The following is a 144179-nucleotide window of genomic DNA, read 5'->3' on the forward strand; positions in this document are numbered from 1 at the left end:
GCCTCGTTTTCGCAGTCTCAATTAAGAAACCTAATGCACCGAGGCAGGCGGATCACTAAGTTGGGAGTTTGAGATCAGCCTGGTCAACACGTTGAAACCCCGTCTCTACTAAAAATACAAAAATTAGCCAGGCATGTTGGTGTATGCCTGTAATCGCAGCTACTCAGGAGGCTGAGGCAGGAGAATCGCTTGAACCTGGGAGACAGAGGTTGCAGTGAGCCGAGATCATACCACTGCACTCGAGCCTGGGCAACAAACCAAGACTCCAACTGAAAAAAAGAAACCTAATGCAAACTATTGTTTCCCATAACCCGTGGTTTCCAGAAGAAGGCACACTAGACCTAGAGCTCTGGGAACAAGTGGGGAGAAATCTTAAACAACATCATGCACAAGGGCTACAGGTCCCAGTAATATCCTTAACTTTATGGGCCTTAGGGCTTCTTTGGCCCTGCTGGACACAGAAAAGCCTAAAAAGGGATGGGAGGAGGAACCATCACCTACCTTACTGCCTCCTCCTCCTCCCTCAACTCTGCCGTTACCGGGTAAAGATACCAAAGAGGAAACAAGTATTTTTCCTGAGTCCCCTCCGCCAATAAATTGGAAAAAAGACAAGGGATACACTACAGTTATGGGACCCTGTTTTAGGCATGCGGCATTAGAAGGGGAGCTCTTGGCCTGCCTGGTGATGCAAGATCAACAAGGCAATCAGGTGTATGAACCCATTACTTTTGACACTTATAAAGAGATAAGAAAAAGCATTAGAGAAAACGGAGCCACTAGCCCATTTACAAAAGGATTGAGACAATAGCAGCCTAACTTCCGTATGACCCTATGAGACTGGTCAGTGCCACCTAAAACAACTTTAAACGTCAGTCAATTCCTCCTCTAGAAGGCAGAATTTAATAAATTATGTGAACATGAGACTCCTTTCCAATAATGGCCACTGTTGTTACTCCTCTCCAGCCCCTCATGTGGCTCTCTCAAATCCTATTTGGGTAGAACAGTGGCCTTTAAAGAGAGAGAAATTACAACAAGCCCATGAATTAGTTGAGGAACAATTAAGAGCTGGCCATATAGAACCATCAAACAGCCCTTGGAATTCGCCCATTTTCGTCCTTCCCCAAAAGTCTGGTAAATGGAGACTTTTGCATGACTTACGGGATATCAATGCTAATTTGCAATTTATGTGGCCCCTTCAACAGTGGCTTCCTTTCCCCGCAGTGATTCCTTGAGATTGGCCTATAGTCATTATTGACTTAAAACACTGATTTTAAACTATTGCCCTTGGAGAACCAGACAGAGAAAAATTTGCTTTTACAATACCAGTTATCAATAATGAATGGCCAGCTCACTGATTTCATTGCAAAGTGCTTCCTCAAGGAATGTTAAACAGTCCTATCATGTGTCAGTATCATGTAAATCAGGCTTTGCTCCCCAGTAGAAAAGAATTTCCTAATTGCAAGATCATCCACTTTATGGATGATATCTTTCTTACGGCCCCAGTGGAGCCAATACTTTTAAATTTATATGCCTCTGTCAAAAGGAATACACAGTTAAGAGGTTTAATCATAGTGCCTGACAAACTACAGATGTCTCTTCTCCTTGGAAATATCTTGGATACTTACTAACGTCCTGGTCAGTGACCTCAAAAAGTTAAATTAAATACTAACAACTTAAATGATTATCAAAAATTCCTGGGTGATATTAACTGGCTTCACCCCACCTTGGGCATTACTACTGATAAATTACAAAACCTGTTTTCTATCCTAAAGGGAAAGGCAACCCTGGACTCCTCCAAGCATTTAACCCCTGCTGCAAAAAGGGAAATTGAGGAAACAGAGGCAAGCTATTTCTTGGCGGCAGCTAGATTGCATAGACCCACGATATTCAGTACAATTGTTTGTTTCTCCTACTAAACATTCCCCGACAGGATTAATAGGACAGATGGCCCCAGGACTACATTTCCTAGAATGGGTTTTTTTACTCACATTCCTGGACTAAAACACCCTATGTCCAGCTAGTTAGTAAAGTCATCTATACAGGTCGCAGACAATGTGATCAATTGCTAGGTTATGACCCTGATGTCTTAAGAGTACCCTTAAGTAAAAAACAATTAGAAGCATTCCTGCCCCTTTTTCTAGACCTTCAGAGAGCACTCTCTAATATCGCAGGTCATATAGAATATACCCTTCCTACTTATCTCGTACTCCTGTAGTTATGCCTACAAAGGTAGTTCACTCCCACATACCTAACACTTCAACGCTTTTTATGGCTCTGATAAAAATGGAAAAGTGGCTATCTGGTGGGAACCGCATAACTCCTTCACTCAATCTAGATTCACTAGGACTCAGAGAGCTGAGGTTGGAGCCCTAATACTGGCCCTAGAAACACCTTTTCCACTCAGCCTATCAATATTGTTAGTGACTTGGCTTACTCTGTTTATTTACGGCAGAACCTTGAGACAGCCCTCATTAAGTCCACTCTCAAGCCCACTCTGTGCACTTTTTCACCTTCAGCAATTGCTGGTTCAACACACACATCCTATTTTTATCACACACATTCGGGCCCACAGTTCACTGCCTGGCCCACTAGTACATGGCAATGATCAAGCAAACATGCAGGTTATGACATCACTTCTTGACAAAGCCACCCAATCATCACATGAATTTCTCCACCAGAATTAGAGAAACTTAACAAAACAATTTCAACTTACCCAAAGACTAACAACACAAATTATTTTACAATGCCCAGATTGCCAGCTCACAGGTATGTCCCCTCCTTTAACAAGTGTTAACCCTAGAGGACTAGAACCTCATCAGTTATAGAAAACAGATGTTATGCACATCCCTGAATCTGGAAAACTAAGATATGTACATGTATCCGTTGATACCTATTCCCAACTAATTAGCACTCATGCTCTTCCTGGAGAGTCCACCTGATATGTCATTAAATGTCTTAACTTTTGCATTTATGGGGTGGCCCACAAAAACTAAAATTGCTATGGCTCAGCTTATGCCAGCTCACAATTTCAACAACTTTGCCACACATGGAACATCTAACATTCCATAGGCATCCTGTATAACCCCCAAGGATGGGCCATAGAAAAACACATACACTCCACCCTTAAAAATATGCTCAGAAAACAAAAAAGGGAGTAATAAGAACCTTGCAACACTACTGGCACAAGCCTTATTTACCCATAATTTTTAAAATTTAGATGATAAATTTTAATCAGCCATAGAGAATCATTTTGCAAATGCCCCTCAAGACATAAGACCTGTGGTTTTATGAAAGATGTAAATAGCAATGTACGGTGCGGTCGAAATGATTTGCTAACGAGGAAGAGGACAGGGTTTGTGTTCACACCTCCTCAGGTCCTCTTTGGATTCCAGTGCAATGCATCAAACCATACCATAGTGTGACTAGGACCCAATCCAGTACCAGAAATGAAGAAAATGATTCTACAGGACCCACAGCCCCAGACATGACCTGGGGGATGCTAAAGAACACAACTCAGGAGGCTGAGCAAATCCTGCTCCAAACACAAACACCATTCACTCCAGATAATCTGTTCCTTGCTGTGCTTTCTGTTGTACATTTTTACTCTCATAGGGTATTAACCTTTCTTATTCTCACGCTGCCTGCAACCTGCACCTGCTATATTTCTACTGGGTCCATCTTCAGGATCCACTTTTCTTCTGCCCTGTTACTTTGGGTGGACACCTCCTTCCCAGCCCCTAACAAAGTGACTGCTTGGCTAGAAAGGATTGACATACCCCTGGTGGGGTCCCTCAGTCATGGCACACATTGGACTAAGGTGCCAAGTAACGCTACATATCACTCCTTAATTAGGAAAGAATGACACTAATTATACTCACTTTGGTCTTACGTTATTTACTAATTCTAGGATGCAAAGCCAGAACAAGAGCTCTAACTGCTGTGCCTGACAAACCTGTTGCAGCACACATCTGTACTCTTCAACAAAACCTGATTCAAAAAAACAGAAAAGGGGGAGATGTAGGAGATTGGTCAGGGTGGTGGGAGAAGCTATAGGGAAACACGCAAAGCTTCTTGAAAGGTCAGAAGGTTTTGCAAAGCTTCAGGGAAGAATAGGCTGAAGGCAGCTGTTCTCTTACCCTGAGGCAAAGAGCGAGGAGTAGGTACCAGGGAATGTATGGGAATTTATCTAAATAGGCTTGTCTGCTTATATTGTCAAGAAACTGACCTTTAATCATCCATATGTGAGACTGCTCCCTGCAAGGGGGGATGACAATGTTAATTACCAATAGATTGTGTTGGCTCCAGGCTTTCAGCATAATGTCTGTACTGAATAAGAGCAAGCAGTGCCAGCTTATCGACTGTTCACTCTGCAGGCGGTGCCCTAGCACTCTTTCACTGCATATCTGTGTGAGTACTCCTTTCATCCATCGCTCGGGCCAGTCTGTGGGACAGACTCAGCAGGATAAAAGAACAAAACTTGAGTATTTCATGCATGAGAAATAATATGCACAAAGATAAGGATACATAAATAATGTTGGGGGGAATCTGAACAAAGCAATTTAACTACAGCAAATTTGCTGAAGCAAATCAGTAAGGTCAGAGTGATGATACACAACAGAGTCTTGCCAAGACCAGTCACTCTGGCTTCTGCATAAAAGACAAAGACAGGAGAGGTTAAAGGTTGAAATAGCTATTTGAAAATGAATGAACTAGCCCCAGTGAAGGTATTGAAGGGTGGATAAAATTTGTTACATTGTAAGAAAAACTGTTACATAGAAGTGTCTGATCTAGGGTAAGGACAATGCAGAATACACTGGGAAGATCAAAAACTAAGTATTTATTTTTTTTTTTTTTTTGGTCCAAACCAAAACAGGAAAACAATCTTAGGGACATATGATTTATAAAGAAAAAAAGAAAAAGAAATGGGAAAATAATAACTTCAAATATCACAGGAAAAATTTCTAACAATATGCTCTACAATGTGTTCAGGTTTAGGCCTCAATTTATCCCAATCACTTTATGATAGGCACTGTAATCCAATATGACATTTAATTAGGCATGAAATATCCAATTTATACATCTAATAGGAAGACACACAGTCTTGCACTTTTGAAGAAACTTCAAGTGCTCAGAAATTATCCACTGTATTGGTCTTTTGCTTTTTTTTTGTCTCCTTTCATGCTACTTGCCTTTTTACAAGTTCACTTTTGGATAGCACATCTACCAAAAAGGTTCTGAGATACAGAGAGTGAAGGGTGGGACAGAAAAAAATGAAACAAAAATTCAAATCTACAAGAGCAATTCTATGTATTTAAAACACAGGAATAAACAGGGAACCTTGTCATGATTTATCTTCGGGCAACCTTTTGGTATAACCACATATAATTTAACAACATATTATACACCATTAAATACTAAACAATACAAAAAACCCACAATTATACATTTTAACAAGAAAGAACATAACTACAATGACATATACTCAAACCCAAGAAAACAGTGTTACTTAATTTGGTCAGAAATCTCTATTGAAAGTAAAGTTCTTATTGATAGTAAAGACAATACAGTTCAGTCTTGAATCTCCATATTGGTGACAACATTGTCCCTTGATCTCAAATAGTTTTTGAAATTAGGCTTTTAAATTGCTATATTTTCATACTCAAAGATCTGAAACATCTTATTAAAATTTCTTAATTTCTTCTATTTTCTTAATATATCTAAAAGAATAAGAGCAAAGGATTGATAAAAATTTTACATTCACAATGCAGCTTTTAAAATCTCATGCTCTCATTTGTTTTAAATTCTCAATTTAGCAGTCTCCATACTGTTATCCTGCTCTTTTCCCCTGGAAACCTAAAAAGGACCCTGAGATATGAAGCTTGTAATTAAATCTCTTATTTAGAGAATGTCTTGAATAGTTATCAGTTCAGATTTATTTTTCTCTGTTGACTCTCCTAGATATTTCTTATAAAAATGTTGGAAGGAATCATTTTGCTAAAATTAATTCCTTTCTTAGGTAAAGGATTAAACCTCTCCATATTTAAAACAAGAGAAAACAATGTTCCTTTCGTAAGCATAATCAAGTTTCTTAAAATTTGGTTGTAAGATTTTAGAACAGGCTTATCTCATTTAGTATTGGAGATATGTTCTCACAGATAGAAGCACGAACCAAATAGGTGCTTTTCAGTCATTATAATTTCCAGGCATAGTATATGTTATGTATGATCAACATATAATTAACATACAATTAGAAGTTACCACGTGATGCCTTTATCTTCTCTGCCTTCTTCAGAACTTGTCTAATAGAGGATTTTGCTAGGCCTAGAACATAACCCACCCAGACCTACCTGATGTTTACCACATAAAATCTGTATTTTTAATAGCCAGGCATACTTTAATCTTCAAAGTAGTTCCTTGTTTGATTATGCAGGCTATTTTCTATGAAGCAGACTATAATCAGAAAACAATGTCAGTGGCAAAAACATCTCCACAGAGCAAACAAAACAAACCTCTTGGTAACTGCCTCTCAAACTGGCCATAGCAGTGTGGTGAAACACTCACTGGCAAAAAAAAAAAAAAAAAAACCCACAGGGCTCACTGTAGAGTTTGACATGTCACTTCTAACAAATATATTAAACGATGCTTTAATAACTTGCAAAAAATGCTTTGACTAAATGTGCTTAGAAATTCCTACTTGACAATAAATCTACTGAGCAAAAATGCTGTCATCTGAGGGAAGTGGTAATTTGTAGTAGTTATATATATTCATAGTATTCTTTAATTTTATCAGGCTGTAATGTACTGTATGAGTTACACTTTATGACTTAATTTTAAGGATTAATAATAAGTGCTTGATAACAACTGCAAAATTGTAGAGTTTTGTTCAGTTCCAGCTAGAGACAAACTTAAGACTACAGATTGTGTTAAAGAAAGCACAACTCTTACAAAATAGCTCTAAAATATGGGTGCTTTCTAATTTTCCATATTCATTTTAAGTTAGTTATCAAATTCCATAAAGCAATTGGTCATTAAGTCATAATTTTCACTAGTTTGAGCTAATCCCAAAATTAAAATCTGGGAAACAATCTAATATCAAAATATTAAATTCTTAAATATACCCCCAAAAAGGTTTTGGAAACTGTTAAACATTAAGATTATCTTATATAGAATCAAAGTACGAATTAAATGAGAAGATTCCCTTAAATGTCACAACACAAAATTCCTTTTAACACTGTATCACTCCACTATTAATGTAATTTTTCAAATACAATGTATCTTAAATATTAAATTTATGAAAACTTAAAAGCAACAGACTTCCATATAGATGAGATACACAATAACAATTTTGATATTCCTTTAAGCTATTTAAAAGTAATGCTAACTATATCAAAAAAAAAGTCTATTTAACTTATGAGATTTTGGATAAAAACCAGTAAGTTTCTTAATGATCCTGAACCAGATAATAAAATGTTAAGTATGCTGAAGAAGGTTAAATCCACACAGGTTTCAAGAACAGAAGTCATCCATCTTTAAATATTAGACATTCGCTGGTCAGAAGACAAAAGTAAGACTTTAGGATATATTGTGGGTCTTTGCAGTTCACATTCTAATATGTTGGCACAAAATAAAAATTGGTGACAAAACCTATGGGTATTTTCAAGTTCAGTGTTTTAGAAATATATAATCATTGAACCAATTACAAAATAATATATGGCTTATATTTACTTTGTCAGTTTATATAATAGAAAAAAATATTTGTTCTGTGGTGACTATTTATTTTGGTGACAGTTTCATTTTCCTCTTCACATTTTCGGTGACTCTTTTCCATTGGCATCATCAACCAGGTCTCTCAGGCGAGATAAATGGTGCAAAGCCCTTCATCAAAAAATATAAAACACATTATAAACCAAGTATTAAGAACTAAATAGCCAACACAGATAGCCAAAAAAAAAAAAAAAAAAAAAAAAGATGGTGATTATGTTAATTACTTTATTCAAAATTGGTATGAGTTATCCCTTATCAAACCTTGAGATCTGAATAACTGAGGGTTAAAATAATTTATCTAAAGTTCTATAAACACTTACTTTAAAAATTACACTATTTGACATTAACCTTTTTAAGATAGTCTCCCAAGTGGCCTAACAAGAAACAACAGGTATCATTTGTATCACTTAACAAAAAGACTTTTTTCAAGTAATTTTTATTACAGCTCTGTGAAATGATACCTTTTCTTTAGGTATCCTGTATATATTAGTTAAGAAGTAAAACATAGAAATAAGTTTTAACATTTACATTTCAAGATAGCTATTTTTTTTTTAAATAACATTTAAGGATTAGTTATAAATCTAAACAAAACTCATTTTTATTGAGTGTGGGGAAGCTGCTGACTACTCCAGTAAGTCTGTATAAAGAAAATAAAATTAAATTAAAAAAAATAAGTTGTGCAGTAACTTCTAGTGTTAGTAATTTCCATTTATGGTGAGTGGAAAGGTAATGACTACGAAACTCTATTCTATAGTCTCTTATACACAGTAGTTGTTCAATAAATGTATAATAAACTACATGTTCCACTTTACCCAGGACAAGGAGATACAAGGAAACTAGTAGTATTAATTACTGCATATGTATCTATTTCTCTGTTCTGTACACTTCTTGGACACTTTTACTCAAATGTAAGAAGAAGACTCTCAATTCTCCCACCTTTTTTGGCAACTTCAGTTAATTTTTGAGATTCTCACCTTCATTGACTAAGTAACAATAATTCAACCCAAAGTTACTAAGCAATCAGAGGTAAAATAACTCAAATTTTACAAGACTCGGCTGGGCATGGTGGCTCATGCCTGTAATCCCAGCACTCTGGGAGGCTGAGGCAGGTGGATCACCTGAGGTCAGGAGTTCAAGATCAGCCTGGGCAAAACACCGTCTCTACTAAAAATGCAAAAATTAGCCAGGCTGTGGTGGCATGCGCCTGTAATCCCAGCTCCAATAAGTCTTCCTAGAGAGCAGATATTTCTCATTGAAGAATATAAGAAAACTGAGTATTTAAGGGAGTAAACAAACCAGACTAAGAGCTTAGAGTATGCTATGGCTAATGAAAGATATCTTAAAACTGGTTAGCCACCCAAATTATTAAAAATAAAAACTGTTATTTGAGGAATGTAAAGAGACATAATAGGACTTTTACCTTAGGAAAGGCCATTAAAGCCCACAAAATATAATCAGTAACTTTTAAAATATTTTAGAAATATTTTAGAAATTTTGAAATACATTTGAAATATCTGAAGTATGAAAAGATGACCATATACCTAACCAGAATATTTTGCAGCCTGGAAAAAGGAATTCTGAGACTGAACTAAATTTAAATTGTCCTTAAAACAGTTAATCTACAGACTGAAAGTAACTTTTGTTAGGTCTAAGATTACTTCCTTACAGTACAAACATCTTACTGATAATACTTTTGAAATGTAAAGACAAATTAAGACTGCTCAGGTAATCCAACAGGATTAATAACTAAAGGCCATCTAACAAAATGTAAACTTACTCTCTCTCTAAAAATGAAACTCCATATACAGGTAAGACTACTGATTGTTTATAGTAGAAAAAAAAGTTACTATTAAAAAAAAAATTTGACCAAATGGTAAAAGCACTTATAGATCAATATTGATTTTTGTGGTGATTTAATGACTTGCAATCCAGTGTTCATTTTCACCAAGAAAAACATCTAGGGTATGTACATTAACTCAGAAAACACATTTAGGTCTGTGACAAATTCAGTATCAATGCTTTAAAGAGCAATGGAAAATTTATGGTCATTCACCTCAAATTTTAAAGCAAAATGACGTCTTCATACTAGATGATCAACTGAGGCCCTGCACTTAGTCTCAATGAGTAATTCACCACTATCATTAATGAGAGAAGTGTTAAAAATACAGACTTCCAAATCAGACTGCCTGCTTTGAATCCCACTTCTTACTAACTATGTAACAGTAGGCAAGGTACTTTACTACTGCATGCCTTTTCTCTAATCTGTATTATGAAGATAATAATAGTATTTACCTCATAGGGTTGTGATGATCACATGAATTATATTCAATAACACTTAGAATACTGACATTTGCTAGTTATTACTATAATTATTCACTGAATTCTACTAGGTATGGAACATTATACCCCAGTACTATGGCAAGCTACAAACAAAGGTGCATTATTTACACCCTGAAGATAGTAAATTGAGAGAAAAAAGTTATCATACATGATATATTTTGACTATGAAAACTATGTATGTATTTATGACAATTAGATTCATAAGTTTACATGTCTAGTGTTTTATTTTTCTACCAGTTCATTCGATCACAGAAGACTAAGCAAATTCTCTAAATACAAAAGGTAGCTTGCCAAGGGATATGGTGTTATTAGAGTAGAAACTTTTAATCTCAGTATTTCCTAAGCAAATCATTCCATCTTCTGAGGACACTTCATAGTCATACAACAAACTCCAAAATAAATACCCTTCTCTTCTGTCAATATAATGACTATACAAACAACTTGTATTTTTCTCCATTTTATTATTTAAGACAATGTGACTAAAAAAATTAGACCTATTTTTATATCCAGGTCATTATACCTACTTTAGATTTCTGTAGTGATGTTCCAAATAACGATCCATTTATTATTATATTTATTCTTGAGAGAATATATGAAAACACATTTCATAACAAGTTACTGTTATAGGATACTCACACAAATACTATCATAAATTATTTCTATTAATACTCAAAATGAGTCATTCATATCCATTGTATTTTAGGGCTCTAAGGCTATCTCATTAGGTCCTTAGAACATTTAGAATAGGAGAAAGCACAAGTTTAAAAGAAAACAGTGTTTTTCAGTGTGATTAAATAGTATGCTCCAAGAGGCTTAAATATGCCTAGCAGTGCTACTCTTAAAACTACTTACTTCTACCCTGTAACTTTGATTTGAGTCAAAGGAATGGCTAAGATGAATTTGTATCCTTATTAACAAAAAATACTCACTTCTGAAGTGACCTACTAATAGGAATCATACTTTCCTTCAACTGTAATTTAGAGACATCATCTTCTGAAACCTGTAATTAAAAACACCAAATACAATGAAATATTTAAAATATTATATAACTATAAAACTAAATGCTATTTAAAATGTGATTAAAACATTAAAAAGTATTTTCTACATTTCCAAATAATTCTAGCAAATAATTTTCAAGACAGCATTATTTTTATTTTCCATTTATTGTAAAAACACTACAACAGCCATTTTTCAACTGTCCTAAAGTATACTTCTACATATACATCCATTAAAAATCAAGTCTTGGCTTAAAATTATGACTTCACTGAACAGGCTTATATCTCAATGATGTTTAAAATGAGAGGGGAAAGGATAGATTACACTCTACATATTAACACTATGATTATTAGAATGTAAGGACAGAAATTAAGAAATACAACTCAAATGTGCAGGTTGTGGAGGTTCTCAAAAGCTGATCATTTGTAATGAAAACTAAATTTCATAAATCTACTGAATAACAATAAAACAATGACAATAAAAAGAGCCATCATTTATTGAACATTTACCACGTACCAAGCACTATACTAAGTACTTTATACAGTTTGTCTCAATTTATCTTCTCAACAACCTCACTGTACAGAAAAGGAAATTGATACATGAAATAAGCCCAGCACAGAAATACAGATACTGAATAATAATCTCACTTATATGTAGAATCTGCATGTGGGGACAGGGAGTTGCAGAGATGTTTGTCAACTAATACAACATTTCAGTTAGACGAGAAGATTAAATTCAAGAGATCTATTGTACAACATGGTGACTAAAATTAATAAAATGTCATATACTTGAAAATTACTAACAGAGTAGATTTTCCATGTTCTTCACAAAAGTATGAGAAGTAATTAGCTTCCCTAGCGATTCCATGATGTTTCAAAACATCATGTTGTACACCAATATATATATATAATTTATCAATTAAAAATAAATAATTTTTAAATAGGAAACTGAAACTAAAGAGGTTAAATGATTTGCACAAATACTGCATTTGCTAATAAGTGATAGAATTAGAATTTACAATTATATTTGGGAAAACAGAAACTCTTACGTTCTTAAACACTATACTTTTGTGGGAAAAAAATTCATCATATAGAATGGCAGTCCAAAACAGAAAGAGATTTTCAAATTCCCAGGAAATACACAAATTGAAAAAATAAAAAGGATCTAAAGTAAAACTTGATATAATTGTATTTATAATACCCAATAAACACATGGTAACAAAATTAAATTTCAAATGACAAAGGTGTGTGGAGAAATCTAACACTGAAAAAGTATTCAGCCGGGCGCGGTGGCTCACGCCTGTAATCCCAGCACTTTGGGAGGCCGAGGCGGGCGGATCACAAGGTCAAGAGATCAAGACCATCCTGGCCAACATGGTGAAACTCTGTCTCTACTAAAAATACAAAAATTAGCCGGGCATAGTGGTGTGTGCCTGTAGTCCCAGCTACTCGGGAGGCTGAGGCAGGAAAATTGCTTGAACCTGGGAGGCGGAGGTTGCAGTGAGCCGAGATCATGCCACTGCACTCCAGCCTGGCGCCTGGCGACAAAGCGAGACTCTGTCTCAAAAAAAAAAAAAAGAAAAGAAAAGAAAAAGTTTTCTAGGCCTCCCTAAATATAACTATCAGAAGATGGGTCATATAGATTCATTTTGTAGATCATTAAAAAACAACTCTTACCACCCTTTCATACTATAGTTGTAACATCATCATAACTAAGATGTTGGATTTATAACCATAAGTTAAATAGAACAATCTGTTTAGAGACAAACACCTATAGAAATCAAACAGAATTAAATGTGAGTAAATTACTTCCTAAAAAAAAAGACTACTGCCACTTACAACATGTGTTATATGGCATGCTTACTAACATAAAACTATGTCTATAAAAAGATGTAAAAATCTTTATACAAATTCACAAATCTCAATTCATAAATCATGTTTGTGCTTACTTGTTTAATCTCTTCTTTTGGCTCTGTGGTCTTATTTTGATTAAAACTTTCTTGTACTGCTTGAAGATTAAATAACATTTGTTTCAGGGCTTCAACAGGACCATGATGTTTGCCTCCAGAAAGAGTACAACTCTAAGGTTAAAAATAGATGATAGTATAAAATTAACCATCCAAACTCAGGGAAAGAAGAGTTTTATTTTGTATTATTTTCCCGTAATAGAAAATTAATGTAAAAATCCAAACAATACATGTCAATAAAGTATTTTAAAAAATCAAAATTGTAATTCACCACTTCCCCATCCCCAGGCCCCAGGTGAAGTTACTTAGAGACAATCATGATTAAGGGTTTGGCGTACCCTTTCTAGTCATTGCTCTTTCAAAATAAATAGCACAAATTTATATTTATGACAAATTCATTTAGCACATGTAAAATAACAAATTTTTAGAACTGAAAAGGTCTTCAGAGGACAGATAAACCAACATGTTCTTTCCAGTTTATCAGGGACTAGAATTTCAAATATAGTATCCTCTGCACACTTTCAAATATGTTTTCATGTACAGAATGCTAGCTTTTCACCCCTTCATGGGACATACATTCCTTCTACCTAAATAACACTCATAGCTTGATTACCACTGACCTTATTTGTGTTCAATGGATGCAACAGTACTTAAGACACATAAGGTGGTCAGGATTCTTTTAAGATAATAAGTAAGGGGGAGAGAGATCCAAGATGGCCGATTAGGAGGAACTCGCGATTGCAGCTCCGAGAGAAAGCGCAGAGGGTGAGTGGACGCCGCATTTCCAGACGGATTTTTACTGCCCACAGACCAGGAGATTCACAGGGGGAAGAGCACCACAGGTCGCCAGAGCTGCTGGCTTGAGCGGTGCGGCCGCTAGTCCTGCACCATGAGGCAGGGAGCAGCGGCTCCTTCTGCAGAGTGAGTGCGACCAAGTCCCCTGTAAGCCAGCAAGGGGAGCTGAAACAGGGAGTCAAGCCAGGAGATTCCAGGGCAAAGAAAGCACCACAGGAAACACAACTGAACCCGGGTCGGTCCAGCTCTGTAGGGGAGGGGCGTCCTCCATTAGGACACACCCTGCAGTTCTCAGGGCAATTTGCCGTAACCAAGGCAACCCGCCACTACAGAGACTCTGTCACTACAGGGGCAGGCCAACATAGCGGAAGCAGTTCTAACTACACCCATATAAACAGGACTGCAGGGAAGTTCACAAGGAAGCTGGGCGGAGCCCACAGCAGCTCAGCGAAGCCTCTGCAGGTTGAGTGCGACTAGACTGCCACCTTGTGGGCAGGGAAAGCAACAACAAGACAGCGGAAAATCATAAAGCCCTAACTCCCTGGGACAGAACACCGGGAGTGAAGAAAAAGGGGGTTTATGAGTTCTGCTGCTGCAGACTTAAAATTACCAAAATCAGAAAGACAGCAACTACAAAGTCAATAGGCAGATAAATCCACAAAGATGGGAAGAAACCAGCACAAAAAGGATGAAAACACCCAAAATCAGAACACTTCTCCTCCTACAAGGGAGGACAACTCCCCACCAGCAAGGGAACAAGACTGGATGGAGAATAAGTGTGATGAAATGACACAATCAGCTTTCAGAAAGTGGATAATAAGAAACTTTCATGAGCTAAAAGAACATGTTCTAACCCAATGCAAAGAAACTAAGAACCTTGAAAAAAGACTTGATGAAATGCTAACGAGAATGGACAACTTAGAGAGGAATATGAGTGAATTGATGGAGCTGAAAAACACAACACGAGAACTTCGCGAAGCATGCACAAGTTTCAACAGCTGAATTGACCAAGCAGAAGAAAGGATATCAGAGGTAGAAGATCAACTCAATGAAATAAAACGAGAAGGCAAGATTAGAGAAAACAGGGTAAAAAGGAATGAACAAAGCCAACAAGAAATATGGGACTATGTGAAAAGACCTAATCTACGTTTGATAGGGGTACCTGAATGTGACGAAGAGAATGCATCCAAGCTGGAAAATACTCTCCAGGATATTATCCAGGAAAACTTCCCCAAGCTAGCAAGGCAGGCCAATATTCAAGTCCAGGAAATACAGAGAACACCACAAAGATATTCCCCTAGAAGAGCAACACCAAGGCACATAATCATCAGATTCACCAGGGTTGAAATGAAGGAGAAAATACTAAGGGCAGCCAGAGAGAAAGGTCGGGTTAGCCACAAAGGGAAGCCCATCAGACTCACAGCAGATCTCTCAGCAGAAACCCTACAGGCCAGAAGAGAGTGGGGGCCGATATTCAACATCCTTAAAGAAAAGAACTTTCAACCCAGAATTTCATATCCAGCCAAACTAAGCTTCATAAGTGAAGGAAAAATAAAATCCTTTGTGAACAAGCAAGAACTCAGAGATTTCATCACCACCAGACCAGCTTTACAAGAGCTCCTGAAGGAGGCACTACACATAGAAAAGAACAACCAGAACCAGCCACTCCAAAAACACACGAAATGGTAAACAGCATCAACACAATGAAGAATCTGCATCAACCAATGGGCAAAACAGCCAGCTAGCATCAAAATGACAGGATCAAATTCACACATAACAATATTAACCCTAAATGTAAACAGACTAAATGACCCAATCAAAAGACACAGACTGGCAAATTGGATAAAAAGCCAAAACCCATCAGTGTGCTGTATCCAGGAAACCCACCTCACATGCAAGGATACACAAAGACTCAAAATAAAGGGATGGAGGAAGATTTACCAAGCAAACGGAGAGCAAAAAAAAGCAGGAGTTGCAATTCTCATCTCTGGTAAAATAGACTTTAAAGCAACAAAGATCAAAAGAGACAAAGAAGGACATTACATAATGGTAAAGGGATCAATGCAACAAGAAAAGCTAACGATCCTAAATATATATGCACCTAATACAGGAGCACCCAAATACATAAGGCAAGTTCTTAAAGAATTACAAAGAGACCTAGACTCCCACACAATAATAGTGGGAGACTTCAACACCCCATTGTCAATATTAGACAGATCAACAAGACAGAAAATTAACAAGGATATCCAGGACTTGAACTCGGACCTGGAACAAGCAAACCTAATAGACATTTACAGAACTCTCCACCCCAAATCCACAGAATATACATTCTTCTCAGCACCACATCACACCTACTCTAAAATTGACCACATAATTGGAAGTAAATCACTCCTCAGCAAATGCAAAACAACGGAAACCATAACAAACAGTCTCTCAGACCACAGTGCAATCAAGTTAGAACTCAGAATTCAGAAACCAACCCAGAACCGCACAGCTTCATGGAAAATGAACAACTTTCTCCTGAATGCAGACTGGATAAACACTGAAATGAAGGCAGAAATAAAGAAAGAAACAGTCAATAGAGTGAATCGGCAACCAACAGAATGGGAAAAAATTTTTGCAGCCTACCCATCTGACAAAGGGCTGATATCCAGAATTTACAACGAGCTAAAACAGATTTACAAGAAAAAAACAAACAAGCCCATTCAAAAATAGGCAAAGGATATGAACAGGTACTTTACAAAAGAAGACATACATGAGGCCAACAAGCATATGAAAAAATGCTCATCATCACTGGTCATTAGGGAAATGCAAATCAAAACTACATTGAGATACCATCTCACGCCAGTTAGAATGGCGATCATTAAAAAATCTGGAGACAACAGATGCTGGAGAGGATGTGGAGAAACAGGAACACTTTTACACTGTTGGTGGGAGTGTAAATTAGTTCAACCATTGTGGAAAACAGTGTGGCGATTCCTCAAGGACCTAGAAATAGAAATTCCATTTGACCCAGCAATCCCATTACTGGGTATATATCCAAAGGATTATAAATCGTTCTACTATAAGGACACATGCACACGAATGTTCACTGCAGCACAGTTTACAATAGCAAAGACCTGGAACCAACCCAAATGCCCATCAATGATAGACTGGACAGGAAAAATGTGGCACATATACACCATGGAATATTATGCAGCCATTAAAAACGAGGAGTTCGCGTCCTTTGTAGGGACATGGATGAACCTGGAAAGCATCATTCTCAGCAAACTGACACAAGAACACAAAATCAAACACCACATGTTCTCACTCGTAGGTGGGTGTTGAACAATGAGAACACACGGACACAGGGAGGGGAGCACTATACACTGGGGTCTGTTGAGGGGGAGTGGGGGGGACAGAGTGGGGGTGGGGAGTTGGGGAGGGATAGCATGGGGAGAAATGCCAGATATAGGTGAAGGGGAGGAAGGCAGCAAATCACACTGCCACGTATGCACCTATGCAACAACCCTGCATGATTTTCACATGTACCCCAAAACTTAAAATGCAATTAAAAAATAAAAATAAAAATAAATAATAAAAAAAAATAAGGGATATTTAAAATTTCTTTTTAAAAGTCTTACCAGTCTATTATTTTACATCTTTCAAATGAGTTTCTGTGCCCTAATAACTATCTACCAAGTAGCAAATAGGCCTCTACAGATGTCTGTAATTTAACATATTTCAGCATAGACTGTGCACCATAAGTACTACTTAAACTTCAATTCTATAGAAAGTTGTTGATTAGCATAAGACACTCAAGGTAAGCAGTATGGTTAAAAAGATTTTAAAGACACTTCTATAGTTATATGAACAGGATATAAGAAACAGGAAGTGAAAAGGTAAAATGCTATAGCCATTGTGGAAAACAAGACAGGAATTCCACAAGAAATTAAACACAGAATTACTGAATGATCCTGCAACTTCCCTTCTAGGTATATATCCAAAAGAAGTGAAAGCAGGGACTCGGGTAGATATTTGTATACCCATATTTACAGCAAAATTATTCACAATAGCCAAAAGATGGACACAACCCAACAGTTCAACAACAGATGAATGAATAAACAAAATGTAGTACATACATACAATGGAGTATTATGCAGTCTAAAAAAAAAGGAAATTTTGACAAATGCTATAACATAGATGATCTTTAAAGATAATATGCTAAGCAGAATAAGCCAGTCACTAACAAGATACATATATAACGATTCTTCTTCCACAAGGTTCCTACAATAACAAGTCCATAGAGACAGAAAGTGAAAAGCTATTTGTCAGGGGCTGAGGAGGGGGGAAATAGGGAGTTAGAGTTTAATGAGTACAAAGTTTCAGTTTGAGAAGATAAAAAAGTTTGGAAGATGGACAATGGTGACAGCTACACACAAAGTGAAGGTACTTAATGCCACAGAACTATACACTTGAAAATGATTAAAATGGTAAATTTTAAATTTTATGTTATGTATATTTTACCGTAACAAAATAAAAACATTTTAAAAAGAAAAAAAAAGGTAAAAGGATCCAGTTAGGCATATACTCCTACACCCTTGGAGATAGTATCTGAAGCATAATCTCCAAATAACCTGCATACAGCCACTATTTTATTTTAGAACTTCGGCTGCCTTAGGCCAACCATAATAGTTACAAAAGGCTGCCTCTGGAATTTATGTCTGAGTTGAGTGACTTTTCATGCAAAGTAGTGGTCAGAGTATCAAAAGAAAACAGAAAACTAGAAAACATATAAACTGTGCCAATGTTAATGAATGTTTTAAAAAATATTGTAAAACCTCCTAATAAATGTCTCTGGGTACATCTCTGTATATCTCCAACTCTTAGAACCTTAGTGACAAACAGAACATAAGGAGAACCCAATATATAGTCATCCCTGGTTTCTTGGGAGACTGTTTCCAGGACCCTGTGTGAATATCAAAATAAATCACAAGCCAAGATACTATATCCAGCAAAGCCTTCCTTCAGAAATGAAAGAGAAATAAAACTTTCTTACATAACCAAAACCAATAGAATTCACCACTACTAGACCAGCCTTACAAGAAATTCTCAGGGGAATTCTACATCTGGAAGCAAAAAGATGGTAATAACCATCATGAAAATACATAGAAATATAAAACTTACTGGTAGAGCAGATACACGAAGGAAAAAGAAAAGAATCAAACACTACTACAGAAAACTACCAAACCATAATGATAAACAATATGAGAGGAAGAAAGAACATACAAACGACCAGAGTACAGTAAACAAAATGACAGGAATACATCCTCACCTATCAATATTAACGTTGAATATGAACAAACTGAATTCCCTACTTAAAATTTGAGATGAACTTCCTGAATGGATAAAAATAACATTGTTCAACTATATGTTGCCTACAAAGAAACTCCATTCACCTTTAAAGATACACACAGACTTAAAGTGAATGGATGGAGAAAGATATTCCATATAAGTGGTAACCAAAAGCAAGGTGGAGTGACTTTACTTATATGAGACAAATCAGACTAAGTCAACAACTGTAGAAAGAGACAAAGAAGGTTGTTATTATGGTTTAAGATTTCATATTACAACTTACCTTTAAGAAATAATCACTTGTTGAATATAAATTAGTATTATTCACTATGGACCTTTTTTTTTTTTAACTCCTGAACTCAAACAGTCCTCTAACCCTGGCCACCCAAAGTGTTGGTATTATAGCTGTGAGCCACCAAGCACAGCCAGACACAGTAAAACAGTATGAAGATTCCTCAAAAAATTAAATATAAAATAGAACTACCATATGATCCAGCAATCCAACTACTGGGTATATATCCAAAGGAAATGAAATCAATATGTCAAAGAAATATCTGCACATCCATGTTCACTGCATTATTCACAATAGTCAAAATGTAGACTCAACATAAGTATCTATCAACAAATAGAAGGGTAAAGAAAATGTGACACATATATACAACAGTATATTATTCAGTCTTCAAAAAGAAAGAAATCCTGTCGTGTGACAAAATGTATGACTCTGGAGGACATTATGTTAGGTAAAATTAACTAGGAGTAGAAAGATAAATATCATAGTTCTCACTTATATGGGAAAGCTTATTAGCTGATCTCAGAGAAGTAGAGTGTAAAATAGTGGTTCCTGGAGACTGGGAAAGGTAGGAGGGAGGTAAAGAATAGGGAAAGAGAAAGTCCTAAACACTAGGACTTATTTCTCCTACCCAGCTATAATTTTTTTTATATATTAAAATTATGTATAATTTTAATATATAAAATTTGTTAGTTTATTGTAGATTCTTTTGGATTTTGCATATACACTATCATGTCTTCTAATAATAGTAATTTTATTTATTTCCAATTCCTGTTATTTTTTTTTCTTTCATCTTTTTTTCTTTCCAATTCTTTCCCTTCAGAAATGAAATAAACTTTATTTCTCCTATCTAGCTATAATTTTTTATATATTAAAATTTTATAATTATATAAATTTTTATATATTAAAAATAAATTATATATAAATTTTTATATATTAAAAATTATATAAATATCATTTTATATATAAAAATTTATATATATAAAAAATTATAGCTAGATAGGAGAAATAAGTCCTAGTGTTCTAAAGCAATATCAGCTGACTATAACCAACAACAAATTATCATTTATTTCCAAATACCTTAAAGAGAGGATTTTAAATATTCCCAACACAAAGAAATGATAACTATTTGAGATGATGGATATGCAAATCACCCTAATTTGATCACTATATATTCATGGCTCATCACATCACCATGTATCCCATAGACATGTATGGTTATTATGTGTTAATTAAAAAATTTAAAATATTATAAAAAATAATATGATCAATAATTCTGAGAGGAATGATGTGTATTTGAGGAGATGATTTGAGTCTTTTTTTGCTTTATCTAAGTAACTTAAGAATATCTACATATTATTCATAAATCTTTTAATAAGTTTTAAAACTTTTAATTTCACCCACCTGATTATCATTATTTAGAAAGTCTTCAAGAACTCCTTTAGCACTCTTTGCCCTTGAAGTTTGTTGAGGACCATCATCAGAGTTAACAGGAACAGGAGATTTGCTAGAGAGGAATTAAAGGATGCAAGATAGCAATTAAATTCCCAATTTCTAAAAAGTAAACAGTATACGATTTAAGAATTCTCATTTAAGTACAAGTAGGTACCAAGAAATAATAATCATGGATGTGATTCATATTAATGTTGTATGGTAATTCCCTCATCCTCTCCCTAAACTGATACCAGAATCCAACCCCTTATCCCTCTGCTTCTCTCTTCAAGCTTTGAGAAAACACTATGAAGAAACTGAAGATACTAGTATTCAGCTAAACAAGCCCTGAACTACAAGTATGCTCCAAAAGTTCACTTTGTTTGAAATAAACAGTACATTTTTCCAATTAAACATTGTTACCAGATAATAACCAAAAACCCCAGAAACTCATAAAAGTTTTTACTAGAATGGGAGTTACAACTCCTACTTGAAGGCAACAGAACAGACTTCACCTTTATAACTGGTATTAACATAAAGGACTGATTATTCTGAGAAAAGAATTCTGAAATTAACATTCCTGCATGCAATCTTAGTCCCACTCACTGTATGACCTTAGGTAATTTATCTGAATTTCGGTTTCAACAATTGTCATCCCCTCTATCTCATAGACACAGTGCATAAACTAACTGAGTTAATTTTCTATGTACCTAGTACATTTAATAGATAATAAATACCCATTTATTTCCTCATATTCAAGGGGCAGTAGAGGAAAGGGTATCTCCAGCAAAAACAAGAATGTCCCCAGAATCATATTCTATTAAGTCACAAAAATGAATTCAATCTATTTCTCTCTTATTCATATATTACTATAAGGTGTGTAACTCAAGAACTCAGACATCTTAAGAATCTTTTTTTTAACATTTACACAATGCTAACGTTTTTATTTAACAAGTATGCTTCTTTATTGACATATTTGATTTCTAATTTACAACCTATTTCATACTATCAGGTACTCCTTTCCCCCATTCTTTACCAACACTTTGTATATCCACTGTCTGTTATTAAAAAACATTTACCAGATTGTTAAAGATGGGTGGAGGGTACATAGGGTTCATTATACTATCTTTCAACTTTTGTAATTTATGTTAGCTTTTCCATAATAAAAAAGTATTTTTAGAAAAAGCAATGATCTGGTTGTGGTTTTACTCTACCACTTAGAATACTACCTTGAGTACTTTCTATTCAATTTTGTTTTTGATGACAGGTTTACAATAATTTGTCAATCTCAAACTGAGATCTATTCCTTCTCAGCAATTCATCACTAGTTTTATCTACAAATATACCCATCACAATATAAATTCAGTCTTCCAAAAGTGAATTATTATATGTAAGGTACTGAGCCAATCTATTGATAATATTAATTATGCAAGCTAGAAGTTATATTACCAAATTATAAAATATATTAATTGCATTCAAAAAATTTAAGCACCTCTGATACTACTTGCTTGCCCATTTTGGTTCCAATTAAAAGAAAAGTATTGCAGCTATGATACTTTATTAATACACAGCACAAGTGATAAAATAAGCAACTAGGAAACAAGAAAAGTAAGAGAAGTTAAGTATTATGTGAACTTGTTATCAACCTAAGTTTAAATATACATTTCTCCAGTTGAAACAACTGGAGAAATGAAGCTAAAAGGAGAAAATAAAATATCCTAGATAATCATCACCACTACTAAAATTTATGAGAGTGCTCATCTTAGTTCAGAAACTTCATATTCATTTTCTGGTGAAATTAATCTTCACAACAACCCTGAATCAGACATTATTTCTCCATCTTTAAAGTTTAGAGAAGTCACGTAAATTATACAAAGCCATACAGCAAGAAAGTGGCAGAGGTAGGCTTCTAAATTGGAATTATAGTCAATCTCTACATTCTGAAAAGAGACAGTCAACTGAGAATAAAAAACGAATCCAGGAACTGATAGACTCTCTATAACAAAATGAAAGTTTAGACAAGTAAAGATAATAAATTATGAGAGCCTAAGGCATGATATGAGGTTAGCAATAATGCATTTATGGTTAAAAAAAAAAGTATCATCATTTAAGGAAAACAACAACTAAAAGGGAAAGTAAAATGTAAATAAATTTATAACTCTATTATATGGAGAGGAAAAACTTAGAAGAAAATAACACAGATTTTATAATACTACTCTGCAAAATAATTTTTTCTGGTTTTAATCCCTGATATTAAGATGCTTATCAATACTTTATAATGAAACAAAATGAACACATAACAAAGACAGATGTTATATAACATACCTAAGGTTATGAAACATTACACCATCCTGTGGTTAATAAATGAAAAATGCAATTTAAAGCAAGTAACACAAAGCTAAGTTCTATGGAATTACAATATTATTACCATTCATTTAAATATAAATCAGATATTCATGACATTTTTCACTTGGAAAACTAAAGTTTTTCCATTGTCACTTACTTACAAAGTAACAGGAACATTTTCCCATGATCTTTCTGCTTCAAGTTTATCTAACGAGCAAGGACTGCCATCCTTTTTCATAGACTTTGGTAATTCTTTAGTACACTGCTCTAGATTTCTCTTGGCCTTCAAGATAAGCAATTCAATTTTGTCACCTAATTTTAAAAGATGACTATTAGTCCTTGAAGAAAAAAGTTAATGCAAAGCATAACAAAATCTCACAAACAAGTCAAAATTCTGATAATCTGGAATGTATATTCATCTATAACAGCAAATTAAGATGTGACATTTCAAGCAAAGAAATAAGTGGGAGAAAAGACATTTTCTAGTTACAAAATGCTGTATGTGAAGATTATAAGCATTCTAAAAAGATTACATGAAAACAAGACATAAAAGCTCCCAGATATTACCTCAACTTTACAGCACTTGTTTTGGTTTTAAAAAAAGAATAAAACAATAAGCTATAAACAAAGTATTACCACTGAATGGCTGTGTGGATTGTCCTGGGAGAAGCAGATTCTCACATCGACACTGGGTATGTTCAAAATCACATTTGTATTCATTAACTAATTCTTTATCATAACTCAAGGAATTTGAAAACTTTGAGGGTTCAAAAGAATATTCAAAACAATCTAATTTATTAACAAGCTGAGAAGTTCCTTGTGCCTGATGACTATGTCTAGGGGGACACTGATCATCTTTAAATATTTTATAAACCCTTTGACTATTTGCATCAGGTAGCAAATCTTGATTGTGGAGCCAGACTGGGTATTTGAAATCAGGTATACTAGTTATCTCTGAAACATTAAGGTCAGATTTCTGGCTAGTGAGCCATCTTGGATAATTCTTTTCAAGATTGTGTTCTGAACTGTCCTTGAAAGACGATTTCTTACAATTATTAGTCCTATTGATAAGTTTTGGGTTTTTCAGCCTACCACATTGCTTTCCATTTATATTTGTGCGTACAACAGGAGTAACTATGTTATCTTTGTCCACAGGAGTGGAGGGTCCTTGAAAATTTGGATTCTTTTCAGTGTCCAATGAACCCAGTATTCCATGGCATTTCTTGTTTTTCTTCCTCATTCGGTGACTTGGTCTAACATAAGTAAAAGAAAATGATCCATCTGCTGGGAGTCTTAATAGATCATCAGTTGTTAGGCTCATAGAGTCTATGTCATTAGTAGTCTGTCTTTTATAGGATATGAAGTTTGAGTGCTTTTTGCAATCAAGGTTTTCAAAAGCTGAAAAACAAAGAACAGTTCTGTTTATCTTTATTGTATACAAATATTTTACAATATCCAACAGTAAATGAGAATTAAGAATTTGAGTCATTTTGCTGCTTTCCCCTTATCCTCACTAAAGCTTTAAAAGCATAAAAGGTATAGGTTGATAAAATAGGATGTGCTTTCTTTCTCACATGATTTTTCAATCTGTGTTACTTAATATCTACATGTTTCTCTCCAACCTCCTGAATTTTCCTGTTCTCTAATTTATTGTTTCTTCAACTTTTTTCATCTAGACCTGATACACTAATACAATCATAGTAACATTGGTCACTCAATACTGACTGCAGCATAGAAAAAATATGCTATTAAACTAGGTGGAAAAATAACTTGCTCTGTCACCTACAAACCCTTCAGTGGCATGGATTACACAGAGAGAACAGCTGTTCTAATTCCCTTCCTCTGGAATATATTGACCACATCCCTCTAAGTGAGGAATACAAACTTCTTCATTCTAGAATCATTCTGTAAGTGTTCAGTAAAGTAGCAATTGACTTATTAACAATTGCATGTTCCAAACTTGTCTTCAAGGAAGCTTTATTATGGACAAACTCTTAACATCTTGTGAATATTACTGTTCCATAGAGAATTACATAATCATTTTACAAAAACACCCAGATCTCAATACTATAATAGTTATTTTTACTCCAAAATAACAAAAATAATGTCGAGCTGTACAATACTACAGTACATTTCTCAAATGCTTCAAAACATCTGAACATAAATAAAACATAAAGAACAAAAGCATACCATTGTTTGGTTTGTAACTATAGTTGCAGAACTGTGGCATATTAGTAAAACCCTCATCAATGTTAATTTTTCCAGTGCTTGCACCAGGATACATTTGGCTTAAATCAAAATCATCAATATAAGCCTGTAGAGCTTGAGAAGCAGATCTGTAGAGCTTATCTTTATAGTGAAAAGAGCCATCAGAATGAGAGGAATTACTACCACTCAGGCTGCAGCTTGCCAGCAGCGAAGATACTGAAGATTCCCGAGAACAATGTCTATGTTTTGTGTTTGATTTTGCCATGGCTTCTTCAAAGTGGATTATTTCTATTCATTTCCCTTAAAAATAACTGTAATACAAAAACAAAATGTTAAGGTGCCATTAAAAATAGTGACCATACACAAACAAAATTACTAAATATTTCAACCTTTATAATTTTCTTTAAAGAATAAAATCTATTATCTATAATAGACACTCCTTGTTAGGAATTGTAGATTTTTTGTTCCCTTTATTATTGTGAATTCCTTCATCAATGATTTAGAAAACATTTTCTGAGTACCTACTATGTGCCTAGAAGTATGTATACAAAAGTTATCTGAGAATATACATGGAAAATACCAAGGAAAGAGTACTTACTTTTTAAAAAGTCTTAAAAACTACTTATGAACAGTCTTTTCTCTCCTGGTGATATATTCTATGACATCACAATACCTAAAATTCCCCTATACATAATAGTTTTCAAATCATAAGCCTACCACCATGTGCTGCAGATAATAGTGTTCAACAAAATTTTTAAAGCCATCAAATGAAGTATTCAAAACAAGAAGGCACAGTGGAGAATATTCACTTTCAATGTTGTAAACACTAGTATATTTTCAACATTTAAATCTATAAATAAACTGCAGGTCTTATACCGGAATGAGCTAGTAATATGTACTCTTCCTAAAACAGTTAATAATCATTCCTGACCTTGGTTTTTGGTAACACCCTCCGTATTTTCAATTCTTACATTAAATGGATTCAGTTCACTTCTTTTAAAGGAAGCATAAATAGTGTGAAAATCAACTCAATGTATTGTTCTTACTGTTTTTCCATTATTGAGAGAATCCCTGTCCGCCTCAGTACAGTAATAGGATGTATATTTGAAAAACCTAAGAAATAACAGAATAAATCGGCATTAATTCAGTCCATGATATGACATTCTTTTTAAAATTAAATCAATGGATTTCCTATACTAAAAAAGGATTAATTTTGAGGACTTAACAATGCTATGATGTTATAATGTTTAATTTTTGGCTATAATTTTAGAAATATTTAAGTTATAAAAACTTTTAATGTAATCTTAGTAATCATCAAAATTTGGCTTTAAAATATCCAGTTTTCTAATTAAATAAGAGACAGGGTAAAATGTCATCCTACCACAGCGTTAGAGCATGCAGTGGCCATTACAAGAGATGTGACCTTGGTCAGTGCAAATGGCAAAACATAAGGTAACAGTTATTCAGCCTCATCGATTTCTCTGAATGCTGAAATACTGGCATATCTCTGACGAATGGCTAAACTAAGCCAGCTTTACACTTTCCATATCCCTTTTATTTAAAGAAGTTTAAATTCACTTAGGCAAATGTATTTGGATAAGCCTGACCAAAGGTTTTCCCTCCTTGAATGCAGAACAGGCTACTGATTTTATTTTACAAAACCTTAAAAGAGAAAGCTGTTGTACTGGTCTCCTTAAGTGGTGATACCATTTACTAGATATTTCAACTCAAAGGACGGAGAAAAAGAAAATGTACAATTTAAGTTTTATTATGAAGTTTTCAAACTTTTTCCCCAAAAAAAAGAATGCAAAAATAGAATCGTTCAATAAACCCCTATGCACTCAACAACCTGCTTCCAACAATCACTGAACATACCCCAATTGTGGCTGAAGTGGGGAGAAGTGGGTGGAGGTACGGTATTGTAGATTTTTTATCTTTATTATTGTGAATTCCTTCATCAATGATTTAGAAAACATTTTTGAGTATCTGTTATGGTATGGTACCCACTCACTTCCCCCCACTTCAGCCACAGGATTATTTTGAAACCCACATATCTCATGCAAATTCCATATATCTTACCATTTTCTCCATATAGGCTTCAGTTCGAATGTCCAAAAAAAATTCATCACGCAGAACAGAATGTTAAACTTATTGACAAAAAATTTCAACTACCTTTGATTCAAAAACAGAACGTTCAGTGTTAAATGGCCAATGGGAATATCACACAGGAAATTAAGAACAACTCTTGGACATAGCTCTGTGACTGCTAAGTTAGGAAAGGGAATGTGTTCATTCGGCAGCAGAAAGCCAGGAACCCACGGACCCAGCCTGCGAAGGGCGCCCGCCCCCTGCACTGCGCATCTTCCCCTACCCTGAGCGCAGTGGGTTCCAACTTTTCCAGTCACATCCAGGCGACACCCTCCCTTTAGAGTTCCACCACCCGTTAGTCACAGACACAGACAAGGTTTTCAATGAGATGTTCTTCACTCCGAAACCATTTATTCAGCAGCCAGGGCGACCACCGCAATGGATGGACGGAGAAGTGTTCGAAGGCGACCGCCCCAGAGCGCAAGCCCCTACCCGTCGCCACCTCAGGTCCCCAGATGGCCGTGTCAGGCCCCTTCGCGGCGTCCCGGGACCCTTCCTCGCCCAAGGGGCACTTCCCCTACAGTGTTCTTCCTTCCACAGAGATTACGGACGCGACTCCCCTCAGGAGACGTCTCCTTCTCTTTCCCCGCCACCCCCCTTTCGCCTCTTCTCGGCTGTCACAGTATGGGACACCCCTCGAAAAGACACCCTCCTTTCCGGCCTAACTCACCCCTAAGGCCCGAAAGTTAAAAAAAAAAAAAGAAAGAAAGAAAGAAAAAGAAAACGCACACTTCCACAGTTCGCCGCCGCAAGCCCAGGCCTGTTACCCGAAGCGAGACACCACAAAGCATCCCCAACGCGGACACCTCCCCGCCTCAGGCTCGGCTCACTCGTTGCTTCCTCCGCCGTCACGGCGCAGCTCGACGCCCGCGCTCGCTTTCAAACCGCCCCAACATGGCGCCGGCCTGCGGTGCGCATGAGCGGCAGTGGGGCGCAGGGCACGAGCGGAGGCGAGTAAGCGGCCGGAACAGAGAAAAGACAGCTGTGGGCGTTAGGTCGCGGCCCCTGCTGGGAGGTGCAGTTTCTCCCTCCTTTCTGGTGCTGGGAGGAGTGGATCTGGGCTGCGTCCAAGTCGCTGCCCCCCACGCCCTCCAAACCTCAGTCACAGCTATTCTCGGCCAGTTTGCTTCGGCCGGCCCCGGGGTTTGCGGGAGGGGACTAGGTGCGGAGGGAGACTTAAGGACGCTGGTGGCAGTCGTTCCGGTCGTTGAGAGTCAGCCTCACAGTTCCAGTCCTTCCAAGTGAGCTCAGCCTCCCCGCTTTCAAAGCATCCCCTCCCAAAAATAAGACATCATCTCAGCTAGTAGGCAGCCCCCCTCACCGCTTCTTTCGCTCCCTCTTCAGCGCCTTTCCTATCGCACCCCGGAGCCTCTCACACACAAAACAGATGGGAGACTGGAGAGAGAATTTGTCCAGGGGTGGGATTTAACAAACTCCTTGGAAGCCTTGATTCCCAGGGAAGAATGGCAGTGACCCAGCATAGACTGGACGCCCAGTCAGGCAGCCCAGAAAGAGGGATATTATACAAACAGGTGTAAAGACCCACTAACAACAGGTGTGAACCTATCTACCAAGCTGGAAAGAATCCAGTTTCAACCAAGTGGTGTATCAAAAAAAGAGGCCATCCAATGTTGGTTTATGTTTATTTTCCACTGACCCTATGAGTGAAGATATCCTTGACCATGTCTCCATCTAAGTATGTTCCAGCTCATGCGACGTTCCATCACCAGGTAATGCAACTGTTTGGGCTTTCTTCTTTTTACCCTTTGTAGCCTCTGGGCTCCCGGTCAGCCGGCACGTCTGCCGGGGACTCTTGGCCAGCAAGATGGTTCCAACCTGAATAGGGGAGTGCGCGGGAAGAAAAGAGAGAAAGAATAGAGAGGTCCGGAGGGTCAAGTGAGCCGTTTGCTCAAATGACAAATTTATTTTGCACACAGTTAGTATATATATCTTTGTCCTACTTCATTTGCAGGAACAGACACCAATATCTCATACATCAAAGGGAACAGAAAGTCCTGGGATACAAGCTTAGGCAGCAGATAACACAATAGTAAAATCAGGTACATAATCCGATACAATCAAGTCATCCAGACGGGTCTCATTATCAGGTTGGGGAAAGCTAAAGTTAAAAAGTTAACTATCTATGCAAGGCACCAGAGAGGCAGTAAGCCTGTTAACTATGCAAACAGCAGTGAAAGCTAAAGTTAAAAAGTTAACTATCTATGCAAGGCACCAGAGAGGCAGTAAGCCTGTTATCTATGCAAACAGCAGTCACAAGAACAAGCACAGGACCCAGCAAATGGGTAGACAAAGTCATAAAATGCAGAAACAGAAAATAAACACAATGTCTTCTCAGACCACATAGGTATCACCTTATCCTCTAGCAAAGTTGCTTTTAGATATCCTTTGATCTCAGTTTAACTTTCCCGATCTCGACTGCCTCCAACGGGAAACTGTGTCTGGGCTCAAGCTCACCATATGGTGAGGCCCAATTCCGAGGGGCTTCACATGGGAGCGATCCCCACAGTAGCCTACTAAATTTTACCTTCCTTTTTCTCTTACCAAATGAGAAAGTCCAGAAGCTGTAAGGTTCAGTTTAGTGGTTCAATTAAACACAGGTCTATGTGGCAGTAATAGTTAATGATTTGAAAATAAGACATATCCTGCTAGTGGTATGTTCTAATAATCTTCAAAGTCTCTAGATCTATAAATATCAAGTAGGTTTCTAAGAGGAAATCAAGAATGGTGTTTTATATGCTAATACAAGACCTGGTCAGGGATTAAACAAGGATCGTTAACGACATGAGCTTAAAAAGTTAGATTTTTGTATCCACCTTCCACCTAAATGTCTTTTTTTTTTTTTTTTTTTGAAGTCAGGTATGGAGTTTTCTTTTTTTTTTTTAATTGCATTTTAGGTTTTGGGGTACATGTGAAGAAGATGCAAGATTGTTGCATAGGTACACACATGACAGTGTGATTTGCTGCCTTCCTCCCCGTCACCTATATCTGGCATTTCTCCCCATGCTATCTCTCCCCATCTCCCCACCTAAATGTCTTTTTAAACTGAGTTTCTTCAAAACCGTTTCTTAAAGATTCTTTTTATAAACAGTATTTTTTTAAAGTTTTTCACACTATCTTTTTCTTTCATCTTGGGGCATATATATAGCAAATATTTCCTAATGAAGACAGTATAGATAAAAGACATTGAGAAAGATATAAAGGAAATTATCAAATATATTTACCTAATTCATGGATCAAAATAATTCTACTTCTGCCTTGTTTCCTCACAAGTTAAGAGATATGGAGATTTCCACAAGGATTTGGAGGGGATCCCCAATAGTTACTAAAATTCTGGATTAGCTCTGTCAGGAAAAGTAAAGGAACCAGGACTCTGCTAGGAAAGAGAAGGAGGTTATAATAATGGTTTACTAAAATTTTTCAAATATAGAGGCTCTCAACTACCTGTTGTGCCTTGCTGGAGAATTAAATAAGAGAAAATAGATTTACGATCCAAGCTGAAGAGTTTTAGGTGAGAGGTAAGGAAGAAATGTTCCAATAATTAAACTTTAAGAAGGTTTGTTTAAGTGCTAAGGAGGCAGATCTTTGGAGAGTTTTTTAAATGATGGATTTACACGTGTCCGTTTTGTAAAGAGAAACTAACCATTTTGTTATCCCAGTATAGGGCTTCACACTGTTTCAAGCATTTTTACATATATTAACTCAATCCTTATAATAATTTAGTGAGATGGATATTATTATCCTCATTCTATAGATGTGGAAATTGAAGTTCAAAGGTTAAGCAATTTACTCAAAATAATACAGCTGGTACTAAGTGACAAAGTCAGGATTTGAATCCTGCTCTGTTTTTTCCCTAACTGAAAGCTGGATAATGAGCAAAGGACCGGTGAGACTGAAGCTTCCTGAACTCATTCACAGAAGAAATAGTATCTAATATCTTTCTCAACTGTTGCTACACTTACAACAGTGCTTGTCTCAGTCCTTTTGGGCTACTATAAGAAATTACCAAAGACTGAGTGACTTGTAAACAATGAATTTAATTCTCACAGTTCTAGATCCTGGAAGTCTGACATCTGGGTGGCAGCATGGTTTGGTTCTGGTGAGGGCCCACTTCTGGTTGCAGACTGCTGACTTCTGGCAGTGTCCTCACATGGCAGAAGGGGCCAGTGAGCTCCCTGAGGTCCCTTTTGTGAGGCCACTAATCCCATTCACAAGGGCTTTGCCCTCATGACCTAATCATCTCCTAATATCACCTTGGGAGTTAGGATTTCAACATATGAATTTTAGGAAGACAAACATTCAGTCCATTGCAGTTTCTAAATTCAAGTAGGGTTCAGTCAATGTGTTTAAATTGAGTTGATTTAAACTTGATCCTATCTGAGGAGGTGACAGTTAAGCAAAGATACCTATGAAACAGTCATGTGAATACATTGGAGAAGAAGGTGACAAGCAGTAGAAACAGCAAGTACAAAGAACCTGAGGGAGGCAATTGCTTGATTGTATTTGAGGAACAGCCAGGAGATCAAATGATTGGAGCTAAGTGAACAAGAAGACTGGTAGGAGTTATATTTGAAGAGGAAGCCAGGGGTCAGATCACTTAGTGCCACTGCTACTCATTTTAAAAAGATTAATCCTCAAGAACACATAACCAACAGATCATGATGCTTCATAAGAGAAAGGAAGCATGATTAATCTGTTAGAAATTGAAATTATTTATTGAATAACTATCATCCAGGCACTGGGATAGAACCTGAAGCATATCATCTCATTTAATCCTCACACTAATTCTACAAGGTAGATATTATCCTAATTTTATACCTTGAGAAAAATGGAAAAACAGAAATATTAAGTAACATGCTTCACACAATAGGTGGCAGAGACAAAATATGACCCAGGTTTCTGATTCCAAAGTCTAGATTTTTCTACTGTACCACAGTTTCTCATTTGAAAGACTGTAAGGAGAGAGGGGTTCATGCATACATGCATTCAGCAAGTAATTATTGTTCATTTATATGTGACAGGCACTATAGAAATAGTATTAAAATGTAAGATAGCACTTAAGTTTTTACATGATTATATTCTTATCAGTTGTTTGTTTTTAAAACTTTGCAGATAGGTGGACTATAAGGTAATTGCCCAACAAATGGCTCAAGAAGTTTTAGGCTATAATCAAGATACGTTGGGCTGGAAAGTGATTAAAACTTCAGTAAGAAAATAAGTTAAATTATGTTTTCATAGTTTGTTTTTAAATAAGAAACAATTCATTGTAAAGATTTTATTTAAAAAAAAAATTCTGTGCCAGGTGCAGTGGGGTGCACTTATAGTACCAGCTACTCAGGAGGCTGAGACAGGAGGACCACTGGAGCCCAGGAGTTTAAGGCTGTCATGCGCTATGATTGTGCCTGTGAATAGCCACTACTCTCCAGACTGGGCAACATACTGTGGCTCTATTCTGAAAAATATATCTATATATATATATTTTTTATTTTTTTACAAACCAGAAAAAAAATCTTTTTAATTTTTGTTAGTTTTTCATTTTTATTTTTCTGCATTTGACAGCTAATTATTTGTGGATTTTTATTTCCCTTTGAGAAAAAGATAACTGTTTCCAGTAAGCCTTCTAGAAAATCCCATGGAAATCTGTGAGTACAATTTGCTGTTTATAATTACTGTTTTAACTTCAATGGCATTGTATCTGGAATTTCAGTGCTGCTTTATTAGCTATAATAAATTATTTTATAGTAATAAATAGAAATTATTGTCACTAGGCTAAAAAAAATGTGATATTAGTAAAATATAGCAATTAGATACCATCCAATCTTCTATTTCCAAATCTGATGACAATCAGATAAAAAAATCCCTTCTAATTACTAATTCACTAAAACAGGAAATTTCTACTTCAAGAAATAATTACTATAAAAGCAGATTGGTATTTTCTTGCTAACAATAATATTTTACGGAGTTTAAAACCCTTCACCTGTCCATTAAATGAACCACTAAAAAGTAAAGTTTATTTCTTCATTTTATTTTGTTTTTTTGAGACAGGTTCTGGCTCTGTTACTAGGCTGGAGTGCAGTGGCACAATCTCAGCTCACTGCAACCTCTCCCTCCTGGGCTCAAGCAGTCCTCTCACCTCTGCCTCCTGAGTAGCTGGGACTACAGGCACACACCACCATGGCCAACTAATTTTTCTATGTTTTTGTAGAGGTGGGGTTGCCCAGGCTGCTCTCAAACTCCTGAGCTCAAGCAATCTGCCTGTCTCAGCTTCCCAAAGTGCTGGAATTACAGGCATGTGCCACTGTGTCTGGCCTACTTCCTCATTTTAAATAAAATATGCATTTTTTTCTATATACTGCTTTTAAATACTTTTAAAGATCATATTATTTCAAATACAAGTACACTAAGGGAAAGTATGTTGCCTTTTTAGTTTTATTTTTCGGAGTTCGTTTATTGCTCATGATAGTACATCAAGGCCATCAGATCATCATAAATTTCATCCAGTTCCTTTTGGAGTCCATCACAGGCCTCTTACCAGACATTCCCCAGCACCAGCCCAGAGCCTGGTAGCCCCACTGGGTATAGACCCAGAATAACAATCACTGCAATCTGGCTCTCAGGAAGCCCCATTCCTAGGGAAAGGGGGAGAGCACATCAAGGGATCACCCCATGGGACTAGACAATCTGAACAACAGGCTTTTAAGTTCCAAAGCATTCCACTGGAATAGTCTACCCAAATAAAAAGAAAAAAGTAATTCTGGTAATCTGACAAAACAGGTTCTATAACACCTCTAAAACATACCAGCTCCCCAGAAATGGATCCAAACCAAGAGTCTGTGAATTGCCGTATAAAGAATTCAGAATGTTGATTATTAAGCTACTCAAGGAGATACCAGAGAAAGATGAAAACCAATTTAAAGATTTTTTTTATCGTACTTTAGGTTCTGCGGTACATGTGCCGATCATGCAGGATTGTTGCATAGGTACACGCATGGCAATGTGGTTTGCTGCCTCCATCACCCTGTCACCTACATCTGGCATTTCTCTCCATGGTATCACTTCCCAATCTCCCCACCACCCCCAGTATCCCTCCCTTGGTCTTCCCCCAACAGACCCCAGGGTGTTATGCTCCCCTCCATGTGTCCACGGGTTCTCATTGTTCAACACCTGCCAATGAGTGAGAACATGCGGTGTTTGATTTTCTGTTCTTGTGTCAATTTGCTGTGAATGATGGCTTCCAGATTCAGCCATGTCCCTACGAAGGACACAAACTCATCGTTTTTTTATGGCTGCATAATATTCAATGGTGTATATGTGCCACATTTTCCTTGTCCAGTCTATCATTGGTGGGCATTTGGGTTGGTTCCAGGTCTTTGCTATTGTAAACAGTGCCGCTGTGAACATACGTGTGCGTGTGTGTGTCTTTATAGTAGAATAATTTATAATCCTTTGGGCATATACCCAGTAGTGGGATTGCTGGGTCAAATGGAATTTCTATTTCTAGGTCCTTGAGTAAGCACCACACTGTCTTCCGCAATGGTTGAACTAGTTTACACTCCCACTAACAGTGTAAAACTGTCCCTGTTTCTCCACATCCTCTCCAGCATCTGTTGTCTCCAGATTTTTTAATGATTGCCATTCTAACTGGTGTGAGCTGGTATCTCAGTGTGGTTTTGATTTGCATTTCCCCAATAATCAGTGATGATGAGCATTTTTTCATATGTTTGTTGGCCTCATATATGTCTTCTTTTGAAAAGTGTTTGTTTGGATGGGTTTGTTTGTTTGTTTCTTGTAAATCTGTTTTAGTTCTTTGGAGATTCTGGATACTAGCCCTTTGTCAGATGGGTAGATTGCAAACATTTTTTCCCATTCCATTGATTGCTGGTTCACTCTAATGATTGTTTCTTTTGCTGTACAGGACCTCTGGAGGATAATTAGGTCCCATTTGTCTATTTTGGCTTTTGTTGCCAATGCTTTTGGTGTTAGACATGAAGTTCTTGCCTATGCCTATGTCCTGAATGGTTTTGCCTAGGTTTTCTTCTAGGGTTTTTATGGTGTTAGGTCTTATGTTTAAACCTTTAATCCATCTGGAGTTAATTTTAGTGTAAGGTGTCAGGAAGGGGTCCAGTTTTTGCGTTCTGCACACTGCTAGCCAGTTATCCCAACATCCTTTATTAAACAGGGAATCCTTTCCCCATTGCTTGTTTTTGTCAGGTTTGTCAAATATCAGATGGTTGTAGGTGTGTGGTGTTGCCTCCAAGGCCTCTGTTCTATTCCATTGGTCTATATCTCTGTTTTGGTACCAGTACCATGATGTTTTGATTACTGTAGCCTTGTAGTATAGTTTGAAGTCTGGTAGTGTGATGCCTATGGCTTTGTTCTTCTTGCTTGGGATTGTCTTGGCTATGTGGGCTCTCTTTTGGTTCCATATGAAGTTTAAGGTGGTTTTTTCCAGTTCTGTGAAGAAGGTCATTGGTAGCTTGATGGGGATAACATTGAATCTATAAATTACTTTGGGCAATATGGCCATTTTCATGATACTGATTCTTCCTAACCATAAGCATGGAATGTTTTTCCATCTGTTTGTTTTCTCTCTTATTTCCTTGAGCAGTGGTTTGTGGTTCTCCTTGAAGAGGTCCTTTACATCCTTTGTTAGTTATATTCCTAGGTATTTTATTCTCTTTGTAGCAATTGTGAATGGGAGTTTGCTCATGATTTGGCTCTCTGTTAGTCTGTTATTGGTGTATAGAAAAGTTTGTGATTTCTGCACATTGATTTTGTATCCTGAGACTTTGCTGAAGTTGCTTATCAGTTTAAGGAGATTTGAGGCTGAGATGATAGGGTCTTCTAAATATACTATCATGTCATCTGCAAATAGAGACAATTCAACTTTCTCTTTTTCTAATTGAAAACACTTTTTTTTTTTCTTGCCTAATTGCTCTGGCTAGAACTTCCAATACTATATTGAATAGGAGTGGTGAGAGAGGGCATCCTTGTCTAATGCTGGATTTCAAAGGGAATGCTTCCAGTTTTTGCCCATTCAGTATGATATTGGCTGTAGGTTTGTCATAAATAGCTTTTATTATTTTGAGATATGTTCCTTCAATACCTAGTTAATTGAGAGTTTTTAGCATAAAGGGTTGTTGAATTTTGTCAAAGGCCTTCTCCACATCTATTGAGATAATCATGTGGTTTTTGTCTTTGGTTCTGTTTATGTGGTGGATTATGTTTATAGACTTGCATATGTTGAACCAGCCATGCATCCTCAGAATGAAGCCTACTTGTTTGTGATGGATAAGCTTTTTGATATGCTGTTGCAGTCAGTTTGCCAGTATTTTATTGAAGATTTTTGCATCTATGTTCATGGTGGATATTGGCCTGAATTTTTTTTTTTTTTTTTTTGAGTCTCTGCTGGGTTTTGGTATCAGTATGATGTTGGTCTCATAAAATGATTTGGGAAGGATTCCCTCTTTTTGTATTGTTTGGAATAGTTTCAGAAGGAATGGTACCAGCTCCTCTTTGTATGTCTCATAGAATTAGCTGTGAACCCATCTGGACCTGGACTTTTTTTGGTTGGTAGGCTATTAATTGCTGCCTCAACTTCAGCACTTGTTATTGGTCTGTTCAAGGTTTCAACTTCTTCCTAGTTTAGGCTTGGGAGGGTGCAAGTGTCCAGGAATTTATCCATTTCTTTCAGATTTACTGGTTTATGTCCATAGAGTTGTTAGTAGTAATCTCTGATAGTAGTTTGTATTTCTGTGGAGTCAGTGGTGATATCCTCTTTATCATTTTATTGCACTATTTGATTCTTCTCCCTTTTCTTTTTTATTAATCTGACTAGCGCTCCATTTTTGTATCTTTTCAAAAAAGCAGATCCTAGATTTATTGATTTTTTGAAGAATTTTTTGTGCATCTCCTTCAGTTCTGCTCTGATCTTATTTATTTCTTGTCTTCCACTAATTTTTGAGTTTTTTTTAACTTGCTCCTCTTGCTCTTTCAATTTTGATGATAGGGTGTCAATTTTAGATCTTTCCTTGCTTCTCTGGTGGGCATTTATTGCTATAAATTTCCCTCCAGACACTGCTTTTAATGTTTACCAGAGATTCTGGTACGTTGTGTCTTCATTCTCATTGGTTTCTAAGAAAATCTTTATTTCTGCCTTCATTTCATTGTTTATCCAGTTGACATTCAGGAGCCAGTTGTTCAGTTTCCATGAAGCTGTGTGGTTCTGAGTTAGTTTCTTAATTCTGAGTTCTAATGTGATTACCCTGTGGTCTGAGAGACTGTTTGTTATGATTTCTGTTCTTTTGCATTTGCTGAGGAGTGATTTACTTCCAATTATGTGGTCAGTTTTACAGTAGGTGTGATGTGGTGCTGAGAAGAATGTATATTCTGTGGATTCAGGGTGGAAATTTCTGCAGATGTCTGTTAGGTCTGCTTGATCAAGATCTGAGTTCAAGTCCTAGATATCCTTGTTAATTTTCTGTTTCAGTGACCTGTCTAATATTGACAGTGAAGTGTTAAAGTCTCCCACTATTATTTTGTGGGAGTCTAAGTCTCTTTGTAGGTCATTAAGAACTTGCTTTATGTACCTGGGTGCTCCTGTATTGGGTGCGTATATACAAGGATCATTAGCTCTTCTTGATGCATTGATCCTTTTACCATTATGTAATGCCCTTCTTTGTCTCTTTTGATCTTTGTTCGTTTGAAGTCCATTTTGTCAGAGACTAGAATTGCAACTCCTAATTTTTTTTGCTCTCCATTTGCTTGATAAATCTTCCTCCATCCCTTTATTTTGAGGCTATGAGTGTCCTTGCACGTGAGATGAGTTTCCTGAATAGAGCACACCAATGGGTCTTGACTTTTTTTATCCAATTTGCCAGTCTGTGTCTTTTGATTAGGGCATTTAGCCTATTTACATTTAAACTTAATATTGTTATGTGTGAATATGATCCTGCCATTTTGATGCTAGCTGGGTGTTTTGCCCGTTAGTTGACACATTTTCTTCATCGTGTCAATGGTTTTTATGATTTGGTACGTGTTTGGAGTGGCTGGTACTGGTTGTTCCTTTCCTTGTTTAGTGCTTCTTTCAGGAGCTCTTGTAAGGCAGGCCTTCTGGTGACTAAATCTCTCAGCAATTGCTTGTCCGTTAAGGGTTTTATTTCTCCTTTGCTTATGAAGCTTAGTTTGGTTGGATATGAAATTCTAGGTTGAAAGTTCTTTTCTTTCAGGATATTGAATATTGGCCCCCACTCTCTTCTGGCTTGTAGGGTTTCTGCCGAGAGATTCACTGTGAATCTGATGGGCTTCCCTTTGTGGGTAACCGAACCTTTCTCTCTTGCTCCCCTTAACATTTTTTCCTTCATTTCAACCCTGGTGATTCTGATGATTATGTGCCTTGGGGTTGCTCTTCTTGAGGAGTATCTTTGTGATGTTCTCTGTGTTTCCTGGACTTGAATATTGGCTTACCTTGCTAGGTTGGAGAAGTTCTCCTGGATAACATCCTCAGGATTGTTTTCCAGCTTGGATTCATTCTCTTTGTCACATTCAGGTACACCTATCAAATGTAGATTAGGTCCTTTCACATAATGCCATATTTCTTGGAGGCTTTGTTTATTTCTTTTCACTCTTTTTTCTCTATTTTTGCCTTCTCATTTTATTTCATTGAGTTGATCTTCAATATCTGATATCCTTTCTTCTGCTTGGTCTATCCGGCTATTTAAACTTGTGTATGCAAAGTTCTCATGCTGTGTTTTTCAGCTCCATCAAGTCGTTTGTATTCTCTAAGCTGTTTATTCTAGTTACATCTCATCTAACCTTTTTTCAAGGTTCTTAGTTTCGTTGCATTGGGTTAGCACGTGTTCTTTTGGCTCTGAGAAGTTTGTTATTACCCACCTTCTGAAGCCTGTTTCTGTCAATTCATCAGATTCATTCTCCATCCATCTTTGATCCCTAGCTGGTGAGGAGTTGGAATCCCTTGGAGGAGGAGAGGCATTCTGGTTTTTGGTGTTTTCATCCTTTTTGCGCTGGTTTGTTCCCATCTCTGTGGATTTATCTACCCGTGGTATTTGTAGTTGGTGACTTTCGGATGGGGTCTCTGAGTGGATGTCTTTTTTGTTGATATTGAAGCTATTTCTTTCTGCTTCTTAGTTTTCCTTCTAACAGTCAGACCCCTCTGCTGCCGGACCACTGGAGATTCACTCCAGACCCTGCTCACCTGGGAATCGTCCACAGGGGCTGCAGAACACCTAGAGTTGCTGCCAGTTTCTTCCTCTGCTATCCTCATCCCAGAAGGGTACCTGCCAGATGTTGGCCTGAGCTCTCCTTTATGAGGTGTTTCTTTGGGTATATGGGGGTTGGGGAGTTGCTTGAGGAGACAGTCTGTCCCTTATAGGAGCTTAAGTGCTGTGCTGGGAGCTTCGTTGTTCCATGCAGAGCTGCTGGACAAGTACCTTAAGTCTGCTGCACCTGAACTCATAACTGCCTCTTTTCCCAGGTGCTCTGTCCTAGGAAGGTCAGCTTTATTTATAAGTTCCTGTCATGCTGCTGCCTTTTTTCATAGATGCCCTGCCCCACACGGAGTAGTCTAGTCACAGTCTGCCAGCAGAGGTGTTGCTGAGCTGCCACAGGCTCTGCCCAGCTGCTGTGTGAACTGCTTCGGTAGTGGCAGACTGTGTCAGTAGTGGGGGATGCCCTTCCCGCCAACTGAGCTGGACCGTCCTGGGTCCAGCTGCACTTGCTGCAAAACTCTCAATCCAGAGCATTTCAGATTGCTTGTTTGGTGGGGGTGGTACCTGCTGATCCAGATCGCGTGGCTCCCTGTCTCTGCCCCCTCCCTTTCAGTTGAATGGGCGGCTCTGTCTCCCAGGTGTTCCAGGTGCCAGTCGAAACAGTCACTCAGACTTGTGTGAGTTTCTGTGCACCAACTGGCACCAGCTGGAACCGCTGCACTGAAAACTCATGGTGCTTTTTGACCCAGGAATCTCCTGGTCTGTGGGCAGTGAATTTTTTTTTTTAAATACAGGAAATAGATGAAAAAATCTCCAGGGAAATAGGTATCATAAAGAAAAAAATCGCAACTTCTGGAAGTGAAAGACACACTTAGAGAAGTACAAAATGCACTGGAAAGTTTCAACAACAGACTAGAACAAGTAGAAGAAAGAACTTCAGAACCCAAATTCAAGACTTTCAAATTAACCCAGTCAGACAAAGACAAAGAAAAAAGAATTTTTGAAAGCTGGGATTAGGCATAGTGGCTCATGCCTGTAATCCCAACACTTTGGGAGGTGAGGTGGGTGGATCACCTGAGCTCAGGAGTTTGAGACCAGCGTGGGCAACATGGCAAACCCTGTCTCTACTAAAAATACAAAATATTAGCTGTGCATGGTGGTGGATGCCTGTGGTCCCAGCTGCTTGAGAAGCTGATAGTGGGAGGATCACTTGAGCTTGGGAGGTGGAGGTTACAGTGAACCGAAACCACACCATTGCACTCCAGCCTGGGTGAAAGAGCAAGACCCTGTCTCAAAGAAACAAAAACAAAAAACAAAAACGGGCAAAGCCTCCAAGGTATTTGGAATTATGTTAAACATCCAAACCTAAGAATAATTGGTGTTCCTGAGGAAGAAGAGAAATTTAAAAGATTGCAAAACTTATTTGAGGGAAAAATTGAGGAAAACTTCCCTGGCCTTGCTAGAGATCTTGACATCTAAATGTCAGAAGCTCAAAGAACACCTGGAAAATTTATTGCAAAAAGATCATCACCTAGACACATAGTTATTAGGTTATCTACAGTCAAGACAAAGGAAAGAATCTTAAGAGCTGTGAGACAAAAGCATCAGATAACCTATAATGGAAAACCTATCACATTAACAGCAGATATTTCAGCACAAACCTTCCAAGCCAGAAGGAATTGCTGTTCCATCTTTAGCCTCCTGAAACAGAATAATTGTCAACCAAGAATTTTGTATCCAGCAAAACTAAGCTTCATAAAAGGAGAGCTAAAGTCTTTTTCAGACAAACAAATGCTCAATTCCACCGCAGTGGAATAAAACTGGAAATTAACTCCAAAAGCAACTCTAAAACTGCAAATACATGGAAATTTGATAATCTGCTCTTGAATGATATTTGAGTCAACAATGAAATCAACATGGAAATTTTAAAATTATTTGAACTGAACAATAATAATGATACAACTTATCAAACCTCTGGGTGATGCTAGGAGGAAAGTATGTAGTATTAAATGCCTACATCAAAAAGCCTGAAAGAGCACAAATAGACAATTTAAGCTTACACCTCAAGGAACTAGAGAAACATGAACAAACCAAACCCAAACCCAGCAGAAGAAAAGAAATAACAAAGATCAGACCAAGAACTAAGTGAAATAGAAACAAACAAAATGTAAATGAAACAAAAAGCTGGTTCTTTGAAAAGATAAATAAACTTGACAGACAATTAGTGAGATTAATGAAGAAAAGAGGGAAGATCCAAATAAGCTCAATTAGAAATGAAATGGGCGATATTACAACTGATACCACAAAAATACAAAAGATCATTCAGGGCTACTATGAACACCTTTACATGCACAAACTGGAAAATCTGGAGGAGATTGACAAATTCTGAGAAAAATACAACCCTCCTAGATTAAATCAGGAAGAAATAGAAAATATGAGAACAAAAAAAAGTAGCAAGATTGAAAGAATCTTTTTTTAAAAAAATTGCCAGCAAAATGCCCAGAACCACATGGATTCACAGCCGAATTCTATTAGACATTCAAAGAAAATTGGTATGATCATACTGAAACTATTCCAAAACATAGAGAAAGAAGGATTCCTCCCTAAATCATTCTATGAGGCCAGTTTCATCCTAATACCAAAACCAGGAAATGACATAACTAAAAAAAGAAAACCACCACAGACCAATATCCTTGATGAACATAAAGGCAAAAATCCCCAACAAAATACAAGCTAACCAAATCCAACAGCATATCAAAAAAATAATATATGCCATGATCAAGTGGGTTTTATACCCATGATGCAGGGATGATTTAACATACCCAAGTCAATAAATGTGCTACATCACATAAGCAAAATTAAAAACAAAATGTGTGATCATCTCAATAGATGCAGAAAAAGCATTGAACAAAATCCATCATCCCTTTATGACTAAAACCCTCAACAAAATAGGCATAGAAGGAACTTACCTCAAAGTAATAAAAGCCATCTATGACAAACCCACAGCCAGCATTATACTGAACAGGGAAAAATTGAAAGCATTCCTCCTAAGAACTGAAACAAGACAAGGATGCCTATTTTCGCCACTTTTATTCAACATAGTACCAGAAGTCCTAGCCAGAGCAATCATCCAAATGGATGGAATACTACTCAGTTATAAAAAGGAACAAAACAATGGAATTCACAGCAACCTGGATGGAGTTGGAGACCATTATTCTAAGTGAAGTAACTCAGGAATGGAAAACCAAACATGATATGTTCTCACTTATAAGTGAAAGCTAGGCTCCAAGAACACAAAGGCGTAAGAATTGTATAATGGACTTTGGGACCTCTGGAGAAAGGGTGGGAGGAGGGTGAATGATAAAAGACTACACATTGGGTACAGTGTACACTGCTCAGGTAATGGGTGCACCAAAATCTCAGAAATTACCACCAAAGAATGTATCCATGTAGCCAAAAACCACCTGTTCCCCCAAAAACCACCTGTTCCCCCAAAAACTATTGAAATAAGTCCAAACATTTTATCATGATCTGCAGATCACTATCTGGGCCCTGCTTACCTCTCTGACCTCATTTCTGACCACTTCTCTTCATTCTCCCCATGTCACAGCCGCAACAAAATTTTGTTGTTTGAATGCACTGAACTTAAACCCAGCTCAGAGCCTTCTTAGTTGCTCTTCTCTTGCCTGACAAGCTATTCCTCCAAATGTTTCCAAGTCTAATGTCATTTTTATGTTCAAGATCTCAGTTTCATTTTCTCCTCTTCAGAATGACCTTCCTGGCCACTTGGCCAAAGTTCCCAAATACGTACACTCAGCTTCTATTTACTACACTGTTCTGCTGTTATCTTCTTCATAGCACTTTTCACTATATGAAATTTATCTTCTTTGTTTTCTTATGTATTATATGTATCTCTTATTAGAATATAAACTTGATGAGGATACTAACCTTAATAGGCACCAGACTAGAAATAAATCACTTGTGTTCACTGCAGTATCCCTAGAACAGTGCCTCTCAGCGAGATGCTCAATAAATGTTTATTGAATGAATTTATGGATGTTAGTTATATTATATTGGCTACCAAATGGAAAGTTATATATCTTATAACTTCAGTACAAAAAAAAAACTCAAGATAATTTTTCAACACTTATGCCTTTTCTTAACATTTTGCCACCCAAAAAGGGCCTTTTGTGGTTAGCTTTAAGCATTTGCCTCTATGTGTGAGAAGAGGGGCATTTCTTTGATTGGAATTTCATTTCTTTCTGCTTTTAAAGTATGAAATGCAGACCTACCAGCCTACAGGTCTACACATTTCCCTAAGTGTTACAAGCAGTGAACATTAATGTCTTCTTATATGACAGGCACTATGCTAACTACTTTTCTTTTCTAAATGTATTTCTCATATTTCCCACAATGTAAGCACTATTATCCCCATTTTACAGATGAATAAGGGTCTGGGTAAGTTACAATCTCCAAGTCACCTAGTTAGTGAGACAAAAACTTAGACAACAAGACTTTACCTTAGAAGGCTGTACTTTCTTAATCATTACTCTCTCTGACATCCTCAATACTGTCAGACGTATCTGTGGAATAATGAAGACAGATTATCCAGAGATGGATTCTAGCAGAATGTACCTTTTCTCTACCTTTATGCATTTCATGGTTGTTTAGCATGCTACGTTCTCCTCTGACAGTTATTTCCATACTACTTATTACTACCATCATTACCACCACTTCATTTAATCCTCTATTCTACCTCTGAGGCAGACACTTGAGACGGTTTGTAAGTTTTATAAATTAAAACTTTCAGATTTAAACATTGTATTAGTCAATTTTCATACTGCTGATAAATCCCAAAGTGTTGGGTTTACAGGTATTAACCACCGAGCCCAGCCTTCCAGTATAACGTTTAATAGCAGTGACAAGAATGGACATCCTTGTCTTATTCCTGATCTTAATAGAAAAGTATTTAGTTTTTCACCATTAAGTATGGTGTTAGCAGTGGATTTTTCATAGGTGCCCTCTATCAAGTTGAAGACATTTCCCTAGACCATTAAAGAAGTAAACATTCTTCTTTAGATAAATGTTTACTCAAACTTTTTTTTTATTGGATTGTCTTTTTATTGAGTTGGAAGAGTTATTTATACATTGTGGATACTAGTTTAGTATCACATATATGTTTTGCAACTATTTTCTCCCATTCTGTAGGTTGTCTTCTCACTTTCTTGATGGTGTCCTTGGAAGCACAATTTTTTAAAATTTTGGTGAAGTTCAATTTATCAATCTTCTGTTGTATTAGTTGTGCTGTTGTTAGGTCATATCTTTGCATTTAGATATCCAGTTGTCCCAACACTATTTTACATGTAGGTCAGCTTTGATCACTTTGAGTTAATTTTCTCTATGGTGTGAGGTAGGAGTCCAATTCAATCTTTGCATTTATGTATCCAATTATCCCAGCACTATCTTTGGTTTAGGTTGCTCTGACCCAAGGTCACAAAGATTTATTTCTAAGAATTTATAGTTTTACCTCTTACATGTAGGTCGGTTTTGATTACTTTGTGTTAATTTTCTGTATGGTGTGAGGTAGGAGTCCAATTTAATCTTTGCATTTAGATATCCAATTGTCCCAGCATTATTTGTTAAAGATTCTTTTTTCCTCATTAAATTGTCTGGGCTCCTTTGTCAAAAGTCAATTGACCATACATGTTAGGGTTTTCCTTTGGATGGTCAATTATATTCAATTGATCTCTATGTCTATTCTTAGGCCAATACCACACAACCTTCATTACTTTAGCCTTTTAGTAAGTTTTGAAATTAAGAAGTGTGAGTTCTCCAACCTTTCTCTTTTTCAAGACTGTCTCGGCTACAATGGTTCCCTTGCATTTCCATATGAATTTTAGACACTCCAGCCTGAGCAAAAGAACAAGACCCCATCTCACAAATAAGTCAGCTGGGATTTTGACAGAGATTGCTGTGAATCTGTAGTTCAATTTGGAGAGTTATTGCCATTTTAAAAATTGTCTTCCAATACATAAACATAGCATGTCTTTCTGTTTATTTTAAGCTTCTCTAACTTCTTTTAAAATGTTTTATAAGTTTCATTATGTCTTAAACTTGTTTTTTACTCTTAACACCATTCAGTGACTTTTGTTAAATTTATTTCAAAGTTTTATTATTTTTGATGTTATTCCAAATGGAATTGTTTTCTGAATTACTTTAAAAATTTTTTAATGCCAGTATATAGAAATAAAATTGATTTTTATATATTGATTCAGTATTTTGAAGCTTTACTGGACTTATTAGTTGTATTATTTTAGTGGATCCTGTTGTTTTATCTGTATATAAAATCCTGTCATGAAGAGTTTTACTTCTTCCTTTTCAGTTTGGATAACTTTTATTTGTTTTTCTAACCTAATTGCCTGGGCTAGTACCTCCAGTACAATTGCCTGGGCTGTACCTCCAGTACAATTTTTTTTTTTTTTTTTTGGAGACAGAGTCTCACTCTGTCACCAAGGCTGGAGTGCAGTGGTGTGATCTTGGCTCACTGCAACCTCTGCCTCCCGGGTTCAAGCAATTCTGCCTCAACTTCCTGAGTACCTGGGATTACAGGCACACACCACCACACCTGGCTAATTTTTGTGTTGTTAGTAGAGATGGGATTTCACCATGTTGGTCAGGCTGGTTGCGAACTCCTGACTTCATGATCCACCCACCTTGGCCTCCCAAAGTGTTGAGATTACAGGTATTAGCCACTGAGCCCAGCCCTCCAGTATAACATTTAATAGCAGTGACAACAGTGGTCATCCTTGTCTTATTCCTGATCTTAATAGAAAAGTATTTAGTTTTTCACCATTAAGTGTGATGTTAGCAGTGTATTTTTCATAGGTGCCCTTTATCAAGTTAAAGACATTTCCCTAGTCCCCTCACTTTATGAGTGCTTTATCCTGAATGGGTGTTGGATTTTGTCATATGCTTTTTCCACATCTATAGAAATGATGTGGTTTTGTTCTTTAGTCTATTAAAATGTTATATTACAATAATTGATAATAATTGATAATTCATATGGTAAACCAACCTTGCATTCTGGGATAAATCCCACTTGGTCATGGTTTATAATCCTTTTTATACATTGCTATATTTGGTAGGCTGGTACTTTCCTGCAGATTTTTGCATATATATTCATAAACGATACTGGTGTGTAGTTTTATTTTCTTATGATGTCTTTATCTCGTTTTTATATCAGGTTAAAACTTGTCTGGGAAATGTTTCCTCCACTTTTATTTTCTGGAATAGTTTGTGAAGGATTGATGTAAATTTTTCTTTAAATATTTGGTCAGATTTACCAGTGAAGCCATCTGAGCATGGGCTCTTTTTGTGGGGATTATTTGAATTACTAATTCAATTTCTGTCTTGTTATAGATACATTAAGATGTTCTATTTCTTCTTAAATCAGTTTCAGTAATTTGCATTTTTCTAGGACGTTGTCCATTTCATCCAAGTTATCTAATTTATTGACACATCATCCTTCTCTTGCAACCCTTTTTATTTTTATAGGGTCAATAGTCCTCACTTTCAGTCTTGATTTTAGTTGAGTCTTCTCTCTTTTTTGCTTAGTCCATCTAGCTAAACATTTATCAATTCTGTTGATCTTTTCAAAGATACAACTTGTGGTTTTGTTTATTTTCTTATTTTTCTATTCTCATTTTCATTGCCTTCTGCTATAATCCTTATTATTTCCTGCCTTCTACTATCTTTGCTTTAGATTGCTCTTCTTTTTCTAGTTTTCTAAAATTAAAGGCTAGGTTATTGATTTCAGAACTTCTTTTTTAAAAATATAGACATTTACAACTATAAAATTTTCCTCTAAGCACTGCTTTTGCAGCATCCCATAAGTTTTGGCATGTTGGGTTTTCATTTTTATTTATCTCAAATTATTCTCTTATTTTCCTTTGGCTTTATTTTTCTTCTTTGATTTATTGGTTATTTAACAATCTTTTGTTTAATTTCCGCATATTGGTGAATTTCAAAAATTTCTGTTGTTAAGATTTAATTCCACTGTGATGGAAAAAAAGCTTTGTAAAATTTCATACCTTGAATTTGAGACTTATTTTATTGCCTCATAGATGGTCTATCTTGGAGAATGTACCAGGTGCACCTGAGAAGAATGTGTATTCTGCTATTTTTAGGAGTGTTCTATAGGTGTCTCTTAGATCTAGTGTTGTTCAAGTGTTCAATATTCTTGCTTATTTTCTACTGATTGTTTCATTATTGAAAATGACCTATTGAGGTTTTTAATTATTATTGTGAAATGATCTATTTCTCCCTTCAGATATGTCAATTTTCCCTTTATGTATTTGGGGCTCTATCATTAGATTAATATATATTTATAATTATTACATCTTCCTAACAGATTAACCCTTTTATGATTATAATATATACTTATTTATCTCTACTAATAGTTTTTATCTTAAAGTCTGTTTTATCTGATATTACTAAAGCCACCCCAGTTCACTATGGTTCCATTTGCATTGTGTATCTTTTTCAAACCCTTTACATTCACCTATATGTATCTTTGTATTTAAACAGTATCTTTTATAGACAGCAAACATATAGTTGGAACTTTTTTGAGGTAAAAAAAAAAATACTGTTGACAATCTCTACCTTCTGATTGGCTTGTTTAATTCAGTCACATCTAATGTTATTGTTATATGGTTGTATTTATGTCTGCCATTTTTTCCTGTATTTTAAAAATGTGTTTTGTTTTCTGTATGTCTTGTGACTATTTTGTTCCTCTGTTCTTTTACTACCTTCTTTTGTATTAAGTAGGCTTTGTCAAGTGTATCATCTTTAATTCCTTTAATAATTTTTTGAACTTTTGTGGGGGTTATTTTCTTAGTAATAACTCTAGAGGCTACAATATATATTTTAACTCATCAGAATCTACTGCACATGTATACAAACTAAATTCCAGTAAGATATAGAAGCTTTACTTCTACATAGTTCTGGTCCCTTCCCCAACATTTTGTGTTGTTTTTTGTTGTACATATTATGTCTCTATATGTTACAAATCAAATACTATATTGTTAAAATTATTGTTTTATTTAAAGAAGTTAATAGGAGAATACAAACATACTTAAAGATATTTCTATCTTACCCATCTAAATACACATATACATCTATACAAATATATCTATATAGAACCATAGCTGTAGAAATATATTCTTTCTTTCTTATTTGCCTTTTCTGGTTTTCTTCATTTGTTTCTGTGGATTTGAGTTACTATATGCTGTTATTATTTTATTCCCATATAGCTTTATTTCCATCCCCCTATATTGTGTTTATTGTCAGTTATATGTATACATGTTATAAGCCCAATAAAACATTATATTGTTCTATGAAATTGTCTTTAATCAGTTAATAGAAGAAAGGGAAAGAAATATGTAATTATACTGTTCTTTATCATTAGCTACATACTTATTGTTACTGTAACTCTTTATTTGTAAGGATTTGAATTACTATTTTGTGTCTCTTCCTTTCACCTGAAAAACTTCCCTTTAGTATTTTTGTAAGGCAGGACTACTACCAATAAATTCTCTCAGTTTTTCTTTGTCTCAGAATGTCTTTGCTTCACGTTTATTTTTGAAAGATAACTTAGCTGGATATAGAATTCTTTTTTGGTAGCTTTTTTTCTTCAGCTCTTTAAATGTTGTTTACTTCCTTCTGGCCTCCATTGTTTCTAATGGCATGCCAGCTGTCAGTCTTTTTATGATTTCCTTCTATGTATTTTTTTTTTCACTGCTTTCAAGACTTTATTTTCATGTTCAGAATTTTGATTATGATATTTCTGGATGTGGATTTTTTTCCACCTATACTACTTGGAATTCAATGAATTTCTTGAATGTAGTATTTTTCTTCAAATTTGTAGAAATTTTAGTCATTATTTTATTTCTGTATTTCTTTACATATTTTTTTCTTTTTCTCGATCCTTTCTTGTTTTTAGAGACAGGTCTCACTCTCTTATCCAGGCTAGAGTGCAGTGTCTGTTCTTTCCTTCTGGTACTCTCAAAATATATATGTTGATGTTTTTAATGGTATACCGCATTTCTCTGAGGCACTGTTTATTTTCTTCATTTCTTTGTTTTCCCCCTGCTTTCCTTAGTTCTTTGAACATATTTATAATCACTGCTTTGAATTTTTTACACAATAATTCCAACATCTTTGTATGATAAGGCCCCCTAAAATGTAGTTTCTACTGCCTGCTGTTTTTCCTAAGTATAGGTCACACTTTGCATGTTTCTTTGCATGGCTCAGTTTTTTGTTGAAAACAATATTTTAGGTAAAATATTGTAGTAACTCTGGATACTGACTCCATCCACCCCTCCTGGGTTTGTGGTTATTTATTTGGTCATTTGTTTATCTGTTTGGTGATTTGGCTGGACTAATTCTGTGAAGTCTATTTCCCCCACAGTTTGTAGCCTCTGATATCTCTGCTCTGATTTTTTACTTGGGGTTATCTTTTAGCCTGGCTGTTTATGGATCACTCCTTGGTCAATATAAGCCATTTTGTGTTAATTTTTATCCTCTACTGTCAAATATGTATGTGGATTGGAGACTGCTTTCATAATTCAGGGAGTTTTGTGGTTTTGCTCTGCATTTAGCCAGGAACTGGTAGTTTGGAAGTTTTGTCTCCAGTCACTCCTCAGAAGATGCAGCCTTCAACATATACAGTCTTCCAGACCCAGTCATGATTATATTTCATTTTAAAGTGGGTAGAATAGCTTATTGTGCAGTCAGTGATGCATCACAGGTTGTACTATACTTATATCCCTGAGTCAGTAAGGCATCAGCTCTTTGCTAATCAATCTGAATGTGGCTGGGGAATACTTTCAAGTCTGCACTACATCTTGCCCTGATTGCTACTGAGTAAGCAGAGCCTACGCGTAAGCACAGCCTTACAGACCCCAGGGATGAGTGAGCTGTTAGTGGGTCACTTCAGCTTTATGTTTCCCTACTTCTCTCTGTTAAGCTTCTGGCTGGTCCTCTTTGTTTCTTTGTTGCTATTAGTTTCATGCAGCTATTAGCCTTCCAATTGTTCACCAACAAAAAAATAATTTCTGCCTTACAGCCACATAATATAACTGTATTTCATACTTTTATTACCTTTACAAAGTGACTGGAAAATAAAAGATTAGCCACTGAGTGGACACCCTATACCAGGGGTTGGCAAGATTTTTCAGTAGAAGGTCAGAGAGTAAATACTTTAGGCTTTGCAACCCACATGGTCTCTTGTAACTACTCAACTCTGTCACTATAGCACAAGAGCACCCAGAGATAACATATAAATGAATGAGTGTGACTGTGTTTCAATAAAACATTACAGTTGACCCTTAAACAATGTGAGAGTTAGGGGCGCCAACCTACCGTGCAGTCAGAAATCCCATTATAACTTTTGACTCCCCAAAAACTTAATTATTAATAGCATACTTGTAGAAAAATTAATTTTGAAATAATATGTATTTATTGCAATGCATATTTAAATAAACCTCGCTACTTCCAATCGAGTATTAACATATTGAATTGCTGATAGTACCTTCAAGTTTCCTTCATTGCGGTTTGCTAAATTAGCCTAACTTTATGCCTTGACAGTATTATATTTTCAGCTTAGACTAAACTTTAAGTTTTGAATTTTCTTTATTTTGTTAACTGTAGATATCGTGTTGAAGGGATAATTCCAGAATCAGCAGCTAAACTATCTGATTTCCTCTACCAAACTGGAGACAGAGTTACATGGGATAAATCATTGCAAGTGTATGATATGGTACACAGGATTGATTCGGTAATTTGTTGTTTAATAGTAGACTTTTAGTACATTAATATATTTTTAGTTTATACCTTAGTGAGTTGAGTTTATTAAAACTATGTTATGTAGACAAAGTATTTTATAGTTTCAAATTGACTTGAGGTCTTTATAAAAAGCCTTAAAACTTCTCTCTTTATTTTCCAAGGGTTTAATTCTAATTAGCTTTATTCTGCTTGTAAATGTATATTACATTTTGAATCTGGTAAGCTCTCTTGCAATGTGTGCCATTTGTTATAAGGTAACAGAACTCAGGGATTCACCTCCATTCCATGGAAAACAAAGGTTAAGTATGCCCCCTTGATGGGAAGTCTATAGACTTATTTTAGTCATATTACATTAGGTATTAGAAAACTTACAATCATGGCAGAAGGGGAAGCAAGGACATTTTACCATGGCAAAGCAGGAAATAGAGGAAGCACAGGGGGAGATGCCACGCACTTTTAAACCATCAGATCTCATGAAAACTCACATCACAAGAACAGGAGCAATGCAGATACATACCATAAGGACTTAAAGAAAAACAGCATATAATGTTTAAGAGTAAGTGTATGAGACCATTCTCACACTGCTCTGAGGAAATACCCAAGACTAGGTAATTTATAAAGGAAAGAGGTTTAATTGACTCACAGTTCTGCATTGCTGGGGAGGCCTCAGGAAACTTATAATCATGGTAGAAGGCAAAGGAGAAGCAGGCACCTTCTTCACTGGGCAGCAGGAGAACAGCAGGAGAACTGCCCCCATGATCCAATTGCCTCCACCTGGTCCCTCCCTTGACATGTGGAGATTACAATTCAAAGTGAGATTTGGGTGGGGACACAGAGCCAAACCACAGCAGTAAGGATAAAGTAAGGAAATAACGTTATATAGGAGGTCGAAGTTTAGGAACTCTTTCAATTATATTATCTCAGTTAAATAGGGAGAATAAAACGAAGAAAAAACACAAAGGTAACTGGAGTAGAAAATTAAAGATACAATTGAGAGTAGAGAAAATGTGAGAGACAAGGATGGTTGAGAGAGAGACAGAAGAAAGGATCAGTATGAGGTAAGGGCAGAATGAAGCTCAGGTGCAGAAAAAATGAATGAAATGATAGGAATAATGATACATGGTAAAAAGAGGTTGTATTAGTCTGTTTTCACACTGCTATAAAGAACTACCTGAGACTGAGTAATTTATGAAGAAAAGAAGTTTAATTGACTCAAAGTTCTATAGGCTTCCCAGGAAGCATGACTGGAAGGCCTCAGAAAATTTACAATCATGGCAGAAGGTGAAGGGGAACACCTTGGCATGAGATAACAGGTAACTCTCTTGTTTCTTTGGCAGAACAGGAGAGAGAGGGAGCTAAGGGGGAGGTGCCACATACTTTCAAACCATCAGATCTCATGAGAACTCATTATCACGAGAACAGTGATTGGGGTCACCTCCCACCAGGCCAGTCCTCCAATTAAACATGGTATTTGGGCAGGGACACAAATCCAAACCATATCAGAAGTAGCAACAAGGATGAAGTGGGATAAGTGATTCTAAACTCTGGTCCAGCACACTATAGATATCTCATTTATTTATTAAAGCCATTATAAAAATAACCACCTGGAGGGATGGGGGGATGATTCTTCTCTCTTCCTGTAATGTATTAAAATTCATTCCCCATTTCTGTTATTATTTGTGTTTTCTCCCTCTTAGGAAATCTGTTTGTGGGGGAATCCTAACTTCGTTCCAACCTCTCCCAGACTGATGTGTATGTTCTTTTGACTAATTAATTCACTTCACTAATACTTTTTGAGCAACTGTTGTGAACTACATACTGCTTGAGGCACTAGGGACACATAGGGAAGAAGAAGAAATTGTCCCTGCTTTCACAAAACTTATATTCTCATCAGAAGAGACATAATAAATAAACAATTTTTAAAAACTTACCGGATAATGAAGGCTACGATTGGTAATGAGTATTATGAAGGATAATAGTAATATCCTTATTACAATTAATAACAATGGTGATAACCAGGAGAAGCTAATTGATAGCTAGAGAATTGGGAAGGGCCTCTCTGAGTGAGAGACATTAGAAACCTTGGTAACAAAATGGAGGTTAGGGAGATAGACATGCAAAGATCTGGGAGAGAGTAGCAGATATGGGGAAAGCAAATGCAAAGGCCTTGTAAGAGGTGAGAGGTTAGGCTTGGATCAGATTCTGCAAGAGTCTTAAATGTCAGGGGGAGAAGTTTTGCTCTACATTCAGTGGGAAGCCATTGGAGTGTTTTAAGCAGGGAAGTGACTGATTTGATTTTCACTTTTGAGAGACAGCTGCTGAAAAGAGCATGGATTGTTAAGGGGTAAGAATGAAATCACCAAGAACAGTTAGGAGGCTATGAGAGTAATCTAAATGAGACATCATGGTGACTTGTGCTAGGATGGTAGACGTAGAGATGGAGGTAAGTCAGGGAACCCAAAGATACAGAGATAGAGTCAATAGGGCTGACTGATGCAGGGAGAGAGGAATCAGGTAAGTCTTCTAAAACTGGATTGTGTTGTAATTGCACAAATTTCTTTTCGGAAACTCATTGAACTGTATACTTAAAATAGGTGAATTTATGGTATGTATATTATACTCAAGCTGTTTTTAAAAATGAGTCCTAGATTTCTGGCTAATAATAACTTTATTTAAAAGAGATAAGAAATGTGAATGATTGAATAAAGGAAATTTTTATGATTTTCACAAATAATTGTATTTGTAAAATTTCAGATCCACTAGGCCTTTGGTTCTTTAATTCTCCAATCTGCATTCCATTTATCAAAGCAAACAAAAATAAATAAATAAATAAGCCACATATCTGCCATCATCTTATCATTTACTTAGAATTCTGTAGTTTTACCTACTTTTATTAAACTGATCTTAAAATCTGGGAGAGAAGAGTTGTAGAAAAGCCCATGAAGGTGAATCTGTTTCATCTTGTAGAAAGTTCTTGATCTTCATCTTGTAAATCAGTTTTATTTTGTAGAGAGTAAGTTCCTATCCACAAAAAACACATGTCCATGACCTTGGGATTTGAACATTCAGTTTCAGAACCACTGGGCATCACAAATGAAAATCAAAAAATTAAACTATTTCATTTATCTTTGTGTGATACTAATGATACAGCTTGATTAGTACTTCAGATATTTCTATTGTTGTTGCAAATCATACGTTATAATAGCATACTAGATGTGACATCCAAAAACCTGAAAACAAATTCAGAGATTATGTGACTTACCCAAGGATAATGCAGCCAGTATTTGGTAGAACCAGGACTTGTACCCAGTCTCCTAATTCCAAATTTTGTGCCCTTTCCAGTATACCGCGTGTCTCTGAATAGCACTTTACTACAAGAGGAATTATTTTACCCTTCTGTTAATATTTATAGTATTCATCTCCAGGACTATGTTTTATTTAGTTAGTTATTTTTATAATAATAATTATTTTTTTGGAGATAGGGTCTCACTCTATTGCCCAGGCTAGAGTGCAGTGGTGTGATCAAAGCTCACTCTAGCCTCAAACTCCTGGGTTCAAGCAATCCTCCTACCTGAGCCTCCCAAGTAGCTGGAATTACAGGCATGTGCCACCATCCTTGGTCAAGGATGTATTTTAACCGTCTCCTCTTCAACCTACTGGTGAAGGAGAGAGTCCCACTCTAGGGTTATAGGGATGGCCAAACACATGATACTCACCACTGGAGAAGTGAGGTAGACTGAAGTTTATTAATCATTAATCACAGACCAGGGAGGGAGGACAAACTATGCCACACAGGGCAACATGGGAACAGAGTGAATACCTACAGGCTGTGGGAGGCAGCCTTTGCATCAACAGGATAGGGTGAGCCCCATTTCCTTCAGGAGAATGTGATTGACTTGTTTGAATGATTCCATGGGCCATCAGGGAGATGAAACCACTAAATGGAAATAAAAAATAGTAACTGTGCTGGTCCTGTTGAGAAGCAGGATTGTTTGGCTAGAGGATCTTATCTGCAGGAATGAAGAAGGAAAGGAATGTGCAGTTAGGACATTCAGGACCCCCCTGGTTTCACCCTATGCTGGTTTTACCAGCATATGATATTGGGCTTTAATTTTAGACCTTACCTCACAGGGTGCTAAATCAATGTATTTTTCAAAATACATTACTTAGCCTATGTGGAGTAGTAGAAATAGTAATGTATGGAAGCCTGGGTTCTATTTCTGTACTTATCTCTGGTTGTGCATGTGATTTAATTTGTTAGGCTTCAATTTCTCCATCTAAAAATGGAAAGAGTAGATGATCTCAAGATTGCTTCTTGAATTTTCTATACTCATTGATTTAACGCTCCTTTAACATTCAAAATCCAAGCTGATTTGCTGATAAGTTCTTAAATTTTCAAATTCCTGCTTTTTCCAAATAGAGACCAATCATATGCAATAAAATTTGGGAGGGAAATGAAACGAATAATAGATATTAAATAATTGTTGTAAACTTTACGGTTTGAATTATTGCAGTACACATTCATATGTCATACCATCACACAAAGTTTTGCCATGGGCTCCATTTCTCCTCGAGACTTTATCGACTTAGTGTACATCAAGCGCTACGAAGGAAATATGAACATTATCAGTTGTAAGTTGAAACATTTTGCCCATATCTTGGAATTACTATGAGCCATTAATAAGTGTTTTCCAAAAATAAAAATAAAAAAATAAATGTTTTCCCTTTATTCAGAGTTTCAAAGAAATCATATTTACAATTATTGACTTTTAAAATTTACTCAGTGGGATCAACAAGTACACATATCATATAGACATGTCTGGGGACACTCTGAAGGTCCCATTTATATAACGATCAATGTTTACAACATCTCTTAGACTTCCGCAGCATACATCCTGTAGCACAGAGTATAGACAGATACTTGTAGCCTATAACGTCAAGGTATACATTTTTTAAATCCTAAGTAACACAATTAACTGTTAGATATAATTTTATATTTGAATTGCTTAGATCGGGCATATCCAGTAACTGATAAAACTGTTAAAGAAATTTCCACTAGATGGCTCTTCATATAAATGTGCTTATATTTTTTTTAGAAACTGCAGGTTTTGATATATCCCTATTCCCATTCCCAGATGTGTCACTCTGTAAAATGCAAATATGTAATCATTTTCTAACTTGCATTATTTGATCAAACATACCATTTCATACCATAATGGTCTACAGACTCAGATAATTTAAGATAACTCATGGTGAAGGAACTTTGGTAGCACAGTGGCATAGAGCCCTATTTTCTCTACGATTTGAATTAATTTCACCATTCCTATCTGAATAGTTTCCCCTATTGTAAAGTACTTGGGAACAGGGACAATTAAGTTTTATTAATTATTATTTCTCAACAAGATTTCACTTCCTCTGAGATGTCTTTCATACTCTTAAGTTTCAGAGTCCAGATTGAGTGGCAGCACTCATTCAAACCCAGTTAGCTCTTTCTGCAGCATACCACTAAGGGCTGATGTTCATAATGTTCATATATGTCTAATTGTCTTGTTTTTGAAATGAGGGTACATATAATGTATTCACTGCCTGCAACATAAAATAGTCTGTCTGAACAGATCATAGATCTGTTATTTTCCACATTTTGAAAGCAGATCATTTCTATATAATTATTAGTGATCAGAGGGAAGCTAAAAAAGAAGTAGAGGTTAAAATCAACATTCAGAGGTAATCAATCACGTGGTGCACAAATCACTACTGAATTTGCTTTAAGAAGTTTCCATTGAATGAATTTTTGATCAATACTCATGGTTTTCTTAAGGTTTCTTTCTTTTTTCTTTTAATTCTACTCTACACGTTGCTTTAAGCTAAATATTTTGCTTGCATTATCTCACTAGTGAGGAAACTGAAGTTCATGGAAATTAATTAAGCAGTTAAGAAATTAAGTTACATAGCTAATAAGCAGCTAAACCAGAATTAAAACTCAGGTCTTTCTGATTTTCCAAAATAAGTGCTAACTACCACACCATATGCTTCATAAAAGACCCATACCTGCTTGTAGACTACAAAAGATTTTTTTAAAGAAAACAAGTATAATTTCCATATTTCAAACAGAGAAAAAATCTTTTATAATAACATCACTTCTGGCAGTACTATTATAGGGTCTGTTAAGATAATGAATAAATCATAAAAATGGAAACTTCATTCAACTACTCTAGTCTCCTAAGTTAGTGTTTCACATTGTATTGATTTCCTTATGTAAAATCATATCAGGAAATCCATCTTCTCTGACAAGAGCAGGATTCAGTTGCACAGAATAAACATATATTTTAAGAAATATTTTAGAAACAGTATATGTATTATCAGAAATTAAATCATAAATGACCCCCCTCTGCATTCATTTACAATACAGGTACTAGGTTGCATAATTCTAAAATGAACTCTTCTGATTTTTAGTTATGATTTGAAGTTTAGTACAGGGAATTGCAGAGGGAGTGTTTTAAACTATCTTTATTAACAGACCATCTAACCACTTCAAATATTTTATTTAAAAAAAAAACCATGATTAACACAAAAATCTATGAACCCATGACTCTAGGAGAATAATTTCACACAAAGCTAGTTTTCAATTTTCACTCAAACCCAGTGAGATTTTAAGTTAGTTATCAGCAATAACTATTTTCTGAGATTTGAGCTATCTTTTCCTTCAAATCTCAGAAAATAGTTAAATGATACTTTTAACCATTTTTATCGTATACAGAAGTTGACAGCATCTTTAGAAATACTAGCAGGAAAAAGTTTAAAAGGACAACAGTGCTCATACTGGTATTTTCTCAATTTTGGCTTGTGTGCATCTTCATATGTGCAAATACACATTCACATGTATAAAAGTAATGTTAATGCTGATAACTAACTTAAATGCTATATTATCTAGTTTTCAAAATATGCTACTGGAAATAGTTTTTCATCTTTGGGAAATAGGTTTCATTTCAATTTTTTTTATCTCTTAGCTAAAAGTGTGGATTTTCCAGAATATCATCCATCTTCAAATTATATCCATGGTTATAACCACCCTTGTGTATGTTCACCAATGAAAGAGTAAGTATTATTTGCACTTATTTATTTTAACAGCTTTTTGGTTCAACTTGTGATTTAGTTCAAGATTCCTGTTCATCAGTAGAAATATGTACCAGCATATTCTGCTGGGGAAAAAAACCTGCGGCTAAATATGATTTTTAAAATAACTTCTTATAATCCTTTTCATTTTAAGTACAATCAGAATGGATACTTCCCTATAAAGTATGATCTGAGTTTCTGAGAATAGTCAAACACACACAAGCATTTCCCAGCAGTTAAGCTTCCTTGATGTTTTCTATTTCTCCATTAGAGTCATTTCTGTAAATTATTAAGGAATTTTTGTGAATTAAAAAATAAATACTCCTAGAATTATAACATGCTTACATTAGTAATGAATGCTTTACTTTGAATGAAATCTTCCCAATGGACTACTTACTAAGAGCAGATACCTGCAAAATGAGATCCAGTAGTTATATTCAGATAAAAGGAAAAGCTGAAGAAATCAGAGATGAGTCACTACCTAAAGGTGGCCTCCGGATAAAATGGCAGCATATAACACATATTTTGTAAAGGCATAAACTCTATTTCAATGTATATCATTTCACAAGTTCCTTAAGTTTTCATGTTTGCTAAATGATTTTTTGTTAAGTAAAAGATATTGGACCATGAAAACAGATATATTGGTCAGATAAAAATGTCTCAATACAAGGAAAAAAAATGCATGTGAAGGAAGCCCAAATGAAATTAAATTTTGGATCTGTATTCCTTCACATTTCCTCTACTAAAACAGAAAACTAAAAAACCTCATAATTATTCACATTATTGTATAGGATTTGTTGATACAGATAATAATAACAATGTGTGGTCTTTCTACCCATTTGTCAATTTTGAATCTATGGCCAAGACTTTATTGCCAAAACAAATGAAGGATAATTACTCCAATTCAGCAAGGTAAATCAACTGCTGGCATGGACTATAGCTGGAAAATTACACACCTTAAAAGTGTGCTTCACAAGCCAAGTCCCCTTCTTGCACCTTTTCAATGTAAAAGTGCACTCCAGTAAATGTTGGAAAGGCTTTCTTATGTGTATAAAGCCATCATAAACACAAATAAAGATTTAAGACCATACAAACTACTAGAAAGGACAGTAGTCCTCCTTTATCCATGGAGATATGTTCCATGACTCCAAGTAAATGCCTAAACCCATGGAGAGTACCAAACTCTATGTATACACCATGTTTTTGATCTCATAATCAAGAGGACTATGGGTGGGTGGCCTATACAGACTGAATATGCTGGTAAAGGGATGATTTCACATCCTATGTGGGACAGAGCAGGACAGTGTAAGATTTCATCACAGTATCCATAATATGCAATTTAAAGCTTATGAATTTTTCTTATATCTGGAACGGGTTGACTTGGGTAAATGAAATTGCAGAAAGTGAAACAAAGGATGAGAGGAAACTACTATGTTCTCAATCTAGCAATTTATGGCACTGTAAAAATAGTCTAAACCCTGCATAGAGAAAAATATAAGAAAATGGACGATCACATTATTTGTTGGAATGGTAGTCTTCCTTAAAAATGTTATAAAACTTGCATGTTCTTCACATGTACCCCAAAACCTAAAATGCAATTAAAAAAAAAGTTATAAAACTATATTCCCCCTTGCACATTTTTAAGTTGATATTAAAATTTTTCATAGGATTACATTGATGAAAAGTAAATTACATTGATGAAAAGTACAATTCCCAGCATGTGTGAAATATTGACATTTTAAAAAATGTTTATATCATCCTTATAAACATATACAGTATGTTATAAATACCATAACTTGAAACCTACCATTAAATTATCCATTTCAAAATATATACAACCTTTAACAGTCAGAACATTTACATCATTCCATTCCTCCTTGAACTCACATTTTTATTTTTCCCCTTCATATAATTTTATTCTAATAGAATCTATTTTATGCTTTGAATTCTTTCATAGTCATCCTAATTCTCCATAAAAATGACATGTGTTTAAAGTTTTAAAATTTGTTTCATTTCCTATAACCATACTATCTAACAATTAAAAATACATATATGCCTTCTGGATTAAGTTGTTATCATAACATATTGATCACAATTAAAAATATTTAATTACAAATTTAAATACAAATTTTGTTACATAATTATTAAACATAATGCAAACTGTCATTAGAAACATGTATTTTATTATTAGCAAAACTGAAATAGCACTTACTAGTGCTAGGCACTGTTATAAACAATTTGCATATATTGACTCATTTGATCTTCAAAGTAATCCCATAAAGTAGGTAGTAGGACGATGCCCAATCGGCAGGAAAGAAAGTGGAAGCCCAGAGTGATTAACTATCTGAAGGTTACATATAGGTAATAGGAAAGCTCAGTTTCAAACCAAGGCAAGCTAGTTCCTGACTCCATGCTTTTAACCATTACACTCATTTCATTTAACTGTGGGTGTATATTACTGATAAAATAAGACAGCATTCAATATCAAGTCTACTACTGCTTTCATTTTAAGAAAGCTGAAGAAAATATATTAACGTAAATATGTTAAAATGGTGAGAATATAATGCCAGCACTGTCATTCAATGCCTTGAAATCTTTCTGAATTATATACCATAAATTATGTAGTGATCTATCATCAAAAAAAAACTATCCAGGCACGGTGGCTCACGCCTGCAATCCCAGCACTTTGGGAGGCTGAGGCGGGTGGATCACCTGAGGTCAAGAATTCGAGACCAGCCTGGCCAACATGCCTGTAGTCCCAGTTGCTTGGGAGGCTGAAGCAGGAGAATCACTTGAACCCAAGAGGCAGAGGTTGCAGTGAGCCCAGATCGCGCTACTGCACTCCAACCTGGGTGACAGAGACAGAGTCCATCTCAAAAGGAAAAAAAAAAAAAAAAGATCCGTCAGCTGACAACTCAATTAGATCCTTAAGTTATACTGAAAAAAAAATTGACATGACTTGAGAAAGAATTTTTTCTCAACTCACTTCTCATCAAATTTTCCTTTTAGCATCTCAAAGATTTTTATATACCAAAGTAAAGTACCATAGTACTATTTCGTGTGGATAACAGGTGTGCCTGTGTTGTATAAAACAAGAGAAGGGCGATTCTGAACAGGCTGATAGGAAAGAAAAAGCCCACATCTCCATCAGAGATGGAGGCATGGTTATAAACAATTTACAGATCAGATTGAGAAAAAAATGTATTTACAGATCAGATTAAGGAAAAAATGCACATAGAAGTTAGATATTTTAAAATTTATTCTCTTGAAAGTGTTCATCCTTTCCTATCCCAGTGTGAAGATCACTGGGTTAGAATATAAAATACCACTTAGAGTGCAGTTTGGAATTAACATGTCAAAAAGCCAAACGCACAAACCTTTGACCTAGAAATTCTAAGTATTTATAAAAGTATAAATGGGGCCAGGTGAGGTGGGTCACACCTGTAATCCCAGCACTTTGGGAGGCCGAAGTGGGAGGATCGTTTGAGGCCAGGAGCTTGAGACTAGCCTTGGCAACATAATGAGACTTTGTCTCTTTAAAAAAATTTTAAAGAGCCTGTAGTCCCAGCCACTCGGAAGGCTGAGGCTGGAGAATCGCTTAAGCTTAGGAATTTGAGGCTGCAGTGAACTATAATCATGTCACTGCACTCCAGCCTGGGCAACAGAGTAAGACTCTGTCTCAAAAAAAAAAAAGTGTAAGTGGATACATTACAAAAACATTTTATTGCAGCTTTACTTACAGTAGCCAAAAGTGAGAAACAACCTAAATGATAGTCAATCAAAGGACTATTAAATAGAATATGAAATACTGTCCATAGCCATGAAAAATAGTTAAGTAGATCTGTATGTATAGACACAGAAGGAAGTTCATGGTATCCTATTAAGATGAAAATAAAACTACTTGCAGAAATATATCTCCACTAAAAAATTAAAACTATATTTATATATGTGAGGTACATATTCACTTATGTACATATGTATGCTGTCTTTGTGTAAATATATAGACAGTCACCTGAAAAGATAACAATTAAAACTATAAACAGTGATTATCTCTGGGAAACAGGATAAGGGGAGTAAGGGAGGGATAATTTTCTTTAATTACAAAAAATTTATATTGTTTAAATTTTCATAATAAGCATACATTTCTTTTAGAATTTTTAAAAGTCAATAAAATGACAAAAAGGAAAAGGTGCCTAAAACTGAAGATTTTAAGAAATATTCTAGCCACTTGATATTTTCAAGTAAAATTTTTATAAGTATGTCAATGGTGAATAAGACAAGAATCCTGCTCTCCAAAAACCTTTAAATTCAGTAGGTAAATCTAAAATTTCCTTTTCTTTTCTTAACTCTCCCTTTGCTTACAGAAATCCAGCATATTCCAAAATAGTGATGTTTGTCCAGACAGAAATGAGAGGAAAATTGTCCCCCTCAATAATTGAAAAAACTATGCCTTCCAACTTAGTTAACGTCATCCTCAATGCAAAAGATGGAATAAAGGCACACAAAACTCCATCATGACGTGGATTTCATCATAATAGTCATTCCTGATACCAAAAGAAGAAATGAGGCCATTCTGCTATAAAATCATGTGTAGTAGTTATTGCAGTTTACTTCTAGGTCAACACACATAAATAATACTGTTAAACTATTCTAGACAGTATTCTTGTACACATTGCTGAAGATTGTTCATGAAAATAAGAACTCACTGTTGTACAAGAAAATGGCATTAAATATAGTTTTTAATCTCACATAAGAATGATGTTAAATAACAAGTGTCATTTAGTACATTTTTATCTTTTGCTTTTACCGATACAGTCAGAGATCAGCATTAATTAAAGGTTAAATACATTTTACATTGTTTTTCCTTCACTTACTGCTTAAATTGAGAATTGTAGGAAACATGAACATAAAAATGGAAAAGAATTCCACTAAAATGTATGACCAATGACATTTAGAATTTTAAATGGAATGAGTCACAAGCAATTTCTGGTGTAGCTGAGATGCAATAGCCCATTCCTTTCAAGTCTTTACTCTTAAAACTTAAAGACCCTGCACATAACACAACAAACAAGCATAGGAAAACTCAAGCATAGGTGGAAAGAATGCAGCAAACTATCTAGGGACCTTGGGGCTTAAGGAATGACATTGGGTGAGTTCTCTGGGTTTCCTTATTGCCTCCCACATATCCCATATGGGAAGGAAACACACACACACACACACACACACACACACACACAAAAAAAAAAAAAAAAAAAAAACTGCATGCATGAAAAAGCCTGCTCCTCCTAGTCATACAACCAGGCGCTTAACAGAACAAAAACACTTTTTTATAATGCCCACCCTACACCAGCCAAACATCAACCTACAAACCACTCCCATTCCACCCCCATGATTTCAGTGGGGCAGAGCAAGAAGACACTTTTCCATCCTACCCCACCCCCATCCCACAGAAGCAGATGGTGGTACCCTGACACACCCCTATCCTATGGTGTCTGCAAAGCTGAGCAGCGAGCTAATCTTCCACCTTCTACCTGGCAGATGCACATAGCACTGATGGCCTTTTCTGGTGATGTAGACTGACCAAGCAGGGAGCTAATTTTCTATCTTCCACTCAGCAGGAGCAGACGGTAGTACAGGTAATATGAGTGGAGTCCAGTGACAAAGACAGCTTCTACCCCCAGCTGGCAGCAACAAAACTTAACCAGTGTCTTAGTCCATTTTCTGTGGTTATAACAGAATATCACAGGTTGGATAATTTCTAAAGAAAAGAAGTTTATTTAGCTCACAATTCTGGAGACTGAGAAGTCCAACAGCATAGTACCAACATCTGGTGAGGGCCTTCTTGCTACATCATAACGTGGTGGAGGGCATAACATGACATGAGAGCAAGAGCGAGAGAGAGCCCACTTTATAACAAAGCTACTCCTGTGATAGTAACATTATTCCATTCAAAAAAGCAGAGGGACATTCAACCCATAGCAACTTGGTAGTGCAAAGAAAGGCTAGTGATCAGGGAGCTTCAAAACCCTCTCCAGCCCTACTCCCACCCCTGGAGTCACCAAGGCCCAGCAGGATGCTGAGCTTCCATCCCCACCCTGCATTAGTGGTTTCCCTTCTGTATTGGGAACAGTAACCCACCAAAAAAAAAAAAAAAAAGTCCATGTCACATCCCTGGAACTTGAGAAGTGACCTTATTTGGAAAAAGAGTCTTTGCAAAGATAATTAAAGACCTCAAGATGAGATTATCGTGGATTATCCCAGTGGACCCTAAATCCAAAAACAAATGTCCTTACAAGAGATAAAGAGAGGATAGAGGCATGGAGAAGAGGAGAAGTCCACGTGAAGACAGAGGTAGAGACTGGAGTTTTACAACTATAGTCCAGGAACACTTGGAACCACCAGAAGCTGGAAAAAGTGAAAAAGGATTCTCCCCTAGAGCTTTCAGAGGGAGTGTGGCCCTGCTGTCAGACTTCTGGCCTCCAGAGCTATGAGAGAAAAAAATTGTTTTTTTAAGCCACTAAATTTGTGAAAATTTGTTATAGTAGCCATAGGAAACTAACATACCTCTCTAGTATTGGCAGGGTTCAGCAGGGATCTGAGCCTCCCCATTCCTACCTGAGTATCAACAAGGTGGAACAAAGATGTAGGACATGGGCCCAGGCAGCACTCCACCTGCCTCTCACCTCCCCTGTGTCATCAGGTTCCACTGGGGAGATGAGCTTCCAGTCCCACTGGGAAGCAACAAGGATGTGCAAATCAGTGCCCCACCTTTGCCAGGAGGATGTCAACAAGGCCAGAAGGGGAGCTGAACTGCCACCTCACCCATCTACAATGAGAGGCAGTCTGTGCTCTACTTTTGCCAGAGTGGTGACAGCAGAGCCCAATGGAAGGCTGAACCAACACATCCACCCAACCCTCATACTACACCTGAACAGCAGGACTGCCTGCTAAAAATGAAGATTAATAGGATCCAGGGGTCTTCAGAAAGGAAAGAACATTGTAATGGGTAAAAATAAGCTGTTCTCTTGAGTATATTAAATCATATTTGATGGTTGACAGAGGTTCAAAAACAATTCAGTGGAATAGCCTTTCAGCAAATGGTATTGGAGCAGCTGGACATTCACAGGTCTTGATCTAACTTTACACCAAGTACAAAAAGTTACTTAAAATGGAACATGTAGTTACATGCAAAATATAAAACTATAAAATACTTAGAAGAAAAACACAGGATAAAATTTTCAGAACCTACAACTAGGCAGAAGTATTATACTTGACACCAAAAGCATGATTCTTAAAATAAAAAATGATAAATTGATCTTTATCAAAGTTAAAAAATATATGCTATGTGAAAGACCTGTGAAGAGGATGGAAAGAGAAGTGATAGACTGGAAAAAAATATTTGCAAGACATTTCCGACAAAGTACTTGTACCTAAAATATATAAAGAGCTTTCAAAACTCAACTGTATAAGAAACAATCTAATTAGGAACAAAGACATGGACATTTCACTGGCTAAGATACCCATATATCAAAAGATGTTCACATCATTGGCCATTAGGTAAAGGCACATATCAGTACTTGCTTACCAGAATCGCTAAATTTTGTTTTCGTAAATAGTGACAACATCAAGTGTTGGCAAGGATTTGGAGAAACTGGATCACTCATACATTGGACCCAGAAATGTGAAACAGTAATTCCTCTCTGGAAAAGTGTGGCAGTGTCTTGAAAATCAAACAATCTTACTGTACAACCCAGCAACTGTACTCTTCATTCCATGGAAGTGAAAGCATTCACACAAAAATATGTACACAAATGTTGATAGTAGCTTTATTCCAAATAGCTAAAAATGAAACAACCCACATGAGTGAATAAACTGTGGTAATCCATAAACAGAATACTACTAAATAATAAAAAGGAACAAACTATTGATGCACACAACAACTGGAATTGTCTCACAAGAATAATAATGAAAAAGCCAATCTCATAAGGTTAAATAGTGCATTCTTCCATTTATTTAACATTTTGAAATGACAAAATGATAGAGATGAACAGAATTATTGGTTTCTAGGGTTAAGGAGGTAGGGGAAGGAGAAGAAAGAAAGTGGCTGTCACTTTGAAAGGGTAACAGGAGGGATCTTTGTGATAAACCTGTTCTGTGTGTTGACTGTGGTGTGGTCACATGAATCTATACATGCAATAAAACTGCACAGAATTAACACACATGCATAAATGAGTGCATGTAAAACTGGTGGTATCTACATAAAGGCAGTGGATAGTATCAATGTCATTTTCCTAGTTGCGATACAGAACTGTAGGCATGCAAGATATGATGAGGAGAAACTGGATAAAGGAAATATGGCATCACTCTGTATTATTTTTCAAAACTGTTTGCAAATCTACAATTATCTCAAAATAATTTTTTTAATAGAAAAACCTATCCAAACCAGAAAAGAATGTCATGAAAAACTATCTCATAATCGAAAGCATTTGTTTTTTTATTTAATTATCTACCATATCACTCATTATTTACCAATATGTGGTTGATGGGTTTACATTATTAATATTTGTTTGACATTACACTTTACAAACAATTTCTTTAGTAAATATTTTCTAATCTCACTCTATGGATTGCAGTGATTGTTAAGAAAATACTAATATTTAGCCCCAGGACAAAGCATATTTTTATTCATAAATATGTATCAAATCTGAAAACTGTACACACCTTTTTGGAATTGTGGCTTGAACAACTCTAATGCTTCATAGAAAAATAATGTCAAAATTCAAGTGTAAGAACATACAGAAATACTATTCTCATGAAGAATAATTAGGTCTTTTCATGGCACTCATTTCAGACTCCTTTAATAATCACCCTTTAGCTTCACAATTTTGTCTTCCAGCCTTCTGTGCATGAGAGAGGATGCACAGAAATCTGGGGATTGGGGACCTGTGGGAGGAAGAAGGGCACAGTAGGGGAGAAGCTGGAAGGCACATAGAAAACCACTGCAATATAAAAGAGCAGCGTAACTAAAGGCCGACTGTCTTCTGTTCCCAACTCTCTTTCTAAATCTACTGGGAATCTGAGTGTTATTTTCCCTTTTCTACTGAATGTTCAGGAGACATAATTAAAGGTATAGTTTTACTATGATTTAGAATATGCCTAATTTAGTTAGTATGCAACTTTTACAGTTTTCCAATTTAGACTTTACTCTTTGAAGAATGTGAGCCTTTTAGCCACCCCTAAATTTCATAAAATCACAAATTATGAAATTACATATTTTAATAAAATATATTTCAAGAAAGATAAAAATCTTGAAATAAGAAAGCCAAACATAAGTTTTTTCTTTCTCTTACAAATAGGAAAATGGGATATTTAATTAACTTATCTCCTATTTAAGGTAAATGTAAATAATAATAGAAAACAAATTAAAAGGAAATAATACCAGGTACTGTATCTTTCATTCCTTCTTCTTGCCCTGTCATCAACTCTATATATTATGTTATTTTGTCACTTCAGTTACTTCTAATAGCTAGGAATTGCAGAAGATACCATATATGATAATAACAATTCCATAAAACAAAAAGGTTTAAAGGTAATACTGTCATCCAAATAATATGACATATAAAAATAATTTAACAATTCTGAACTTAGATTTTTCTATATATCTTATCCTTCTTACCATATAACTCCTCTAATACTTTCAGATATCGGACATTACTGGACTTACCAAAAGAAAAATATTTATATTTAACAAAATTAAGTGCTTACTCCCCATGCCCCATGCCCTTTATCAATGTCCCTTCTCTACCATGATTTTGTACACATTACAATATTAATGAATCAGAAAAGTGATTTCCATAGAGGGGAGTGCAACATTATTATATCAGTTAAGAAAACATTTCACTGCAAACAACAAAAATATGATTTATAGGGGACATAAGTGTTGAGAGGTTTATTGATCTCACATAAGATGTCTGAGTATCTGTAGTAGAGATCTGATATGATGGCCTAATAATGCCATTAGGGACCAAGGCTCTTTACAGCACTCAGTTCTGCCATACTTAGCTTATAGCATTTATCTTTCTGGTGGCATTGTCCCAGTGTTCTAAGCAGGAAGAAAAAGAAAGGTAAAAGACAGTTTAGCTGAGTTTATCCCTATTTCATAGCTTTCTTGGAAACCCCCATACCCCAACAATGATGCTTACATCTCATCAGCCAGAAATGGAACACTGTTCACACCTGGCTGCAAAGGCATCTGGAAAGCTATTCCAGTATCTATAGTAAAAAAAAAAAAAAAAAAAAAAAAAAAGTTCCACCAGAGTGCAGAAATAAAATATTTATATTTATTTTTTTTCAGAAAATCAATTAAGCTTTACTAATACAGAATATGGTGAGAGGATCCTGAGACACATATAGCCTAAAAGACACTCTGAGAAATAAGGATGAATTCCACAGTGTGGAAGGTTTGAAATTGGTTGTTGGCTTTTAGTATATTTTGACAAATTAGGTTTTATAGGGGTATAGTTAAGCAGATATACTTTTAATGAACAAAAAACCTCAGAAAATTATGAATGGGTTTAAAAGACTTCTGTGAAGAACTAAGGATTAAAAATACTGACAATACAAACAAACATGAATATAGCTGAAATTTTACTAATGTGAGATCTTTCCAATATTATAAAGTAAACAACGAAAATATGGTTAGATCTCATAAGAAGCTAGCAAAAAATATAAATTATCAAGATTATTTGAAATATGAAATTATATCTATTATCAATGAAAATGAACTTCACCAGAAATATCTTTCATATCTTGAGATATTATCCAATGACAGTGGTACATGTTTATACTTTTAAAATAAGTAAAAATAGAAGTATATTGAATTAAATGCACACTTCGGACAAATAGCTGAGTATTTAAATTAGTATTTGGTCAAACTAAAGCCCACTCTTTTTTTGTTCATTTTGTTTTTTGTTTTCTTGCCTGTGTAAACAAAAGCCCACTCTTATTATTACTATCTTAGAATAAACTATGATATAAAGATAAATCAGAAATTTTATCCAAAAATATGTATTACTTTGTTTTTAAAAATAGCCAACATTTTAAAATTTGCCATTTAGAGTATGAAAAAAATTATCAAAACTGTCAGCTACAAGGCTATACCTGTAGATGCTATATTGCACATCTTCAATATTATAAAACACTTTCAGGTTCAAGTGGTATGCATAATTATATTACTAACTTTTTTGGACATTAAATCTTAGAATAGGATTTTAAGTTATATGATTTAAAGAATAAAGCCAACCTTCCTAGGACAGAGCACCTGGGAAAAAAGGCAGTTATGAGTTCCACTGCAGCAGACTTAAAAGTACCTGCCCAGCAGCTCTGCACAGAACAATAGAGCTCCCAGCACAGCACTTGAGCTCCTATAAGGGAAAGACTGTCTCCTCAAGCAGCTCCCTGACCCCTGTATACCCAAAGACACATCTCATAAAGGAGAGCTCAGGCTGACATCTGGCAAGTACTCTTCTGGGACAAAGATAACAGAAGAAGAGACCAGCAGCAACCCTTACTGTTATACAGCCCCTGCGGGTGATCCCCAGGCAAGCAGGGTCTGGAGTGGACCTCCAGCAGTCCTGCAGAAGAGAGGCCTATTAGAAGGAAAACTAAGAAACAGAAAGAAATAACTTCATCATGAACAAAAAGGACATCCACTCAGAGACCGCATCCGAAAGTCACCAACTACAAAGACGACATAGATAAAGCCACTAAGATGGTAAGAAACCAGTGCAAAAAGGATGAAAACACCAAAAACCAGAATGCTTCTCCTCCTCCAAGGGATCACAACTCCTTGCCAGCTAGGGATCAAAGATGGATGGAGAATGAATCTGATGAATTGACAGAAACAGACTTCAGATGGTGGGTAATAACAAACTTCTCAGATCTAAAAGAACATGTGCTAAGCCAATGCAACGAAACTAAGAATCTAGAAAAAAAGCTTAGATGAGATGCTAACTAGAATAAACAGCTTAGAGAAGAATATAAATGAGTTGATGGAGCTGAAAAACACAGCACGAGAACTTCACGAAGCATACAAAAGTTTCAATAGCCAAATCGACCAAGCAGAAGAAAGGATAACAGAGCTTGAAGATCAACTCAATGAAATAAAATGAGAAGGCAAGAACAGAGAAAAAAGAGTGAAAAGAAATAAACAAAGCCTCCAAGAAATATGGGATTATGTGAAAGGACAAAATCTACATTTGATAGGTGTACCTGAATGTGACAAAGAGAATGAATCCAAGCTGGAAAACAATCTTCAGGATATTATCCAGGAGAACTTCCCCAACCCAGCAAGGCAGGCCAACATTCAAGTCCAGGAAACACAGAGAACACCACAGAGATATTCCTCAAGAAGAGCAACCCTAAGGCACATAATCATCAGATTCACCATGGTTGAAATGAAGGAAAAAATGCTAAGGGCAGCAAGAAAGAAATGTCGGGTTACCCGCAAAGCAAAGCCCATCAGACTCACAGCGGATTTCTCAGCAGAAACCCTACAAGACAGAAGAGAGTGGGGGCTTACATTCATCATCCTTGAAGAAAGAACTTTTAACCTAGAATTTCATATGCAACCAAACTAAGCTTCATAAGCAAAGGAGACATAAAATCTTTTATGGACAAGCAATTGCTGAGAGGTTTCATCTCCACCAGGCCTGCCTTACAAGAGCTTCTGAAAGAAGCACTAAACAAGGAAAGGAACAACCAGTACCAGCGACTCCAAACACGTACCAAATAGTAAAGACAGGATGAAGAAAATATGTCAACTAATGGGCAAAACATCCAGCTAGCCTCAAAATGGCAGGATCAAATTCACACATAACAATACTAACCTTAGGGCCGGGTGCGGTGGCTCACGCCTATAATCCCAGCACTTTGGGAGGCCGAGGCAGGTGGATCACGAGGTCAAGAGATCAAGACCATCCTGGTCAACAAGGTGAAACCCCGTCTCTACTAAAAAATACAAAAATTAGCTGGGCATGGTGGTGCACACCTGTAGTCTCAGCCACTCGGGAGGCTGAGGCAGGAGAATTGCTTGAACCCAGGAGGCGGAGGGTGCGGTGAGCTGAGATTGCTCCATTGCACTCGAGCCTGGGTAACAAGAGCGAAACTCCATCTCAAAAAAAAATACTAACCTTAAATGTAAATGGACTTAATGCCCCATTCAAAAGACACAGACTGGCAAATTGGATAAAAAGTCAAGACCCATCGGTGTGCTCTATTCAGGAAACACATCTCACATGCAAGGTCACTCAGGCCCAAAATAAAGGGATGGAGGAAGATTTATCAAGCAAATGGAGAGCAAAAAAAAGCAGGAGTTGCAATCCTAGTCTCTGACAAAATGGACTTTAAAACAACAAGGATCAAAAGAGACAAGGGCATTACATAATGGTAAAAGGATCAATGCATCAAGAAGAACTAATGATCCTAAATATATAAATATGCACCCAATACAGGAGCACCCAGGTACATAAAGCAAGTTCTTAATGACCTACAAAGACTCCCACACAATAACAGTGGGAGATGTTAACACTCCATGGTCCATATTAGACAGATCAACGAGACAGAAAATTAACAAGGATATCCAGGACTTGAACTCAGATCCGGACCAAGCAGACCTAACAAACATCTGCAGAAATCTCCACCCCAAATCCACAGAATATACATTCTTCACAGCACCGCATGGCAGCTACTCTAAAATTGACTACATAATTGGAAGTAAATCACTCCTCAGCAAATGCAAAAGAACAGAAATCATAACAAACAGTCTCTCAGACCACAGGGCAATCAAATTAGAACTCAGAAGTAAGAAACTAACTCAGAACCACACAGCTTCATGGAAACTGAACAACTGACTCCTGAATGTTGACTGGATAAACAATGAAATGAAGGCAGAAATAAAGATGTTCTTTGAAACCAATGAGAACGAAGACACAATGTACCAGAATCTCTGGTAAACATTTAAAGCAGTATTTAGAGGGAAATTTATAGCAATAAATGCCCACCAGAGAAGTGAGGAAAGATCTAGAATCAACACCCTATCATCAAAATTGAAAGAACAAGAGGAGCAAGATAAAAAACTCAAAAGCTAGCAGAAGACAAGAAATAAATAAGATCAGAGCAGAACTGAAGGAGATAGAGACACAAAAAAAGCTTCAAAAAATCAATAAAACCAGGAGCTGATTTTTTGAAAAGATCAATAAAATAGACCACTAGCCAGATTAATAAAAAAGAAAAGGGAGAAGAATCAAATAGATGCAATAAAAAACGATAAAGGTGACATCACCACTGACTCCAAAGAAATACAGACTACAATCAGAGATTACTACAAACAACTCTATGCACATAAACGAGTAAACCTGGAAGAAATGAATAAATTACTGGACACTTACACCCTCCCAAGCCTAAACCAGGAAGAAGCTGAAACCCTGAATAGACCAATAACAAGGGCTGAAATTGAGGCAGCTATTAATAGCCTACCAACCAAAAAAAGTCCAGGTCTAGACAGGTTCACAGCTGAATTCTACCAGATATACAAAGAGGAGCTGGTACCATTCCTTCTGAAACTATTCCAAACAACACAAAAGGAAGGAATCCTTCCCAAACCATTTTATGAGACCAACATCATCCTGATACCAAAACACAGCAGAGACTCAACAGAAAAAGAAAACTTCAGGCCAATAGCCATGATGAACATAGATGCAAAAATCTGCAATAAAATACTAGCAAACTGACTGCAACAGCACATCAAAAAGCTGATCCATCATGATCAAGTAGGCTTCATTCCAGGGATGCAAGGCTGGTTCAACATATGCAAGTCTATAAACATAATCAACCACATAAACAGAACCAAAGACAAAACCCACATGGTTATCTCAAGAGATGAAGAGAAGGCCTTTGACAAAATTCAACAACCCTTTATGCTAAAAACTCTCAATAAACTAGGTATCGAAGGAACATGCCTCAAAACAATAAACACTATTTATGATAAACCTACAGCCAATATCATACTGAATGGGCAAAAACTGGAAGCATTCCCTTTGAAATCCAGCACTAGACAAGGATGCCCTCTGTCACCACTCCTATTCAATATAGTATTGGAAGTTCTAGCCAGAGCAATTAGGCAAGAAAAAAAATAAATGGTATTCAATTAGGAAAAGAGGAAGTCAAATTTGGAAATCCCCTATTTGCAGACGACATGATTACATATTTAGATGGCCCTATCATCTCAGCCCCAAATCTCCTTAAACTGATAAGCAACTTCAGCAAAGTCTCAGGATACAAAATCAATGTGCAGAAATCACAAGCATTTCTATACACCAATTACAGACTAACAGAGAGCCAAATCATGAGCAAACTCCCATTCACAATTGCTACAAAGAGAATAAAATACTTAGGAATACCACTAACAAAGGATGTAAAGGACCTCTTCAAGGAGAACTACAAACCACTCCTGAAGAAATAAGAGCAGACACAAACAGATGGAGTAACATTTCATGCTCATGGTTAGGAAGAATCAATATCATGAAAATGGCCATACTGCCCAAAGTAATTTATAGATTCAACGCTATCCCCATCAAGCTACCAATGACCTTCTTCACAGAACTGGAAAAAAACCACCTTAAACTTCATATGGAACCAAAAGAGAGCCCGCATAGCCAAGACAATTCCAAGCAAAAAGAACAAAGCCGTAGGCATCACGCTACCTGATTTCAAACTATACTACAAGGATACAGTAATGAAAACAGCATGGTACTAGTACCAAAACAGAGATATAGACCAATGGAACAGAACAGAGGCCCTGGAGGCAACGCCACACATCTACAACCATCTGATCTTTGATAAACCTGACAAAAACAAGCAATGAGGAAAGGATTCCCTGTTTAATAAATGGTGTTGGGAAAAGTGGCTAGTAGTATGCAGAAAGCAGAAACTGCACCCCTTCCTGACACCTTACACTAAAATTAACTCCAGATGGATTAAAGTTCTAAACATAAGACCTAACACCATAAAAATCCTAGAAGAAAACCTAGGCAAAACCATTCAGGACATAGGCATACTAAAACACACAAAGCATTGGCAACAAAAGCCAAAATAGACAAACAGGACCTAATTAAACTCCAGAGCTTCTGTACAGCAAAAGGAACAATCATTAGAGTGAACCAGCAAGCAACAGAATGGGAAAAAATTTTTGCATTCTACCCATCTGACAAAGGGCTAATATCCAGACTCTCCAAAGAACTAAAACAGATTTACAAGAAAAAAACAAACCCATCCAAAAGTGGGCAAAGGATATGAACAAACACTTTTCAAAAGAAGACATATATGAGGCTAACAAACATATGAAAAAATGCTCATCATCACTGGTCATTTAGAGAAATGCAAATCAAAACCACATTGAGATACCACCTCACACCAGTTAGAATGGTGATCATTAAAAAATCTAGAGACAACAGATGCTGGAGAGGATGTGGAGAAATAGGAACACTTTTACACTGTTTCTGGGAGTATAAACTAATTCAACCATTGTGGAATACAGTGTGGCACTTCCTCAAGGACCTAGAATAGAAATTCCATTTGACCCTGCAATCCCACTACTGGGTATATATCCAAAGGCTTATAAGTCATTCTATTATAAAGACACATACACATGTATGTTCATAGTGGCACTGTTTACAATAGCAAAGACCTGGAACCAACCTAAATGCCCATCGATGATAGACTGGACAAGGAAAATGTTGCACATATACACCATGGAATACTATGCAGCCATAAAAATGATGAGTTTGTGTCCTTTGTAGGGACATAGATGAATCTGGAAACCATAATTCTCAGCCAACTGACACAAGATCAGAAAATCAAACACCACATGTTCTCACAGGCGGGTGTTGAACAATGAAAACACATGGACATATAGAGGGAAGCATCACACACTGGGGTCTGTTGTGGGGGGTGAAGGGAAGGACAGCAGGAGGCTGGGGAGGTTGGGGAGGGATAACATGGGGAATGATTATACACTGTTGGTAAGAATGTAAGTTGGTTCAGCCATTGTGCAAAGCGGTTTGGCAATTCCTCAAAGAACTGAACAATCATTCAACCAAGGAATTCCCCTACTGGGTATATACTCAAAGGAAAATAAATCATTCCACCAAAAAGACACATGCACCCATATGTTCACTGCAGGACTATTCACAAGAGCAAAGACATATGGACACCTGGGATTCAACCCAGTTGCCCATCAACGATATACTGGATAAAGATAATATGGTATACATACACTATGGAATACCATACAGCCATAAAAAAGGACAAAGTCATGTCCTTTGCAGCAACATGGATACCACTGGAAACCATTATCCTAAGCAAAGTAATATAGAAACAGAAAACCAAATACTGTGTTTCTCATATGTGGGAGCTAAACATTGGATATACATGGATGTAAAAGATGGAAACAACAGACACTGGGGGGAATATAAGGGAGGAGGAGAGAGGGGAGCAAGGGTTGAAAAATTATCTATTGGGTACTATGCTCGCTATCTGGGTGATGGATTCATTTGTACTCCAAATATCAGCATGATGCAATATATCTCTGTAACAAACCTGCTCATGTGTCCCTCAATTCTAAAATAAAATGAATATTCAGATGTTAATAATAAATCTAAATGTGACACCGTTTTTATGGCTAGAATCATTAATGCTTATTAGATATGATGTAAACTATATGATCACATGATAATTCACACAATTTGATGGGATGCCACAATTTAATGCTATGTATTTGATTATTCAGCCACCCAAAAGCCAAGTAAGTGAATACCAAGGTTAAAGCTAAACTTTGGTGCATCTTCAGTAAATATACAGATACTGGGAGTGTGTACCACTAAGTTTTCTTCACTGCTAGGGTGTTATATCAAAAAACTGATGACACTGAAGTAGAACACTATAGTCTAAGACTAAATAGATTAAATATTCTGTCAATATCACAAATTTTCTAAATCCATATACATGTATCTACATGTTTGGTTTAGATCAATCAACTATAGGCTAAACTTTATTAGAATACAAGTTTGTAATTTGAAACAAAAAGAAATGATCACTATGACACAAATATACTACACTGACTACTTTTAAAATTCTACAGTAATTTCAACAGTCTTTGTGAAGAAGAAGCCATGTTTCTTCATTGTTTTAATTATTATTTTATTGCTGTTTCTGCTGGCTAGCAAAAACAAGGAATGTGAGTCCTTTTTACTGTGTTCCACTGTCCAGCTACCAGATTCTTGAGTGCCAAGAGGTAGGTGCATCAACAATAGAGGCAATAGCGGCTTCTCGATTCCTGGTTCCTTATCACTAGGTCACAATTGTCAGTAACTTCTCCAGCCTTCCAGATGTCAAGAGGCAGTGGCAGGGTGGCAGCATACTGATTACAATTTCTTGAATACATAGTTCTATGATGGATTCAAAATAAATAGCTAGACTGGGCACAGTGGCTCATGCCTGTAATCCTTCCTAGCACTTCAGGAAGCCAAGGCAGGAGGATCATTTGAGGTCAGGCATTCGAGACCAGCCTGGGCAACATAACAAGATCCCATCTCTATATATTTTTTTAAATCAAAAGAGATAGCTTATCTGATGGTTGGTTCTGTATACTTCTCAGATTCATTTCCGGAGGCCAAATCTAGAACTCACTCCTTCAGCTCCTCAATTATTTTGTAAGCATTTAATTCACTATACTAAATTACTTCTTGCTTAAAATATGTACACCAATTCCATTTTCCTGACCAATACATTTGAAAAACAGCTTATAGTTTTCTCAAAAAGATTTTAAGATATTTTTTAAAGAGTTTTTCAACATCTGAAGACTTCAGCATATCTAATATTTAATAAATACAACTTAGGAAAGAAAAGGAGGATGCCCAAATATCACCAAATTATGAGAATCCATCCAACCACTATGTATCAAAAGCATAACTCTTTGTGAACTAAAATTGTTAATATGAATCAACTTTATAGAACAAGGTTGAAATGCAGAGTGTACCTTTCTCCCAGAAAAAAAAAAATAGTAGGTAATACTGTGAGGTAATAGGGTAAGAGAGAATTCCACACTATCCTCACAACTATTTACAAGTGGTGGTATTATGCAAATAAGAAAATATAAAATGATTAAATCTAAGTTTGAAGACAGGAGATAAAACTTCAGACCCATAGAAGGTGAGTAACTAGAATGTGACTGCTCGGGAGCCTTGAAGGACTATCTTCTCAGTAAAATGGTGAGCTAAAAAAAAAATAATCTAACCATAAAATTTTTTTTAAAATGAACTGAGAGAGAGGGGAATTGTCCCCTGAGAATCCATGACTGCAGTCTTGTCGACAGTTGAGATTTAATTTGCAAGATAAGAAATTAACAAAATAGTCCAAGTGCCAGCAGAAGCAAGTTTAAGTATTTCCTGCAGTGGCACATCCTCATCCAGACTTTATAGGAGTTCCACAAATAAAGGCTAGCCAACATGAACACACACTCCAAAATCACAGAGCACATAAGGAAAAATGCCAGCATGTGTGATTTGTCAGCAGAAATAATAAGACAAAGAATTAGAGTCTCCCACCAAATAATTCAAATATTTGTATTACCTCATGCAGAATAAAAATGACTCTGTTGAAAATAATAATTAAAATAAAACATGACAGCTCTAACACAGACAGTATAAGAAAAAGTGCAAGCAGATTTTTAAAAGAATAGAATTTTCTATCATTTTATCATTCTAGGACTAATGTAGAACAATCTAGGTAGTTTAGGGAGAAAGTGATTAATTTAGTACAGCTAATTAGGTACTTAGGGCATTGCTGGAAAAGTGGGAAGGGCAGATTCTAGGCTCTCCTGGATGCCTCCAAGTATACTATGTAGGTGTCCTACCCCGAGAGCTACTACCTTTAAGTCTACATTGGAACTACTAAATGCAAGACTATATATCACAGCTGGAATTCAAATAGCAATACATCATTACTTTTGCTTTCACAAATACTGGACATCCACAAGCTGATGACCCAAAGGACTAATTCTATATCAATGATGTGATGCTAATGGGACTTGGTAAGGAGAAGTGGGTGAAAACTAATTGAGAAACATTTGTAACAACATGGATGGAACTGGCAGTTGTTAAGTGAAATTAGCCAGGCACAGAAAGACAACCTTTGCATGTTCTCACTTATTTGTGGGACCTCTGTCGCCAGGCTGGAGTGCAGTGGTGCAATCTCAGCTTGCTACAACCTCCGCCTCCCAGGTTCACACAATGCTCCTGCCTCAGTCTCCCAAGTAGCTAGGATTACAGATGCCCACCACCATTCTTTACTAATTTTGTATTTTTAGTAGAGACAGGGTTTCACTATGTTGGACAGACTGGTCTTGAACCCCTGACACTGTGATCCTCCTGCTTCGGCCTCTCAAAGTGCTGGGATTACAGGCATGAGCCACCACTGGCCTCAAATCTCTTAACAACAATAGTGGATATTTTTTCTCCTTGCAGTTTTATCAGCTTTTGCTTTATGTGTTTTGAGGATGCATTAATATTTAGGACTATTGCATTCTCCTGATGAATTGACCCCTTTATCATTGTGAAATTATCTTCTGATAAATTCCTTTGCTCTGGTGTTGGGAAAACTGGCTAGCCATGTGCAGAAAGCAGAAACTGGACCCCTTCCTGACACCTTACACTAAAATTAACTCCAGATGGATTAAAGACTTAAACATAAGACCTAACACCATAAAAACCATAGAAGAAAACCTAGGCAAAACCATTCTGGACATAGATGTAAGCAAGGACTTCATGACCAAAACACCAAAAGCATTGCCAACAAAAGCCAAAATAGACAAATGGGACCTAATCAAACTCCACAGCTTCTGCAGAGCAAAAGAAACAGTCATTAGAGTGAATCAGCAACCAACAGAATGGGAAAAAATTTTTGCAGTCTACCCATCTGACAAAGGGTTAATAATATCCAGAATCTACAAAGAACTAAAAGAGATTTACAAGAAAAAAACAAATAAGCCCATTCAAAAGTGGGCAAAGAATATGAACAGACACTTTACAAAGGAAGACACATGAGGCTAACAAACATATGAAAAAAGGCTCATCATCACTAGTCATTAGAGAAACGCAAATCAAAACTACATTGAGATACCATCTCATGCCAGTTAGAATGATGATCATTAAAAAATCTGGAGACAACAGATGCTGGAGAGGATGTGGAGAAATAAGAACACTTTTACACATCGTGGAAGACAGTGTGGTGATTCCTCAAGGACCTAGAAATATAAATTCCATCTGACCCAGCAATCCCATTACTGGGTATATATCCAAAGGATTATAAATCGTTCTACTATAAGGACACATGCACACGAATGTTCATAGCAGCACAGTTTACAATAGAAAAGACCTGGAACCAACCCAAATGCCCATCGATGATAGACTGGACAAGGAAAATGTGGCACATATACACCATGGAATACGATGCAGCCATAAAAAACGATGAGTTCGTGTCCTTTGTAGGGAAATGGATGAACCTGGAAACCATCATTCTCAGCAAACTGATGCAAGAACAGAAAATCAAACACTGCATGTTCTCACTCAGAGGTAGGTGTTGAACAATGAGAACACATGGACACAGGAAGGGAAGCATCACACACTGGCGTCTGTTGGGGGGAAACAGGGGAGGGACAGCAGGGGGTGGGGAGTTGGGGAGACATAGCATGGGGAGAAATGCCAGATATAGGTGACGGGGAGGAAGGGAGCAAATCACACTGCCATGTGTGTACCTATGCAACAATCTTGCATGTTCTTCACATGTACCCCAAAACCTAAAATGCTATTAAAAAAAAAATTCCTTTGCTCTAACAAGCAGTTTTCCTGCTGAAAGCTATTACAGAGCTTTAGATTGTTAAGACTAGTGTCTTTTATTCAATCTGTTACTTTTAACATATTTGTCTTTATATTTAAATTTTTTTAATATATATATTTGAGTGTGTTTTAGGTTTTGGGGTACATGTGAAGAACATGTAAGATTGTTGCATAGGTACATACATGGCAATGTGGTTTGCTGCCTTAAGAAATATAGTACAGGTGCCGGAGCAGCTGCCGCCGAGTCCGGATCCCACTGCTGTGCGCCCCCTGACGCCCGCCCGACGTGCATTCCTGGTTCCTTTTGGTTCCAAGTCCAAAATGGCAACTCTCAAGGATCAGCTGATTCATAATCTTCTAAAGGAAGAACAGATCCCCCAGAATAAGATTACAGTTGTTGGGGTTGGTGCTGTTGGCATGGCCTGTGCCATCAGTATCCTAATGAAGGACTTGGCAGATGAACTTGCTCTTGTTGATGTCATTGAAGACAAATTGAAGGGAGAGATGATGGATCTCCAATATGGCAGCCTTTTCCTTATAACACCAAAGATTGTCTCTGGCAAAGACTATAATGTAACTGCAAACTCCAAGCTGGTCATTATTATGGCTAGGGCATGTCAGCAAGAGGGAGAAAGCCGTCTTAATTTGGTCCAGCGTAATGTGAACATCTTTAAATTCATCATTCCTAATGTTGTAAAATACAGCCCCAACTGCAAGTTGCTTATTGTTTCAAATCCAGTGGATATCTTGACCTATGTGGCTTGGAAGATAAGTGGCTTTCCCAAAAACCGTGTTATTGGAAGTAGTTGCCATCTAGATTCAGCCCGATTCCGTTACCTGATGGGGAAAAGGCTGGAAGTTCACCAATTAAGCTGTCATGGGTGGGTCCTTGGGGAACATGGAGATTCCAGTGTGCCTGTATGGAGTGGAGTGAATGTTGCTGGTATCTCCCTGAAGACTCTGCACCCAGATTTAGGGACTGATACAGATAAGGAACAGTGGAAAGAGGTTCACAAGCAGGTGGTTGAGAGTGCTTACGAGGTGATCAAACTCAAAGGCTACACATCCTGGGCCATTGGACTCTCTGTGGCAGATAGGGCAGACACTATAATGAAGAATCTTAGGTGGGTGCACCCAATTTCCTCCATGATTAAGGGTCTCTATGGAATAAAGGATGATGTTTTCCTTAGTGTTTCTTGCATTTTGGGACAGAATGGAATCTCAGACGTTAAGAAGGTGACTCTGATTCCTGAGGAAGAGGCCCGTTTAAAGAAGAGTGTGGATACACTTTGGGGAATCCAAAAAGAGTGGCAATTTTAAAGTCTTCTGATGTCATACCATTTCACTGTCTAGGCTACAACAGGATTTTAGTTGGAGGTTGGGCATGTTGTCCTTTTTATCTGATCTGCGATTAAAGCAGTCATTTTTTTTTTTTTAATTGCATTTTAGGTTTTGGGGTACATGTGAAAAACATGCAAAGTTGTTGCATAGGTGCATTCATGGCAGTGTGATTTGCTGCCTCCCTCCCCCTCACCCATATCTGGCATTTCTCCCCATGATATCCCTCCCCAACTCCCCCCCCCCGCTTTCCCCCCGACTCCTCCGCAACAGACCCCCGTGTATAGTGCTCCCCTCCCTGTGTCCATGTGTTCTCCTTGTTCAACACCCTCCTATGAGTGAGAACATGTGGTGTTTGGTTTTGTGTTCATGTGTCAGTTTGCTGAGAATGATGGTTTCCAGGTTCATCCATGTCCCTACAAAGGACGCTAACTCCTCGTTTTTAATGGCTGCATAATATTCCATGGTGTATATGTGCCACATTTTTCCTGTCCAGTCTATCATCGATGGGCATTTGGGTTGGTTCCAGGTCTTTGCTATTGTAAACTGTGCTGCAATGAACATTCGTGTGCATATGTCCTTATAGTAGAACGATTTATAATCCTTTGGATATATGCCCAGTAATGGGATTGCTGGGTCAAATGGAATTTCTATTTCTAGGTCCTTGAGGAATCGCCACACTGTTTTCCACAGTGGTTGAACTAATTTACACTCCCACCAACAGTGTAAAAGTGTTCCTATTTCTCCACATCCTCTCCAGCATCTATTTTCTCCAGATTTTTTAATGATCGCCATTCTAACTGGCGTGAGATGGTATCTCAATGTAGTTTTGAAGCATTCCTATACACCAATAATAGACTTAAAGAGAGCCAAATCAAGAACGAACTGCCATTCACAATTGCAACAAAGAGAATAAAATACCTAGGAATACAACTAACAAGGAACGTAAAGGACCTCTTCAAGGAGAACTACAAACCACTGCTCAACGAAATAAGAGAGGACACAAACAGATGGAGAAACATTCCATGTTCATGGTTAGGAAGAATTAATATCATGAAAATGGCCATACTGCCCAAAGTAATTTACAGATTCAACGCTATCCCCATCAAGCTACCAATGACCTTCTTCACAGAACTGGAAAAAACCACCTTAAACTTCATATGGAACCAAAAGAGAGCCCACATAGCCAAGTCAATTCTAAGCAAAAAGAACAAAGCAGGAGGCATCACACTACCGGACTTCAAACTCTACTACAAGGCTACGGTAATCAAAACAGCATGGTACTGGTACCAAAACAGAGATATAGACCAATGGAACAGAACAGAGGCGTCGGAGGCAACACAACATATCTACAACCACCCGATCTTTGACAAACCTGATAAAAACAAGCAATGGGGAAAGGATTCCCTGTTCAATAAGTGGTGTTGGGAAAACTGGCTAACCATATGCAGAAAGCAGAAACTCGACCCCTTCCTGACACCTTACACTAAAATTGACTCCAGATGGATTAAAGACTTAAACATAAGGCCTAACACCATAAAAACACTAGAAGGAAACCTAGGCAAAACCATTCAGGACATAGGCGTAGGCAAGGACTTTATGACCAAAACACCAAAAGCATTGGCAACCAAAGCCAAAATAGACAAATGGGACCTAATCAAACTCCACAGCTTCTGCACGGCAAAAGAAACAGTCAATAGAGTGAATCGGCAACCAACAGAATGGGAAAAAATTTTTGCAGCCTACCCATCTGACAAAGGGCTGATATCCAGAATTTACAACGAGCTAAAAAAGATTTACAAGAAAAAAACAAACAAGCCCATTCAAAAATGGGCGAAGGATATGAACAGATACTTTACAAAAGAAGACATACAAGAGGCCAACAAACATATGAAAAAATGCTCATCATCACTGGTCATTAGAGAAATGCAAATCAAAGCAGTCATATTTTAAGATGGACTGGGACAAACATCAATTCCTGAAGTTAGAAATAGGAACGGTTTGTAAAATCCTACAGCTATATCCTGATGCTGGATGGTGGTAACCTTGTGTAGTCCTAAATTGGTTAGTGTGAAATAGTTCTGCCACCTCTGAGACACCACTGCCAATGCTGCACACGCTGCAGTTGCCCCTTGAGCCAGAGAGATGTTCATTTGTTATATAACTTCCTGGCTCCTTCACTGAACATGCCTAGTCCAACATTTTTTCCCAGTCAGTCACATTCTGGCATTCAGTGTATAGATCCAATATCGCATGTCTTGTTCCAAAGGATCTTATTTTGTGAACTATATGTGTAAGTAGTGTACATTACCATACAATGTAAAAAGATCTACATATAAACAATGCAACCAACTATCCAAGTGTTACACCAACTAAAACCCCCAAGAAACTTTGTATAGTGAAAAAAAAATAGTACAAAATAAGATGGCAAAATAAATCCAAATAAATTTGTACTTTGGCACTACAGTGGAATAGATTCTTTTTAAAAAAGTTCTCCCAGTACAAAACACTAGATCTTGGAGAAAACAGACCTCTTAATTCATTGCTGGTTTGTACTATATAAACGAAATCTCCAGGCCCACACTCAAGACAGACACTCCCTCTACACTACACCAAGACAGAAACAGAAAAAATTAAAATCCTCTACACTTAAGACAGGAACAGAAAAACAAAACAAAACATAACAAAAAACACAAAATAAAACGAAAAGAAAACTTAAGCTGAAACAAAAGCAAGAAAGCAGCAGAAAGCATCAAGCAAGAAGCAAGCTTGAAAGATGGGGTTTATCCCTGAGCGCAGATAACAGCATTTGCCTGTTAGTTTGCAATTGACCTGCAGACACAAAACCTTAGGCTAGTAGTAAGGGTCAAGGAGCTTAAACTTAAGACAAGGCATTCAATCATGATCCTCAAAGGTGAAGAGAGTATGCCAAGGAGTTTGTACCACCTCATCCAAAGATCCAAAGAAGCAACGAACTCAAATCATACTGAAGGAAAACATACACAATTTATGCCCTCTGTCTTCTCGCAGATTAACACATTCTCAAGGAAATAAGTCACAATAATATGCAATAGTAACCTTAAATTTAGACTTGTAAAGACTTAAAATATTGAAATTATCAAAAATATAAAATATTCGATTTTTTTAAAATTAGAAATAGACTTACGAGGGACTGTAATGAGTAAACAGGAAGTTAAGAAGAATCAAATGAAAAATATATTTATTGAAATTAAAACCATCATTCTTGTTTTAAATAGCAGGTAAGATGCTGCTGAAAAATGAATTAGTAAACAAAAAGACAGAGCTGATGAAATTACCTGAAATGCAGTAAAGAGAAACAAGATGAGAAATATGAGAAATTAAGAGACATGAAAAATACAGTAAGAAAGTCTATCATTTGTATATACTCCTAGAATGGAGAAGAAATATTTGAAGAGCTAATGGAGAATTTTACAGAACATTAATTAAAAGATACAGGAAGAAGCCAGTATATACCAAGAATAAAAAGAAATTCACACTTTCAAATATTACAGTAAATCTGCAGAACACCAAAAAAAAAGGAGATCATCTAAAAACAGAGAAAAACATCACCTAAAAAGTTGATTCTGAGGCCCAAAGATACTGAGACTAACTTAAAGCCACAAAATAAGTAGCATAACTGCGACACAGCCCCTATATTCTCAATCCATAAAATATATTTTTAACTATTTTACCTTCTCTTTTTAAACTGGCCAAAACCATTTACTTTTTCTTAACCACTTTTTCTTAAGACCCTTCTAGCTGTCCAAGTTCCTGAAATCATTAAAAGGATTACAAAATGTTTCAATAATTTATTTACAAAAAGTCATATATTCTTTTCATAAGTTTAATTACCTTGCTGGAATACTCCATGTAAAAAATACTATGTTCCTTGATTCAGAGCACTAAATATTTACATGGTGAACAATTTCTTATATTCTTGCTCCAAGTTACTGTTCTTGATAACCTCAAACTACCCATTTAAAATCCTTTGTGTTAGCATATTTTCAAATTCCAAGGAATCCAAAACTAAGTTAAAATTTCAGACCTGGGGCTGGGCAGGGTCGTTCACGACTCTAATCCCAGCACTTCGGGAGGCTGAGGAAGAGGATCACCTGAGGTCAGGAGTTTGAGACCAGCCTGGCCAACATGGTGAAACCTCATCTCTACTAAAAATACCAAGATTTGCTGGGCATGGTAGCACATGCCTGTAATCCCAGCTACTCAGAAGGCTGAGGCAGGAGAATTGCTTGAACCTGGGAGGTGCAGGTTGCAGTGAGCTGGGATCACGCCACTGCACTCCAGCCTGGGTGAGAGTGAGACTCTGTCTCCAAAAAAAAAAAAAAGAGAAAAGAAAAGCAAATTTCAGACCTGGAATAAAGTATTTTTAAGCTACTCTTTGGTTCATATTTGTGTACTTTATTTTTAAAGTCTCTTCTTTAGATTATATGTGCAAAAACTGTAAACATGAGACCAGGATACTCCCATATTAGTGCTGAAGGATACTTTAGTATATTCTATAAATATCCTCCATGTCTTGCAAATTATATAATTATGTTCTCAATCTTGTATTCAATTTTTAGTTTGGCAGGCAAAAGAGTAAGGCAGTAACAATGGGAGAAAGAGGACATCCACCAAAGGACTTCTTCCATTAACCAGTATTCTATAGGTCCATTACCTTGCATTTCTGGTGTCCATCTTTCCCTTAATTTATTTGCACGGAGAGTTCCTTATACCACTGTTCTCTACAACATACACACTTCTCTCACTTCAACTCCTCACCCTGGCCCTAGCCAAACCATTCATTCATTCAACATTTACTGAATGGCCTTTGTGTGCTAGGTTATTTTGGTAGATTCTAGGTGTATAAAGAAGTGTTAATTGAATACAAATTACTTTGGCACTTTAAAAGTCAACATACTAAATGTAATGGAGTACTTTAGTCAAAACTACCTATATTTTTAATAGGTTAGTTGGCAGTAGGATTTCCTATTTGGTTATATCCTAATAGGCTGAATTTGAGATATTCCACATTGCTCAGGAAAAAAAAAAATGTGTTCTTTACCATAGCATTGCAATGATTTATTTTTTATATGCAAGCATATACATCTCCCCACAAATTCATGAAAAATATTCTGTTCATCATGATATTCTTTTTATTGAAAAGCAACATAAAATGGCTTTAAGACATAGAAGATAGTATTTTATATTATTTTTTGTTATAAATATTTTTATGCTTTGTGCCAGACTTCCTGTAACTATTCCTGCTTTATCTGGAAGAGTTAACTCCATTATTGAGTATCTATTAGTGTTTAATATAGAAGAGCTTAATAAACCACTAATCCAAAAATAATGGTATTCCCTTGCTTTTCAGACCTTTTTGCTGAATATGCTTATTTATGTCCAATGTGGAAATCTGATCCTGTTCTCTTCCACTCTGCCAGCAGTTCCTTTTGTACTACTTCTGGTAGTTCATAGAAAACTTGAGGATCAATGTCAGAAGGGAAAGTAATTTTCTCATCTACAGAATCTTGCTCTCTATTTTCTGTAAGTCCTTCAGGAGAGTCTGTTGCTACTGTTTGCTTATGGCTATCTGTAGCATAGTTTTTGGAGAAAGGTTGCTCATTCCGCAAATTTGGAAATGAACAACAAACAGACACAGCAGGATTTGAATTCTTAAAGTGGAATCCTTGAGGTTCTTTAGGTCCTTGACTCATTTGTTCATCTTTTAATCTATTATCTAAATAATATGAATAATCCTTTTGGCTAGACAGATAAGAAGAACTACTTCTATTTAAGCCTGATGTTCCCGGTTCACAAGGAGATACAGAGGACACCTGTTTGCTACTGGAAGAATGATTTCTAGGGTTTATGGGAGTATCTTGCATTTGTTTTGTAGAAAAGAAAGACAATACTCCTTTAGAGGCATGTAATGGACAACTCACACTTTCTTTCCCTTGAAATTTTTCTCTAGATTTTCCAGAAAGGATTTCGTCTTGAATATCTACTGGAAGCTGCTTAAAGACTTCTTGGTCAACACCTTCAGGAAGTGAACAGAGTGAGAATTCGTTAATGTCTTTTTCTTCAGAAAAACTTGTAGTATCTAGTAGAGATTCCCTAGTTCTTGTACTTTCAACTCTTCCACTTGGTAAGAAATCCTGGTTTGCTTCTTTGTCTTTGGGAAAATCTTCCATATGAGTGTCTTTCATTTTCTAGAACACAAGAATAACAGACTAATTTAGATATCCCTGCTGCTGCTGTGTGCCTATAGCTATTACCTGACATGTTTCTAACCTACTCAATAAATTCAATTCTTTGTGGCCACTTCCAAACAACTAGAGATCTACTACAATTAGTCACACTATTGTGTGAATCTTGACTCACTATTCCAGGAGAGGTTTCCTTCCTAGATAGCACTGAAACAAAGGTAAATATGCATTTGGAGACCTGGGAAGATTTTAACAATTATGTACCCAAACTTTCAATTCTATAAATAAAAGAACAGTGGCCTAGAAAAGCAATTCACCTAAGGGTATTTTTCAAAAAACACACATACAGCATCAAGGGCTCATTTTCCAAAAATTACTATTCTAAAGGGTAACCTTTAAAAAAAAAAGAAAAGAAAAAAAACCTATAACAAAAACCCAATATCATCAAGCTACAGTACTAATTTATATTTATATAAAATAAAAATTTAAAGATACATTCAACTATAACTTGCATAATTTTTCTATATAGTTTTTCACTTAAATATCTCCTCTAGGTTTAATCATCTTAAAAATATAAACATAGTAAAATATAACTCAGTAAACATAATACGATATTAACTCCAAAAAAGTAAAAGGAGTAGAAAAGATTCGGGCTATTATATTTATTGAATACCTATTGTGTGACAAATACATACAAGGCACTTTCACTTATATTTACTTCTCTAATGCCAGTGTAAATGAGCACTTTTAATTCCAATTTCACAGATTAATTAAAATGTAAAAAGAAAACACCTTTGTAAATTTAATAAATAAAATAAAAAGGGTCACAGAAAAAAAGTAATTTGAAAAGAGAATTAATTCACTATTTCCATACACTGTCCTGTTCTCACTTTGAACTTAAATGGAAATAAAAAGGTTACTAAAATTATACTGACTAAACAAACAAAAGCATTTTACGTTAACTATAGGCATGAACAATTTAGTAAAAAATAATTTTTTAAGGCAATCCACATTTACTAAATAGAGGTTTGTCTATTCGTAAAAGGGTTTTGTTTGAGTCATCTGAAAATGTGACTGTCCTCTGCCTTTCTATTGCCACACTGTTAACTTTACAACTGTAAAATCAGTAGTCAATTCTATCAATATTGCTATCAAAATTCAATACTCTTTCAAAACCAAGAAAATGTAAATACTTTAACAAAAAAATCATGGGAAAAGTACTGGTAACTTATGTGTCAACTAAAAGATGAAAAGATGTGACTTCTAATATCTTAAAATATTTTGATACTTATGAGCTAATCCATATTTTTATAGACTACTATAAAATGTGTTAACAATTCCAAAATAGAGAACCTCTATAATGTTCTATCTTTTATACAGTGATGCTTACGTTTTCTTCTTAGATCACAGTATATTTAAGGCCAGCAACCATAATAAGATAGGTATTATAAACAAGTTAATCACCTAAACAATATAACCCAAAAGAATCTCTAAACTGTATCAAAAAGACAAGCACTTAGATTTGTCATTTTTAATCACACAAATCCAATAAGAGTATTCTTAGAAAACTGAACAAAAAAGAGTGCACTTACAAAACTGCGCTTTCCAGAGTGTGAAGCTGTTGATAATGATGGTGTTAAATAATAATCCATAGGCCCTTTTTTAGCGGTATTTAGTGCTTTAAGGTTGCAGAAGCACACACTTAGAAGAGTAAGGTGAAATGGCATCTTCACATTCACCATATTTCGAAAAAGTTTCATCAGTATATCAACCATTGGAGTCATCACATCATAATTTCCTAAATAAAATGTTTAAGACAATAAACATTATAATCAACATTAAGAGCATAATATACTTGATATTGCTGAGATTAAGAAATTAAAATCCTAAATAAGTATCACTGGGCATCTTTACATTATATATACCAAATTAATATATTTTAACATTAATACTAAGTGATTAAAAGTTTTCAAAAGATTTGAAATATGGGACTTCTGGTTATAGTACAGTGATATGGCCAGAAAATCCTCTCTCAAAAAGCTACTATAAAACTGAACATTGTCAAAAACAATCATTTTGGTGGAAATCTGGAAATGAACCAAAGGCAAACAAAGCAAGAAGTACTGATTTACGAACAGCTGCTATATGTTAGCTAAGAAAGTAGGAGACAGCAGCTTCACTGGCTGGGACTGTTTGAATGCCCCTTTATATCACTCAGTTGGTAAAGGGTGAAGACTGCAAAAGGCAGCAGCTTCACTTCCAGAGGGGACCAGACCTGATTTGAGGCAGAGTGCAAAAAGCCCACACTTAGCAGTGCTGTCAGTAAAATTAGCAAACTTGATAGGAAACAAACGGGGAAATCCTACAGTTCTGCTAGTCTGAGGCTTTAGTGGTGGTTGGGGTGAATGAAAGAACAGTGGACCAGCCAGAAATTTCACCAGGGGATCTGGAAATGAGAGAACCAAAGTGGGACTACATAGGCTCCCCTTACAACCCTAGCCGACTAGGAGGCTACATGCACATAACCAGAAGGCCACAGAGGACCCAAGCTCTCCATACACTCCATATTGAAAGGGCCACATGCACATCAAGGGGAGATAAAGAGGGCCTAGCAGAAAATAAAGGATAAGGCAAACTTGAAAATGGCCTAAATTTTCTGAGTCCTCTCCAACCCATGCATGTATCCACTGGCAGAGGTAGAAGGCTTCCGGGCTCTAGTGTTTGAGCAAAACCTTTGCCAATCACTTGCTAACCATGAAACTATACAGACATGGGCAACTTCCCTGAAAGCCAATATAAAAATACAAATTTGAATTAAAAAAAAAAATACTGAGCAGAGAAATCAGTGGCTACACAACACAGGGGAGATAGATTCTACAGATTACGTTCAGACAAGTTACCTAAAGAAAAGAACAGGAAAGAAAAAAAACCCTACAGGAAAAAATTTTAAATCCAAAGTTGCTATAATACATTGTCTGTGAGGTCCAGTTTTCAATAAAATAGTTCAAAACATGCAAAGAAACAGGAAAGTGTTTCTGGTACACTTTTTCCCCAAATATGTATACTTTTCCTGTACATATTTTGGGGGAAAAGCAGTTAACATAAATTGGCTTTGAGTTGGACTTAGCGAAGACTTCAAAGTCATTACTATAGATATGTCCAAAGGATTAAAGACAATCATGTTTAAATAATTAAAGTAAAATATAATGACTACCAAAAAGAGGAATCTTGATAAAGAAACAAAACCAAACATACAAACAAAAGACAAATAGAAATTCTAGAGTTAAAAAGTACAGTAACCAAAACCGACAAATCACTAGAAGCGCAACAGCAGTTATGAGACAACAGACGAATCAGAGAACTTAAAGGCAGCTCAATACAAATTAACCACTTTGTAAGAAAGAACAGAAAAAAAAAGACTGAAGAAAAATAAACAGAGCAGCAAAGATCACCACAGGGTGGAATCAGTATAAGGATAAACATACAGACCAATTAATCAAGAAAGTCAAGAAATAAATTCATATTTATGGTCAATTAATTTTTGACAAAGATGCCATGGTAATTCAGTGGGTGAAGAATAGTCTTACACAAATGATGCTGGATCAACTGGATACCCACACACAAAGTAAAGAACTAAGACCCTTACCATATACCACACATAAAAAATTAACTCAAAATGGACCTAAACATGAAGCTTAAAAACCATAAAACTTAAAACAGAAAACAAAAGAAAATATCTGCGACCTTTGAGTTAGGCAAATAATTTTTACATATAACACCAAAAGCACTATCCATAAAAGAAAAACCATGCTACTATATACCACTAGAACAACTATAATCGAAGAGACTGATAATACAAATATTGGCAAAAATATGAAAAACTGGAACCTTCATATATTGAAGATGTAAATTATTACATGAACTTTGGAAAAAAGTTGGTAGTTTCTTAAACAGTTCATATTACTGTATGATCCAGCAATCCCACTCCTTGAAATCTACCCAAGATAAATGAAAACATATACATATACCCATCCAATGACTTGCACTTAAGTGTTCACCAAAATGAAACAGTTTAAATGCCCATAAAGAAGTTATCTCATGCTATATAGTTATCATAGTTCTGTTCTCTTTGAACTCGGAAAACATTCTCAAATTACTCTTTACTTAATTATCCATTTAAAAACAAGGCCAGGTGCAGTGGCTCAGGCCCATAATCCCAGCACTTTGGGAGGATGAGGCAGAAAGACTGCTTGAGCTCAGGAGTTTGAGACCTTGAATATACTAAATATCAAAAAAATTAGCCAGGTGTGGTGACATGTACCTACTGTCCCAGCTACTTGGGAGGCTGAGGCAGAAGAATTGCTTGAGCCTGGGAGACAAGGGTTGCAGTGAGCTATGACAGCACTACTGCACTTCAGCCTTGATGCAGAGCAAGACCTCAAAAAATAAACCAAAAAATAAAAATAAAACAACAAAGTTTTCTGGTGTCAATTCCTTAAAGAATAAAAGCATTTAATTGCTCGCTAATTCCCTGTAAAGACTCTCCATTTTTGGAGCATATTTCTAATTCAAAGTTGGCTTATTTAAGATTCCAACCTGCTAATCAAACTGTTGGAAAACTAGTCCATACCTGTCCCTAACTTCTGAATTACATGCGATGGAATAGGGCACTGACGACTCTCACGACCATAGTGCTTCTCAGATGAATACCGACGGATTATTAATCTTACCGTATGAGGCTTCCTTCCATCTCGGCATACTCTAAAAATAAAGTGGAAATAAGGAATTTAAAAAAGTATTACCTAAAGACTTTTTAAATTATATAATACCTCATTTATCTAAAGATGCCAGATTTTGTTAACTATACAATTATACATATAGTAGATAACAAAATAGTAAGCAATCAAGGTCCCTAAGTATCCAAATAATCACCACAAAGTCTATGCACTAAAGCTCTGAAAGTTTACATGTAAGGCTCTCAGGCCTCACTCAGAATTGAGTGCTGTCAGAAACAGAAGAGATATAAGATTTAACCGTAACAAGCTGTTTTATCATCCAAATCCAAAATAAAACTAAAAGCAACCAATTTTTTTTTTTTTTTTTTAGATGGAGCCTTGCTCTGTCACCCTGGCTGGAGTGCAGTGGCACAATCTCAGCTCACTGCAACCTCCACTTCCCAGGTTCAAGCAATTCTCTTGCCTCAGCCTCCTGAGTAGCTGGGACTACAGGCATGCATGACCATACCCAGCTAATTTTTGTATTTTTACTAGAGAGCAGGTTTTGCCATGTTGGCCAGGCTGGTCTTGAACTCCTGACCTCAGGTGATCCCCTGCCTCAGCCTCCCAAAATGCTGGGATTACAGACATAAGCCACTGTGCCCAACCAAAAGGCAACAAATTAAAATCAGCAGGAAATTTAAGAAACTGAACCATTCACGGACAAAAGCAAAAAGTGAAAAATAACAAAAGAACCTTTTTTTCAAACTTTTTCTTACAAAATAAGATTACAAAAAAAAGTTGTTCTTTTTTTTACAAAATGAAATTACTCTTGTTAAAGAGTAATCACTATTACCATTATATGATAGCTTATTAGAGCAATATCTTGAAAGATCAATCATATACTATATTTAGATATAAATGATATACAATATGTGTACATGCATTTTAAAAAAGTTTCATCCAAATGTCTTGATTTTGGCATTGAAACAAAAGTTTTAATTATATGACAAATTCACTTAAGTATGAAACCTAATTACTGCAAAAATAAATGTCATTAAAGGATAACATTTTCCTTTTTATACACATGGCAATGCATATAAAACCAAATCTCAAACACGAAATGCAAATATTGCACATTGTTAAACACACTCAACTTGAAAATTCTGAACTGAAAAAAATAGTTTTAGGCCAGGAACAATGGCTCATACCTGTAATCCCAACACTTTGGGAAACTGAGGTGGGAAGATCACTTACTTGAGGGCAGGAGTTTCAGACCAGGCTGGGCAACATAGCAAGACCTCACCTACAAAAATTTAAAAATTAGGCTTGATAGCAGGCACCTTCCCAGCTACTCTGGAGGCCAAAGTGGGAGGATTTCTTGAGCAAAGGAGGTTGAGGCTGCAGTGAGCCAAGACTGCACTACTGCATTCCAGCCTGGGTGACAGAGCAAGACCCTATCGCAAAAAAATAAAAAATAAAATAGTTTTGTAAATAATTTTTTTCTATTTCTTATTGCTTTATGACAAAACCTCTCGATGGCTGCTTAACTAGGATAATAAAATACCTTAAACGGTTAATAGTTTAAATATCTACCAATTAAACTTGTTCTATTAATTATACAATTCAAAGAGTATGATATCTAATTAAGACACATTAGAAAAAGGCTGTATCACAAGCAATCTTAAACTAGTACCTAGAGGATGGATTAAAAATTAATACGGTTTTACATTTCTTACATACCTATAGTATTAATCATAACACACTCTAGAAAAAACAAAAGTAATTATACACAAATACACACACACACACACCCCTGTAATTTTTTTTTTGCAAGTCACTTAGATGGTGTTATAATTCAGTCACTTAAATAAGAGCCTGTGGTGTGGGAGAAAAGGAACTGGCAAGCAGAGATACAGATAAATGGTTAATTTTACAGGTTTTGTATTTCACAGGTTTAGAGCACCTAGTCTCACTTCTGTGCTGACTCTTCAAATGAGAACTAAAACTTATACTTCTTGTGGTTTATCTATGTGAAGAACTGTCTCCAAAGGCTACGCATTTCACAGTAGTCTTCTATTTAGCCAAAGCAAATGACCCAGTTTCACTAGCATACTCACAGGCCCAGTGTGAGTCATATCACTGGAGCTGGGTCATACAGTCAGCCCCACATGCATGCAGCCAAAAATGAGCTGCATGGCTCTGCTCAAGACATGAGTGCCACATTGTACGTGACAGCAAAGTGGAGAAAATTTCACTTCATCAGTTTTCTCAGACTTACAGCCATCCATAAAACATTTTCTCTAGATACAGTTAGTCCTCCTAGAATCATTAAGAAGCACACACACACTAAACTGTTAGAGCCCTAAAACCACAATTTGAGAAATTTCTAACAAGAAAAGGAGAAACAAAGAAAAGGGAGGAAAACAGGTAATACTCTTCTGTGGAATATGGAATATTGAGAAATACAAGTATAATGGCAAGGAGCACCACAAAACTAAATTTCCTTTTCAGTTTATCTTGTGCTACTCATATATTTATAACCCCAGCTGACACTCTTCACATACAGATTAGAAACCCTGCACACACCTGTAGTCACTCAGCCTGCTCACACAGCCCCAGCTAGCCATTCTTTCCTTTGGCTCCATTTTATTTTACAGTCTGAGGCAAAAGAGATACAACGATTTTTCTGCTTCTTCCATCACTGTTACTTTAATAATTTCCTATCCTCAACAATCACAAATTTATACAGCTGTTCCTATATCAGGAGTTTTAGAATTATGACAGTATTATTCCTCTTTGCATTTTTTTCTTCTTAATGAAATGCAAGTAACTATTAGGTTGAGGGCAAAGGCTCTGCAATTGCCACAGGGAAAAATTAAAACTTCTTCCTTCTCACCGGAGGACTAGAATAAGTCTAGGAATGTTAGAAATATCTATAAAACCTGTCTAGGTAACTATCTGCAGCTTTAGATCCATAGTATAACCATAGTGTTACTAGAATTAAGACCAATGGAAGTAGATGAATTAAATTTGGTAAGAGCCCCTATTACCATCTTTACAATAGTTTATAATGCAGAGAAATCCCATAATAAATTATTTTTACATTGTTTAGTCTCCAGATAATCTGTCAGTTCCAAGACGGAACGTCAAATATTCTTTCCATATACCATATACAGCATGAATATATAAGATGACTTGGCAAAATGGTTTGAAAATCACCTGTTTAGAAGACTAGCAAGTAGTTCTTCAATCCTTTTTTTAGCTTCAACTTCTGATGAACATTTTTTAAATGAATCTTCTTCACTAAAGGACTATCAAAGAAGCATAAATAAGGATTAATGCAAACTCAAATAACTGTATCTAATTATTATCAGTGTATAGTCAAATAAATATTCAATACATTCTTTACTTATATCTCTTGTCCTTCATTTGAACCATTTAGTTCACTTTTATATTAACTGTTTTTTATCTGCAAGTTGTTGTACTCACTAAGAAGTTAATGTAAAATATTACTGTACTAATAGTTAATATAAAATAATTCAAAGTTAAGAAAACTCTAAAGCTCCAGTGCCAACTCCAAGCTTTATAGTATAATTACGGCAAGACTCTTAATTACCTAGGACTTGAATCTAAGTTTATCCTTGGACAAGTTATTTAACCTTTCTGAAATACAGTATCCTCATCTTGAGAGAGAGAGAGAGAGAACAGAAGGAAGGAAAGAGGAGAGATAAGAAAGAATGGACAAACAACAGTACTACCTACCTTGATGGTTTGTTGTGAAGGTTAAATGAACTACTGTATTTAAAGCACTCAGTAAAGTGCTTGTCCCATAGCAAAAAAATCAGTCATTGTTAACTGTGTGATTATACCTTTCCCATTTGCTAAATCATTGGACTACTCTGAAAACAAGATTTTTAAAAGATTAAAATATTTGCCTCATATATGCATTATAGGCTATTAAAATTAAGTTGCACTGTCTTCAATCATAGTAGCTAACTTAAGATATCAAAATATCAATGCTTAAGATTCAATTTAAGAATATTTATTAATCTAATCTATTAATAATAAATCAGCCTTCTAATAAGAAAAGGATCATATACTAAGCAAACTAGAATAATAAGAACATGGTACTAAAACTAGAACTCTTTCTCTCAAATGATGTGATAAACAGTACTTAATTAAAATAAATATTATCATATACCTGAGGTGGTCCTGAGGGTATCACAGGGGAGTTATCCTCTCCAAAACTGAGTTTCAGGATACGCTGAGCAACTGAAATTCCTAATTCTTTTTCTAAAATTTTGGATGAAAAGGTTTGGAGATCATGTACACTACTGATACCCAGAGCTTCAAGACATTTGGTAGTTTTATAGCCAATACCTAAATAAAAAGAAATGCATACAGTGTTAAAGTAGCTTTTCTCCTTAAAATAAAGGTAATTAAAATATTATAAATATATCAATCATATCTTTAAGTTCTATAATTTATACAGTAGTCCACAGGGGACACATTCTACCACCTTCAGTGGATGCCTGAAACCATGGACAGTATCGAACCCTATATATAGAGTACTGTTTTTGCCATTACATATATACCTATGATAAAGTTTAGATTATAAATTAGGCACAGTATGAGACTAACAATAACTAATAATAAAATAGAACAATTATGACAATGTACTATACACAAGTTATATGAATGTGGTCTCTGCCTCTCTTTCAAAATATCCCCTAGTATTTTCAGACCTCAGTTGACTGCAGGTAACAGAAATTGTCAAAAGTGAAACTGCAGATAATGGGGGACTACTGTATTTTGCAAAGATCAAACTCCATTGCAAACCAAGTTGCTGTTCTTCCACTCAAGGCTCCTGAATTATACGCATCTCTTTGAAGTCCTCACAAAATGCAGTATAATAAAATGAACATAGAGGCAGCCAATAAATGCTATCTTACTAAAATAAAGTTTTTACAACCTGTTATGTAATATTCCAGAAATATTCAAAAATCATGATTATTAATGTACAAAAAGGCTGTCACTAGAGCAATTTAATTAAGTGTACATATTAGGTAACCTAACTGATTGCTATACAAACCACCACACATTTAACCATAAGTCACATCTAACGATATTTACCATCCAGAATACAACTATGAGCCAGAAAGCAAACAAACAATCTTGCTAACAAAACTGTCACAAAGTTCTTGCACTAAAATTTAGTCATACTTTATTCACAAGAGAAAATACTCAGGCCATCTAGTGTCTCCTTATTCTTTTCATTTAAAAATAGTAATTCTACAGTTATCTGGTTTTCTTGCACAGCAAAAGCAGTAAGTTGGAAGAGATGGCTGTGTAGGGGGAATTACAAAGGTAGAGTGACAGATTTTTCACAGCAGAAATAAAAGAAGGTTGGCAATTTGGCAATAAGTGAGAAAGCAGAAAGCCTGTTTTACAAAAAATAATAAAATAAAAAAATAGACACAAGAACTCAAAAGTAAAGTCAAGTAAAAATGTTTTGCACTAGTACACAGTTCTCAATTTATTACAACCTGACATTGTTCTTCAGAATGCAGAACCAAAGTCATCCAAAAAACTCCAAATTATAGTTATACTATATTAAGGAAGGCAAGGACACACAAGTACCAGTTAAAAATGTGAAGTATGACATCTAAGTTTCAGTCGTATTAGAAATTCACTTCCACAAGAACTCTTTTATAACATCTTATTCCCCAGCAATACCATAAAAACATAGTTTAACATAGCCATTATTGATGGTCTCTAAAAACTTAGGTATTTGACCTTCAAAGATACAAACTTGTCCCATGACCTAAATAGATCACTGAACTCCTTAAGGAAATGTTTCCTCATCTTTAAAACGAGGAACTTGGCCTAGATGTTTTGGAAAGTCCATTGTAGTCTTAATATTTTATAAGTAATCCCAAAAGAGAGTTAGTAAAAGATCAACTTCCCTCTCCAGAGGTAACGTACAGTATAAGAGTATGACCCAAGGACTGGAAATAAAGGGCCATATGTTTCTAGGCTATAACTTTTATGATCATATTCTAACCATACAAAAGTAGATAAAATAAGAAAAGTACTTTCACATACTTCTTAATCCAAATTTGATTCAGAAAACATTACTGTTCTTTTAGTTTTTTTCCAGGAACCAAGTACACATACACACACACACACACGTGCATGCACACAAACTCACATACACCCCATCTAAGAATTAATTACATTGTATCTATAATTTTTAAAATTAAAGAAATGCAATAAAACCTATATGTACTTTTCAAATATATTTGTCTTACCAGGTATCTCCTTTATGTGATTCAAACTATGAATAAGATGTTGACAACTTTCAGGTAATAAGACTGTTTGTTGATTTGGTTTAAAGATACCAGAAACCAATTTTGCCAACAGTTTATTAGAAGCCACTCCAGCACAGCCAGTGAGCCCCAACCGATTATACATGGCTTCCCGCATCTCTGCTGCAATCTGAGATCCAACAAGTAGTCTGATGTGCAAGATGTCATGCAGATTTATAGCTTTAAAAATAACAAATGTCATTAAAAGTCACAAGAAAAAACCTTCTTTTCTTTACAAAATCATTTTTAAAAATGTAGAGGACTTAGTCTATATCCAACCACCACTACCACCACCACCACCACCACCACCGTCACTACCACCACTTGGTATGGCTGCAACGTTTGTCCCCTCCAAATCTCATGTTGTAATTTGATCCCCAGTGTTGGAGATGGGGTCAAATGGGAGGTGTTGGGATCACAGGGGTGGATCCCTCATGAACAGATTAATGCCCTCCCTCAAGGGTGAGTGAGTTTCTCATGGTATTAGCTCCAGAGACAGCTGGTTGTTAAAAGAGGCTGGCACCTCACCCAGTCTTTCCTTCCTGCCTCTCTCACCACGTGATCTCTGCACACACTGGCTCCCCTTTGCCTTGCACCATGAGTGAAAACAGCCTGAGGCCCTTACCAAATGCAGAGGGCTAATTCTGACCTATCCAGCCATGAGAATTATGAACCAAATAAATCTTTTTTCTGTATAAATTACCCAATTTCAGGTATTCTGTTAAAGCAACACTCAATGGACTAAGAGACCACTGCCACCCTGTTATCCACTTGACTAATCTCTTTCATGCTTCACAGGAATACTGTAAACAAATTCAATAAGCAAATTCCAAGGGCCTGTGATAGTGACTGTATACTAGAAGTGCTTAATAATTAACACATTATAAAAACTCAACTCATAAAAAAAATTCCTACTGACATGAGTAAAACTTTCACTCACATTTACCTGTAAGCATAAAAGTATTATTATATAACAAGAAAGCTAACATTATAGCTCTAAACATCTAAATCCTAACCACACACTAGCTGTATATGCTGCTGAAAATAATCTCTAACCTGTACATAGTTTTAGAGCTTTTTTATGAAAAGTGTAAGAAAATTATATAAAAATAAATTTGCTTTAGATATAAAACAGTGTTGGAATTACATGAAAATATCCGAACCTCAAAGAGACTCATGCTAAAAGTATTTAGAGATGAAATGTCAGGATGTCTGCAATTTACTCTCAAATAGCTCATCAACCAAGCAAGCAATACATAGAGAGAATAAGAGAAATGTGGTAAAATGATAACAACTGGTTTATCTACAAGAAAGGATATAATGGGTATTTGTAGTACAACTCTGTCAACTTTTCTTTAGGTTTGAAAAAGATTTTAATAAAATCTGTGTGAAGGAGGAAGAATTAATAATTGCACATTTCCTTTTTGGGATATAAAACCTAACTATAACGTACTCTAACCTATAAAATCTAAATTTGCTTTAAAAATTATATAGAAATACATTTGAAATATTCTTGCTACTTAGCCCTTGTAAGTTATAAATGAGCACAAGTACAAAAGATACATGAAAAGCTCCACGTATTCCAGAAACTGTAGCTCTACAGCTTTTCTTCTGTGGAGAAGTATTCTGCAGACTGATGTTTAGTTCTCAAAAAAAGAGGATAAGAGGAAATGCATGGGGAGGCTTAAGAGCAAAAGGGTCAGACAAATCTTACACAAAAGCAGAGTAACTTGTCTTGTATGTGGTATGATAAGGGAGTCACATGCAGAGTCTTAAGATGCCTGAAAGCTTAATTAGCATGTAAATATCCCTGGAAATACCGTCAGTCATTCATATCTTAATACATGGAGATAAATCCTTCTGCTTTCTTGCTAACAGTTGGCAAAGATTGTTTGAACTGATTAAATAGGAGCTTGGAGAAGATTCTAGCACAGGCAGATAGGCCTGGACAACATTCCAAAAGTGTTAACTTGGGAAGTCAGACAGCAACATGAGGGTCTCAGTGTCTCAGGGGAATTGAAAGGAACATGTAAAAGACACATCAAAGGCATCTAACCTACCTGAAAATTCTGCTTAGATATTGTTTTAGGATAACCAAAAACTTTTTCCAAAAAGCATATTAAGAAGCCAACTCTTGTAACTTAAGAATGACCTAAAGAGGTTTGGCTTTTTCTTTCTTTAAGAGATGGAATCAGCCGGGCACGGTGGCTCACGCCTGTAATCCCAGCACCTTGGGAGGACAAGACGGGTGCATCACCTGAGGTTGGAAGTTTGAGACCAGCCTGACCAACAAGGAGAAACCCCATCTCTACTAAAAATACAAAATTAGCTGGGCATGGTAGTGCATGCCTGTAATCCCAACTACTCGGGTGGCTGAGGCAGGAGAATCACTTGAACCTGGGAGACGGAGGTTGCGGTGAGCCGAGATCGTGCCATTGCACTCCAGCCTGGGCAATAAGAGCAAAACTCCGTCTCAAAAAAAAAAAAAGAGATGGGATCTTGCTCTATTCCCAGGCTGGACTCAAACTCCTGGGTTCAAGCAATCCTTTCAGCTCAGTCTCCCAAGTAGCTGGGACTATAGGGGCGCACCACTGTGCCCAGCTGGGTATGGCTTTCTAAAATGTGAGCAGATGCACTGTCAGATAAAAACTCTGCGCAGATGAATGCTCTGTGCAGATGAACAGGAACAATGCTCTGTGCAAATGAAAAGTGCACAGAGCACTGAGCCATGTCATCAAAATTTTAATACTTATTATAGAATAGCAACACCTAATTTTAGCTGTCCTAGACGGATTACAGACTAAATATAACTATACCTCCAACAAAAGTCATGAATCTTTCAGAATCACACAGCAAACTCACTGAACATTAAGAAATGTATGTACTTTTAGTTAGTAGGTAGAATAAGAACCCACTCACACTGATTATTGTATACATGACCCGACACAGTCACTGCAGAAAGTTCGTCACTTTGCAGCTGCTGTAGTCTCTTGTCAACCATTTCTGTTAAATCCACAAAATTTTCATCAAATCCAAGTCTCTCAACAACTGGACTAAATTCTTCCAGTAATTCTAAATTGAAATAATATTGGAGCACAGATGTAAATAAAGTTATAACTAGGATAAATTTAACTAGTGCTTAAAAATGTATCAAATTTATTGTTAAAGGTTTTATATACATTCATAGTTCCATAATATCTTTAATAAAACCCTCAGTTAACTGACTTTTTTCTGTACCACATCTTAAGTTGAGGCGATATTTTCCAAAACATCATGGCAACATATTTAGCTAAATCTTCTAGACCTATATTTATATCTGTAGTACATTAAATATCAATGTTTATAGTAAATTTATGACCTTGAAGAAATGTGTCAAAGAATAAACTATAGGCTGCTTATAATAGTATATTTTAGCTATATTTTTCCAAGAGTTTAAATGAGGTAAAACAAAATAACATTTAAAAGTTCCAATTATTACTAAATAAAACAGGAAGTCAGTCAACTTTCAGAATATACTGTAACATGGTATTTTTATTAGCCAGTCCCAAGCATATTCCTTAGGACAAAGAGAGAGAGATGAACCACAACTTACAGATATTCAAATTCCCAGCATCCAGCACAATATCTAGTCTTTAAGTCAAATGTTTACTATATTGAGCTGAACCAAAATTCAAAACAAATTCAAAAGAACTATCAATTTTCATATATTAACACTGAGACTAATAACTTTAAAATCACTGAAAAAGTTTTTTACGTCACTCTGAATCACCTACCGACACCAGCTGGATAAGAGAAAACAAATGCAAGTCTCTTAGTATACAAAATGCATAGATCCTTCAAGTCGTATAATCTGAAGCTCAGATATAAAAGGACTATGTTATTCCACACAGATCATTTTTTCACAAATACCAAAAGTGCTTTTTTGTTTTGTTGATGTCAACATTGACAATAAGGGGAAACCAATAAAGATAACAATGTGACATGGTGAACACCAAAAATCTCCTGATTTACCTAAAGAAAACTATTACCTCCTTTCAGGACAGACTGACAATATGTCTGATCATATAAAATGACTGTTTTGCATTTCCTTCATCAATTTCTGCAATTTATTTTCAAAAGCATATACCTGACATGCAAAATAAGATGCAGAAAACAAAAGAGTTTATCAAAAGAATACTATATAAGAAAAATAAAGGATAAGGTTTTAAGTACTAAGTAGAAAAGCAAGTTAAATACAGAATCGTGCGTGAAGCTGGTGGATCACTAAACATTGATTTTAGGTCACAGGACACCCAATCCTGAAGGTATTTGCTGTTGCTGTAGTTTTAATGAGACAGGGTCTCACTCTGTTGCCCAGGCTAGAGAGGAGTAGCACACCACAGCTCACTATAGCCTTAACCTCCTGGGCCCAAGCAATCCTCCCACCTCAGCCTCTGGGACTACAGGCACATGCTACCATTTAGCTAATTTCTTTCTTTCTTTCTTTTAATTTTGTAGAGACAGGGTTTTGCTATGTTATGTTGCCCAGGCTGGCCTCAAATGATTGCCCGACCAGAGCCTCCCAAAGTGTTGGGATTACAGGCATAAGCCACCATGCCCAGCTTCCATCCCTGAAGTTAACCTCTTTCTTGGTATCAACTTCACAAGCAAGATACATTATTAAACATGTAATTATACAAGGCTCAAAAGAAGGGTTTGTAATTAGAGGGAAAAAAAAAAACTACCTTAAAGAAAGGTATACATGCAGTAGAATAAATATGTGAAATAAATAATAAGGTTATATATCACAAACAGTTCAGAGATAAATACAGTAAAGAACTAATTGGCTAGGTTCCCACTTAAACTCAGAAAAATACTGTAAGGAAAAATTGATAAAATAACTTTAAAAAAAAACTTTTTTCACAAAAAAAGTCACACAAAAAAGTACTAAGTACTTAGTACTTAGAAAAAGATGAACAACCCAAATAAAAAACAGGTGCAAGTGAGTAGGTTAACAGAAAAAAATATATAAATGACCAAAAATGTATGAAAAAATACTCAACCTTGCTCATGAAAAACTGCAAATCAAAACAATGATTTACTCCTCTTCTCCTATCAGGCAAAGACTTTTTATCTAACACTCTCATATATACCAGCAATATGTTGGGGCAACCTCAAGTGTAACATATAATAGTATCCAAACATTTAAATGCAAATCATGTTTGATCCAACAATTCACCTCCAGGAACTTACCTTATGGAAATCCCTTTAAAAATATGCCAACATTTCTACAAGAAAATGTCTAAGAGCAAAAATCTGGTAACAGTCTAATAATCCATCACTATGCAGGGAAACCATATAACTTATCATCCAAAACAAGACATTTTTTGAGTGAAAGGAAGTGCAATTATTAATTATGTAGCAACAACAGGCATAAAGTTGGAGATACTGTCTTCATATCACTGAAGAATTGGTTAAATAAATATGGAATAAATACAGTGAAATACTGTGCAGGCATTAAAAAGAGTGAGGAAAATCTCTGTGAATGATACAAAAGATCAATAAGCTCAAAGGCAAGATACGGAAGTGTATGTATTATATAATCACTCTGTGTACACTAAAACCTAAGTTTTTATTTTTTCTCCACAGGGAAAGTTCTAAAGACTAAAGTTTTTAAAAAACTAAAGTTCTAAAGACTAAAGTTTTAACACACACAATTTTGCATAACAAAATAAGTGATATCTGGGAGTATAATCTTGTCTTTTCTGCTTTGCTATCCCTTCATTCCTCCCATTTCAGCACTATGCCTTTCCAGCCACAAGTTAATCAATATTAAAAACCTATAATATATTCTCTCATGTTTCTCTTCTTGTTCCTATATAGACATACACATATATATGAGAGGAGGCTTTTAGGCCATCATTTACACATTTGGAAAAACAAGATACATGATTTTGTATCTTGCCTTTTATTCACTCAACAAGGCCTATCTCCATCAGTCAAATAGTATTGCACCAATGCATTCTTTTTCATGGCTATATAATATGCATCATACAGATGTCTTAGTTTATTTGGCTACTTCTCTTGATGGGTATTTTTCCTTCCATACTTTTGACAATCATAAACCATGCTACGATAAACATTGTTATACATATGTCTTTATGTTCTTGTGGCTTTCTTTCTATTTTTAGAGACAGTCTCACTCTGTTTTGCGCACGCAGGCTGGAATGCAGTGACACGATCACAGCTCACTGCAGCCTCAAGTTCCTGCTCAAGCAATCCTCCTACCTCAGCCTCCAAAAGTGCTGGGATTACAGTTACGAGCCACAATGCCCAGTCTTATGATTTTATTTCTATTTGATAAACTCCCAGGAATGATACCACTGGATTGAAGAACATGCATATTTAACCTCAGTTAAGTGTTCTTGATGCTTTTTCTCACATTCCTTTTAAATTTTGGCAAGTATGATGGATATAAAATATCTTAGTTAAATTTCCTTGGCCACTAATAAATTGGAGCATTTTTTCCCTATAATTGTCACTGAGTTAGGCTCTTCTTGTCAACTACGTATTCATATCCTTTGTCCTTTTTAATTAGGTTTCTTTTTCCTGTTAATTTCTAAGAGCTCTTTGTATATTATAGACATTAATCCAATCATCTGAAAATTGCTACAATAAAAGAAAAACAAAGTAAAAATGAAGACAAATAATTGCAAAGCTGATCATTACAGATTTTTACACTACATATTAAGTAATTGCAGTTTTTGCCATTAAAACTGTGAAAGCTGCAATTACTTTTGCACCAACCTACTTTATTTGCAATGTGCCAATGCACACTCATTTTCATTTTTCCTCTAATTTACTATAACACTAAAATTCAAACTCAAACCTAGCATGAGAGAGTTTACTACACTGTAATATTAATTATACATATAAAATCTAAGAAAATATTAATAAATCCATTATTTTTAATAGTTCATAAGAAATCAGTTTTTAATTATGCTGATCAAATGTTACAGAAACCTTTTCCAACTATCATTAGTGCATTAGAAAACAACATATTTCTTCATAATTCATTTAAACTTAAAATTTTAACTACCTGGCATCTTATACAATACAGTTTCTCATTTTCTCACTTTTAAACTTTGTTTTCCATTTTTCCCTGTTATATATATAAACAGCAATCATAACAGAGTTAAAATTACTTCCAACTATACATCTTAAAAATATTATTTGTAGAATACTGTTATCCTTTTATATAATTTTTAAAGTGGATGAGACCCAAAATAAGAAGTTATTAGGAAAAAGCATCTTGTTATTTCACATTTATTGAAAAATCCACATAATAACAGGCATCCTACATAAAAATTAATGTTAAAAGTACACTGCCTATAATTTGTACCTGTAACTTTGTAAGACATTTCTCTGTAGCGAGTCAGGTCTTCTCCATTAACTAATACCAGCTGTGGACACTTTTCTTTTGCAACTCTGACATTCATAAGTTTCTTAACTCCAAGTTTCCTAGCTTCATAGTTGCAGGTAACCACCAAATATTTCTGTTGAACCCCTACAAAAAATATTTTATGAGAAAACCAAGCACGATTGAAGAAACATTTAAAGATAATATTTATTAATTCCACATTACATTTGTCTAAGATGTAAGGCAATCAGTTTTGATAAGAATCAAAATCCCTGTCTCAGTTAAAAAAAAAACACAGCCTCCATAAATCAAATTTCTATAATACAGAAACATTAGGTTTTCAAGCTGCCTCCTAATTATGAATTATAATATACCAATATGGTATTTTTTCATACCCATTTTTAATCTCTGGTTGTTTTGTCTCCTTGAAGAAGGGAAGTTATTACTAAATAACAAAACACTGAATAACACAAAATTACAAGTTAGACAAAAGATCAGTTATTCACATACAAAAGGCAATATGTGTATTACATTTCTCAAATTTAATCAAAATGAACATAAATCAACATATTCTATGGAATCTTCAGTGATAAGATACAAATCAAATCTCTCTAGGATTTTTTCCTACACAATATAAAAGCAGATTAATTTATACTGCTATACAATAAGGCATGTTTTACCAAAAAAAAAAAAGAGATGAAAATAATTGAGTACAATTAAATACTGGTTGCTGCTAGAAAAACTCAACTTCTCTTCCAAGTAACTTGCTAATATAAAGCAATATAAAATTTAACATCTACAACACGTGCCAGGCTACAGCAATTTTGGGGGATCTAACAGTTATGTACTACTTACTGAACTTTTCTATCAAAGACAATTAAATATGATCATTTATTTACAGACTGCATAAAAAGTTCTAGTTTATTGGTGACAAGATGGCTCAAAATTATTTGCTCTGCTCTTTTTATACAAGTTAACTACTTGTTTACCACTGTAAGAGTAATGTTCACCTAAAATATGTAAAATACAAACATGTAGAAGAACAAAAAAGGTTATGTCCACTTCTCTACTATTCGACATTGTTTCTAAAATTTTGGTATCATAAACAAGGCAAGAAACATTATTTTTATATAAAGTTTTTTCACATATCAGGTAATGCCCAAAAATATAATCATGGACCCAAAGGTAATAATAATTTGAGATTCCTCAGTGAACCACATTAAACATCAGATTGGTAGACTTCTTAACTAAAAAAGGAGTCTTTTAATGGAGCATTACATTATATGGCCTCACCACTGTATGTCACCAGCCTGAGTTCATCATGTATTTGTTGAGTATAAATGTAATACTTCAGTTTTCCTCCCAAAACGTGGAGCATTCATATCCCTCATTTCACAATAATCATTCATTCATACTTAATTACACTTTTTTTTTTAATTAAGCATTATCTACAGAACATCTTCTATCACGGTGCTACTCCTTAGAAATGCTTTGAGGAGAAAAAATTTAGGTCCCTTGATTCTAACTTCTTGGCACTCTCAGCAAAGTCTGAAGATCCTAGACTCACCTCGGCATACCAAAAGCTAGTCATCCCTTTGTTCTTCAGTAAATCAGCTAGGCTAGATTGGGATTTATTAAGCCAAACTGGGCACAAGAGGGTAGCAGCAAGTGAACCAAAATTGTTCTTTATGTTTATACTAAAAGATGAATCTTTCCTGAATGCATGAAAGTCTCTTTCTCAATTTAAAATATGAATAAAAATAATAAAACAAGCCAGTTTATCAAGTAAATATCCAATATAAAAATGGTTTGGCTTTTATTTAAAAAGATGCTTATGTTTTTATGGAAAGTTTGCTGTCTTAATAATACTTAGGTTTATGTTCAAAATCCAACTAGTTTGTTAGATGCTATCCAATTTAAGAGTTAATTTCAGAAAGGGGAGGACAGATGAACACTTCCACTAAAATGTAGTAAGAGCTTGTTTTTGAGAACAAAGCTTGTAAAATTTCAAATACTGAGAAAAACAAATCTGCCAAGCAAACTAAGCTACTAACCAGCACAGAAAAGTAAAATGTTTTCTTTCTCTTCATTTATTGTCGACTATACTATTCTCAGATTCACCACTTACTAAATGTGCCTTGTAAAATTTACAGTTGGTAGTGAAGCAAAAATGACCAGCTACAAAGCACTGTAAGAACTGCTTCCAAAATCTTTCTTAATAAGGTTAATAAATCTGTATATAATGTGCACGATGAGTTGCTAATCTAATCATTATGCAACAAAAATATTATAAATGTTCAGTTACCTAAAGGTTTGTCTTTTAGCTCTGGATTTGAGATCATTTCTACTTGTGCATAAAAGCAATCCAGATCCACATGTACTATGACTCTGGATGAAGAATTTTGTGTGGGCAGCACTTGATCATGAACTCCTGCACAATATACAAAGAAATTTAAAAAAAAAATCAGGTTGCTATCATCTCCGAGCAACTGACATTTCTTAAAACATGGTACCTGTGAAGGAAGAATGCAAAGCAATGTTAGCTTTTTCCTGGATTATATGTGAAAGCATCGAAAAATTTGACATGAAACTTCACCTAGAGTAGGGTCTTCCTCTTAATTAGCGTTTCTTTGTGTACTGCATTTTCCTCAGGATAGCAATAAATTTGAGGAGAAAAAAAAATCTGTTCAGTAAAGGATGATGCAAGAGCTAATACTATCACTTGGAAGTTTATAGTAGCTTTCAGCATAAACAAGAAGGGGCAGAAAAGTTGAAACGACGTTGATTTTCACAAAACTTGAAAATTAGTCTAAGCAGCATCCCTTTACATTAATATATATACACATATATATACACATTTATATATATTAATATATATATACATATATATACACATTTATATATATTAATATATATTATATATTATATATATTATATATATTATTATATATATAAATAATATATATCTGAAATACAAAATGACAAAAGAAAACCAGTGTGTACCAGTGTGGGCGATTTTTATCTCCCATGACAGCAAGATTATCTGGTTTAATGCTAAATCACCAGTACCTAAAACAGTGTCTAGGACATAAAAGACCACCAATAAATATTCACTAAATTGAAAGACTGAATAGTTATTAGTTTTAAAAAGTTGCTTAGATCACGTGTAGGGGAAGGGAATAAGAGCTGACTCCTCTCTACACTGGGTAAAAACAGAAGCAAAATATAATGTGATATTCTGGCTGGGATCCTAGAACAGAAAATGTTAGCAGAAAAACTGGTAAAATCTGAATAAAGCGTGTAGTTCGGTTAACAGTATTATACTAATAGTAATTTTCTAGTTTTGACATATGTACTGAGTTTATGTTAACACTAGGGGGATCTATCTCTGCAATTTTCAGTAAACTTAAAGTTGTTCCAAAATTTAAAAGGCCAGGCACGATGGCTAACTCCTATAATCCCAACCCTTTCGGAGGCCGAGATGGAAGGATGGCTTGAAGCTAGAGTTTGACACCAGCCTGGACAACACAGCTACATCTGATCTAAAAAAATTTGAAAATTAGCCAGGTGTGGTGGCACGTGCCTGATGTCCCAGCTACTCGGGAGGCGGAGGATCACTTGAGCCCAGGAGTTCAAGGCTGCAAGGGAGACCGTCTCTAAATAAATTAATCAAAAAAACCAGCAGGAGATGAGATCCGGTCTTGGCATCCAGGCTCTGAGGTGGGCGGTACAAGGTAAAAACCAGAAGCTGTAAGTGGGTCACCGGAGATAAGACCACAGCGGACGTGACTCCGCCTAGGTTCCGAGTCATCCCTTCCTGCCAGGGCTGAGACCGGGTCCCACCCTCTGCCAAGTGAGCGGCAAGGTCCTCAACTTCTCCAACCTTAAACGGCCCCGGGAGCTTCTGCAGTTTTCGTCGAGCTGGCTTAGGGATTCCTGCCCCACTTCGCCCCTCACAGAGGAGGAGAGGAAGGTGTAGATGCACCCTCGACACGCATTTGTAATGTGGACGCGCCCCACCCTACTCCTACTGAGTGAGGCCATTCCTCTAGAGATACCCGCCGCGTAACACGAGACAGAGAGGCAGCCCTCTCTTAGAGGAGCCGAGCGGGGCGGGGACAGTTGCGCCCCAGAGGCCACCGCCCCGGGCGTCCGCCTACCCCGCCCTTTTCATTTACAGCCAAGGAGACCGCTGGGCTCCTCAGGCCCCGGCGCACCCTGCAAGCTGCCAGCCGCCCCTACGTCCGCCAGTTCCATGGCCCAGGCCTCGTCGTCTTCCTCGTCGCTGCCGCCTTTCTCCTCCAGCTCCACCCCCAGCTTCTCCATCCCGCCGCTGCGAACCGCAGCGCTACTTCCGGCTTCCGCCTGGTCTCCGGGGAAACCGCGGGGCGACCGTCTCCAGCCGCTTAGTCCCTCGTGCCGGCGCAGTGGCCGACCAGCTTGTTTCCCGGAGTGACGTGCTTGCCGGGGAATCATGGATGCCCACGTGCTGGAGTTTTTTCCCACCCGGTCGAGGCCGGAAGCGAGGAGAGATTGAAAACGCAAGTGGCTTTTTGTTTTTTTAAACAGAGTCTCGCTCTTGTTGCCCAGGCTGGAGCGCAGTGGCGCAATCCCGGCCGACTGCAACCTCCGCCTCCTGAGTTCAAGCGATTCACCTGTCTCAGCCTCCCAAGTAGCTGGGATTACAGGCATACGCCATCACGCTGGGCTACTTTTTTGTATTTAGTAGAGAGGTGGTTTCGCCATGTTGGTCAGGCTCGTCTCGAATTCCTGACCTCAGGTGATCCACCCGTCTCGGCCTCCCTAAGTGCTGGGATTACAGGCGTGAACCACTGCACTGGGCCTAACTTTTCTTTTTTCTCGTGAAGGCTTTGGAGTGGGGCCCACCTCAGAAATTTTAACTTTTTATCTTTGCTCTGTTCGGCTATTAGCAAAATTGCAAATCCCTAGACCTGAGTGATTAATGTGATGGGGCGGGAAAGAGTGTAAATGATAGAAACAGGTGGCCTTGTAAACTCATGTGATTAGCAACTATGTTAAGGTTTGCTGTGTTCTGTTTGTTGTTGTTTTCTTTAAAGATACTGTAATGAATTCAACCGCAGAATTTTTAACATCAAAACTGAATAGGATTTTGATACACGAGTGTTGGAGTCAGATAAAATCTCCCATCTAGACCCTCCATTATGCTGAATGACTTTGGGCAGGTTTACATAACTGCTGTGAGCCTCAGTGACTCTACTGTTAAAAAAAAAAAAAAGGTGTATTGAGATTAAATGAAAGAATGGATTAAAGCTACCATATACTGTAATATGCTAATGTATATAAAACATGGGGCACTTAGAAAGTGCTCAGTAAATGTTAATTCTCCTTGCCTTCTATTAGGATACCATGTGTGTATGAGTGTGCTGGTGTGATATGTGTATGTGTTTTCCAATAGAGGAAATTTGGAAATTCCTCCCTGCCTGTATGAATATATATAAACTGTTTCTGTATAAATACCCATATTCACACATATATTTTGTTTTTTTATGTGATTCTGCTTCTCATCAAAGAGAATATAAGAACCTTGAGAAACCCTTTAAAGCAGCTGTTCCCAACCTTTTTGGCACCAGGGACTGGTTTCATGGAAGACAATTTTTCCTTAAATGGAAGGGAGGGGGGTGGCTTTGGGATGATTCAAGTGCATCACATTTATTGTACACTTTATTTCTATTATTATTACATTTTAATAGATAATCAAGTAGAATCAGTGGGAGCTCTAAGCGTGCTTTCCTGCAACTAGACTGTCCCATCTGGGGTGATAGGAGACAGTGATAGATCGTCAGGCATTAGAGTCCCATAAGAAGCATGCAACCTAGATCCCTTGCATGCGAGTTCATAATAGTGTTTGTGCTCCTATGAAAATCTAATGCTGACGCTGATCTGACAAGAAGCAGCGTTCAGGCAGTCATGCCAGCAATGGAGAGTGGCTGTAAATACAGATGAAGCTTCACTCCCTGGCCTGCTACTTACCTCCTGCTGTGCAGCCTGGTTCCTAACAGGCCAGGGACTGGTTCTGGCCCATGGCCTGGGACCCCTCCTTTAAAGGATATGTTGATGCATCCATAAAGAAAAAGGAATAACAAGCAGAGCTGGGTCTCAGTGGTTTGGAGACAAAATCTTTCTTTTTGCGTATTTAATTCTTAAAACATCTGGACCAGTTCTTTCAAAGTCTTCTCTCTAGGTTATAAATTACGTGTTCAGAGAGCTATGCTGCTGTCTTTGTGAATGCTGTTTGATAAGTCTAGATAGTTGTTTGGTGGGGTTTTTTTGTTGTTTGTTTGTTTACTTGTTTTTTTGAGAAGAGTCTCCCAGGCTGGAATGTAGTGGTGTGATCTTGGCTTAGTGCAACCTTTGCCTCCTGGGTTCAAGCAATTCTCCTGCCTCAGTCACCCGAGTAGCTGGGACTACAGATGTGTGCCACCACACCCGGCTAATTTTTGTATTTTTAGTAGAGACAGGATTTCACTGTGTTAGCCAGGCTGGTCTCAAACTTCTGACCTCAAGTGATCTACCCGCTTTGTTCCCCCAAAGTGTTAGGACTACAGGCCTGAGCCACCACAGCCCAGCATAGAGAGCTTTTGAACTGAGTATCTCTTTGTCCACTAAATGCTCCTTGGATGATATTCAAGGGTCTGATTACTAATAGACAACCAAAGTTTGTTTTTCTTTTCATTCTTCCAGATAGAAAATGACATAAAGGCTGGGTACAGTGGCTCACACCTGTAATCCCACCACTTTGGGAGGCCGACACGGCCGGATCACAAGGTCAGGAGATCTCGACCATCCTGGCTAACACAGTAAAACCCCGTCTCTACTAAAAATACAAAAAATTAGCGGGGCGTGGTGGTGGGCACCTGTAATCCCAGCTACTCAGGAAGCTGAGGCAGGAGAATCACTTGAACCCGGGAGGTGGAGGTTGCAGTGAGCCGAGATCATGCAACTGCTCTCCAGCCTGTGCAACAGAACAAGAGTCCGCCTCAAAAAAAAAAGAAAGAAAGAAAATGATATAAACATTAAAATACTATGTCAGATGAAAAGGGTCTCTCTAGAAGAACCCTAGGCTCACTACAATTCGACATGTTGCTTAAGTGAGACGGTGTTGAAAAACAATGCACATAATCAAGCCCTCTTTAGTTAGTTGCATTTATTTCTCTGACAGTTGTTTAATTTGAAGAGTGGCTTTTAATTTAGTGGAAGGATAGAAAAGTAGATCCTTGGAAACTGTAGGGAGCAAGCAGAGCTGGCTTTATGAGTGTATAATGTAGGCAGTCACACAGGGCTCCACTGTGATTTCACATTCTGCTGTTGTCTTGAAATTCTTAATTTTTGAACAAGAAAGCCCCACATTTTCATTTTGCCCTGGACCGCAGAAATTATTTAGCCAGTGCTGGAAACAAGGAAGAGAAGCAGCATTGAAAACGACACTCATAAAACACCTGTATATGAAGCACAGAGCTAAAAGCTTGAAACAGGTCATTTCATTCAATATAATAGCCCTAGAGGGTAGGTGTCAGCATCCTCATTTTACCAAAGATGAAACAACCTAGGAGAGATTAATATGCTTGCTCAAGGCTATGAATCTAGCAATGACAGATCCACTTTTCAGAATTTTCCACTGAGAAGAATTCATTAATAATGTTTCCTCCATAGAGGAAATCAATTTGCTCTGACCATTCTCCTCGGTGCTTCAAACACCAGATGACTTGCAGTGGGGAGGATAAACATCCCTCAAATGTATTAAAAGGCATAACAATAAAATTTATATAAGCTAACGTGTGTCTCTTTGTCGCGGAATGTTTTAGGAAAAAAGGATTTCGAGGTTTAATTCTATAAATCCCTACTCCCAGTTTTAATTAATAGGATCTAATCTAGAATAACTTCAGGAAATAGCTATCTTGAGCTTGGGTCACAATTGTATATTTAAGCGCCAAATGAGGAAAACAATTTCAAGGCAGAATAGATATAGTTAATTAAATAATATTATGGTCAAACCAAATTCATGGAGGAACATGGGTTTGCAGAGCGTGGATAGTGGACAAAGAAGCTGGAGGTGTTTTGGAGCTTCAGAAGTCAAGACATGCCAACGCAGTGGGTCACATCTGTAATCCCAGCTACTCAGGAGGCTGAGGCAGGAGGATGCTTGAAGCCAGGAATTTGAGGGCTCCAGTCATCTATGATCATGCCACTGCGCTCCAGCCTGGGCAACCGAGTAAGACTCCATCTCCAAGAAAAAAGAAACAAAAAAAGAAAGTCAGTACATTATGAACTTAAGTACATTTGAAAGGATAAGCATGAACTCCCATGTCAGTGGAGGGTAAGAAATAGGCATCAGTGCTTGCTTCTCTCCTCTCAGCCAAATTGGCCACATATGGCTCAGAGGAAGAACTCGAGACAATGATCAGGGTCTTTCGTATGAAGAATGTGAGGGCATTTGTGAGTGTCTGTATTTTATGTTGGTGGGTGGCTAAGTGGGTAGAGGTTGACCATGGAGTCAAAGGAGCAATATGAATTGGCAAAGGTACAAAGAGCTTGATTTTGTGAGGCCTTTGGCCTAATGCAATAGTTCTCAAGCAAGATGATTTTGTTCCCTAGCAGCTATTTGGCAGTGTCTGGAGACATTTTTTGGTGGTCATATCTTTGGTGTTGGAGTTCTGTGCTACTGGCATCTAATGGATAGGGGTCATGGATATTGCTGAACAGCCTACAGTGCAAAGACAACCCCTTACAACAAAGAATTATCCAGCCCAAAGTGTCAGTAGGGCCACAGGTGGGACACCAGTAGTGTCTACACCACCTTGCTCCCAACTAGCTTCTTCAGATTAGGGTCTCCAGTTGTAATGAAGAATTGGTCTTCAGTTATGTGCTTTTATTAATTATAAATAGGACTAGGTGTGATGGCCTGTGCCTGTAATCCCAACACTTTGGGAAGCCAAGGCAGGAGGATGGCTTGAGCCCAGGTGTTTGAGACCAGCCTAGGCAACATAGTAAGACTTCATCTCTAAGAAAAAGTAATTAAAAAATCAACCAGGCCTGGGGGTACATGCCTGTAATCCCAGCTACTAGGGAGGCTGAGGTGGGAGGAATGCTTGAGTCTGGGAATTTGAGGCTACAGTGAGCTGTGATTGTACCACTGCACGCCAGCCTAGGCAACAGAGTGAGACTCCTTCTCAAAAAGGAAAAAAAACAAAGGAAAGAGTATAAAAGAAGAAAACAAGTTTTAGTTGCTTTTCACTGTGGGAATTTACATTCTGATACTAAAAAAGAAATGGAATGCATTTGCTGGAAAAGAAATTTAAGGAAAATATCCACAGCTGGGCGTGGTGGCTCACACCTGTAATTCCAGCACTTTAGGAGGCCACAGCAGGCTGATCACTTGAGGTCAGGAGTTCAAGATCAGCCTGGCTAACATGGTGAAAACCTGTCTCTACTACAAATCCGAAAATTAGCTGGGCATAATGGTGGGCACCTGTAATCCCAGCTACTCGGGGGGGCTGAGCAGGAGAATCGCTTGAACCTGGGAGGCGGAAGTTGCAGTGAACAGAGATCCTGTCTCTGTACTTCAGCCTGAACGACAGAGACTCTGTCTCAAAAACAAAGAAAAAGAAAAAATATCCACACTTTTATGGAGCTCAAGAATTTCCCTAGGATGAAAGGCTAATGAGTCAGAAATAATTTGAAAGGCAAAGAGACTAAAACCAGAAAACACAGGCTTCAAAAGATTGAAAGCAAACTGTAATTATGCTATGCTGGCTCTAGTACAATGTACATGTCCTGCGGTATTTACTTAACTTTCATCCAAAGGTCTCAAACCTTTTGCACAAACATTTCAATTGTCACAAAGAAATCTTTTTTTTTTTTTTTCCATTATCACATTGCACACCATAGCTGCAGTTTGCAGTTTCAGGTTTACTCTGTGTAACCTTAAAGTATCTGCTGCACACCACATGACTGGGGCTAAAAGGTGTAAGAGGCTGGAGTTTTTCTAACAGTCAGCTTCTTGCTCTGACTTTTCTTTGTGGTGCTGTAGAAGTCTGATGAAAAGCCTGCATAGTCATTTCAGTAATTATATTTTAAATGTCGTTTGGTAGGGTGTGCTCAATGGACTGAGCCTTGTCATTTTGGATGGAGAGAGGTGCAGACTAGTGTGATCACAATACAAGTCATTTGGTCTTAGTTTGTAAATAAAGTCTGCAAGGTTCAGCCATCGAAAGAAAGAAACTATGTGGTGTCATGTAGAAAGTGTAAGCAGATCAGTATACATCAGGTATACTGTTTTAAATTTATAGACATTTAACTTTAATGAAACGTTTTCTAAAGTGCCTCTTTTTCTGATTACAATATTCATTATTACAGAGAATTGGTAAAACATAGGACATAAGAAAACGATGGAAATAATCTGTAATAATCCATAATCTTCATGCTCAGAGAACCATGCTTTAATCAGTTTTTCACAAAGCATGACAAAAAGAAACTTGCAGGGTTTTTTTGTTTTTTTTTTTTTTTTAGACAGTCTCACTCTGTCACCCAGCCTGGAGTGCAGTGGCACGATCTCAGCTCACTGCAATCTCCACCTCCCAGATTCAAGCGATTCTCCTGCCTCAGCCTCCCAGGTAGCTGGGATTACAGGCATGCACCACCACGCCTGGCTAATTTTTTGTATTTTTCACAAATAAATGTGTGTATTTATTTACCAAACCACAAAAACCGCTGAGACATGCATTGCCTAAATAAATGACACAGAAAACCTTCTATCCACTTACTTGTTTTTAATGTTAATTTAAAGAACATGAATAAAGACAGTCTCAACCTCATCTTGGAAATGCTAATAAATTCAACTTAATAATCTCCATTTGTCTGGTTTGAGATTAATATAAACTCTCTACAAAGAAAATAATGCTTATATTTACAGGACTTTTTCTTACTGTTGCTTCAAAGACTTCATTTGAAGGACTTATTAATCCTAAAATTGCTGCTTGTGTGTCTGCTTAAATTTTTTTTTCTTCTTATCCATTGTTTAACATATCCTACTAAAACAAAAGGTAAAAGGCAGAAAGTTAAAATCCTTCCTAATCCCCACTCCATCTTGAGGTGACCATTGCTAACAAAATTCGATATATTTCAGACTTTTATTTATAATATACTTAATATAGGGAAGACACAACGAAAAATATTATAATTTACATGAGTGGGATCACACTGTGTATTATTTGCATTAGGCTTTTTCACTTATTATGTCTTGAACATCATTTTTTTCAGTGCACAAAAATTTACTGCATTCTTTTTAATGGCCACATTGTTTTACCAATTCCATAATCATGGACGCTTATTTCTAATTTCTTTCTGTTACCAGTAATGCTGCAGTGAACGTTCTTGTTCATGTATCTTTGTGCCCCTCTTCAGGAGTTTGATCCCACCCTTCCCTAAGACAAATCAAATCTCCCGAAATTCTGTAATAATGTTATGTTTTCAAAATTCTCCATCATAATCATAGATTACTTTTTCAACTAAAAAAATGAGGCACTCACTGGGTGCAGTGTCTCACACCTGTAATCCCAGTACTTTGGGAGGCCAAGAAAGGAGGATTGCTTGAGCACAGGAGTTCAAGGCCAGCCTGGGCAACATAGCAAGATCCCATCTCTACAAAAATTTAAAAATTAGCCAAGCATGATGGTGTGTGCCTGTAGTCCCAGCTCCTCAGGAGTCTCTGAGGTGGGAGGATTGCTTGAGCCAGGAGGTCCAGACTGCAGTGTGCTATGAACATGCCACTGCACTCCAAACTGGGCAACAGAGGGAGATTCTTTCTTTCAAAAGCAAACAAAAAATGGGGTACTTAAAAAATTACATTAAAGTTAGATGGCTGATCTATGTTAATCTGTTTGCATTTTCTATATGACATCAAGTAGTTCCCTTTCTCTCAATGACTGAACCCTGCAGACTTTATTTATAAGCACGCTATAACACATGAGGCCTGTTGGGTCTAACTCCAAATGTTCTCTCAAATCCCTCTACTTCTCTGTCTGCATTGACACTTTACGCCACCAGCCCACATACATACAGTTACCTCTGGTTTAGCCTACTGTACTGGGCTCCTAATATCTGCTTCTTACAATCTGTGGCCTTAGAGCAGCCAGAAGAATCTTTTAATAATGTAATATCTAATTTCCTTTTCCTGCCAAGAATCCTTCAAATGCTTTCTACAATACCTACAGTAAAAATCAAACCCTTTGCTTGCCATGATCCTCAAGTCCCTGCTGGAGCAGGCTCCGTCTCTTCTCTACTTCTCATAGCAATTGCCCATCTTTCCCCACACTTGTGCTACTGTAGCCCCTTTCCTATTCTGGGGACACATATTAGTTATGGGTTGGATAGCCAGAGACCCAGGAGAGCCAGTGGTATAGTTGTAGTCTGAACCAGAAACCCTAAGAACCAGGAAAGCTGATGATGTAAGTTTCAGCCCAACCCAAGCTTAAAACGTCAGATGAAGACTGATGTTACAGATCAAAGACGGTCAGACAGCGAGTACAAATTCTCCCTTACTCAACCTTCTAGTTCTATTCAGGTTTTCAATGGATTGGACGATGCCTATTCACAATGGAGAAGGTAAACTGTTTTGCTCAGTCTGCTGATTCAAATATTAATCTCATCTACAAACACCTCAAACACACTCCAAGAATAATAGTTCACCAAATATCTGGGTCCCCCATGACCAGTCAAGTTGACACATGAATTAACCATCACAGGACAATTTCCTGCCTCCAAATCATTCTGAAGTTTGGAACGTTTTTCACAGAACTGGTTTGTTCTCTTTTTTGAGTTCTCTGTTCAAATGTCAACACCTCAGACTGACCTTTCCAAACTGCACTGACTCAGAAGGCCTCCCCCAGAGTTACCACATTCTCTCATATCTTACTGAGTTTCATTTATAACACTTATCCCAATATGTAATTATCTTGTTTATTTACAGCTTACTTGTTTTTAGTGTCTCTCTCTTCTATTAGAGCATTAATTGTATTAGGTTGGAAAACTTGTATGCCTTTTACTTTATTAGAATCTACCAAAAATATGTTTGCAGTAAACAAATATTATTTCAATATCAGTGGAAAAGTTGAATACCTAGATGATGTCAGACTTAAAAGTCTGTTATAAACAAAATTTCATTACCAAAATATTCCAAACATTGTATGTAGATAAACCCTTCTGTAGGAAATGGAACTTAATCTTCCCCTTTTTGCTGGTGGGCTAGATATAGTGACTGGCTGCTGAAGAAGAGAGTGTAAAGGAGAGGAATAGGGCAGCAAACAGTGGCTCACACCTGTGATCCCAGCACTTTGGGAGGCCAAGGCAGGTAGATCACTTGAGGCCAGGAATTCAAGACCAACCTGGCCAACATGGCGAAACCCCGCCTCTACTAAAAACACAATAAATTAGCCAGGAGTGGTGGTGTGCAGCTGCTTGGGTGGTGGTAGTCCCAGCTGCTTGGGAGGCTGAGGGAAGAGAATTGCTTGAACCTGGGAGGTGGAGGTTGCAGGTAGCAGAGATTGCGCCACTGCACTCCAGCCTCAGGGACAGAGCAAGACTTTGTCTCAAAAAAAAAAAAAAAAGGAGAGGAATAGTAAATTTATACTAGAGAAATCTGCAGTCACTAACTTAACCTAACTTAACAAATAACCACATGGATGTACCCCTTATAAGAGGTGATCAGAAGGGCACAGAGTTGCTTCTGTGGAATTCTTGCCCAAAATGCATAATCTCAGTCAAATCATAAGAAAACATCCAAATTGAGAGGCATTCTACAAAACCAATAATTAACCAATATTCATCAAAAGTGTCAAGGTCATGAAAGAAAAGATGAGGCCGTGGAACTGTCACATAGTAAAAGACACTAGGGAGACATGACAACTAAAAGCAATGTGACATTCTGGATTAAATTCTGGAACAAAAAGACAATATTAATGGAAAAAAATGGTGAAATACAAATAAAATCTCACGTTTATAGAAATACATCAATTTTGGTTTCTATTTAAATTTTACTTTTTAAAATAATTTTTGTAGAAATGTGGCCTTGTTTGTTGCCCAGGCTGATCTCAAACTCCTGACCTCAGTGAGCCTCCTACCTCAGCCTCTCAAAGTCCTACAGGCATGAACCACTGCATCCAGCAATGTTCATTTCTTAGTTTTGACCAAGGCCACAGCATGGTGATATAAAATGTTAACAACGGGGGAAGCTGGTGAGGAGTTTATGAAAACTCACTTTATTATATTTACAACTATGCTCTAAACAGAAATGTATTCCAAAATAAAAAGTTTATTTTAAAAAAATCACAAACCAGAATCTAAATAAACCACAATAGTTTTTTCAAGTCTTCACAAATAAGAGAAGAAAAAATGAAAATAGAAAGGCTCTCTAGAGGCCAGGTGCCATGACTCTGGCTTATGCTTCTATTCTCAATATTTTTGGGGTAGGCAGGTGGCATGGGGGGTGGGCAGTGGAGGCAGTGGTGTCCTGAGATGGGAGGATCAGCTGAGCTAGAGGATCAACCTCCCCTTGGCTGCAGTGAGCCAAGATTGTTCCAATACACTCCAGCCTGGGCAACAGAGTGAGATCCCGTCAAAAAAAAAAAAAGAAGTAATTTAGAAAAATACTCATATGTTGCTCCTGGTATTCAAAAGTGCAGTGTAAACCCTGCCTTTTAATGTTACTAACATACACATATTTGATAACTGCTATCCTTTGAATTCTGTTTAAAACTTTTTTAAGCCTCTTAGGTCCCAGTTACTCTTTTTCATTTTTGTCACCATGCTTTAAAATCTTTAAAATATGCTTTCATTAGAATTAATGCCTATGTAATGTTCATAGTTGAAGAATGTTTTTTAACATATCAGTACCAAACAGTTTTTAAAGAAATAATCACTTCTTTAAAAACTTTCTACGTAAAAACTTTCTTACTTGTCTATAAGCTTTGGCTTATTTTTCTTTTGAATAAATGCCAGAAAGACTATTAAGAAATTAATGGTAGGCCAGGCATGGTGGCTCACACCTGTAATCCTAGCACTGTGAGAAAGACCAAGGTGGGCAGATCACTTGAGACCAGGAGTTCGAGACTAGCTTGGCCAACATGGTGAAACCCCATCTCTACTAAAATTACAAAAATTAGCTGGCGTGGTGGCAAGTGCCTGTAATTCCAGCTACTCAGGAGGCTGAAGCGTGAGAATCGCTTGAACCCAGGAGACGGAGTTGCAGTGAGTCAAAAATTGCACCACTGCATTCCAGCCTGGGTGACAGAATGAGACTCTGTCTCAAAAAAAGAAAGGAAGAAATGTTAATGAGTACTTGACGTCAGAATTGCTGAATCTCGTTATTCATCTGAGGATAAGATAAATGGAATGTTAGCAATAGATTCTTCTGTCAGTGTCTGAAATGGTTCCTATCATAAGGTAGCAACTATTCAAGAATAAGAGGAGCTTGTTCTTTTTGGTCACTTGGGCAGTTAAATTCAATTGAGTAACGCCGTCTGCTACATTCACTTGTATAATGACAAATTAATTAATAATCCACCATAGAAAATATGCTGGTTTTGGATTTATAAAGAATTATCTGAAAAATTGATATTTAAGACACTAAAGAAAAAACTATTGACTTGATTTACATTTCTTTACCTTCATGGAACCACAGATCAAAGTCATGAAAGACAAAGAAAGAGTGAGAAATTGTCACAGTTTGGAGGAGAGTAAGTAAATATAATAAATAAGTCGCAGGTGAGATCCTGGATCAGATCCCAGGACAGAAAAAGGACATTAAGCGAAAAACTGGCAAAATGTGAATAAGGTCTGTTGTTTAGTTAATAGTTTATAATAGTTTTGTTCCAATGCTTATCTCCTGGTTTTAATAATTATACTATGGTTATATAAGTTGTCAGCCTGAGGGGAAACTGGGTAGAGAGTAGATAACAACTTACTGAACTATTTGGGCAATGATTTTGCAACTTCTGTAAGTCTAAAATTATTTCAAAATAAAAATATTTTTTTAATTACATTGGAAAATTCCTCAGGAAGTTGTTACTTCAGAGAGAGGCAGAGTATTTCTCAATGTTCTAATTGAGTTTTTCTTCCAACTTTGAGGCAGAACGTTGTTTCTTCACTTGAGCAGCAGATAAAGTGCAGTTGGTTTGTGCTTTAGTAGTATTTTTGCACAAAAGTATGTATTTTAAATACTAGAACTATGCTCTGTACACTGAGATGTTGATACTTTGAGAGGCCATTGAAAAAAAGTTTCACATTTCTCATAGTTATGCCAGAGTATTTGCTCATTGAGAGGAATATTGGGCTGATTTTCCCAGATAAATTAAAATTGAGGGATATTTTCCTTCTATTTTTTTTCTTATCAAATGCATATAGTTGCATTTCAGGATGTTAAATGTAGATATCATGTGACTTGACTGTGAGCCAATGGGGGAAATAAATATTTAGGAATTTTGCTAAACTGGTTATGGGAGATTCATTCTTTGAGATTACTCAGTAAATTACAATCATTAAAAGGAGGCCCTTTTTGGCAGCTCAGCAATTATACACTATTTTATAATAATGACCGTTCATTAATCATCTACAGCATGCTTGCCCATTGAACTGTCTCTAATCTAATACAGAATCCAGCAATGAAATGTCCCATTTCCTTAGAGATGAGGAAATGGAGGCTCAGAGAAGTTAGGTAACTGGCCTGATCTAGACTTCAAACTCAGATTGGGCTGTCTCTCTAAATGTCTATTTACTGGTTGGCCTACCCTGCAACAAATTCTACTCTTGGTGAATTGTGGCATAGTGAGATTTCAATATAGAAGTCTTCTGACTTACTTAAAATATCTTGTTAATTTTAAGAAAAAATATATTTCATTTGAACTTAGTCATAGGTAATCATATTCTCTTCAAAATACAGAAAGACAAGAAAATTCAAGGTCTTCTAGTAATTAATTGAGTTGTTAGGTTCTGTTAACAACAGAATATATTAAGCTAAAAATGGTATATTTTAGAAGTACATTGAGTTAATTGTATCAAGATCCTAGAATGCCTTTGAAAAATGTGTAACTGTAGTACTGTAAATGTATTTTGTTTAAGACAGAAAAAATATCAATAATTTGAAAGAAGTAACTCTTAAAGTCTACTTTGGCCAGGCACTGTGGCTCAGGCCTGTAATCCCAGCACTTTGGGAGGGCAAGGTGGGCAGATCACGAGGTCAGGAGTTCGAGACCACCCTGAGGAACATGATGAAACCCCAGCTCTACTAAAAATACAAAAATTAGCTGGGCGTGGTGGCAATTGCCTGTAATCCCAGCTACCCTGGAGGCTGAGGCAGGAGCATCACTTGAACCTGGGAGGCAGAGGTTGCAGTGAGACGAGATTGTGCCACTGCATTCCAGCCTGGGTGACAGAGCAAGACTCTGCCGCAAAAAAAAAAAAAAAAAAAAAAAAAAGTCGACTTCCTTGGCCCTATATTTACCATTCAGAACTGTAGTGAAAAATTTATGGATAATCTCCTTGGCTGAAAGATACTCTTTCAAAACAGAAATCAATAATTACCCTTACTCTGATCTCAATGAGAGTTTCTAATAAAATATTTAATTATGGACTTTGGATACGGGAAATATTTTCTAGTTGATCTTTTATTCTACACTATGTATGCTCTATAATTAGATTGAGCGACAAAGACCGTTTTCCTGATAAAGAGGGCAAGAAAACTTTGTGGCTGTTGTTCCTTTCACCTTACATTAAAGGTGACATAATTAGATCCTATACTTTAGCACCCTGTTATAAGATACAGGTTTAAACCTATCCCTTACATCATGAAACTAACAAGTTTCCCTCCATGTGACCCAGCAGTCCTTCTCAGTGGAGCTGATGTGCGTTAAAGTGGTTCTGATATCCTCTTTACTTGAGTAGACAATGTTCCCTCAAAGCTCTCTAACAAGCACAGAACACCAACGTTCCCTACTTGAGTTTTCAAAACTACAGAGTGACCTAAATGATCAGTTTCCCAGACATTCCTGATCATAAGAATCACCAATTACTCATCAGTTAAAAGTACGTTCTCTTAGGAACCTCATCTAGAAATTCTAATAAAATAGATTGTTCAGGGGCTTGAGGATCTGAATTTTAGACAAATGTCACTAGTGATCAGGCATATTGGAGGCACTGGTCTCAAATTTCAAAACAGTAACATAGAATAAAGCATCGGTTACTCCTGTGTGGTGTTATTAGGGTACTGGAAAGAGATGAACTTGGCTATTAGATAAGCCTCATGCTTCCCCATTTATGAATTATTTAATCTCTCTTTCAATGTCTGTTTGAAAAGATGATAATAATATCTATCTCTCAAATTTACTGTAAGCATTAAATATGAAGGATCTGGATTTGTGATAAAGTGTGGTCTGGGAACCAGCAGGTAGCAGTCATTAAAACCTTGTTAAAAAAAAAAAAAAAAGCAGACTCTCAGGTCTTTTCCCAGACCTGCTGGATCAGAATATGCTTGTTAAAACAATCCCTGGATGATTCACCTGCACATCAAAGTCAGAAAGAGGCACTGACCTAGTCACTGAGTGTTCAGAAAATGCTGGATTCTTTCCTTCTCATTATGTTTCTTGTACCAATATTTCAATTCAGCTGGGGCTCGGTGTCTGTCATCGCCACTTCTTACTGTTGATTTAAGTCCATCGGGTACACTTTGAGCTCTTGCATGAGGGAAAGGCATTCATAAATAAACAAATGCATGGGCTGGAAATCAGGCTACTGCAAAAGGTAACTGAGGACTTCTCTCTCAGACCTTTGCCCTCACACACTGCTGCAGGCGTGAGGCTGACAAGACTCATTTTTCAGTCTTTTCTAAGCCTGGTTTCACGGCTTCTTATATGTGCTTCACTCATAGTTTCCTACGCAGCTTTTACTACCATAGGAATTGTGAGAAGGGGAGACTGACAGCTAATAACTAAACCTATTACTGTACTGCTTGAATAAAAATTGGGGGAAGGCTTCATGAAAAGGCTTTGAGTTTTTTTTTTAATTTCCAGAGTTTATCATTGAGTCCCGTGCAGTCAGAGAATTAGGTAGAACCTGTCTTACTGCATTAAAGACGTTTTCAGTAATTGCCTGTAAGATGTATGGCACATGTTAGTGCATGACAAATGAAAATGAAGATTGTATTTTGAATTTTGGGGGTTCTTCACTGAGGGAACAATGGGAAAGGCTTGCTGTTGCAATTAACGTTTTTTCTGGACTAATTTTATGAAATTGGCACATGAATTTATATGGCTTTTAAAATAAATAGAGTCACTCTCAGCTTTATAAATGTTTTAGCCATAGAAAATCTTCTTCAATGCCTTGAGGTTTCGTTTTTCTCTCTTTCTTTCTTTTCTTCCTTCTTTCTTTCTTCTCCTTTCTTTCTTTCTTTCTTCCTTCCTTCCTTCCTTCCTTCCTTCCTTCCTTTCTCTCTCTCTCTCTCTCTCTCTTTCTTTCTTTCTTTCTTTCTGACAGGGCCTTGCTCTGTTGCACAGGCTGGAGTGCAGTGGCATCATCTCGGCTCACTGCAACCTCTGCCTCTCGGACTCAAGCAATTCTCCTGCCTCAGCCTCCTAAGCAGCTGGAATTACAGGTATGTGCCACCAAGCCTGGCTAATTTTTGTATTTTTAGGAGAGATGGGAGTTTCGCTGTGTTGGCCAGGCTGGTCTTTGACCCCTGGCCTCAGTGATCTGCCCACTTCAGCCTCCCAAAGTGTTGGGATTACAGGCGTGAGCCACTATGCCCAGCCCTTGTGTTTCTTAAAGAGTTTGTTCTTCAACAGAATTTATTGAGATCTGGTATTTGTAAGTGTTCTATCACCCAAATATTTCTCATGAGAATATTCTTTTTTATTTTCCCTTTAACACCAGTGAACAGCCATCCTCAAAGGCTTCTGGTAACACTATAGTTTGTACCTAAGGCCGCAGCTTGACTTCAACCATAACACACCTCTCGCATTTTCCACGGGTCTTACAGAAAGTGGGAAGGTGTGTTTTCACTTATTTTTCCTAAGTTCTTGGAGAAAGATCTGTATATTGAATGACTGACATAGCAAGCTGGGTATGCTAGAATTCCACATGACAGGTCTTTGAATTCACTGTCCACCATTTGCAGTACTATGAAGGGTAAGCTTATCTACTCCTCTTCTCTGTTTCAATTAGATAGATTCAGCAGGATTAATGAGACATGCCTTGAAGTTGAGGAAATAATAAAGAAAGTAGAAGTTTATTTCACTAAAATCAATGGATTTTTATGGCCAGGTGTAATGGCTCATGCCTGTAATTCCAACACTTTGGGAGGCTGAGGCAGGAGGATCCCTTAAGCCCAGGAGTTCGAGATCAGCCTGGGCAACACGGCAAAAATCTGTCTCTACAAAAAATACAAAAATGAGCTGAGTGTGATGGCACACTCAAGTGGTCCCAGTACTGGGGAGGCTGAGGTGGGAGGATCACTGGAGCCTAGAAGTCAAGGCTGCAGTGAGCCGTTAACATGCCACTGCACGCCAGCCTGAGAGACAGAGTGAGACAGTATCTCAAAAAGAAAAAAAGACCATTTTCTTTTTGGTCTGAATATCTGCACAGAAATCACTGAGTGCCCTAAAATTGATAATTTATAATGGTTATTGGATTTAATGGCTATTACTTCTACCATAGAGATTGGCAACCATTTTTTATAAGGGTCAGATAATAAATATCTAGGCCTTCTGGGCATAAGGTCTCTGATGTTTATCAAATCACAACTATTCTATTCTGCTGTTGTAAGTGAAAGCAGCCATACAGACAAAACATAAACAAATGGGTGTTTTAATCAAACATTATTGACACTAAAATTTGAATTTCATAGAATTTTCACAAATCACAGGGTATTCTTTTTTTCTAACCATTTAAAAAATTTAAAAACCACTCTTAGCTCAGAGGTTCTACAAGAGCCAATGGCTGGGAAATTTGGCCCTCGGGTCTGATATAACACAGTTAACCCCCAAATGACTGAAGCCTATGAATTCATGCTTGAAATCAGCCTTAAAGGTCCTCTAGTTCAGTGGCTTTAGGAGAAAAAAAATGTTTTGAAACAATGAGAACTTAAAAAAAAAAAGTAAGTTTATTTTTTTTTAAAAAAAACTCCTCTGGTTAAATGGGGACAGGGATAGAAGGCGCACCTGGTATACTTCCTGCTTTGCTGTTTTGGGCCCGAAATACTTTTCCAGAATCCACAGTAGTTTTTAAATCACTGATCTAGTCCAAAACCAATTTTTCCAAGAATAGTCCAAGACTGCATAGCTACTTAGAGGACAAATGTGAACCAGAATTCAAGTCCACTGATCTGTGTATGAAATATTACATGAAGTTCTTCTCAGCTCTATTAAAAGTCTTGTGACATTGCTGAGTGGCTTAATGACTGTGCTATCATGGCTTTTTTCTTTTACATTTGATTATGAAATGATTCTTACCTACAGAATCATTTTAAGAATAATGGAAAGACCTATCATATATCTTTTACCCAGATTTATCACTCTTTAACATTTTGATACACACATACACATACACACACAAACACATTTATTTTTTCCTATTTCAGAATACATTTTGCACATCATGTCCTTTATCCTTTAGTATTTTAGTATATGCTTCTTGTGTCCTATCACTTTTTTTTAGCTGTAATTCTGTAGGCACAAACTTTGTTTTTACCACAATCTAACCATGAAGTTTATATCATTTCCTAGTCTTACTTTTATCCAATGTGGTACATAATGTGTTTCTCATATGCTATTGCTTTTCAAGAGTTTTTATTGCATTAGTTTTCCCATTAATTTTCACCTAGCTATGTAATGAGGATTTCCCAACTTTTCCTCTTTCCTCATAGCTTTGCTCCTCCAAACACCTCTGTATGTTGTCTGTACATTTCTTGTAAGGGGGAGCCATAACTGAATCATAACTGTGCCCCACACTGTAGCCTCAAACCTACCCCGCAGAACTCAGCTGTTATTTTCTAATCTTTTGTAATTACCTACACATCATATTACAATAAAGCACTAGTTATTTTATTACTTTTATTTCTATTATTAACTTTGAGTTTAAGTGTAGTCGTTAAAGGAAGTATCACTTCCTTTAGAAGTAATTCATGCAAGCCAGGTGCAGTGGTTCATGTCTGTAATCCTAGCACTTTGGGAGGCTGAGGTGGGTGGATCACGAGGTCAGGAGATCGAGACCATTCTGGCCAACGTGGGGAAACCCTGTTTCTACTAAAATACAAAAAATTAGCCGGGCGTGGTGGTGGGTGCCTGTAGTCCCAGCTACTTGGGAGGCTAAGGCAGGGGAATCGCTTGAACCCAGATGATGGAGGTTGCAGCGAGCTGAGATCCCGCCACTGCACTCCAGCCTGGGCAACAGAGCAAAACTCAGTCTCAAAAAAAAAAAAGAAGTAATTCATGCATATAACTAATGATTCCAAGCAATTATACCTCCTGTTGTGTATATATTGGTGGCCTATGTAGGAATTTGCTGGAATCAGAGGATCTGAGTTTATGTTCCAGTCCTGCTATTTACCAATAGGTAATTTTGTTTTTGTTTTTTGAGATGGAGTCTCACTCTGCACTCTGGTTCACTGCAACCTCCACCTCCCAGGTCCAAGTGATTCTCCCTGCCTCAGTCTCCCAAGTAGCTGGGACTACAGGTGCGTGCCACCACACCCAGCTAATTGTTTGTATTTTTAGTAGAGACAGGGTTTCATCATGTTAGCCAGGATGGTCTTAATCTCCTGACCTCGTGATCTGCCTGCCTTGGCCTCCCAAAGTGCTGTGATTACAGGAGTGAGACACTGTGCCCAGCTCCAGATAGGTGGTTTTTACCAATCACCTTGTGTTAGTCCATTTTCACACTGCTGATAAAGACATACCTAAGAATGGGCAATTTAAAAAAGAAACGGAGGTTTAATGCACTTATAGTTCCACCTGGCTGGGGAGGGCTCACAATCATGGCAGAAGGTGAAAGGAATGTCTTATACAGCGGCAGACAGGAAAAGAGAGCTTGTACTGGGAAACTCCCCATTTTAAAACCATCAGATCTCATGAGACTTATCCACTATCACAAGAACAGCACAAGAAAGACCTGCCCCCATGATTCAATTACCTCCCACCAGGTCCCTCCTGCAACACATGGATATTCAAGATGAGATTTGGGTGGGGACACAGCCAAACCATGTCACACCTAATCTCCCTTAACCTTAGTTACCACAACTAAAATGATACCCAACCTATCTACCTGTCCTCTAAACTTCTGCCTTGTCTATTTCAGGAATTCTTGTGAGGAAAAAATCATAAAGTAAATGTGAAAGGGCTTTATAAGAAATGCCAAAATATTTAGAAGCAGGAGATATCCAAGTATTCAGAGTGTGGAAGGGATCATAGAGATTATCCAATCCAATTGGATTATTATTTTACAGTTGAGGACACTAAAAACCAGAAAGAACTTGCTCACAATTCTAGCTCTTGGACAGAATCAGGTTTTCTGGTTCCTAGGCCAGTGCTTTTTAACTTCAGCAAACTGTCTTCCTAGGCAGAGTCTACTTCTTGGTGGCTCAAGTTTATCATCTCCATATCATGGTTAGATGTTGTAAAAAACATGAACACAAGAGCCAAGTTTTTTGTTTTTTTTTTTTTTTTTTTGAGACAAAGTCTCACTCTGTTGCCCAGGCTGCAGTGCAGTGGCACAATCTCTGCTCACTGCAACCTCCGCCTCCTGGGTTCAAGCTATTCTCCTGCCTCGGCCTTCTAAGTAGCTGGGACTACAGGCACCCACCACTACACCTGGCTCATTTTTCTTATTTTTAGTAGAGACAGGGTTTCACCATGTTAGCCAGGATGGTTTCAATCTCCTGGTCTTGATCCCCTGACCTCACAATCTGCTTGCCTCAGCCTCCAAAGTGCTGGGATTACGGGCGAAAGCTACCATACCCGGCAGAGCCACTCACTCACTGTAGAGAGTTTAAATAAATATAAAATTTAGAAAAAGCTGGATTATTTAAAGAAAATATAGAAGAATTATAGGTGACTTAGAATTGTATTTGACATTATTTGAAATATGCCAGGATATTATTTGAAGTATGCCAGGATATTATTCTTGCCCACTGAAGTGCAGGTTTTGTAAAAGTGTCGACAACCAGGATCTATATTGAGCTTGTAAAGATTAGCCTTTAGTTCAAGGTTGATAAGTGGCCAATAAAAACTGCCAATATTATCTTTTTTTTCTTTAGATGGTGCCTCACTCTGTCACCAGGCTAGAGTGCAATGGCTCTATCTTGGCTACCTGCAACCTCCTCCGCCTTCCAGGTTCCAGTGATTCTCCTGCCTGTCTCCTGAGTAGCTGAGATTACAGGCATGCACCACCATGCCCACACCTAGCTAATTTTTACATTTTTAGTAGAGATGGGGTTTCACCATGTTGGTTAGGATGGTCTCAATCTCTTGACCTCGTGATCCACCCACCTCAGCCTCCCAAAGTGCTGGGATTACAGGCATGAGCCACTGAGCCTGGCCCAATATTATCTTTTTTCAATTGACTTAATTATAAGATGTTAAAATAGTATAGCAGGTTAATAGTGGAATAGTTATGCCTGAAACCCAGTTCAGTATTGATATGAAAATTTAGACTTGCAATTATTGAAGAGGATGCTGTCATAACTTGTGGATGAAATAGGCAACAAATTAATTTGTCTATAGCATTGGGTGTTGGAAGAACACCCTCTGACATTGGGTTGAATCTGCTTATTAGTCCATTGACATAGATCTCACTGATTGAATATAAGAAGGTTAAAAGATTGGCACGGCTTGAAGCCCACAAATCTGAGGTTTTTGCACTGTTCTGATAGCAAAAGCCTTTACTGTATGACCTATTTAATTCAGATCTTTTATTCATGTGAATTATATGATGAGATATTACTAGATTTGAATCAGAGAAAAGACTGCAGTCTCCCAAGTTCGGGGCAATTGTCTTAAGATGATAGAATTGAAAAGGTCTCCCAAATTTGTGTCGGGTATAGAACCTTCATAATCTCATATACCAGAGTAACCCTACTGTCAGTGAAGGTTTGAATGGCCAGACCCAGGATTTTACAGATATTTTTAGAGATAATAGATTTTAGGTAACACTAAAAATTACCGAATTCTAGATGGCCTCATGTGAGTTTGTACCTCTAGCTGGCTAACTAATCATGGAATTTTTTTTTTTTCTTTTTTGAGACCCAGTCTAACTTTGCCACCAGGCTAGAGTGCAGTGATGTGATCTCATTTCACTGCAATCTCCACCTCCTGGGTTCAAGCCATTCTCCTGCCTCAGCCTCCCAAATAGCTGTGACTACAGGTGATGCCACCATGCCCAGCTAATTTTTGTATTTTTTAGTAGAGACAGGGTTTTGCCATGTTGGCCAGATTGGCCTCCAACTACTGACCTCAGGTGATTCACCCACCTCAGCCTCCCAAAGCGCCAGGACTACAGGCTAGAGTCAGTGCACCCGGCCAGTCATGAAATTTTAGACTTTAGAAGGATAAAGTCAGTTTTAAGATTTTTATTGATCTGTTATAAATATCTGGAGAAAAATTCAGGAACAAATCAATATAATTTATAATGTTGATATGATTTATAATTTTATAATGTCAAAGAGGGTATTCTTCCAACACCCATGGGTATTTTGGATGTGCCTCCAGCTTATGCTCTTCAATCAGAACATATAAATTATTTTCTTTTTATATTTAATGATTCCTCCCTCTCTCCCCCTGCCAAATCTAAAAGCAACATGATAATCCTTCATCAATTATAGAGGTTATGTTCCTGAATGGGACTGTGGTTGGCAAAACTATTATTGCTAAGACCATGATCACAAAGAATATACAGATTTAGGGGGAAAAGGTATGCCACAAAAATATGATATGCATTTTTAACTCAATAAATAAAAGGAGAAGTCATCTGCTTTTGAAACAAACCAGATTTGTTGGCATTCATACCTGCTCTGGTATTTCTCCTGAGTCATCTTTACTTGAGTCACCTTTATCATTTCTTCAAAGAAAAATTTCTGAGCTTCTCAGGTTAGCATTGTGTTATCAGACTGCAGCTCTATTTAATGCTTTTGAATCAGCCCTTTCTGCCTTGAAATTTACTGTTTCTTTGACTTTTGCTTTCCTCTGTGTCTTATAAGTCTACCAAATGCCTGTGTAACACACAGCCTTTTCACAAGGCATCTAAATACTTAAGTATTAGAGGAGGCCGGGTGCAGTGGCTCACACCTGTAATCCCAGCACTTTGGAAGACCGAAGTGGGCAGATCACGAGGTCAGGAGATTGAGACCATCTGGCCAACAGGATGAAATCCCATCTCTACTAAAAATACAAATTAGCCGGGCAGGTAGCAGATGCCTGTAGTCCCAGCTACTCAGGAGGCTGAGGCAGAATTGCTTGAACCCGAGAGGCAGAGGTTGCAGTGAGCTGAGATCACACCACTGCACTCCAGCCTGGCGACAGAGTGAGACTCCGTCTCAAAAATAAATAAATAAATAAAAATAAAATCGACCATTAGTGGAGAGACTAGCGAGTCTGATTTTGAAGGCATCTACAAAGAGGGTGGGGCAACAAACAGAACTCTCCATAAACTGCATTTCTGCTGAACTGAGCAAGTCTGTCACAAAAGGAATAGAACAGAATGGAGCCATGTGTTTACATAAGTCAATGACAGCATTTTATTTTTGTTATTGTTTTTTAATCTCAAAGCCCATAGTTAAAATCCCCTTCAGATTCTACTAACTCAGAAATAGGTCCAAGAAGGTAGGAAATGTTTTGATTCTCAACTTTATTAGCAGTAAAAGTAGTTCTGGAGGGAAAAAGAAGCTTTCTCCTGAGGTCTGCTTCCTACATCTCTCAAAGCTCCACCCACGGTGAATCGGAAATAAAGAGCCTCATGCGAACAGCAAACCTCATTCTTCCAGTTAGTGGCAGGGTAAGAAGCTGTTTCTGAGAGAACAAAGGCCTGCTGGGGCCTGCAGGAGGCGGAACACACCTGCCAACTTACTGATGAGAACCTGAAGCACAGTGAGCCCACAATGCCTCGGGGGAGGAAACCCAGAAAGGGTTCTAAAGGCTGGGCCACAGCACCATTAACCCCACTTGTAGCCTTATGATTGACTCTCCTCTCACTAATTAAATAAACATCTGTTCTTGCCTTGGGGAAGAACAAAGATGGGGGTGGGGCTGTGGAGGCACAAAGAAAGAGATGGAGAGGGAGAGAGAGAGTGCGTGTGTAAATACAGTGCCTCTGAAAGAGTAGAGCAGAACTCCTCTTCATTATTCAAATGTTAAAGAGCAAAAGGGTTTAAAAACTCTCCCCTCTTTAGGTTGAGTTTTTGTAGAGACGAGGTTTTGCCCTGTTAGCCAGGCTGGTCTCGAACTCCTGGGCTCAAGTGATCTGCCCACCTTGACCTCCCAAGGTGCTGGGATTACAGGCGTGAGCCACCACACTTGGCCCTGAAAAGATGCTTAATGTCACTAGTCATCAGGGAAATGTAACTTCAAATCACAATGAGATGCCACTACACACCCATTGAAAGTCTCAACATTTAAAAAAAACTGACTCTGCTACATTCAGATGAGGACATGGAGCAACTAGAACACTTAGACACTGTGGGTGGGAATGCAAAATGGTGCAGTGACCATGGAAAACAGTTGGTAGTTTCTTAAAGAGTTCAATATACACCTATCATGTGTCATTCCTCTTCTAGGTATTTACCTGAAAGAAATGGAAACATATGCTTGTATAATGACTGCAAATATTCATTGCAGGCTTCTTAGCAATAGTCAAAGACAATCCAAATGTCCATCAATATGTGAATAGATAAATTGTGGAACAACCATATAGTGGAATACTACTCAACAATAAAAAGGAACAGAGTATCGATGTTCACTATTTACCACAACATAGATAAATCTTAAAATAAGTAGTTGAATGAAGGCTGGCATAGTGGCTTATGACTATAATCCCGCACTTTGGGAGGCTGAAGTGGGAGGATTGCTTGAGTCCAGGATTTCGAGTTGGAGACCAGCCTTGGCAACATAGTGAGACCCTATCTGTACAAAAAAAAAAAAAGAAAGAAAGAAAGAAAGAAAGAAAAAGAAAAGCCAGGCATGATGGTACTCACCTGTAATCCCAGTTACTCAAGTGGCTGAGGTGGGAGGATTGCTTGATTCTGGGAGGTCAAGGCTGCAGTGAGCTGTGATCACACCACTGCACTCCAGCCCAGGTGAAAGAGCAGGACCCTGTCGAAAAGAAGGAAGGAAGGAAGGGAGGGAGGGAGGGAGGAAGGAAGGAAGGAAGGAAGGAAGGAAGGAAGGAAGGAAGGAGGGAAGGAAGGGAGGAAAAGCAACAAAGAACGCAAGAAAACAAGAAGAAAGAAAGTCAGGCCAAAAAAAAAAAAAGTAGGTACTGCATAATGCTATTTTTGTACAAGTCTGTAAAATGCTAATTAATCCATGGTTACAGAATGCTCAATGTCTCTCTGGAGAAGGGGATGTAGGCAGGGACGGATTGCCAAGGGGCAAAGCAAACTTTTGCAGCTGATGAAAATGTTCTTTACCTTGACTATGATGTGTATATATATGTTAGGACTGATCAAATTGTACTCTTTAAATGTGTGTGGTTTGGTGTACTTCAATTATACCTCAATAAAATTGAAAACAACAACAACAACAACAAAGCACATTGAAAAAGCTAGCACTTTGGGATCTTTCACTTTAGGTCCTTTCCTGGCCCCATTGCAGAAGAGAAATCTTTGTCACTTAGAAGGCATATACCAAGTAATCTACTCTGTTTGGAAAATTGTATCATGAACTCATGCAGCCTAGAGTTGACTAAAATTATAGCTGACAGTCAAGACTAGACCTTGCTGATAAAATATAGTCAGCTCTTGGTGGAAGGAGAGTTATTTATTCAGATGTATGGCTTAATCAGCCACACAAGATGGGTTATCATGTGTCACTGTAGGAGAATATGAATGTGGTCCTAAGTGGGTTCAATAAATCCTTAGGTTAAAGAGCTGATGTCAGTAGTCCTGTTATCAGACTAGGTGAATATGGTCAAATTATAAAACAGCTCTCTAAGTTACATCAAAGGAGGAATTGAATGTAATTGTTACTTGATGAGGCTCCTGAATTTCTTAGATTCATTTACCAGCTTCAGATTCAGGCTTCCCAATGTGCTACTATCATTGCTCAAATTATTTTGTGACTTTCAAATGCTTTTCGAGCAACAGACCCTTGAGTCAAGCAAAATCTCCAAAACCTCATTCCAAACACCCACCTCAATCACCACCCCTGCTGTGTAAAACAGCAGAATTTTATGACTGTGTATTTATTTTGTTTACATTTTAATCCTTGTATAATCAATAAAAATAATGTAACTAAAGAATAATGGCCACACGATTTCCCAAAGAAAGTCTGTGGATGATGGTTGGTGATGTATCAGCATCAACATTCATTTCTATATCTTGTTTGGATTGGAGGGTCTTCAGAAATTCCAGATTCACAGAGACAAGAAGTTACAAATGGTGGTGACTGTTTCTTTTAAATCAGTGCCAGTTGAAAACTGAGTATACTCCTCAATTAAACTGATTCAGACAAATATTTGCCTCTAAATTGAATCACTAAGAATATCTAACAACTGATTTTATTCCTAATCAAAAAACTCAGGCAAGAAACACAAAAATTTAATGTAAATGTTAAAATGATCTAACGTGAAAACATCACAATTCAATATGCTATACATTTACTAGTTACTGATAATTCACAATGGTACCCACATGTTCTAAGACTGTTTTTAGTTGTACAATTTTATGTGTTCACACATGCAAAAACATAAATTAAAATTGAGGGGAGTGGCTGGGCGTTGTGGCTTACGCCTGTAATCCCAGAACTTTGGGAGGTCGAGGCGGGCGGATCATGAGGTCAGGAGATGGAGACCATCCTGGCAAACATGGTGAAACCATGTCTTTACTAAAAATACAAAAAAAATTAGCCAGGCATAATGGCACACACCTGTAGTCCCAGCTACTTGGGAGGCTGAGGCAGGAGAATCACTTGAACCTGGGAGTGGTGGTTGCAGTGAGCTGAGATTGCACCACTGCCCTCCAGCCTGGATGACAGAGTGAGACTCTTTCTAAATAAATAAATAAATAAATAAATTTAAAAAATGGGGGGCAAGGGGAACAAAAAGTTAAGCCGGAACGGTCAATAACTAAAGGCACACAAAAACTTTAAATATACTAGTCCAGATGGCAGAAAAGTTGTGGTGGTCAGCACCTTAGGTGTGACCCTGAAGAGCTATAGATTTTGTATGCTCCCTTCCCCTTTGAGTGTGAGCAGAACCTTTAAATAACTTTTAACCAATAGAAAATGGAAAAAGTGATGGGCTGTCACTCCTGTGATTATGTTGTCAGTTGGCAAAGGTAAATAAATTTTGCAGATGTCATTAAGGTCCACAGTTAGTTAGCTTTATGTTAATCAAGGGGAAATCAGGCCCCTTAGCGGGCCTGATTTAACCAGATGACCCCTTTCAACAAAGGTCTCAAGATGGAAGTCACAAACTCTCCTGCTGGTCTTGAAGAAACAAACCATCAAGAATTCTATAGCTAGATGGCCAGATGCAGTGTCTCACACCTGTAATCCCAGAACTTTTGGAGGCTGAGGCAGGAGGATCACTTCAGTGCAGGAATTTGAGACTAGCCTGGGCAACATAGTGAGACTCTGTCTCTACAAAAATTACAGAAATTAGCTGGATGTGGTGGCTGTGCCTGTAGTCCCACCTTCCTGAACGGCTGAGGCGGGAGGACCTCCTGTGCCTCGGAGGTTGTGGCTGCAGTACGGTGTGATCGTGCCACTGCACTCCAGCCCCAGTAACAGTGAGATCCTGGCTCAAAAAAGGGGGTTCTGTAGCTACAAGGAATGAACTGTGTGAACCACCACATGTGCTTGGAAGAGGAGTCTGAGCCTCAGATGAGACTGTAGCCCTTGTCAACACCTTCAATACGCCCAAGAGCATAATATTCAGAGATAAGACTGACGGCAATGGTAGGCTGTCCGGAGCTGCGGCTGCTATCACGCTGGTTGCAGCAGGGAGGCACGAGCAGTGGCAGCAGGAGTGGCTGTGGGAGCAGCAGTGGTTAGTGGTGAGTGCCCTGTGCCCTGCATCCCCGAGGCAGACAAATGTGCCACCCCCACCTAGCACAGCTGGGCAGGACCTGCTCCCAGGTCTGCAGCCTCCACGGTACCCTCACCCTCAACCACTGCCGGCTGCATCCCAGGAGCCCATGAACACCCAGCTGAGGATGCAGCCGGGGACTCAGAGGACTGACCCTGGAAGCACTGGGTTCATTTGTGTGGGGTTGGCTGGGGCCATCGCACTGCCGGAAAACATGGAGAGGAGGCACAACCAGGGCTGCGAGGGGTTCCAAGGAACCTTCTGAGTTGGTGGGGCAGGAGCTCCCCAGGTGCAAGTGCAGCTGCCCAAGCCATGGCTGTGAACTGAGAACCCTGTGCTCTTGGGAGCCAGAAGTTCCCCAGGTGCAACTGCAGCTGCCCAAGCCGTGGCTGCCACCCAGGTACCCCTGTGCTCTTGGGAGCCAGGAGCAGGCAGGAGCTCTACCCTCCCAGGAATAGCTGCAGCCACTCAAGCTGTGGCTGTGGACCCAGGCATCTCTACACTCTTGGGAGCCCAGGAAGCACCCCCTTTCCCTGTAGGCTTGGAAGTGCCTGCTCCCACTGCCTGGTTTCTCCCCACGATTGGCACTCACTCCAATGCCTGCTTCAATCTTGGGATTGGAGCAAAGTCAGGCCGAACCCGGGTCCAGTTGCAGCCTGCAGGGTGTGCACAAGCTTGGGGCAGTGCTGACACGTCAGCCTCCTGCTGTCTTGGACCCCTCCAGACTTTGAGCACTGACAAACATGGGAGGGAGCCCGAGGGGGTGCTGAGGACAGCGCAGCACTGACCTTCAGTTGCTTCTTGGCATGAACAGCCTGGGCACCATGAGCAAAGGCAGGAGGCCACACAAGCTCCTGGGTGGAAGGGGGTGGGTCCCTCGTAAAGCCCCACCTTCAAGCCCACTGGGCCTGAAGTCTGGGGGTTAGGCTGCCCATCCCCCAAGCCAGAGTGGGAACTTGTGGTGCTTTGCTCTGGGCCCACCCATGGCCCCCATGGATCAATCAGCACACACTTCCTCCCCTCTGAGGCACATAAAAATCCCTGGACTCAGCCAGACTTGAGGTAAGGATGGAGAGATATGGGACAACCAGCTGCTGACAGGGGCTACCCTCTCTGCTGAGAGCTGAACACTCATTGATATACCCTACCTGCAGAGAGAAGTTACCCTCTCTGCTGAGAACTGAACACTAGGCAGGACAGCCTGCCTGCGGAGAGGAGCTACCCTCTCTGCTGAAAGCTGAGCACTCATCAGGACACCCTGGCTATGGAGAGGAGCTACTCACTGTGGGTCTCCTCCGAGCTGTTCTATCACTCAGTAAAGCTCCTCTTTGCCTTGCTTATCCTCCACATGTCTGCATACCTCATTCTTCCTGGATGCAGGACAAGAACTCAGGACCCACCAAATGGCAGGGCTAAAAGAGCTGTAACACAAACAGGGCTGACACATGCCCCTTGCTTGCCACATTGAGGGTGACTAGAAGAGAGAAGGAGAGAAGAGCTGCAGCCCTTCAGAAAACCCAGACCTAGAAGCTCCCCAAGCCAAGGCTGTGACACCCTCTTTAGTGATCTATAGCTCTTAGTGTCTCCAAGTTTTTGGGCACCACTGCATTCCCCAGTGACAGCTGTGGAAGCTGCATATGATAACCTGGTCTAGCTGCAGCATCGCAGGGAGCTGGTGCCTGTGCTGGCGCCTGTGCTGCCCATCCCACTGCAGCCAGCATGCCTGGCTATGTGCAGGGGCCAGACCCCACGCTTGCTCATACACCCCTCACTGCTCCGTGCCTGGCTCACCCTTGGAAGGCATAGGATCCAGGCCAGTAGTGTGAGCTGAGCACAGCCTGCCAGGCCGAGTGGGTGGAATGAGCCCAGTGTGCCAGAGCAAAACTCGGGCAGAGGCACCACTGACCACAGAGGTTTCCAGCTGGCGAAGCAACATCCCAAGGATCCCATGACAAGACCATTAGTAGAGGACCAAGTTAAGCCATTTCCACACTCCTGACCCATGGAAATTGTGTGATAACAAATGTGTGTTGCTTTAAGCAGCTAAATTTGTGGTGATTTGTTATCTAGCAAAAGAAAACCAACACAGATGCTTTCTTCCCAGGCAAATGAGTACTAAGAACAGTTCAGGGCTGTCATTCAGTGTTAAAATTTCTTTAAGCTCAGCATTATAGGTGAGCATAATCTCAGAAATGCAGCTCAGTTAGAAAAAAATAAAATATGAAGAAGAGTCCTTCAATATTATACTAAGAACCTGAGGAAAACAATAAACTGCTTGCTAAGCTCTATGCAAAAATGAGTTAAGCCAGCAGCATAAAATGACCTCTAATGAATTAAAAGTTGATTTATGGTTGGGTGCAGTGGTTCACACCTATAATCTCAGCACTTTGGGAGGTAGAGGCAGGTGGATCAACTTTAGGCCAGGAGTTTGAGACCGGCCTGGCCAATATGGTGAAATCCTGTCTCTACTAAAAATACAAAAAATTAGCCAGGTGTGGTGGTGCATGCCTGTAGTCCCAGCTACTGGGGAGGCTGAGGCACGAGAATTGCTTGAGCCTTAGAGGCAGAGGTTGCAGTGAGTCGAGATCATACCCCTGCACTCCAGCCTGGGTGACAGAGTGAGACTCTGTCTCAAAAAAAAAAAAAAAAAAAAAAGATTCAAAACACATCTGAATGTGTTTGATCATTTTTTACTTTTTAAGCTATATATTTAAATACTTATAAATTTCAAAGGTTAAAAAAATGTAACTTTACAGTGGAGGAGCTTGACTGACACCTCTTAATCAAATTTAAAATTAACATCAGTGGGCAGACTCCAGGGCTCACCCCTGTAATCCTAGCACTTTGGGAGACCGAGGCAGGAGGATTGCTTGACACCAGGAGTTTGAGACTGGCATGGGCAACTTAGAAAGGCTCTGTCTCTACAAGAAAAATTTTTTAAAAGATTAGCTTGGCATGATGGCATACGCTGGTAGTCCACTTGGGAGGCTAAGGTGGGAGGATCACTTGATCCCAGGAGTTCCAGGTTGTAGTGGACTATGATCATACCACTCCACTTCAGCCTAGGTGATAGAGTGGTACCTGTCTCTTAAAAAGAAAAATAAAAATGTGAATATCACTAGTAATGGAACATATTGAAGTCCTGTATCGTATGACAGGATGCAATAAAATATACGTGGTACTGTATATACAGATTATAAATAACGTAGTACTGTGTCTTTGCTGTTCCTTAAGTAATTCTCATGAAGCACCGTTTTTAAAAGTTTCTGTTTTGCCTTTTCTCCAGAAAAGTATCACAAAGGTAAATGAAACTATCTTTTATCTATATGGCAACCATACAACTTTTTAATTCATTTTTAAAACTGTAAAATTTATTATTTTTAATTTGTGGTTTCACTAATCACTTGTTTCCTTTGTGATAGATCATGATTTGGCTTTGAAAAGTTTGCAGAAGATATATGCTAAAATAAGTACAGATTTCTCTTTTCATATTTTCCTGCATCTATTAATTCTCCATTTCTCTTTAAAATCAGGCATAGTGGATCATGTCTGTAATCCCAGCACTTTGGGAGGCTGGGGCAACAGGATCGCTTAAGGCCAGAAGTTTGCTATGGCAACACAGCAAAACTCCTATCTCTACAAAATATTTAAAATATAAAAATGACCCTGGCATGGTAGCACATGCCTCTGGTCCCGGCTACTCAGGAGGCTGAGACTGGGCTGACTGCTTGAGCTCAAGAGTTTGAAGTTATAATAAGCTATGATTGTGCCACTACACTCCAGCCTGGGCAACAAAGGGAGACTCTATCTCAAAAATAAAAAGTAAAATTAGTTTGAGATTTTCCTTTTACGGATTCTCATGTACTATTTATTATCCAGGACCAGTTAATTACATTATTCTACAAATTGTAGTGGCTAAAACAAGAAATCTAGTATAGATGTACAAATGTTATTTTAGTGTACGCTACAAAGCAAGATACAATTGGAAAACCATTTCTTTCTGATCCTAAGTTTAGATGCTAAAAAGCAATCAATTTATAATCCTAACTTTTAAAAAATTGCTACTAGATTCCAAAAAGTGTCATCTTCCTGTGTATTTACTTTAGACAAACAGCCTGTTTAGAAACATTTGTAAACATTTCTGTTTATATGTCTTTTAAAGAAAAAATATTTCTCATTAAATGTTTTGATGTTGCTTTAATCTTTTTATTTACTTTTATTTTCATGAAACTCCTATAATAGAACACCCTGATTAATAGATGGAGGAGATGAGTAAGCAGAAGAAATGAGGGCATAATTCTCACTCAAAAAGTAAGCTTTCATCTGTCTCTCCTAAGACTGCTGCTCTAGTATTCAGCTCTGCAGTGACTGACCCTACAGGGACTCTGATTTTCTAGACACAACTCTCCTTCTTTAACAGATATTTTTATTCTCCGTGCACCAAGCAATCAGACTTGCCAGTGAACACCATGAACAGTTCAGAGCTATCACTCAGTGCTAAAAATTTATTTTAGCTCAGAGTTACAGCCGAGAGCCATCTCTGAACCTCAGATCAGCTAGAGGAAAAACATGAAAAGTCCTCCAATACTATATACTAGGAACCTGAAGACGATAGTAAGCTACATGCTGAAAATGTTGACTTAAGGAATAATGCTATGACAAACAACAGTGACTCAAATGTACCTAAAGTGCACACACAGAATAGTTAACATACAAAAATTAAAATTGCATATAAACAAAGGTATAGTTGTACTTATTCACAATGTGTAATCGAAAGAGCCTAGGTTTTAAGACAAGATGGACCTAAGGTCAACTTCAAATTTATTATTTATCACTTGGGTAAACAGCAATGGGTAATGTAATCTCTCAATGCTTTAGTTTCCTCATCTGTACAATGAAGATAATAATATCTACTTTGCATGGTGGTGTGATGATTAAACATGATGCATGCACAGTGTCTAACACAGAGGCTGGGATGTAATAGTTACTTGGGAAAAAGGGATAATTAACCTTAATATCATGAGGTTATAAGTGAAGGTATCAAAAGAAAATCACACTTACGATTTTTAAAAATTGTCGAATTTTAATCAAAATAATACAGGCACATGGTTCAAAAGGTTAAAGAACAAAGGTATACAAAGGAAATATGCAGTACCTTGCTCTAGCTCTTTATTTCTCAGTCCCATTCCCCAGAGTTAACACATTTCTGCTTTTTTAGCTGCTTCCTCTAGTGTAGGTTTACCTATTTATTTATTTATTTTTAATTTGTTATTTTTATTTTATTTATTTATTTATTTTGAGATGGAGTTTTGCTCTTGTTGCCCAGGCTGGAGTGCCATGGCACCATCCTTGCTCACTACAACCTCCGCCTCCTGGGTTGAAGCGATTCTCCTGCCTCCCAAATAGCTGGGATTACAGGCATGTGCCACCACAACTGGCTAATTTTGTATTTTTATTAGAGACGGGGTTTCTCCGTGTTGGTCAGGCTGGTCTTGAACTCCCGCCCTCAGATGATCCGCCCACCTCGGCCTCCCAAAGTGCTGGGATTACAGGCATGAACCACCGTGCCCAGCTTCTCATTTTTTGTTAAATCACTTAAGCATTGTTACATACTACAAAATATCACAATATTATGACCATGACTATATTTCTTTTCTTTTTCCCTTCATTTCATGAAAGAAGTTCAATGATGACCTCTTCTTAAAATTTTCTTAGCATTTTATGTAACTATCACTGATTTTTTCCCCACACACTCCAAGAGCTTTTTAATATATTTTCTACATAGCCACCTGCACAGATAACCAATCATCTTTTTTCCCCCACTAGAGATATGCCTTCTGTAAACTCTGTCCTCTTCCTTTATCCTGGAATATTGCTCTCTGGGCCTGTCGTGCACCTAAGAGCTTAATTCCTCATCATCCTGGGGTTCCTTTCCCTCTCTCTTGTAGTGGAATCCCTCTTGTCTGGATCCCCCATCTTCATAAATCTAGTTACACCTTTGTTTCGGTAGAACACATCCTCCAACAGTTTTCTAGGGAAGGGTGCT

The 144179-nt window shown here is 37.2% G+C and overlaps 4 protein-coding genes across 15 annotated transcripts; 2 read left to right on the top strand and 2 right to left on the bottom strand.

The window, feature by feature from the left end:
* Positions 1–4817: 4817 nt before the first annotated feature.
* CUNH18orf54 (chromosome unknown C18orf54 homolog) lies at positions 4818–28495 on the bottom strand. 4 transcript variants are annotated; one of them, XM_012464271.3, is made up of 10 exons: positions 28347–28495; positions 27549–27641; positions 26516–26582; positions 25452–25780; positions 24354–24659; positions 23423–23573; positions 20889–20991; positions 13049–13180; positions 11034–11104; positions 4818–7875 (listed from the first exon to the last, which is right to left on the bottom strand). In XM_012464271.3, the coding sequence occupies exons 4-10, from the start codon at positions 25732–25734 to the stop codon at positions 7803–7805; spliced, it is 1119 nt and encodes a 372-aa protein (XP_012319694.2). In that variant the 5' UTR covers positions 25735–25780; positions 26516–26582; positions 27549–27641; positions 28347–28495; the 3' UTR covers positions 4818–7802. The 4 variants fall into 4 exon arrangements, with proteins under 4 accessions (XP_012319694.2, XP_012319693.2, XP_064235218.1 ...); XM_012464270.3 differs by having other exon boundaries at positions 23898–24659; XM_064379148.1 differs by lacking the exon at positions 28347–28495 and adding an exon at positions 28288–28321 and having other exon boundaries at positions 23898–24659.
* Positions 28496–32778: 4283 nt separating this feature from the next.
* On the top strand, positions 32779–63380 carry STARD6 (StAR related lipid transfer domain containing 6). Of its 3 annotated transcripts, none has more exons than XM_064378963.1 (6): positions 32779–32841; positions 33195–33277; positions 51572–51698; positions 56221–56338; positions 58714–58801; positions 63184–63380. In XM_064378963.1, exons 1-6 carry the CDS (start codon positions 32779–32781, stop codon positions 63335–63337), a joined length of 633 nt encoding a protein of 210 aa, XP_064235033.1. In that variant the 3' UTR covers positions 63338–63380. The 3 variants fall into 3 exon arrangements, with proteins under 3 accessions (XP_064235033.1, XP_012319679.2, XP_064235034.1); XM_012464256.3 differs by having other exon boundaries at positions 33228–33277; XM_064378964.1 differs by lacking the exons at positions 33195–33277; positions 51572–51698.
* Positions 63381–66821: 3441 nt separating this feature from the next.
* Positions 66822–111208, bottom strand: POLI (DNA polymerase iota). Of its 4 annotated transcripts, none has more exons than XM_021673554.2 (10): positions 111037–111208; positions 109125–109250; positions 106802–106966; positions 102340–102492; positions 99364–99600; positions 97254–97432; positions 96272–96363; positions 92965–93095; positions 89927–90132; positions 87259–88337 (listed from the first exon to the last, which is right to left on the bottom strand). In XM_021673554.2, the coding sequence occupies exons 1-10, from the start codon at positions 111143–111145 to the stop codon at positions 87519–87521; spliced, it is 2217 nt and encodes a 738-aa protein (XP_021529229.2). In that variant the 5' UTR covers positions 111146–111208; the 3' UTR covers positions 87259–87518. The 4 variants fall into 4 exon arrangements, with proteins under 4 accessions (XP_021529232.2, XP_021529229.2, XP_021529231.2 ...); XM_021673556.2 differs by lacking the exon at positions 111037–111208 and adding an exon at positions 110703–110883; XM_021673555.2 differs by lacking the exon at positions 111037–111208 and adding an exon at positions 109416–110692.
* On the top strand, positions 81073–82184 carry LOC110568838 (L-lactate dehydrogenase A chain-like). 4 transcript variants are annotated; one of them, XM_064378966.1, is made up of 2 exons: positions 81091–81777; positions 82047–82184. In XM_064378966.1, exons 1-2 carry the CDS (start codon positions 81091–81093, stop codon positions 82182–82184), a joined length of 825 nt encoding a protein of 274 aa, XP_064235036.1. The 4 variants fall into 4 exon arrangements, with proteins under 4 accessions (XP_064235038.1, XP_064235036.1, XP_064235037.1 ...); XM_064378967.1 differs by having other exon boundaries at positions 81091–81332; positions 81507–82143; XM_064378965.1 differs by having other exon boundaries at positions 81091–81321; positions 81487–82143.
* Positions 111209–144179: the final 32971 nt, after the last annotated feature.

This window comes from Aotus nancymaae, unplaced genomic scaffold (assembly GCF_030222135.1).
Source record: "Aotus nancymaae isolate 86718 unplaced genomic scaffold, 86718_ANA_hifiasm-v0.15.2.pri h1tg000020l, whole genome shotgun sequence".
Taxonomy (NCBI): Eukaryota; Metazoa; Chordata; class Mammalia; order Primates; family Aotidae; genus Aotus; species Aotus nancymaae.

Coding starts and splice junctions, on each gene's coding strand:
- STARD6 (XM_064378963.1), top strand. CDS start 32,779: ATGGCTCAAGAAGTTTTAGGCTATAATCAAGATACGTTGGGCTGGAAA. Junction 32,842..33,194: donor GGAAAGTGATTAAAACTTCA/GTAAGAAAATAA, acceptor TGCATTTGACAG/CTAATTATTTGTGGATTTTT. Junction 58,802..63,183: donor GTATGTTCACCAATGAAAGA/GTAAGTATTATT, acceptor CTTTGCTTACAG/AAATCCAGCATATTCCAAAA.
- CUNH18orf54 (XM_021673553.2), bottom strand. CDS start 25,734: ATGGCAAAATCAAACACAAAACATAGACATTGTTCTCGGGAATCTTCA. Junction 24,660..25,451: donor TAGTTACAAACCAAACAATG/GTATGCTTTTGT, acceptor TTTGTTTTTCAG/CTTTTGAAAACCTTGATTGC. Junction 23,574..23,897: donor ATCCACACAGCCATTCAGTG/GTAATACTTTGT, acceptor TTTTAAAATTAG/GTGACAAAATTGAATTGCTT.
- POLI (XM_021673554.2), bottom strand. CDS start 111,145: ATGGAGAAGCTGGGGGTGGAGCTGGAGGAGAAAGGCGGCAGCGACGAG. Junction 102,493..106,801: donor AATGTCTTACAAAGTTACAG/GTACAAATTATA, acceptor ATTTCAATTTAG/AATTACTGGAAGAATTTAGT. Junction 88,338..89,926: donor ACTCTGGAAAGCGCAGTTTT/GTAAGTGCACTC, acceptor CTTGTGTTCTAG/AAAATGAAAGACACTCATAT.
- LOC110568838 (XM_064378968.1), top strand. CDS start 81,091: ATGGCAACTCTCAAGGATCAGCTGATTCATAATCTTCTAAAGGAAGAA.